The sequence below is a fragment of the Cyprinus carpio genome, chromosome B17, assembly GCF_018340385.1.
Source record: "Cyprinus carpio isolate SPL01 chromosome B17, ASM1834038v1, whole genome shotgun sequence".
Taxonomy (NCBI): domain Eukaryota; kingdom Metazoa; phylum Chordata; class Actinopteri; order Cypriniformes; family Cyprinidae; genus Cyprinus; species Cyprinus carpio.
Window position 1 is genome coordinate 19,456,112 of NC_056613.1, and position 109,050 is coordinate 19,565,161.

The 109,050-nt window shown below is 37.0% G+C and overlaps 3 protein-coding genes and 1 long non-coding RNA gene across 5 annotated transcripts; 3 read left to right on the forward strand and 1 right to left on the reverse strand.

Moving 5' to 3' along the window:
- Nucleotides 1-691: 691 nt before the first annotated feature.
- rps6ka5 (ribosomal protein S6 kinase, polypeptide 5) lies at nucleotides 692-35,518 on the reverse strand. The gene is made up of 17 exons (XM_042742682.1): nucleotides 35,243-35,518; nucleotides 31,371-31,442; nucleotides 31,063-31,281; nucleotides 29,758-29,873; nucleotides 29,054-29,155; nucleotides 26,147-26,230; nucleotides 25,863-25,966; nucleotides 24,925-25,075; nucleotides 24,583-24,744; nucleotides 22,319-22,444; nucleotides 20,439-20,572; nucleotides 20,234-20,327; nucleotides 10,443-10,613; nucleotides 9,928-10,119; nucleotides 6,496-6,655; nucleotides 6,233-6,396; nucleotides 692-6,142 (listed from the first exon to the last, which is right to left on the reverse strand). Exons 1-17 carry the CDS (start codon nucleotides 35,298-35,300, stop codon nucleotides 5,858-5,860), a joined length of 2,394 nt encoding a protein of 797 aa, XP_042598616.1. The 5' UTR covers nucleotides 35,301-35,518; the 3' UTR covers nucleotides 692-5,857.
- A 2,256-nt stretch (nucleotides 35,519-37,774) lies between these two features.
- cdan1 (codanin 1) lies at nucleotides 37,775-52,107 on the forward strand. The gene is made up of 28 exons (XM_042742683.1): nucleotides 37,775-37,940; nucleotides 39,089-39,756; nucleotides 42,161-42,361; nucleotides 42,441-42,631; nucleotides 43,096-43,215; nucleotides 44,211-44,289; nucleotides 44,370-44,490; nucleotides 44,568-44,677; nucleotides 44,765-44,854; nucleotides 44,979-45,054; nucleotides 45,137-45,342; nucleotides 45,977-46,109; nucleotides 46,199-46,342; nucleotides 46,421-46,587; nucleotides 46,666-46,747; nucleotides 48,671-48,760; nucleotides 48,892-48,946; nucleotides 49,066-49,199; nucleotides 49,295-49,398; nucleotides 49,515-49,664; nucleotides 49,754-49,817; nucleotides 50,020-50,098; nucleotides 50,199-50,407; nucleotides 50,762-50,869; nucleotides 50,999-51,062; nucleotides 51,148-51,308; nucleotides 51,435-51,542; nucleotides 51,662-52,107. The coding sequence occupies exons 1-28, from the start codon at nucleotides 37,863-37,865 to the stop codon at nucleotides 51,755-51,757; spliced, it is 3,888 nt and encodes a 1,295-aa protein (XP_042598617.1). The 5' UTR covers nucleotides 37,775-37,862; the 3' UTR covers nucleotides 51,758-52,107.
- A 983-nt stretch (nucleotides 52,108-53,090) lies between these two features.
- On the forward strand, nucleotides 53,091-104,666 carry stard9 (StAR-related lipid transfer (START) domain containing 9). Of its 2 annotated transcripts, XM_042742684.1 has the most exons (32): nucleotides 53,091-53,387; nucleotides 56,800-56,869; nucleotides 63,262-63,390; nucleotides 77,790-77,906; nucleotides 77,990-78,022; nucleotides 79,041-79,099; nucleotides 79,227-79,339; nucleotides 80,704-80,846; nucleotides 81,780-81,847; nucleotides 82,023-82,120; nucleotides 82,196-82,396; nucleotides 82,475-82,572; nucleotides 82,662-82,739; nucleotides 83,836-83,913; nucleotides 86,935-87,114; nucleotides 87,747-87,801; nucleotides 88,293-88,418; nucleotides 88,565-88,647; nucleotides 89,063-89,124; nucleotides 89,440-89,612; nucleotides 89,905-90,376; nucleotides 90,777-97,811; nucleotides 99,101-99,298; nucleotides 99,376-99,559; nucleotides 99,672-99,812; nucleotides 99,901-99,994; nucleotides 100,079-100,239; nucleotides 100,318-100,382; nucleotides 100,457-100,659; nucleotides 102,916-102,995; nucleotides 103,093-103,251; nucleotides 103,351-104,666. In XM_042742684.1, exons 1-32 carry the CDS (start codon nucleotides 53,341-53,343, stop codon nucleotides 103,450-103,452), a joined length of 10,905 nt encoding a protein of 3,634 aa, XP_042598618.1. In that variant the 5' UTR covers nucleotides 53,091-53,340; the 3' UTR covers nucleotides 103,453-104,666. The 2 variants fall into 2 exon arrangements, with proteins under 2 accessions (XP_042598618.1, XP_042598619.1); XM_042742685.1 differs by lacking the exons at nucleotides 53,091-53,387; nucleotides 56,800-56,869; nucleotides 63,262-63,390; ... (10 more) ...; nucleotides 83,836-83,913; nucleotides 86,935-87,114 and adding an exon at nucleotides 87,376-87,591.
- A 2,823-nt stretch (nucleotides 104,667-107,489) lies between these two features.
- LOC122140235 lies at nucleotides 107,490-108,603 on the forward strand. Its single transcript, XR_006156924.1, has 3 exons — nucleotides 107,490-107,516; nucleotides 107,645-107,743; nucleotides 107,829-108,603. It is a non-coding gene; the product is annotated as an uncharacterized LOC122140235 (long non-coding RNA).
- The last annotated feature ends 447 nt before the right edge of the window (nucleotides 108,604-109,050 follow it).

Sequence of the window (109,050 nt, forward strand, 5' to 3'; positions counted from 1 at the left end):
ACAGGGGAAAAAAATAAATGAAAACAGGATTGTGCTAGTAATCCATGCTGCTTAATATGACTCTTAAAACAAACAGAAGTGCATTTATAAATGCGTTTCACAGCAGGAAATGCTGGAAGATGGAAGCACATGGACAAGAACCTAACCAAATCAACAGATTTTTAAAGAATTTACTATTAAAAAAAATTAAAGCTTGGTGTATGTTGAAAAGGCTGTGATTTTGCATTAAGTTTCACTGCTACAAATGATGACTTTGGTAAAATAAAAAAGATATGTCATTTATTCAATTATAAAAAAAACCTTTCTATAGATTCAGACTGAGCGGAGACTCAAACATCCCAGGCATCGCATGCATGGATACTCTCAGAAATGAAACAGGACAGTGTTCGGCAGAGGAGACACTTATCCTGCATCAAAACAATGTATAGAGTCTGTTTTTGTTTGCCGTAATCCATTCAAAATGTTAAATAATCCGTTTAAAACTGTCGAAAGCTATTTTCCAAAACTGTATAAATATTTAATGCAACTTAAAGGCTTTTGAATAAAAGCTTTGTGCCAGGGACAACAAACTTCAAAAAATTATTGTTTGTCCAGTCACATTAACCAAAAATTTAATTACAAGCACACAGCCAGTAAGGCTCTACAAATAAAAAACCATTCAAAAGTAAGATTTTAAAAAAAAACATATGCAAAATATGTTAGATATTCTTAACTTTTAAAGCAAGATTTCTATTTGAATATATTAGAAAATGTGATTAATTTCTGTGATGGCAAAGCTGAGTTTTCAGAATCCATTACTCCAGCTTTCAGTGTCACATGATCCTTCAGAAATCATTCTAATATGCTGATTTGCTGCTTAATAAACATTTCTTATTAGGGCTGGGTATTGACATTTCATGATTCGATTTGCTTTCTATTCACAAGCTTGCAATTCGGATCGATTCTGATTGGATTCAATTCAATATTGATTATTTTGGATATCTATCAGGTACAATATTTGCCAAATTTTCTAAAGAAAAAATAAATCAACCAATCTAGTACATAAGAGTCAGCTGGTGGTATATTATAATATTGGGGGTTAAAATTAACGTATTTGTATACAAACACTTAAATTTAAGTTTTTATAATAATCAATTTATACCACTAACTTTACAATTACGTAACTATATCTCCACTCCAATTCCTTTTTTCTGAAATATAAACATTTAAATGGTGGCTGTCATAACTTTTATGGATTTAGCTATTCAAACAGATTAAATATTAAATCATAATAATAAAAATGATAATGAATATGTTATATGGTGCATATATTTAGCGAAATGCTCCTCTATAGAGATTTGTATCATTTATAGAGATCATTTTTTTCCAGATGACTAACGAGTTTGTGGTCACCGAATGTTTTTCTGCGGTAAATTAGACGTCACGTGACATATTGTTTACAAGCCGTACACTGCGGTCTTTTCACAGTTGAGTGATAACATGAAACAGGATACAGATTTCGGTAAGTTGTACTGTTTCTTTTAACATACCTTCAGATGTTCATTCATGTTTATTTCATGCTGTAACTGGTTAAAGCGGATGAGATGATCACTTCACATTAAACCGCGGCAAAACTGTATTTATTGTTTGAATATTGTAATAAAATGGACAGAATTTAAAATCTGAGACTTTGTTTCATATCAAAAGTATCAAAGCACAAAGCTTATTGTGTTTTTTTTTAATGGAAGGTGCACTACAACGTTCCATTTATTAAATGAAAACAGGACAGACTAATCGATTCTTGGGATTTAAGAATCTATACTGTTTTGTAAAATGAGAATTGATTGAAATCAATATTTTTTACCCAGCCCTATTTCTTATTATTATCAGTGTTGAAATAGGTTGTGCTGCTTAATAATTTTGTGAAAACAGTCATATATATACATCTTACTGACCCTGAATGGTAGTGTATGTTGACAAGTACAAAGTTGTATCTGGGTAGCTGAAATATTTCAAGCACTGACATCAGTGCTCTGCAGTGTGTGCTACACATAATCTAAAACTATTTTAAACAACATTGTTTCTTTGAAAAATCTCAATTACATGCTCTTTTAAACTCTTACTAATTGAGAGAACTTCATGTAATTTTTGAACTTTTAACAAATGAATTTACTACTGAAGTGAACAGGGAAAAATAAACTATATTTTTATATAATTAATATATAATATAATACAGTGAATGTTATTCTCAAGATTCTTGACTCCAAGACCCCCAAATGTCCACAACAATTTAAGGCCACATGACCTTTCCAGCAGTTCATGCTTGATCAAGGAAAAGGATTTTTAAAAATATTCATACTATATTATTAGCTGATAAAATATTTTGAATTTTATTATTAAAATGCCCATGGAGTTATAAAATGTTCCTAAATGTTTTATTTTAACCTAAAATTTTGATTCTGAAATAACAAGTTCTTGATCATGTTATTTGTCATCTACCCCTAGCCACTTTTTTTAATACCAGAATGGGATTATAGCCTTGGCTAGTCAATGGCTACCATCAAATGTTTGGTAAAGAGCCTTCTTCAAAATATCTTCTTTTATGCTAAAAAGAATAAAGACACTTATACAGGTTTAGAACAACTTTGGATGGTGAGTAAACGACAGAATTTTCATTTTGGGTGAACTCAACTCTCCAACTTCAAATCCACAGCCCCTTTAAAAACAAGGTAGATCTTAAAAAGTCTAATCAGCCCATCTCCACGAGCTGATGAGCCGCCCACACCCGCCGCTATCACAGATACAAGCACACGGGGCCTCTAGGTTACATTTCACAAGCAGACAACACAATTTACAAGCACCCAAGAGCACTAAAACAGGGCAACAAAAATGGAGTGCACAGATCAAAGGAGTACGTTCAGTTTAAGGGCCAATGCTCACTACACTTCTATAAATGCTAAACGAAAACCCACGTCTGGCCTTTAATCTCATAACAGCTAAAACAAGAGGAAAACCCCCTAAAAACTGATCAAACCTTAAAACAAGCTCCATGTTTGTGCGATTGGATGCAGGGAGCCAGTGGGACAAAGAGCAGCACGGCAAACCATCCAATAATGCCTCTGTCCCCAAGGAGAGTTCAAATGTAGGACTCGCTCTGCCTCCCCTCATTCCTGTTCTATTAATACACCCAAACAAAAGGAGGAGGCAGTAATGAGGGAGCTTCAGGGAGAACAGTGATGGGGAAGAGGCCAAACGCAGCGGCTTTCAGCCACATGAAAGTGAGCTGAGCTCCTGCTGTTCTTATTGCTCTTGTCCTTTGCCCGGGTTCGAGTGGGCAGGAGCACCAGTTTATGTGCGTTTGTGCGTTCGTGCATGCGTACGTGCGGCTGGGTCCCAATCCAGCCCTCGCTATTTAAAAGCTCAATGACAGGATGTCTCATCTCGGTTGGTGCACAGGAAGTGGAATGCATGATTAACTTAAGAGACCAGAGTCTTGCGTCTGTCCCTAAAAATGGCAGTTATGTTTGCACTGATGAGGCACTGTTTAGATTCAGTATTTTCTAATGCATAAAAGTCTTTCAGGATATGAACAGAAACATAAGAGCAAAGGAAGAAAATAACTTTTGCATAGCAATGTAGTGTTCAAGTGCCTTTCAAATAGTTTTGTTTTGTAGTGCTTGAAAGATATGGATACCACCATGTCAGCCATCACAGCATAATGCTCTGAATAATACAGATGGTCGTTCAGGCCAAAGATTAAACCATTCCTTTCAACTGTAAAAATGCCACCACTAGCTAGAAAACACAAACACTGAGAATCACATAATCAGCTCTGCAGTGTTGTACACTCTTCAAATTAAAGGTTCTGTATTGGTATCAACAGTTCATCGATGAACCTTTAACAACCATGGAACCAAGAGGAAAAAGGTTTTTCAGATTATTAAACGTTCTTCACACTTAGAAAAAAATGTGTTACATTAGGAACTCTTCACTGAAAGGTTCTTTGGAGAATCCAAAATGGTTCCTCTATGGCATTGCTACCATAGAACAGAGGAAAAAAACACTTGAGTGTAGTACTCAAGTCCAGACAAGAATGCATTTGGACTCAAGAGTCCAGGCCAAGTCCAAACACTCCTGAAAATATGAACTTGAGTCCTGCAACATTACACCTCATTGTCACAAAAACCCCAAGGCTTGTGAAACAGATGACACCAAGAAGAAAAAATGCAAGCGCAACGTTTTAAACACCACAGACTCTGCCGCAGCACATCTTAAAGTATCTTTTATCTAACACAACATGCCACCATCAAACAGGAAACCACAGATGTCTTTTAGCTGGCGTATAACTTCATTTCAGGCTAAAATGTGGCCCTGCAGTCATGGTTATTTTCTGTAAGATAAGTGTGTCATTAGGCTTTGCAGACGCTTAAAGTCAGCATGAATCAAAACCCATTTTCTTTCTCTCATGTGATGCATTCTCTAGTGAAACAGTATAACAAGACAAAAATGTCTATCCATCAGAAACTGATTGGATCATGAAAAGTGGCTGCATTACAGAACAGAATGCAGTCAGATTAAATCCAAGTTTGCTAAAACTGTGGCAAAAGATCCATTTAGCTACTGGTTAGCATTATCCAATAGCCTGAGAGGCCTAAGTGATCACTGCATTTTGGTTTGTCACTGTTTACTATAGAATCTGGTGCATTAAAAATTTAAAATGAGTCAATTTTGATTTCACGTTGACTTTAAGCAGATTCATTCTCAGCTTGAACGTACAATCAGGCATAAAACCTCGAGTAAAACAACACCCAAAGCAATACCTCTAGAGTTCATCCATTTAAGACGCAGTCACATTAGCAAAATTCCAGTGATAAACCAAAAAAACGTCACTGTCAAACTGTCGATATTAGCAATGCACGAAGCAATGCTCAAACAGAAGTCACTTTCAAACCAAACAGCTTCTTCTTCTGGTCAACACATCAAATTTGTGTGAAAAAAAACTGAACCTGATGCAAAATCTGCATTGAGAAATGTTTCACACCTTTGAAAAATTTCTAAATGCACAGATACCTATTGATATAACTGGATTTCACCCACAAAAATTCTTAGAGCAAGAGTAAATGTGACTTCACCTTCAGTTTCTTAAAAAATGAATTCAAGTTTAAAAAACAAATAAATAACCTGAGAAAAGGATCTCAACAGAAATTTCAAATAACATGTAAATAAGAAACAAACTATCTTTTTTACCTTGCAATGGTTACCTAATAAGAGTTTTACAATGAAACTATTAACACCTAATTGTTGCTACTTCAGTAAAATCTTTTGGAAGAAGTCAAAGATCAAAGTTAGATATGTGAATCAATACCACGAAGCTCCCAGCACAAATGGAACCCTCATATTTGACAAATTGATATATACCAAATATGTAATATATACCAATTTTGACAGAAGTCTGTATAAATAATAAATCTCCTCTTTTATAAATTCTATTTATATTCTTTTAAAATACATATCCCTTTCTTTTTTTTGCCCAAAGCGAAGTGCCTGGTCCTTCAGGATACTGCAGAAGCAGACTTTCCTTTTTTCACCATCAGTTGAAGGTTTGATGCTCCTAAAAGTGAAGTTCTCCCTTCTGTTTGAGACACTGGACTGGATGCAGTGAGGTTTCGCCATGCAGGACTTGAGCCAGAAGTTCACTCAAGCTCAGTGTTCAGCACTCATGGTATGCATCTATTGCTAGTGATGGATTTGAGTTGGTCCCCGCATGCAAATTCTGGAGTTGTACAGCCTTGCCAGAGCGTGAGGAGAAAGAACGGTGGGATAATTATGTATCCTAATTACGTAAACTATCCTGTTGTCCGACTCTCAGATGGGTTCACTATGAAAATGTGAAGGCAGGCTGGGGCTCGCCCTGAGAGGGCTCATCGTCAGGGCCAAGAGTGAGAGGTGTGCTCACGGAGGCCTGGGGAATAATGGCTGTCTCTCCACCTGGTGGCGTCTTATCCTGAGACTGGGAGGAAGAGGATGATGAGTGTGTGCTCTCACTGGAGCTGCTGCGGGTCTCTGTACTGGTGCTGGTCTTCTTCATCTTTCTGCGTTTGGCCAAAGGAGCCTTGTCAACTGTCTGGAGTCGGAAGCCCTCCCGCTTACACTTATTAAAGGCCTGGGGAAGACAATAACAGTATTATGTTATGTTGTAATCTTTATTTTATAGCATCCTTCTGTTTTTTTTTCTCTTTCACATTTCTCTTACATTGAAGGTGGCTTTGACACAGGTGTGCACTGATATGGTAGAAGATCCCAGGATGTCAGGGGTCATAAGAGGGTTGGAAGAGAGCTGACTGTCATCCTGCAGCCAGGCATTATAGCGTAGGCCACACATTTTTATCCGCTTGTCAGGGTCCACCGTCAGCAGCTCTGAACCATGAGTAAGTCAGGTACATTTTAGTTTTAACAAATGCATTCCAATTTAAATCACTGCAAAAGGGTCTCTAAACATCTTCAGCTGGGTCTTACCTTGTATCAGATCTTTGGCCTGATTGGACACATTCCTCCAGGCTTCACCTTCGAAAGAGAAGTCTCCTTGTTTGATCTTCCTCATAATCTCTTCTGCACTGGTGTGCATTAGACTTTTCCCATGGCACTGAAATGGGACCTGGCCAGATAGCATGGTGTACTGCAACAAAATAAAAAACACAAGTGCACCTTAATGCGGGGTACCTCAAGGTTCTATCTCACAACCAATTTATTTTCTTCACATGCGATTCATTAAGAAAAAAAGACATGAAATTTACCTTCACTGTTATGCAAATGATACAGAGCTGTACCTTCCTTTTAAAGTCAAATTTATTTTCCAAATACATGTTCTTGGTTTTATTGTGCACAAACCATACGTTTGCATTATTCCAAAGGAAAAAAAAGATCACATTTTATTAAGTTTATTTTAGTAATCTTTCATGAAAAAGTTATCATTTGATCCACCTCTGCGACATTAATAAACATTACTATAAATATGCAAAAATTAGCCAAAGGACATTTTTCATCTGTATGCCTGATATTACTTCTATGGACACAATATACAGTTTTGTTTTTTGGTTTTAAAGCTGTAAGTGAAATGGAACCTTGTTACACTGATCTCTGCAGTTTACATCACACCTACAGATCTCTTAAATGTGCCAACCAGCTGCCCCTTACTCCGTCTTGGTGTTTAACATTTAAAGATAACTGTGCCTTCTCTGTTGGTACCGAGGTCAGAAAATAGCCGCACTCCATTGTGACCTCATCAATACATTCAAATTGTGCTTTAAGACTTATTTGTTCTAGCTGGACATTGTCACAATGTAACAGTCATTGGGCCCTATTTTAACGATCTAAGTGCATGGTCTAAAGTGCATGGCGCAGGAGCACTCAGGGCGTGTCCGAATCCACTTTTGGCGCACCCGGGTGCATGGTCTAAATGGGTTGTCCCTATTATCTTAATGAGTAATGGGTGTTTTTTGGATGTAACAATCTCCCATTCCCTTTAAGAGGCATCTGCGCTCATGCCATGGCGGATTCGCTATTTACACGGCTGAATTGGCAAGCGCAAAGACAGAATGCGTCTCCAGAGATGAAACGGAGATGCTCGTGTGCGAGCAAATAGGAAGCCTAATTCTGATACATGCAATGACTATCCATTATGACATGTAGGTATTTTTATATTCATGTAACCTACACAATAATAATATTTTATATTTGACATATTTTAAATATTTAAAAATGTTTGTGTGCTGCTGCATGTCCATCTGTGTAATAAGCAAAGTGAACGCGGCATTGTAGACCCGCCCAGAGGCGCATTTTCTACTAACGCGCTCTTAAAATAACAAAAAAAGAAATATTATGCCATTGACTTTAGACTAGGTTTGAGTTGGTCTATGGTGCAGTCTATTTTCAGTTCCTCAAAATAGCAACGCGCCAACAATGCGCCTGAACACACCTCTTTTTTAGACCAGCACGCCCATGAGACAACAAATGAGTGCAAATGCATTTGCTATTTAAACAACGTGGCACAGGATGGGAAGCTGCGTCGGGCTGAAACTAGCAAAAACACTTGCGCTGCGCCTTGCACCACATTGCGCCGGGTGTTTGATATGGCCCATTGTGTGCTTGACAGATGTAATGTGTATTTTCCATTTGTCTTTGTTTGAGCACAACACACACAGATCAACTTTTGTTGTTTTTAAATGTGCTATATAAATAAATTAGAGATAAGAACACATAACTGTAAGTAAATGGAAAAAAAGTGCACAGCTAAATAAGCTACAAAGCTCTTGTCTTTCTCAGCACTGTGGTCTCTCTCCATGATGTGCAGAGCTCCAGGGTCTCTCAGCTCACAGCCTGTCAGAGATCATCACGTCAAACTCTGCTGCACTACTCTATTCTCCCCCCAGCCAGGTCCTGCTCCCCAGTACAGAGTGCCTCAAAAATAACTCGGCTATGGACATCTCCCCCAGGCTCCATCTCGCCATCTCCTCTCATCTTTCTCTCAATGAAGTCCTGGCTGGAAAAATTTCTGCTTAAGGGTAGTCGCGAGGACTCTGATCAGCAATGCTAAGCTGTTTTGGAAAGGCTTGATCGTTGGTTTATTTTGGTTGGTGTTCAAGTGAATAAGTGTCAGAAACAGCAAGACACGGATTCATGTTCAAAAGGAGTAAATAATCTACATGAAGGAGGATAAAAGCTTGTGTGGATACAGAATTTCATATTTACAGAAATGAGAGAAAGCGCTCATATATTCATACAAAATGCACCATTCAGTGTTTCATTTCCTTTAAAAAAGGCTGAAATAGAGATAATTTCATGTGACAAAGGTTCATTTAGCACTTGTACCTTTCTCTTCTCCATAAAATTAGTTTCTAAGTGAGCTTCCCTGCAGATTAGTGGTCAACCGATATTTTTTTTTTTGACGGCTGATGCTGTTATCTGGATGGGTGGCCAATGGCCGATATGAAACCAATATAAATTATATGATATCACTAGGGCTGTCAGTTGATTAAAATTTTTAATCTAATTAATTACATGATGTATCGATTAATTAATTGAATTAAATCGCAAATTACATGTGGCTGTTAAAATACCCCCAAAAGATTATTTAAAGCTATTTTTTGTTAAATGAGAAAGTATTAAATAGACATTACAAATAGTAGCTTAAAACATAAAATGTATTACACATAAACATTTAGGCCACAACGGCCTGATAATAACTATGGAACATAAAAGAAGATAATTTGATAAACATCTCAGATTTTTTTGTTCATGCAATGGAAATCATTGGTAACTAAAACAGATTTGTTACCAACAGTCTTCAAAATACCTTCTTTTACATTCCACAATAGACAGCAAGTCATTCAGGTTTGAGTAAATGATGACATTATTATTATTATTTTTTTTTTTTGAGTGAACTATCCCTTTAAAGTTTTCCCCCCCCATTTTTTTTATTAAATAATACTCTAAATAAGAAAATGTCTTTAAGAATGTCTTTAAGAGTTAGACATTCATTCGATTCGGTCAAATGGCATAGTATTTACTAAAATAGAAATAATTTGAAAATGAATCAAATGAATCTGAACTTGATAAAAACTTTTAAAAACATAAAACATTTTTAAAATTAGATTTAGATTTTAGATAGCAATTTTCAAAAACGTATCATCCAATGCTGATAATTAAAAATGGCAAACATACAGTAAATCAGTCACTACTATTGCAGAGAACTAACTGAAATAGGACCTCAAAAACAATACTTTGTAAAGTTCTTCATAGGGAGCAACTTTAAGTCACTCTCACTCATTTAGCACTCTGAATAAATGAGTAATCTTGAAAAAAAATGTAAATAAATAAAAAAATTATCCTTCCTAGTACCCATACCTTACATACTGTAGGCATTACATGTAGTATGAATATTGGCCTTACCAAAATAACTCCTAAACTCCAGAGGTCACAGGACTCATCGTAACCGTCGTATTTGAGGATTTCCGGTGCAGCGTACTGAAGAGTGAAGCAGGGGGTCTTCAGGAGCTGATTGTCGGGGGGTTTGAGCCGTGCAAAGCCAAAGTCAATAACTTTGATCTCTGAATTCTCAGTGTCATCAGTGAAGAGCAAATTCTACAAAGAGAAAACTCCATTATACAGTCAGAAAAATAAAGCAAAAAAAAAAAAAACCCTTATTAGGTTAACCAACACATATGTTTACTAATTCACTGTCACCATACTGAAAAACAAGCAAAATTGAGGAGCATAAACTTAACAAGGCAGATGTTTCTTGAACAAGTTTCCTTTTAATTAAGTGAGACTTGTCAATCCTGAGGCATAACTACTATGTAAAGTTCTGCCCAACCTGTACTTTGGGAACCATCGGCCTGGAGTGCTGTGACATGTGGGTTGTACATTTGAGATAATGACAGTGGACGTGTTGTGGCGTGCTGTACCTCAGGTTTAAGGTCCCTGTGCACCACACCAACATCATGCATGTGGCTGACTGCAGACACCAGTCTGCGCATGATGCAGCTGGCCTCCGTCTCGCTGAAGTGCTGCTTCCTTCTGATCCTCTCCAGCAGTTCTCCACCTTGCAGGAGCTCCAGAACAAGATATGTGTGTAGCTACACAAATATAAAGTAGTGTTATTTTAAATATCATTTATACACCAATATGTTTGTTAATATTTTGAACTAGATTTTACTTTTATATTTTCTCTTTTTACGTTTTTATTTTAGCTACTCTATATAGTTTGTATTAATTTTATTTTTATATTAACATTATATTTTTTTTTATAGTTTTCTTATGTCTTTTTTTCAGATAAATTAAATGAAAATGAGAAATGCTTGCCTTGCATCTAGCTGAAATAAGTCAGTAAATGTTCATTTTACTTTATTTATTAAAATGTCTTTTTATGTTTATAGTTTTAGTTTAAGTTAAGTAGTGTTAGAGAGCTCAAGTCATTCAGTGTCACGACGCAGCGGTTATCGCATGTGCTCTGGAAATTTTGAGCCTTAGTGTTTATATGAGCAATAGGGTTCGAGTCTTGCCTCAAACACATCCAGATAATAATAGAGGCAAAGGCAGTGCCAATCTTCGCAATGCACAAAGTACACACTCTTGCTCTCAAGGATGATTTAAAGGGTCATGAAACCCTAAAACATTTTTTGAGATGTTAAAATATATGAACAGGTTGCACATCAGTGAAAACAAATATAGCACTCATTATGTCTATTATTAAGTGAAAAGTGGATTTTTTTTTTTCATTTTTGAAGCAAATTCATTCTTCAGGTTCAAAAAGCAAAGTTGAACCAACATCAAAAGTGACGTATATGTGTTAATTTGCAGTGGTGATTGGCTGTCGTGGCTGGAGAGTACATGTCTACATCATCAGTTTGCTAAGCTCTTCTCAGTATTATTCATGAGAATTAAGTCTTATGATTCAATCACTGCGCTGTATTATGCATGATGTCGTCTTATAGCATAGAATTCAAATCTCATGAATGAGCTTCCGTGCTGTCAGTTCACCTCTGTAAACATGACGTAACAATATTAAACAACACGTGGAGCACACATGAGAGAGCCGTTTCTGCGCTAACCCCGTGATGAGTTTAACAACACTCTCTGCACCGATCATAGTTCATATCCGGACCAGAGTTTGTGTGAACATATTTCATATTCTCTTGTGCTCCGAACTCTAATCAGCACCGTGTATGCGCACACATCATGTCTTCGTCAAATAAAAGATGCGCAAATAAAGGCACTGATAGAGCGGTACGTCGATCATGAACACGATGACATGATGGATTATTGTGATACACAGTAAACAAAGATACAGAGTGAAAATTAAAAGAAGAGTAAACAAAAAGTATGCCTTTATTCTTTCTGTTTTAAACTGATGTGTCATTTGTTATGAGACTCTAGTGCTGGTAAACATGGAAATATTATTTGAACTTTTAAATGTTCTTCTTAATTTTTCATAAATTCCATTTCAAATAATAATTTATCAAAACATATTGGATTTGTTCATGATAGTCGTTAGTCTCTAATGATACGATTCCTTGAGAGTTCATTATCCTTATTTTTATATTTTTAAAATGTATCAAGGTTGCCCCTATCTCCGTTGTTGATGGGTTTTTCTTTCTTTTTCTGCTCATATTTTAATATTAATTCGTCTGTATAATGAGTGTTTTGTAAGTTGTTGTTTTCTCCCCTCTTCCCACCCTCTACACTCACACTTTTCCACCTTTCTCGAGTCTTTTTCAAATCTGAGGTGTGAACGACCAGTGCTAAAACAGGGGAGTTTCACGATACTTTAATGATTAGTACTACTATGTGATTAACAGAATTTTTGGCTGGAGAGTACATGTCTACATCATCAGTTTGCTAAGCTCTTCTCAGTATTATTCATGAGAATTAAGTCTTATGATTCAATCACTGCGCTGTATTATGCATGATGTCGTCTTATAGCATAGAATTCAAATCTCATGAATGCGCTTCCGTGCTGTCAGTTCACCTCTGTAAACATGACGTAACAATATTAAACAACACGTGGAGCACACATGAGAGAGCCGTTTCTGCGCTAACCCCGTGATGAGTTTAACAACACTCTCTGCACCGATCATAGTTCATATCCGGACCAGAGTTTGTGTGAACATATTTCATATTCTCTTGTGCTCCGAACTCTAATCAGCACCGTGTATGCGCACACATCATGTCTTCTTCAAATAAAAGATGCGCAAATAAAGGCACTGATAGAGCGGTACGTCGATCATGAACACGATGACATGATGGATTATTGTGATACACAGTAAACAAAGATACAGAGTGAAAATTAAAAGAAGAGTAAACAAAAAGTATGCCTTTATTCTTTCTGTTTTAAACTGATGTGTCATTTGTTCTGAGACTGTAGTGCTGGTAAACATGGAAATATTATTTGAACTTTTAAATGTTCTTCTTAATTTTTCATAAATTCCATTTCAAATAATAATAAATAAAATCATACTGGATTTGTTCATGAAATCCCTAATTATACAATTACACGATTCCTTGAGAGTTCATTATCCTTATTTTTATATTTTTAAAATGTATCAAGGTAGCCCCTATCTCCGTTGTTGTTGGGTTTTTTCTTTCTTTTTCTGCTCATATTTTTAATATTAATTCGTCTGTATAATGAGTGTTTTGTAAGTTGTTGTTTTCTCCCCTCTTCCCACCCTCTACACTCACACTTTTCCACCTTTCTCGAGTCTTTTTCAAATCTTAGGTGTGAACGACCAGTGCTAAAACAGGGGAGTTTCACAATACTTTAATGACTAGTACTACTATGTGATTAACAGAATTTTAGTTTTAATTTTGATTTTGGTTTCACACAATTATGACACAATGCCACGTAACATCCAAACCATTTAAATAATGTAATAGGACTGTTGTAATATACAGTCTCCTGCTGGATGTGTTCAATACTACACAATTATTAAATGAATATTGAGCTGCGAAAGAGCAAAAGGGAAACAGGGAAACACAGACAAGTATAAGCTATTTAAGGCTTTAGGTGTGCGCTAAAAGTTGCAATAAGTAATTTCGCAGAAACACTTTTGATATTTGAACTCACCAAAACACTTGCCCCTACCCAAAAAGATCACACTCTTATCTTGACAGCCCCGCCACCAAATTCACAAACATGTTATGCACCACAGGCAACTCCCCCATCATGACTGGACACGCCCCTTACTGTTGATTGGCTACAAGTGTGTTTTGGTGCTCAGTCTGTTTCTCTGAAATCACTTACTGCACTTTCAAAAAGACAAATACAGACAAAAACATGTCAAAATGTTCATATTAGTGAGTTTTCACTTAAAGTTCGTGTAAAGTCAATTCTGACAATTGTTTCTAAACACATTAGAAATGTTAGAAATGCAATGCTGAAACATGTTACAAAGATTGTGAACTATGTAGGGCTGATCCGAATACCATTTTTTGAGCTTCGAAGCTTCGATAGTAATCAACACCGAATATTCGAAACTTCGGAGAGAGGGGCTGAACATATTCTTCTCTCTAATAAAGGCAGGAATCTCTGTGTGTCAGTCTGTTTTTTATTAATTTTTATTACGTCGAGAACCATTCATCCAATCGATTTCACGCATGGTGGGTGTGTTGCTACGGACCCAAGGGAGTGCAGTGTGCATTTTGGTGCAATATGGACACGTGACACGTTCAGAATGAATAAACTTTTAATAACTACAGAACAGCACGAGCCGGAAGCGGCGTGCTTCACGTGGGCAGGGCTTATATGCTCCGAGAACAGACACTGCACTAATGATAGAAAACACACAGGTCTGTTAAGAGCAATACTTTTAATATAGACAAATTATTATTAGGCTGGGCTACTGTACTTTATATATATATATTTTTTTTTTATGACTGCCATATTGGCAAGCATTTACCAAGCAAATTAAGTGCACGTTTTTATACACCAACAATATACCATTGATTTTTCAAACCTGACGTGCTGTTGTGGTAGGCCAGTTTCTGGCACACTGCCTTTGTCTTGTCCTCACTCAATTTAAAGTGCTCCCACACAGCTGAGGTCCTCTACATTTTTGTCTTCTCTTCCAGATGAACTGAATCATGATGTTCACTCATGGGCAATTCATAAGCAGCTTTTCTACTATCGGGCCGAACGGTACTCTTTGCTTAACGGTTTGTAATCGTGCCGCGTCATACCAGGCTCACGTGGAAATACAACTGTAAACGTACCTGACAGTCCTTAGAACCGTTCGGCGCAGTGCGCAGACCGATAGCCGTGTGTTTGACATTAAAGTACAGTGAGAGCTATAGAGAGCAGACGGTTCCTTATGTTTTTAAATCCCTCTTGCGGTACTTTGATGTCATTCACCGATCGGTCTGCTCAGCGTTGCATTAAGTTGAACACACCTAATAACTACAGTGGCCTGCTCAGTTGTGAGTTACTTAAATTACAAAACAGTTCGGTCTTCTAGTCTTCACCACACAAATTCACAATAACTTACAAAAAAAATCTACAAAACTGTTTAAATAGTTCGGTCTTATTTGTATATTACAAAAACCTAAATAAAACTGCTAATGGAAGACAGTTGAGAGACTAGTTCCCACTAGTGGGCATAGTTCAGTGGTCTCAAACTCAATTCCTGGAGGGCCACAGCTCTGCACAGTTTAGCTCCAACCCTAATCATACACACCTGATCCAGCTAATCAAGGTCTTTAGGATTACTAGAAACTTCCAAGCAGGTATGAGCTGGAGCTGGTTGGAGCTAAACTCTGCAGAGCTGTGGCCCTCCAGGAATTGAGTTTGAGACCTCTGGCATAGTTTCAGCGCTGCCAGCAAACACACCCCCAGCATATGAGAGCAAAGAAAAATGCTTATTTTTTCAAGATTTTGACACCTTATTTTATTGACTTTTTTTAATTCAAATCTGGCTGGGTGGTTGATAACGCATTTTTCTGTGGTGTGACAAACTCACATATTTAATATTTCTTTATTAAATATATATATTAAATCTCAGTATATTAAATCTCAGTCTTCATTCAGTCTTAAAGTGACAGCAGCCTCATAATCCTGCTGTTGTAGGCTATTAATTTTAGTAGGCTAAATTGTTTATTTTGTATCTTGTTTATAATTCTGTTTTTTTATTGTACTACTGACTGTTTTAACTCACTGTTGTTTGTTGGCAGTGAAACTGTTCTGAAAGTACAGATTAAAGTGTTGAAGGACATTTTGGATGCACTGACAGGGAATCCCTGACAAAGCTTTGCTTTGGGCCCCCAGAACTCTTGGACCACCACTGGGCATAAGACAAAATATAAAATTAGGGACCACAAAGAAATACATTTCTTGCAAGAATAACCACATGGAACAGTATATGATCGTAATTACACAGATAGATAATCCATCATGAAGTGCAAAGCCTTCTATCCTGGTGGAGATGTACATTTAATGACAAGTCAGAGGTAATGCTGCCTTTGAACTCAGAAGGAGCTGAAAAAATCACTTGGCAAAGGTTCACATTCAAAATGATTTAATAAATTGGCTTCAGTCTCATTATATACGCTGAATAAGTGTGAATAAGTGAAAGGCAGAATAAGTGTTTGCATGCTGTACGTGGGTGGGATGAGATAGAAAAGAGTGTATGAGTGTGCAAGTGTGTGTGTGTGTGTGTGTGTGTGCACAAAAGAAGAAAGAGAGGCAAATGAAAAAGAGCAAGCTAATATCTCTCATTATCTCTGGTATAGAGGAACAAAGACCCTGACCGGGCAGGGCGGCTTTGCTTTTCATCTGGGGCATGGCACTGTGTACAGAGGGTGGGGGTTGATAACCTCCAATTGACAAGTGGGCATGCACACACATACACATTTTACAGATCTGAGGAGATGCCCAACTGACTCAAGCTTATCATACTAATGAATAATAGGACAATGGATCAGGATGTTTGGCACACACACATAAGATAAAAATAATACAAATAATAACATACAACATACATACATATAACGCCATTTAAAAAAAAAATATATATATATAGTTTCCGCCGAAATCAGTATTGTTTCTGGTCAGTTTTGAAAAGTAAATTTCTAATTTTACGCAAAATGTGATATTCGCAGAGTCATTAGGTCCTGTTTTCTCCCATTTTTTCCAAACCACAATAAGCACCAGTCTCCCTTTTTTGCAGAATGCGATATATCCGCTCAACCAATCACAGCACACCATTCCACGCACTGTAAACCATAACAACCAATCACAGCGCACCATTCCACACACTTTAGACATTAATGGTGGCGCTTTGAATACACTCCACATCTTAGTTTTACTTCTCTACTTTGTATTTTGTGTCAGTAAAGCTGTTCTGTGATTAATAGTACCGGTAAATCTCCATCACGTGCTTTTAGATGGAGTAGTACTGTATTAGAAAACTGTTTTACGATAGAAATGTTCAGCGACTGACAGTAATAGACTATCTAGTGGTGCAAACTACTCAACTTCTTATGAAATTTCACCTGTTTTGAATTGAAAATATGCAATAATGAATCATGTAAATCATAAATGAACGTGACAAGAGATGTTTGCGTTTTCGACTATTAGACATACGAATAATAGTGAAAACACACGTTTTAAAATAAAATTATTTTCAAAAGTGTAAACTGATTACTACTTCATATGAAGAGTTCAGATGCAAAAGCCTCTAAATGCTGTTTGAAATTTTCTTCTAAAATGAGCATTTTTGTCAGGCTCCTATGTGTAGGTTCAGTATTTTCACTTTTAATGGCAATGAATAGTTTCTTTTCTTTCCCATTAAAGTAAAATAACTGAACATAAACATAGAAGCCTGAGAAAATAACAAAATTTTAGATGGCACTTAGAGGCTTTTGCATCTGAACTCTTCATAAATAACTACAAACCAAGAACTTATTTTAGCAATCTTATTTACTTATTTGATTGCTTTATTATTATTATTATTATGCACAAGAGATCGGCATATTTAGAAAGCCATGTACAATTAATGTAAGTTTAACTTTTAAAAAACATGTCTCAAGACTTTAAGGCAGTTTTTCCCCATCCCACTGTATCTCATGTTTTTAAATGAAGTAGCCTACTCTTTGTGTTTGGTTTTCGGTCCTTTGTATTAAACTATACATACATGCATGGGGCTGTTTTTTTCTAATCGTTTAAGCAACTTTATTAATTATATATGGTTCATAAACATTATTTTGAACATTATGCACTTTTTTTTTCCAAAGATGGTCGTGTTATTTTATTACGCTTTGAAGAAACGTGTAAAATATTTTGCTTGATGCGCCCTCTTGTGGCCTCAGGAGAGAAGCCTAAAGCTTTTCCCCCAACTGAAATCATGCCTTTTAAATTCGAATAATTCAAATTTTGATAATATTTAATAATATTTAATTTAGTTTTTCAGTCATTTTGACAGCCCTAGTGACCATCAGCTTCTTGGTCACCACTCGAACCAAAGCCCTTCTCCATCAATTGCTCAGTCTGGCCAGGAGGCCAGCTCTAGGAAGAGTCCAGGCTGTTTCAAACTTTTTCCATTAAGGGTAACAGAAACTACATGCTTCTGTGACCCTTCAATGAAGCAGATTTTTTTTTCTGAACTCTTCCCCAAATGTGTGGCTTGAGGCAAACTTGTTTCTGAGCTCTACAGGCAGTCGGGACATAATTACTGATTATAATGACTTATATTTTCTTTTTATGTGTAGCGTATCGCGCTGCGTAAACATAAAACCATGTCTGCATTTGTGATCAGAGAAACAACAAACAACAAGTGCTACTCCACACTGCTCAAAACTCATGTTTGAATCGTCAGTGGCAAATTCTTTAAATATGTAAATGTACTTACAGGCCTGGTTTCACAGACGGGACTTAGACTAAGCCAGGATTAGGCCATAGTTCAATTAGGACTTTTAAGTAATTGTTATTAACATGCCTTAGAAAAAACATTACTGACGTGCATCTTGAGACAAAACAAAGACACTGATATATTTTAAGATCAGCCAGTGCAAGTTTTTTTCAGTTGAAACAGCTCAGACTTACATTTTACGTGTTAGAATGAGCCGTTTTAGGAGGCATAGTTGACTCTTAACTTTTATAAAGAATATCTCTTTGGATTTGAGACTTTAGTCTTTACAACTTTACAGATTTTCTTTATGCACCAAGAGCTTATAACACTCCAAAGAGAAAGGAAAAATTTAAATTGCATCATATGCCCCTTTTAGACGTGTGCCTTTCCAAATTATACCCATTCAATTGAATTTGCCACAGGTTAACTTCACTCGAAGTGTAGTAACATCTACAAGCAATACGAATGCTCATGAGCTAAATTTCAACTGTCCCAGATAAGGGTATGAATACTTATGCAATGGAATCATTTAAGTTTTTTAAGTTTTAACAAAATTTGCAAAGATGTTAAAAACCTGTTTTTTGCTTTACCATTATGGTATTTGGAGTGTAAATTGATTTGGGAAAAAGTAATTTAAAGCAGTTTAGCATAAGGCAGCAACATATCAAAACGTGAACAAAAAATTAACGAGTATGAATACTTTCGCAAGGCACGGTATATATGTTCAACAATTTGGGTTCAGTAAGTTTATTTTTAAGAAATTAACACTTTTATTAAGCAAGGGTGCACCAGAATGAAAATTTAAATGCACCAAAATATTTCCATTTTAAATAAATGCTGTTCTTTTGAAACTTCTATTCACCAATGAAGCTTGAAAAACGTGTATCATGGTTTCCAGAAAAATATAAAGCTGCACAACTGTTTTTAACATTAATAACAAATGTTTCTTGAACAGCATATTAAGAAATAATTAGAAATATTTCTGAAGGATCATGTGACACTGAAAACTGGAGTAATTACTGCTGAATTCATTACATTTTAAAATATTAAAACAGAAAACATTGTACATAATGATATTTCACAATATTACACTTTCATTGCATTTTTGATCACATAAATGCAGCTATGTTGAAAATGGTGTTCTTTTTTTCAAGAACATTAAAAAAAATCTTAGAGGTGGAACATTTTTTTTTATTTTGATGAAATATAATTTTTGGGTTAATTCTAAAACAAACTTTATTACAGTGCTTACTGTACAAGCTGTCTTAGGTTTGTAATCTAGGTTTTTTAGTCTGTTTTTAGTCTCCCATTGACTTTCTTTGGCAAAGCAGATCTGATGCACTTCTATTTTTTTTACCGCCCTGCAGGAAATGTAAATCTGTGTTTTTCTCTAGGATTTATTAAATGAGTAAAAAGGACCAATTTGATGATGTTATAATGAAAACCAACCATGGTGTTATTTCTCCAGTTAGTTTTAACCTTTCTTTGGCAAAGCAGATCCTGATGCCCTTCTATTTTTTTACTGCTCTGCAGGAAATCTAAATCTATGTTTTTCTCTAGGATTTATTAAATAAGTAAAAAGGACCAATTTGATGTTGTTTTAATGAAAGCAACCCCGGTGTTATTTCTCCATCTAGTTTTGACCTTCTTTGGTGCTGCATCTGATAAAGACTGGACTGTAATTGAGAAGAAGTACCATGAAAAGGAAGGGGACAGTTTATGAACAGGAGGGAATTAAATCTGGGGCAGGTGCAAAGACAAAGAGAGTTCAAACTTATTCAGGCTAGCCGAGTTCATTGAGAGAATGAGGCTTTGATGTGCACATGAGCTCTAGGTTGCAGTCTCAAACACTGTCTTACCTGGTCGTGGTAGATCTCATGCAGCTTGACTATGTTGGGGTGTCCATCACACAGTTTGAGAGCAGCGATCTCTTTCTGAGTCTGTGCCTCCATTCTGCAGAACAGTAAACTACAAATTACTTCCACAAATATTAGCCTATATAATTTAACTGAACTTTAAATACATCAAAAAGACTCTGTTAGTAGCAGGCTGCATAGCTGGTACCTTTTACTGACGATCTTTACGGCATATTTCTGTCCAGTCTTTTTGTGAGTGCACTGTCTGCAGATGGAGAAGCTTCCCTCTCCCAGAGCGTTCTCCCTCAGGTCCATCTCATAGTTTATGTAGAATGGAGAGTCCTACAGTCAGTTCGTCATAAGTTTAGAGGTCAGGTAAAATCCACTTACAATGTTAATCAAGATTTTTGGCACCAAAACAACTGTAATATACTTTCACATGAAGTTAATTTGTTACCATACCTTTAACATTTTTATATGTAAATGAGCCCTGCTATCCTCTATATTTTGAATTTCAAACTGACATTTATCATAATCAAGTTCATAATTAATGTGAAACTGCTGCAAAGGTCATATGTTATTGTGCTTATGGTTTGATGATTTCTGAATGATCCATTTTTGCTGATTTATTTTGATAAATGTTCTGGATGGACTGTGAAGGAAGCTTTGGTTGTAAATGTTGCAGTATGTCTACAGAGTACATAAAAAATCTTTCATTTTAAAAAAGCAAAGAAAATCCAGCTGCTCTTGATCACTTCTGACAGTTCTGCAGAAGAGTATAAAATAGGGCATAAAATGTCTGGTTTTTATATTTTGGGCTACTTACTATTTTTAATGGCTGGTCTATGTACACACAGGAGATGGATGTTGTTGGCTTTTTTTAGTGTATCACACCCATGAATACAATACATTTTTAAATTAAAGATAGTCCAACTTTGACAAGCAGTGCAGATGTTCAATTTTAAAACAACAGACCAATCAGATGGATCTGGAGGCAGAATAGACATCTTCAGTGTATTGAGAGTGTACATCAGCAAAATTTTAAGAGAGTTAATGTGCATTTATGCGCCACTTCTTCTAAATACCACTGCACTCCATCTAGCTGTTTTTAAACAAGAAATGTGTGAAAGCCCCTCGAAATGTTTGCCACTCAACAGTGAAGCTGTCATTGTAATATTTTCATAGTGAATTGTAGTAGGACTTTTGTTCTCATGTCAATTTATTCTTCTCTACTGCACATTACTATCTATTTCCCTATCCCACCCTCTATTTAACTTCTGTTACATCATTTAATTTAACAAAAACTAAAAATCAACCAAAGTACTGATATTATGGTATAACTGTGTGATAATCAATATGCACAATATACATTCAATATACATTCTTGTAGCTCAACCAGTAGAGCATGGCACCAGCTTTGGAAAAAAGCGTCTGTTACTGTACCTGTGAACTATGTTGTACAGTTTTTTTTTTTTTTTTTAAGACTTCAGGTCCTTGCACACTGAGTCCGAAATGTTTGGATGCCTTTTCTTCGTTCTTTCGTATTTGTCATTCTTTCCTACCAAAAGGCTTGCTACGGATGTGAAAACGCAGAAAATCAAACCTGGTCCGAATTTTTTTTATTACGGACCAATGTTTCAACAATGTATTTATTTTTTTAACATGCAAAAATTAAGGACTCAATGTCCAAAGACCTTTAAACTTAAGATAGTGTAAAACCGATATTCAAGAACTGATAACCCCTTTAGTAAAAAAGTGAAAATATTGTTTCAAAATATTAATAGTAGTTTAATGGTCTATCACTGTCGGAAACTAATTTGCTGCTGAATAAGCACTGGCATTTCTTTCAATGTTTTTGCAAAAATAATGACTGTTTTCAAACAGGTTTCCTGAAGATTTCACCCTTTTTCCATTGATCACGATGGAGAAATGTTTACACTTTTAGGTCAAATCAACAAATGAATGGCTTGCTTACATTTGTACCTCACATTAAACTGGGATGGGAGACAGTATTTTAACACTGAAAAATGACATACTTCAGCTTTAAATATTGTAATGTTTTTACAAAGCAGCAATATGCAGACTGACCTTCATCATAGCGCTACGGGCAACAGCGGCGGAGCCCGGCCTCTCTGACCTGCCGCACAGCTGACCCGGGTCGTCCATCACCGCGTTCCTCTTAAAAAGGATGGAGGGAGCCATGAAGGAATAGCCCTGCAGATACAAACATCTATAAACACACAGACCAACAGAACAGAGAACTAATACAGAGGAAGTTTCAGGGTCACTGACAGAATTCAAACACCAAGGCCTTTTGCATTTCTGCAAATCCTTCATGCTGAGGGACTCCAGTCACATTGTTTGCGACAACTGTATCATGTGCATCCATCTAAATAAAGCCTCCAACAGCCCATGTCCCACTTACACGGCCAGACTGCAGCTGTGTGCTACATGGGTGGAGGAGTGGCTGGCTGGATGAGAGGATGGCTGGACGGAAGGATGAGGAGATGAATGCTTGAAAAATGCTTTTAATTGCTAAGCCAAGGTATTTGATTGCCCTGCTTTTCAAATGATCTCAGTCCTCTAATGCAGTTTAATTTCAGTTTGTGAGGAGTATGAGGGGGTGGCTGGGTTTATATGCAGCTACGCATGTGTGTGTGCGTGTGCGCTGTGGAGCACTTCGTAAGTCATCATTGCAGACGTCGCTGCAATTGTACCGCCCGAGAATTACGAAGGATCAAAATTCCAGCGCACATGAAAGGCGAACGCTTAGAAAAGCCATGATGAAGTTGGTAATCAAAGGTTGAAGGAGTAATTGAGCCAGACATGGTTGTTCTCGCAGACGCCGACCTTTTATTTCATGACAGAGCCGTTTAATGGCGGCATTGATCCGCCAGACTGAAGGATTCAGAAGGCAATCATAGACACCATCTCTTTCGCAGCCTCCCATTTCAGCTGGCATCATGCTATAGGCAACGTTATGGATCAAGCCGCATCAAAAATAGTCATTCACATCTGATGCTTGAATCCATCTCCATATCACCATAATTACATCTCCAAACAGCTCTCTAATTCATCTGAATATCAACATAGACAGCCGGGCTCATGTTGCGTAAGTGATCATTATAAAGGCTGACTTGCCAATATCCACTTCGGTACTTCCTTCTTACTAATAATGGAGGGTTAACTGAACGATTATATTCTAAAGCAACATCAAATGTCCACTCGTGTGCAGAAATTCATTAACAATGTCATAAATAAATGCTCAGTGTGAATCAATATTGTTTTAGGTACATCACACATGGATGACATTAGTGAAAAACTGATATATTGGCCTGGAAAAGAAATCAAACGATATTTTAGTAGTTTTGGGACAATTTGGCTTCAAAAGCTGAACTTTTTTTGAGTGAATTTTGAGTACATTTGCATAAAATATACTACCATTCAAAATCTGGGGTCAGTAAGATTTTTGTTGAAAGAAGCTAATAGTTGCATGCAGAAAGTATGCATTATTTTGATCAAAAATGGCAGTAAACACTTTAACATTAATTTACCTTTCAAATAATTCTATTCATCAAAGAATTCTGAAAAACAATGCATCAGTTTCCAGAAAAATATTAAGTAGCACAACTGTTTTCAACACTGAAAAAATAATGAGAAAAGTTTCTTGCAATCAGCACATGACAATGATTTCTGAAGGAAAAACTACTTTATGTAGTAAAAACTACTTATTTAAAAACAGAGTAATTGCTGCTGTAAAAATTCAGCTTTTCCATCATAATAATATAATTAATAATAATATAAAAATATAATAAAACGTAATAATATAATTACATATGAGTTACATCATTGCATGATTACTTAAACGAACTAGTGAATCGAACCAGTTAGCGGAAAAGAATATTACTTTCCCATTTGCCTGATGCTATAGATTAAAGGTAATAATGTTGTAAATAATGTTCAGTTTTCTTGCACAGACCACTAGTTTCACTCCATAAGATCTCAAGACATCGTCTGGAGCTATGGGCATTAATTTAGTGTTGCATGACATGCTTTTTTATTCTGCAAGACGGGCAGCCGCTGACATGCAATTTATTAATCACCAAGCACCATGGTTTAAGCTAAAAATCTTCTTAACTGTTCTACCCAAGAAAAAACTCACCTATATCTTGGATGACCAGAGAGTGAGTAAACTAATAGCAATTTTTTATTATTATTTTACTGGATGAACTATCAGTTTAAATTCCTTACTTTCACTCATCATGTTAGGCCGTCTGACTTGCAAATAACCAAAAACATCCGCCAATAAACAAATATTATAATACAGTAAAATTTGTTATTAATTCTACTACCTGAAAGATGCGGTCACAGTTGTTTGGAAGTGCCGCTGGGGAGTATGTTGGGTCCATCTCTGTAAACTCCTCAGCAAAGTTGCTTACATCCAGCTCATCACGAATTACAGGCTTAAACGGAGCCGGAACCTTCTTAGCAGCTAGATCCTCCCAGTTCATTTTCTGAATCAACCACAGTCAAACATTTTAGATGTTGGTCCTTGAGTGAATCTGAATCAACTTTAACAAGCCAATGAAATGACTAGGGAAATAGTTATTCTTCTCTACTAAATTTTTTTTTTTTTGTGGGGGGGTGGGGGGGGGGGGGGGTGGGGGGGAGTCAATTAGTCATTTTCGTCTTGCCTGGTAAAATGGATGGCTTTTCACATTCTGGGCCCCAGAGGGCCCGGAGCCCAGCCTCTTCTTTGGGTCTTTAATTAGCAGTTGCTGGATAATGTCTTTGGCCAGAGGCCCCATGTCTTTGGGGAATGGAGGAACTTTTTTCATAATTCTCCTATCGGGAAAAGAGAGAGAATTAATAAAAAAGAAAAAAACAACAACAACTGTACCCTTCCTTCAGATTTGTATTGGAATTATAACAAAACCAAAAAGGTAATTTAATGATATTGTCACTATCATTATCAACATGCTGATGCAATCAAACAGTCAACTTATGATTTCAAAGCAAGGCGGACTTTGAAATAATAAAAAGAGAACTGGTGTTTAACCACATAAAGGCATGCAGAGAATTAGGGTTGGAAACCGAGAACCAGTTATTATTCAAAACAAGAATTCAAGAATTCAAAACAAGAATAAAATTAATTTGAGTTTTCAGATCTGTTCCAATCTGATTCCTGAACAAATTACTCCAATGAGTCATCAAATTTCGTCATGTCAGATTCAAGATTAACCCCCAAAAAACCTATTCTTGTTATCTGTATGTAAGGTAGTCTAGTTGACTGATCATATCTGTTCATATGACAATGTGTGTTCATAACAAACAGATTTGGTACCCAATAACATCCTTTCCATACAAAGAAGGTCAATAGGAACTGAAACCATATACCAACCAACATTCTTCAAAAGTATCTTCTGTTGTCTTACACAGAAGAAAGTAAGTCATACGGGTTTGGAACCACATGAGGGCAAGTAAAGAATTTTCATTTTTGGGTGAACTATCCTTTTAAAGAATCATTAATGGAACCAGAGTCGTTAAGAGGAATCACAATCAGCATCATTAAATTTCTTTACTCCCATTCTTAGAGAGAAAACAGCTGAGTGTGTATATGTGCTGGTCTTACTCGGCAATGTCAGAATGAGAGTTCTCATCGCCGTCGACAGTGAAAGGAGAGCCTCCGGTCAACAGCTCATACATCAGAACTCCCATACTCCACCAGTCCACCGCCTGCAGGAGCACAACACAAGGGCTATATTCCCAAAAGCACATTCAAATTTATGCTGATTGGTGCAAAAATGAATGAATCACTTTTCAAAGTCGAACTTTAAGCTGCTGTATATAATTTAAGAAAATTACATGTTTAATTAAATAGCACTTAAAAATGGGCGGATGAGTGGTTCACTTTACCTTGTCATGTCCCGACTCTCCTCCTGCTACAATCTCAGGAGCCATGTACTCAATAGTGCCACAGATGGAATAAGCCCTCTCTACCTACAAGACCAAAAGGGTTTATTTTACTGTTTGCAAAAACCTGTATCTCCCTTGCTTCCAAATTTCCTAAAGTTTCTTCTACAATTTCAGTTTTCACAATTGTCTTTGTAGCATTCAGAATTTTTTTTCTTTCAGAAACATAGATATGTGAATGTTTGGTTTAGGGCTGGGTGTGTTTATACAGCCGAAAATTCTCATTAATCTACCATATGTCTTACACGACACAGAATGTTCACTAACAATGGACTAATTAGCTTTGAGCTCAGGGCAAAAAACACACACAAAAAAAAGTGAAAATCTCTTTTTACAACACTTTAATAAAAAAAAAAAACAACATTATTATAAAAAAAAAAAAATAAAAAACAAAAAAAAGATTACATTTGGTCAGAGAAAAAAAAACATGATTCATGAAACATAAAACATAATGAGCTGGTTTTGCAGTAATGGTCAAAAATATTTAAATATATACACTACTGTTCAAAGGTTCGGGGTTGGTAAGATTTTTATAATGCATGTTTTACACTCCCCAAAGCTGCATTTATTTGATCAACAATACAGTGAAAACAGCAATATTACGAGAAAGTATTACAATTTACAACTGTTTTCATATATTTTAAACAGTATTATAATATATTCCTGTGAAGGCAAAGCTAAATTTCCAGCAGCCATTACTACAGCCTTCAGTGTCACATGATCCTCCAGAAATCATTCTCATATGCTGATTTGCTGCTCAAGAATATTTTTTATTATGATCAGTGTTTCTCATTAGCAATGATTCTTTGATACACAGAAAGCTCAAAAGAACAGCATTTATTTGAAATAGAAATCTTCTGTAACATTATAATTGTCTTTACATTAAATATATAAAAAATAAAACTATTCATTCAAAATAAAATTATTAAAAACCCCTATACCTGAAATTACCCACAACCTGTATCAATTGTAACACATTGTTTTAAAAGTTAAAGATAAAATGAAATGTAAACCTATGCATCGAAACATGATTCTTTATTCTAGAATGATTAATTACTGCACTTAGATACTGTTGAGGCTAAGACTAAACGCCATCTGTGCTTTCTAAATTGGGCAAAGCTACTTTCTGAATTATGCGGCATATTTACAGAATGAAATACATGAGAACATCTTGAACAATCTTCTTTAATATCCTATGTGCATTTAACATTCTTGCCACATGTTTGAATCCCGTTGCAAGCACATGGCTTTTATAATTAAAGTTCCTGCATACATTTATTAATTGCTTTTATTTTTATGCATCTCATAATCAGCACATTTCTGTCGGATGAATATAATCGTTTTATGTGCGCTGGTTTATACGTTCGCTATAAAGTCTTAATAGTCACAGGCGTGTTTTCAAACCACACTTGTAAAAGAAATTCTGGCTGAAATGGGTTGTTAGCTAGTACAACAAAGGTCAAACTGAGAAGAACAAAAAGTTGATATAATCTTTTAGAACAAAGAATACCAAAACATGCATGATAAGCGATTACAGCATTGAGTAAACAGCCTTGCGCTGTTACTGCATTCATGGGACGGAGGGAGATTCAGTGTGAACTATTGAAACATCAAACAGATCATCACTGACAGGGCAGGACACGTGCAGTATTTTTGGTGGTCCCCAGGAATAAACAATCATTTGTTATAGATGCACTTCTCAAAGACCATACACAACAATGCAGCAAGAACTCTCTTAATACAGATCTTTCAACATTTGTCTCAAACACCCATAACAAAAATTTTGAAAAGTTCTGCTCGTTTTTAATAAGGAACACTTATCCTTGCTAAATAATTTCCTTGAATTGAATTTCCTTCAAAAATATCTTATTGACCCCTTTCACTCATAGTGCATCAATTGCAACAGTGTTTTTAAAGTTAAAGATAAAATGAAATGTAAACCTATGCATCGAAACATGATTCTTCATTCTAGAATGATTAATTACTGCACTTAGAGGCTGTTGAGGCTAAGACTAAACACGATCTGTGCTGTGTGTAAATCATATGTATGTAATCTACTGCAATATTCACTTTAAATGTAGCATTTATGATGCAGGACAATGGTTGGTAATTTTCTTTAAGTGGTTGTAAAGCTTATTCAGCCTTTTTGTCCTTGGCTGGACAACAGCTTATCTGATGGCTCCCACATATGTTTGTTTGCACAGGTTAAGCGGATGGTTTTGTGGTGTATATGCTGCTGCAGATGCGACCAACAAGCTCTTTTTGCAAACCGCATGGTACTCATTTGTATGTGTTATGTTTTGCTCTTAGCATGCTTTTCAATAACCAGAATTATAAATAATTTGATCCAGAATTATATGAAAAAGAATCGTTATGCAGTTAATATGACCTGCTATGAACTGTGCCAGGATGCAGCCTTATCTCATGAATTAATCTGCATTGTTTATGTCTGCACATTATTTCTCCCATTTTCACTTCCACACTGAAACTCTGTGGATATGTGGACAGAATCCAGCTGAAACACTGAAAACTAGACATTTTGTTCCACACACATTTTTGAACCTGCATTCTGTGCAATAACAACATCAAAAGTGAAGCCTAGTGGGAACAATGGGAATAACACTTTAGGGCTCTACAATACATTGGTACCATAGGTTACTGGCTTTTATATATATATATATATATATATATATATACACACACATATATACATATGTATATATACATACATATATACACATATATACACACACACATACATATATATATATATATTCATTAATCACACATTAGATTTGGCCCAAAAGACAATTTAAATAAAAAAAAATATGTCGAGTAACACAAACTCACCTCATGGAACTCCTTACTAAGGCCAAAGTCCGTCAACACGATGTGACCGTTTGAATCAAGAAGTATATTCTCAAGTTTTAGGTCTCTGTAGACAATTCCCAGCTGAAAAACAAAAAGGAACGAATAAGCTTTTATGCTTAGATGCGTGACCAAATACTTCAATTTTCATGTCATAATTCACCACATTTTTTAGTCATCCTTGCCAAAAGTATTTGCTCAAATGTTGTGTTTACAACCTTAACTTGTCTGGGGTCATAAAATGCAGCCATTCACCTGGAAAATGCACCAATAATTTAATAAATAATAAATGGCAACATAATAGGCAATGACAAAAAAATGAGACTGAACCAAAACAATGTTAATCTGACTGTCAAGGTCCTTCCTACAAATGCTGCAATGCCTCCAGGGCAACTCTCTTCTCTCTGAATAATGGCTGCTATGAACAGAACAAGCATGCATTAAAAACAGTTTTCTTCCTCTTTTTGTAAACACAGCCTTCGAGAAACTGAGCGCTGCAGATACATTTGCCCTGGCCTGGTTAACTAAGTGAGGAATTGATCTGAGTAGGCAGGAGAGAGGAGAAGTACCTTCTGAGTAAAGGAAGGAATTACTTTCTCTATTCTCTCGAAATGAGGCGCCATTCAGTCAGATTGCAAAGGAAATGAAAAGTGAAAATAAGTGTGCAATTTTTTCAGCAATTTTACCTTATGCAAGTGCTCCAGTGCTAGTACAATCTCCCCACTGTACAAGGTAACCTCTTGCTCTTTAAAGCGAACTCTTTGGACCAAGTGTGTGAAGAGCTCACCTCCGTTCACATAGTCTGCAATTGAAGGTACATAAAACAAAATTGCAACTGGTCAAAGACACTTTTATATTTCTTATGTAGCAGGTATTGTGCAAAATCCTGCTTTAATGCTGACACTGACACAATCGGTTCCAAGCATTACCACAAAACCAAGAGTTCCTGTAGTGGCATACAGGCTTCCGCTTTTCATTATTAAAGCACATTAACTGTGTTGAAATTCACAGGGTCCCTAAACAGAGTTCACGGGTCTCTACACACTCGAGAGGGGATGTGGAAAAGTTCACTTTTTTTTAAATGTCCTACAGCTTCATCAAACAACACCTGAGTCACAAAAAGAAAGGGTTTCGAGCGTGATAATATAAAAGCAATAAACATAAATTACTTATATATTCAGCCATATTATTTCATTTAATGTAATAAATTATACACTGCAGTTTGGGATCAGTAAAATGAAAGAAAAAAATCAGCATATAAAAATGATTTCTGAAGGATCATATGACACTAAAGACTGGAGTAATGCTGCTGAAAATTCAGCTTTGTTATCACGGGAATACACAACATTTTTAAATATATTAAAATTAAAAATATATATATATTTCACAATATTACTGTTTTTAATTTTATTTTTATTTAAATAAATGCAGCCCTGGTGAACATATGACCCTTCTTTCAAAAACATTACAAAAATCCCCAAACTTTTCAACAGTAGTGTATAGTATGTGTATTTTCTATAAAAATAAAAAATAAATTATGCATGTACCCGTTATGTAACATAATAATAATGGTATTCTAACAGTCACATCTGCTGCACTTTATACTCTCGTACTGCCCAGCAACCACTTCTGAGGTTAATCAAGCTGAATAAAAATGCCGGAGATTGTGCACAATGACTGATGGGTAAATTCCCTGCCCACTTCCTGTGAACTGAGATATCAATGTATACTTGCTCACTAAGCTATCTGCAGTCAGACTGACTAAACGCTCCCTATGACTGAATCACACCTGATGGCTAAGACCTTATAAAGTTTACTTGCTAGAGCAATAGTAGACAACAGGAATAGTTTACTATAACACTACTGGTGAGCAAGAATGCAGGGGAATTATTGGGTCTGCACAAGTCACACTCTTTAAATGCAGAAGTAAAATTGGAGCATAAAGAACAGTTTGCATTTTTGCAATGTACGAGAGAGAGGAGAGAGCATACCTAGAATGAGATGCAGCTTGGTGTCTGTCTGGAAGGCATAATGGAGTGTAACCAGGAAAGGAGACTGTCTGATGTGCTCGAGGACCTGTCTCTCTGTGCGTGTGTGCTCTGCCGTCTTCGCCTTCTGCACAATAGTGGCCTTTTTCAGCACCTTCATGGCATAGAGTTTACCCGAATCATGGCCGCTCACCTTGCGAACCAAGAACACCTTGCCGTAGGCTGCCCAGAGGAGAAGAACAATTTGTTAGTGGAGTAGGAACAAAGATAAGCAGAGAACACAGAGTACACATACTTGAACTAACACTGACCTCCTGTTCCCAGCACTTTCAGCAGCTCAAAGTTCTCAATGCCCACTCGCTCCACATGACCCGTCAGATTGGCTGGGGAAAGATTTAAACACATCCATCTGGTCACACAGCCAAGAAATCATGTTCTTCACTTGGATTACATACAAGAAAACCTCCCGTAAACCTTCTCAACTTTGGTTGCTTGAACCTTTGCCACTTTCCACAACAGTGAGAACAGAAACTGTGTTCAAAATGGTGAACCCTTGGAGATGAGCCTCCAGCTGTTTGTATACAGTATGCAGCTTATAAACAGGTCCAGGTGGAACCTTTTTTATGCATTTTCTGCACTGACTTTAAATATTTAAACACGCTAAAACAAAAGTGGCAGCCGAAAGCATTATGAAATGAGGCAAAATAAATAAACACACTACCATTTTTGGCATATTTGGGGTCAGTCATTTTTATTTTTATTTAAAGCAATTAATATCTTTATTTACCAAGGATCCATTAAATTGCTCAAAAGTGGCAGTAAAGACTTTTTCCATGTTACAAAAGACTTCTTTTTCAAATGTGATGTTCTTTTGAAATTTCTAATCTTTAAAGAATCTGAAAAGAACTAGGGCTGCAAAACAATTAATCGCATTCAAACTAAAAGTTTATGTTATATACCATATGTGTGTGTACTGGGTATATGTATTATGTATATATAAATACACACACATTTATGTATTAATTTAAAAAATATTTGTATGTATATATATTTATCCTTGTATATAATTTATATAAATATAAATATTTTATATATAAATCTAACATATTTGTCCTTAATATATACACATGTATCGTGTGTATTTATAATTACATAATAAATGTACACAGGACACACACATATAGTATGTAAACGTCAACTTTTATTTTGAATGCAATTAATTGCGATTAATCGTTTTTTCAGCCATATAAAAAACTGTTTTCAACATTCATAATAATAAGATAAATCAGAATATTAAAATAATTTCTAAATTATCATGTAACACTGTAGTCTGGAGTAATAGCTGCTGAAAATTCAGCTTTGCTATCACAGAAATAAATTATATTTTACATTTTCAAATAAAAAAATGCTATTTTAAATTGCAATAATATTTCAGAATATTGAAATATTATAATATTTTCAGAAGCCTTGGTGACCATAGGAGACTTCTTCTGTATTTTTGATTAAATAAATGTAGCCTTGGTGATCATAGGAGACTTCTTTTAAAAAAAATAAAACGACCCCAAACTTTTGAAGAGTAAATAAACAAGAGGCAGAACTATGATTTAAATGCATTTAAATTCTGCAGAAATCTGAGTTCTGCAGGTGCAGATTCTGTGTGGGCCTGCTCATAAATAACGAAGAGCCTGATGATTCAGAGGAAACAAAACGGCATTCATGAATGAGACATGGAAGAACGCAAGCATGTGTGTGGTGTATGTTTACACAGTAGCGTGCAGCCTGAACTAAGGTCTCTTGTTTTATTCAGTAGATACCAATGAGCGTGACCAGTGAAGTGAACACATTCCTGCTGTTACCCTGCATCTCACACAAAATCATGATCTTTCTCCGTCTTTGCAAATTATCTGATTTTAGAAGAAAAAAAAAAACATATTCTGTTACCACATCCTCTGACTGGATATCAAGCAGCATATTTAAGGTGCGTGCAAGCACTCTAGAGAGGCCCATGGGAACTACCATGTTTATTAATACACTTCCAAACCCTGACTTTCTCCGCTCGAGATCCAAAAGCATTGATGAAAAGAATCTGGTCCTTATTGGGCTTTCTTAGGTGAGCCTTATCAGGTGACCGCCTTCTAGTCTTTAGTTCTTCATTCTTAGGTTACACACTTTGTTAATCATAACTAGCCAGAAACAATTACGTGCCCGTAATCTGATCACCCGCATTGACCTGCATTCGTGATACAGTAATGCTCAGAGTCAAATTTTTGGATCTGGATTAGCATCTTAAATATTTGAGACTTGTGGTCGACTGATATGGGTTTCTAATGGCTGAAACCAATATCTAGAGAACAAAGTTTTCAATCGCAAAATACAATTTAACGACTGCAGAACAATTTACAATATTTCCTGAAAACAGAAAATGTGATCTATTCATAAATCTCTCTTTTGGAAATGCTATTAATAACCACATGGAATAACCATTACTGTTAATTTGGCCTGGCCGATACTTCAGTGATTGGAACTGATTTTTATGATATGATGCACAAGTCAAAACAGACCTTTAGACATGAGATCTTCTGTGTCAAGATGGCAAAATAAATATTGTTGTTTTTCATTGATAGAGCAAAAAATAGGGCCTGAAACGCAAAACAGAAAGGTCAGAGAAAGAAAGTTCTTAACCTTCAGAAAGTGGCTGATCATCAACTTCAGGTTAAACTAAATTTTTATGAGCTGTTTTACTCACTATGCTTTTTTGAGGTTTTTCTTCAAATTTTTTGTTATGTTTGGCTATGTTTGGTTGATAATTTCTTTCTTACAAAAACTTGAGTAACAGTTTAGCTAATTGTTTAGTTAACGGATGCAGTCGTACTAAACTTTTGGTAAAATTTGTGAAAATGGAATGAAATTACATCCCATCATGTTGTAGCAAATTTATGATTTTTTTACATTACAATTTTTAGAATTTATACATTATCTGTAATATTGCAGTAACAGGGTTGTGCTAAGAATGTGGAACAAAGATAAAAATTCATTTTCTGTCATTAAAATTAGTTTACCTTTGTGTTTTAGCCTTTATTTGGACAGGAACAGTTACTTGTCAAGAAGTGAAGTGTGGGGTGGGGGTGATCGGGAAAGGTCAGCGAATTGGGAATCGAACTCAGGACGACCGAAGCGAAATGGCATTACATGTCTGTGCACTGCCACGAGGCTATCGCCACCGATTAGTTTGAATAATTGAATATGAATTTAATAATTTATAAAACAAATTATTACATAGAATTATATACAGTACAATTATTATTTTTTTAATTTTTTTTTGTTATGAAAATTTAGAATGTTGTGTGAGCCTCACAACTGAGACATGTGACATTTTCTTTAATGTTACAGTAACATTTTCTGATAGATTGTCAAAAATTAGGCCTACTACATTGAATTGTATTGTCTGACTCTGACACACCCTGAAAATGACGAGGCAAGCCAAAATCTCTGTTTTATAGTAAGCATACAGACATTTGAAAGTAGTATGTCGCATTATATTTCATCAAACATATCTAATAGGTCTTACAACAAAAATGTGGCATTGGTGCATCTAAAAAAGTCATAAGACAACAAAGTACTGTACTATACTGATGGAATGTGCCTACTAAGCATTTACTAAGACAAACTGCAAGTGAGGACAAACCTGGTAACTTCATTTACTATACAAACACAACATCAGGGCCCTAGAGATTAAATGAGCTCCAGTAATTGGGTTTCGTTGGACTCGAGGCCATGTCATGACTGAGCAACTACTTAAACCACTGACACATAATAAATGCAATTAATTCCATACAGTGCAATCATTTTCTTCAATGTCAATCTGATTTCTTTCAAATGTTTCACACACAACATGCACTGAAATGCAAGTGCACTTAAGCGCAACTGCGGTTATGAATGTGAATTATGCAATTGCACATGCAGAACATCCTCTAACCTCAAAGTACCCCAGGCTGGAGGATCATTTGTGATACAGATATCAATATATTGATATAGGTTACTTATAGCCTTCACTCATGCTTTTACACTAGCCGACCAGCTAACATTAAAGCTGTCTCTTCCACTATATCACGAAAACATTATTTATAAATAAGCGTTGTTTCTTAAACATAAGCGCAGGACAGGCTGCCCGGCGTTTATTTACCGTTTCTGAGCTCGTGCTTGACGGTAAACAGGTCACCTTCCCCCGACGAGCCCTCCATCGTAGACGGAGCGCGCTCTCCTTCCTCTACTCGCTGCACGACACTAATGCACACAGAGACCGTCACAGCAGGATTACATAAACGGAGTTGTTGTTATAAAGCAACCTTTTGGAAAATAATGTAAATGACAATAACGGCATCCTCGTGGGAAGGGCGGCGGGGCTGTAAATACTACAGCGGTACTAACAGAGATACACACGCCGAGTCTCATTAGACACGCCCACTGAAAAATACTCCTGCCCTATTGGACCCCCCGACTGTCACTCAACGCCCATCGAACAACGTAACCATAACGATACGTTTAACTATTTACTGTAAAAATGTTAGCGATAAAATAAATATTAGTATTGTTAAACAATGAATATTACTAAAATATATTAGAATATATTAATAAATATATAAAAATGTTGTTAAATAATAAATAAATATGGGCAGCACGATTAATCGTATTTTAATATATCTTAATATATAAATGCTATATATATATATATATATATATATATATATATATATATATATATAATATATATATATATATATATATATATATATATTATATAATATATTTAATATATAAATCGTATTTTAATATTGTATATTTGATATATATATATATATATATATATATATATATATATATATATCTATATATATACGATATATATATATATATATATATATATATATATATATATATATATATATATATATAAAAATACGATATATATATATATATATATATATATATATATATATATATATATATATATATATATATATTAAAATACGATTAATCGTGCTGCCCATATTTATTTATTATTTAACATATATAATATATATATATATATATATATATTAGGGCTGCACGATTAATCGTATATATATATATATATATATATATATATATATATATATATATATATATATATAGCCATCAATATGACAATAGCCATCGACATCCTTAGCACTTTTTTCATAATATGCGAAATTCAGTGGCTACTGTCAACTGTTTGGTTAACACATTCTTCAAAATATCTTCTTCTGTGTTCAACTGAAGAAAGAAACTCATATAAGTTTGGAAAAAGTGTTTATATTTGGGTGAATTGGACAGATTAGCAGTGTATTAGCTAGTTGTCTACAGTAGAAATATGCAGTAATGTAATGAGTGGACTTTAATTACCCTTCAATCACTGTTTCCATTCTATTGTATATTTGATAAGTGAGCTGACAGTGTGCATTATATGCATACACTCCAATGGTACACTTCCAAATGCCTGAGGCTGAGATCTGTATTTTCTCAAGGGGGAAGGGAAGCCTGTGTCCTCATTTGGACAAGCAAAGGCCTGTAAACTCCACTTCTATTATGTTCTATTATAATAACTTTACTTCTTTTTAGTGCAGTCACAGGAAACACCCAGTATACTCCCAGTATTTATTGTAAACTGCCTACACAGTTATAGTTTAGCATGTAAATATTCCCTAAACAAATTGATGTAGACGTTTACACAATGTACAGACAAGAAGTTGTAGCCAAACAGACACACAAATACAGGTAGGGAAGACACACCTGTGCCTGCAGTGCAAACAAGCAGAGCTTATTAAGATTATTCTTAATGTTTGTCGATGGTCTGCATGGTTCTGTCTGTAAAGAATAACAGGTTTCCAGTTTTCCATAGAGAGAATATGGCAGTAATTGTCTCATTCTGTTTTGTTTACTACACAAGTTGTTCCTTTTGTAGGTACTGTGTTCATAATATAGTGTCTAAATAACATTCTAGACAAATAAGTAGGGACCAACATAGATAACAGCATTGTTCTGTTATATTTATTGCAGCACATAAAACTGTTCAGTTCACAGTGTAGGTGGCTAACAACTTGCTGAATACAGTTTGCTATAGATATTTTAAAACAAAACATGAAAATCTCTTAACTTAATGTCAGCCTCAAAGCTAATTCTACTCATAAACTAAATCTAATTTCCCAGAGGAACCCATGACAAATTAGTATTTGGGACTGAGGTTAATTGAAATCATTACTGAACAGCTCTTAATACAGTGATGATTTTAGTAAAAAACACATAATTATTATTATTATAATTTTTTTTTTTTTTGCAAATGAAAATTAGGCTAGGTGAGGATAGATGTATAGGTTGCTCCATAACACATTTATTTAAATAAAATTATGAAATTACAATCTGAGAATTAAATATGACAATGTGTGTTTGTTCTGTACTCTTAAAAATCTTAAAAACACAAAACCCTTTAAAAGAATTACAGAACGTATTTTTAGCACAAATTAAAAGGTTAAGTCTGTATCTGTATATGTCTGAATATAAACATATTTTTTTTGTATCACAAAACTAAATTCAAATAAATTAAACGCCCTCTTTTTAACAGTTTTATTCAATAATCAAATGGAAGGTACAGCCACAAGTGTCTTGTGAGCTTTTATTTTGAAGGTCTGTCCATGTCGGCGGTGTTGTTGATGTTTGCGCGCGCTGCAGCGCTCAGCCAATCCCGCCCCTGACACGAAGCGCGTCACTCTCCTGATACTCGGAGCAGAATGGCGGCTCTTTTGGAATCGTTGCTGCTCAGTAAAGTGGAGTTAAGCGAGGCTGTGCTCTGGCTCAGAGGACAACACGTAAGAATTTACACCGCGCTGTGTTTTCTCTCCAGTGGTGTTGTGTCTTACTGTCACTGCGTGGCGGAGTGAAAGAGTGATTGTTTTCCTGAAATACAATCAGCTAATCTATAGCTACGTTAGCAAACAAACATTAAGGAGTCGCTTTATTTTAGAGGTGGATATTTACAGTCTTGTTTTTTATTTTACGGTAACATAACGCCACAGAACCTCTCCGAGGAATAAGCAGGAATACCGTCATCAACAACTTTCTTTTTGGTGAAAAATTAAAAACAGGTTTTGAGTAATGTAAATATTTTCATACACAATACCTTCCAAGTTTGTATATTTGTTGTGATTGAGAGCAGTACAATATTACATTTACTTAAGATAACTTGAACTAATTTGTGTCAGAATAAAAACTAAGTTTTTTTACGCGGTATATAACGTTGCAGTGATGTTTTAGTAGCATTTAAAGTGATTTAATATTTATTAATACTGTATTTTGAATGAGTTTTTTTTGTATTTCCTAATTTTATTTTAGTTTTAGTAAGTTTATGAACTTTTCTATTAATCTCTATTTAATTTGATCACGTTTTTAACTTTATTTCAGTTTTAGTTGTTTTATTTTATTTAACTTATTTTAGTTAGTTGCCAAGGCATTTCTAATTTTTCTTTAGTTTAGGTATTTATTTGTTTATTTACTTAACATTGTTTTTTCTAAATTAAAGTTAATGAAAAAGTTTTAGTTTCAGTTAACGATAACAATGCTGATATTATAATATGAAGTGGAGAAATTTTGTACGCATAAAAAATCCAAATAAAAAGAATATTTTTAATTTTGCTGTAAACACACAAGTAACTTGTTTGAGGTTTATTGTTTCATAAAGTGTCATACAACTTGCATGAGGTTTTATTTATTGTGATTACATTAACATATAATTTGATTTAGTTAAGAAATTAATATGGATACTTATAATTATATATTTCTATTGCTGAGAATTTACTTGTTTTGCCAGATAATTTAATATAAGTTTTTTCATAACTAAAATTTTGTCTGTGCATTATTTATTGGAAGCTTTTTTTTGGCTCAATTTGTAGTGTATTCAATTCAAATATAGCTAGTGTCTTGGATCATGACTAAAATTTGATTCTTTTTGTCTTGCCAGGTTTGTGAATCCCAAAACTTTCCATTCAAGTTCAGCAAAGAGGAGTTTGTGCCTTTCCTATTGAATTTTTTGCGTGATCAGAGCAGTCAGACTTTGACCCATGGCCCCACCACACCTGCCAAGACCCCCAGCACCTCCAGATCTGTCAGGACTCAGGACTTTTCTGATCGGAGGGGCAACAAATCCACACCAATTCAGACTTCACGCAGCGCCAGTCGAGTCCAGCTCTTCTCTCCTGCCCCGTCTGTGTCCCCGGTGAGCGGGAGGGGTGAGCAGGAGACCCCATTTACCGGCTCTCATTGTTTGAGTGGTGTCAGTGCCCTCAGTAGCCCTTCCTTCAGCTCTGCCTGGAGCCCTGCTCCCCGCAACACACCCTCTGAGCGCCGCTCCGCCCAGCGTCCCAGTCTTGGCGACTTCATGACATCACCCCCAGAGGCACAGCAGCACAGAGGCCGCAGGAGGAGTGGGGGGTTTGGGGGGTGTGCGTCTGGCCGTCAGACGGGACCTCGCGGTGCTGTGTCGGAGGAAGGAGTTCGCTGGGATGGAGGAGGCAGGAGGAGCAGAGGTGTGGGGAGGATTGAACCAGTGTCACCTCCAACACAGGTGCAGCTCAACTTCAATAATTTGGAAGACTTTCCTCCAGTGGGTGCCGCCCAGTCTCCACCAGTGTAAGTGAGGAGTCAGTGACTAATATTAGTATTAGTAATGTATTAATGTTGGTTTCAATGGTTTAAAATATAAAAAAAAACCTATATACAGGGCTTAAAGTTCTCCGGCACTGGATCGGAAGTTTTTGCTCTTATAAACATGAGACGCGCATTAGCTGATGAAAGGAAAAGAAGCCTGGGTCTCGAGCGCGATGCATTGAAAAAGCTGTGAGGCGAAATGGTCAAAGATTTCCATCTAGCGTCATATTTACATAGAAAAGCTATTAAAAAAGCAGCGGAGCTTTGTAAACAGCTCAGAGTAATCACGTCATCTTCAGTGCCAGAACAAATTTACCGGGATTTTTGAAAAGGTCATGTTCACACATGATCTCTTACCGGTAATTTACCAGTAAAGACTGTATGTGTGTAAGGGGCTAAACTCTTCCTCTGCATATGCCGTGAGTTTGGGTTGCTTAACGTTCATCTGGGAAAACTCACTTGATTTGTAACGTAAATCATTTAAACCTATGCCAACACAGGAGAACGTTTTTCTGAATATTTGATTTATTGTACATCGCGATTTCAAAATAAAAGTCTCTGACTTTGCATGTGGGCAAACATTAAAATTAAAAGGATTTAAACTTCATTGAATCACATGAAACATCACCAGGCCGTTGGTGCCCTCTGCAGGTATTTGTTATAATATAGGCATATTATATTGTGTATTTAAGTGTTGTTCAGTAAAACCATGTACTTGGTTTTAAAACTTTAATTGAGGCCAATTATTATTGCCACATCTTTACCTTTATATATATATATAGTCATATTAAAGCCTTTTTTCCCCTTAGTTCTATTTGTATTACTAAAAAATATCAGATTACGCACTTGTCAAAATAATCAGATTACTTGATTAGCAAAATAATCATTAGTTAAGCACTAGATTAGTTACAACTTTTAAAAATACAACTGCATTGTTTTACTTTTTGTGATTAAAAGACAAATCTTTTGTCATTTGAAAATTCTTAAAGTATTAAAACATTGTCTCAAGTGAACCAAGTATCTGCATTTTGTCTCCCCTTGTACACTAAAGCCATGTCTACACATACACGGTTATTTTTATAAACAGTTTTCCTTGTTCCGTTTTTAAAAAAATCTCTGTCCACATGAAAACGCAAACGCATGCTATGATGCACTGTCAAGAGCATGCCAAACCAACAGGTGGCGATATAATCTCAACCGTAAAGCCATATTGGCCAATCAGAAGCCTGAAAAAGTTTCAGTTAGGGGAGATAACAGCACAGGCTCTGGTGTCACAAGCCAAAAACTCCGGTTTCGCTGTCTATGCGATAACACTGCAACCGGAGTTTTTGAAAATCCTCACCATGGCAGGCATTTTCAGAAATGTTTGGTTTCAGTGACCTGGAAACGCGTTTGCGTGTGGACGAACGGCCAAACGGCATAGAAAAAGCTGCAGTTTTAAAAATAACGGCGTTCGTGTGGACAGGGCCTAAGTGTATATTGTCACACCCCTAGTGTCTATGAGCGTGATAAAGCTCATAATTTTCCAAGTATATGACATAGCTGTCATTCTTCAGGTCAATCATATATTCATGAGAAAAAAAATCAGTTTGAATAAGGAAAGAGATAACTTTGCCGTAGTATCCTTTCAAATGTTAAAGTTGCCACAGTCGTTGCATTCTTTGCATGTGCTACACTTTATTTGTACCATTTGATATTTATTTATTAGAATTTGAAATATCATAACAATATTGATTAATAAGCGAGATCTGATTTTAGTCCTTGAAAACCTAAAAAGTAGTGCAAGTCCTTTAAAGTCCTGGAATTTTATTTTGCAGTATCTGTACAAACCCTGTTTAAGTTACCAGTTCTTGGACCATTTTAGACGTGCACTAGAGGCGGTTTAGCCAATCACAACACACTGGACCAGCTAACCAATCAGAGCCCATCAACCTATTTCTGAGGGAGGGGCTTCATTAAAGCAGGAAATGATCAGTGTGTTTCTCAGAGAAGGGACAGAGCAGTGTGGAATAAAGGTGAATTATGTGAAAGATAATGTGTTTTTTTTTAAACGAAGCATTAACACATGTTAGACTGCACCCCATAAACACAATCAAGCCTAAAAAAAAAGAAACAGTGAACCACCCCTTTAACTCAGATATACAAAAGAAGAATGCTATTTCTGGTTCATTCTCATTTTAAAATATTTTAAAACATTAGTTAGAAAAATTACCTCACGGCATTGACCTTGACAAGAAAATGGTTAGATTTTCGTTTTTTTATTTTTTATTTTTTATTTTGCACATCCTTTGAATGTTCTAGAAACTCTTCCTCATCATAATCCATTACAATTTCATGATAAACGTAAAACTAAAAAAAATCAAAAACTTTTCTCCTGCTTTTCCAGAGCAACCAAACCTTCACGGAGAATCAACCCAACTCCCGTAAGTGCAGAGCGGCCTAACTCCAAACCTAAGAGCTGCTTCACATCCACCCCGCTCAGCCTGCCTTCCAGTCCCCCTACCATACCAGAGAGCGCTGGGGCCAAACTGACCGCTGGCAGTCCTCACAGTCTGCAGGAAGAGAGAGAGTTGCTTAGGAAAGAAAGGTATGTTTGGGCTGTAATATTTAGTTTGAATAATATCCCTGTGTTTATCTGTCACTAATTGTCCTCATGTCTTCTCTAGGTCTAAACTTGCCCAGCAGACCAGCTCCCCACTGAAAACCACCCCTGTCATCTGTACCCCAACCAAAACAGTGCACAGACAGGGGTCAAAGGTGACCCCTGACCCTCAGTCACCTTGCCCTGATCCTAACAAAGTCACACAGAAATCAGAGCTGGATCTATTAGCAGAGCTGTATTGTACCTGCATTTCAGGTGAATGGCCTCCAGAGGGTGCCGTATACAGCTGTAATCTTTTACAGTTGATCCGAGTTTGCTCCTTTTGTTTATTTATTTATCTTGCAAAATCAGTTATGACTGAAAGGAATATACATTTACCATTCAAAATATTGGGTTCAGTGATTTTTTTTAAATTAGTGATTTTATTCAGCAGGGATTTAAAAATCTTTAATATATAAAATGTTTTATATATATATATATATATATACACACACACACACACACACACACACACATATATATATATATATATATATATATATATATATATATATAAAATGAAGTTTTTAAGTTTTATTTTTCCTGTGTTTCTGATTAAATAATTGGTATGCTAAAGAGACTTTTTCAAAAAAAATTACCCTAAACTTTTGAACTGTAGTATATATTTTCATAAGAATAAGATGAAGTCTGTTTTAAAGTTGAATGTGTTTTGCTTCTAGAGAACCTGGTTCCTTGTGTCTTCCTGGAGCTGTTCTTCGTGCTGCAGCTCTTGACATCTCATGGTGTGTCTGTCTCTGAATCTGGGGAGGAAGCAATCAGTTTCTGTGAAGACAGCCCAGGTGAGTTAGATCACACACTGTCAGTAATTAAAAGTTTCATGTAAAATCATGCTGAAGAAATGTCATAAGGAAGAGTTTTTTCATAAGCTTTAAAAATGCATTACTCATACATTATTCTTTGCTGAAAGCTATTTAACATTTATGATCAGTGTTTGTCATGTTTTAAAGGGTTACTCCATCGCAAGATGAAAATTTTGTCATTAATCACTTTACCCCGATGTCGTTCCAAACCCATAAAAGCTTTGTTTGTCTTCGGAACACAATTTAAGATATTTTGGATAAAAACTGGTAGGCTTGTGACTGTCCCATAGACTGCCAAATAAATAACTGTCAAGGTCCAGGAAAGTATGAAAAGCATCGTCAGAATAGTCCATCTGCCATCAGTGATTCAACTGTAACGTTATGAAGTGACGGCAATACTTTTTGTACACGAAGAAAACAAAAATAATGACTTGATTCAACAATTCCTCTCCTCTGTGTCTCTCCAAATCAGCGTAGAGCCATTTGGGCAATTCTGTATCATAATATTGAATGGGTTCACTAGTGGAGTTTATGGATTTTAAAAAACAATATATGCTATCTAATTGCATCACTGTGATGTTAGATATTTATTCTAGGTTTGAGAATAAAAATCTCAAGATGAATAATAAAACTTATAGAGGTTAGATGCAATATTGAATTTTATACTGATGAAAACAAGGCTTTAAAGGATAGACTTACAGTCTTTAAAATGTGTTTTGCACTAAATAAATGTCCTAGAACCCATAATTTTCACAGCTTCCAAAACTGCTTTAAGGACTTTGTCAACTGAAATATTTTTACGAAAGACATTTCACCAGCTGAACAATTGGTATGTTGTTAAACAACAGTACTATCAATTCTTCTGTCCCTTACAGCCTTAGTTTAATTCCTGTCAAAAATCAATTTTGCGCTACACTGCTTAAGGTCTGTGATGATGAATTTCATCTGTTTGCTGTCCATTTATGTTCATGCAGATGTGTTGGAGAAAGCTTACCTGGGAAATGTCCACAACTGTGTGTATTTTTCTGTGAGGGTGTTGGAGAATCAGTTTGAGTAAGTCTGATTATTGTTTAATTACGGCTCTCTCAGATCGGTCTCAGAGTGTCTGACTGTCTGTCTCCTCTGTTTGTCAGGTTGGTGTCACACCTGGACAAATGCACGCTACGGCTTCTGTCTGAGAATGAGAGAGTCGGGACGTTCTCCTCATCGTTGAAAGATCATCTGGCGCAAGCTCAGGAAAACTGCACAGCTAAAGTAAGTATTAGTTTAAAAGCAACCAATACGTTATCCTTAAAAAAAACTCACACTGAATAATCCCCACACTTCCTCAGGTGCTGCCCAGTCCACCTATGTTTGTTCATTCAGTCCCATTCCAGCCCGCCACAGACAACCGCTCCAATTTTAGCAGTGATAGGGCCTTCCATACCTTTAAAAAGCAAAGGTACACTGCAAACCATAAATCTTTTTTTCTTGTTTCAGGCTGTTTATCAGTTTGATATGTTTCATGTTATGCTTTCTGCTTTTGTAGGGATGTGTTTTACGGTTTTCTCAGAGAATGGGAGGACTCTCATAAAGAACCTGGCTGGGATTTTGAGGCTGCATTAGGCAGTAGAGTCAGGTGACTTTTTTTTTTTTTCATGGACATTTTATGCTCTTTTGGTATGATATACATATGATATGTGTATCCTCCCTAAATCATTTCGATTGTTATTCCTATTGTAATTTTTTTTTAATACCCACAGAATGATGGTCAGTCAGCTCACAGCAGCAGGAAGCCATTCTCACTTTGCTAGACTCTTCCAGAAGCAGCTGATCCAGGTGAGCCACAATGGCTGATTATTCTCCCATTTCTTCTTATCCTCTGTCTGGCTGTTTTATATTATTTCTGTTTCTTCTCTAGATGTGCAAAGGCCCTTGTGTGCTAGGCTCCTCCAGTGATGCCCCTGATGCTGATTTGCTCGGCATGCTGGGAGCAGACAGCCTGGGTCGTCTGAAGCGCCTGCAGCAGCGTCTGGTCCAGCCTCAAGGACTCATTGGTCCCTGCCCTCCACCATCCTTTCCTGGTCATCAGGAGTTCTTCAAGTGCTTCCTTCAAACAGCCAGCTGGTAAATGTTGTTGTCATAGGCCTTGAATTTTTCGAAGTTTGAGTGCTGTTTAATTTCCTGTTGACATTTTTTGTTGAAACGGAAGTGCGCAGGACTAATCAGAGTGCTTATCTCTTTGTTTAAACAGCGAATAGTTATTCATTTAACATCACAGCACCGAAAACTCATAGCTTGAATGTGAAATGCTGGATGAAAGTAATGGACATACTCACCAGAGCTACATTTAATGAAAATATAGTAACTGTAATATTGTGAGAAAATTGTCATTTATTCATGTGACATTAAGTCATTCTCTGGTCATCAGTGTCACATGATCTTTCAGGAATCATTCTAATATGCTGATTTGGTGCTCAAGAAACATTTCTTAGTTTTTTATCATTGTGGAAAACTGTTGTGTTGCTTAATATTTTTGTAGAAACTGATTTTTTTTTTGCTTATATAAGTATTAATTTATTTTAAAAAAAATTACTGACCCTATACCACTAGTTTATACCTGTTTAAAGTATATTATGTCAGCTTTTATGAGTACAGTGACATATGTCAAAGCTAATAATAGATTAAACACTTTCATTTTGAATTAATGGATTCTTTGTGTTTTGGTGCTTGGCTCTAATTCCTGTCATCTTTATACTAGCTGTCAGCTAAACCAGCATCTGAAAGATGGGCTGTGTCAGCAGCTGCTGAAGCTAGATGAGGTGTCCATCCTCGGTCCAGATGCCAGCCCTGCCCGGGGAGAGGAGACAGGTGATGGAGACATGGAGCAGCAGGTTAGAGCAGAAAGCAACATATTTGCATGCTCTACAGTAATCAGAGGCTTGAATGGATTTAAAAAACATATCTGTGGCCTTTGTTTTAGGATGAGAAGCAGCGTTTCTCCTCTGTGCTTCTCACGGCTCGACTTCTGGCCAAGTTTTTGGGCTTTATCTCTTTCCTGCCTTACCAGACCTCTGAGCTGCCGTCAAGAGACATACAGGATACTGCGATCACTCTGCGGAGCAAGGTAAGGATTGTATGAGGGCAAGATTTTATTTCGGCCTAGAAGCTAGTATGTTTCACAACCTAATATGTATATTGTCAGAGTTCTCCAGTGCTAGATGTGTGTGCGGTGTTGAGGAGTTCAGTGCATCGGAGACGCACCATTCTGACAGTGCCCTGGATAGTGGAGTTTCTGTCCATGCTGGATCACATTGGCCCACTTCTTCCTTTTTACAGGACTGCTTTGTGCCTTCTGCTCCAGATCTACAAGTGAGTTCATGACATATACGTCAAATATGATCTCTGCATGTGATTGTTTTGTTAATTATGGTTATGTGTGTATGTCAGGAGGATGTTATTGGGTCGAGGAGGGGAGCTGTGTTACATGAATCAGCTGCTCATGGTGGCAGTTTTGGGCTGGCTCTTCCAGGTGAGATATCTCAAGTGAGGCTCCAAAATTGATTGAAATTGTGTAAAAAATATTTAAATGTGCGAAGTTGCCAAACAGCAGAACACAGCTATGTAAGACATACAAGCTGAAATAAAAATGGGTGGTGTGACAGTTAAAGTTTCAATGAGTAGAGAGACTGCTGATTTTTGAAAATTTGATACGGGGGTGAAACTATTGCTACTCTGCAAATACTGTTGGAGTCAGAGACCTCTAATGTGTACAACTGTGTATACAGTTGGGCAAATTTACATATGACTAGGGGTCAACAGATATGTGTTTTTCAGGGCGGATGTCCATACCGATTATTACAGATCAAGTAGACCGATATTTTGAATTGACCTAAATGTCTGGTGAAAAAATGAAAATGAATGTCAAAATTAAGAATAACAAGGGCTCTGACAAAAACTTTCTTTAAATGCTTTTAAATTATTTTAATGGAGATCGCTTTTGAAAATGACCGGTACCGATAACCATAAAAATGCTTAATATCGGCTAGGGGTGGGAGAAAAAAATAGATTCTCCGATGCATCCTGATTCTCTCTTCAACGATTCTGAATCGATTCTGAACATTTCAGAATCGATTCTGAGCTTTTTTATTTTTTCCCGCATGTGCGTGCGCTAGAGACGCGGCAGGCTTCATTGCACAGAATTTGCACTTTCACGTGCGCTTTGTGTTGTTGTCCTGAAGCTCAGTTGCAGCTGCGGTTAAATGCACTTGCATTTTTGAATACTTTTATACGAAATTGATGTACACGCAGTCAGTTATGTTTTCAGAGCAGGACAAAACATCTGATATCAAAATAGATCTGTGCATTAGTGTGAATGCAGCCTGTTAAAGCTGCCACTGTCTATGATCTCATCAGTAATAATCAAACGGCAATAATACTGAGGAAAAAAATAAAAATCCTCAAATATTGTCTGTAAACTTTCGGACACTTAAAGAACAGTTATTTTAAATAAGTAATTGTTAAAAAAATAGCCTAGTGTGCTTATATAATAAAAAAAAAAAAGTTAATTTTGCACAAAATAAATTTAATATTATATTTATATGAAAATGTAGCCATGTGCAGTAATATGACGCATTGTGATATTGAGTTAATAATGATAATTGTAATTGAATTGAATTGTGAAACCAGTGAAGTTTCACACCTACAGATACATACAGAGATTCCAACTATAAACAAAAAGCATATAACTGCAATTTTGTTTAAGTTGTAAAGATGTATTTGCACAGCAGAAGAATTAATTGGGGAAAAAATGTAGCTCAAGAATCATTTTGGAATCGGATCGTGACTCCCAGGATCGAATCGTGAAGTGCCTGAAGATTCCCAACCCTATTGAGTTCTGTGGTTGTTTAAAAAGTAGTAGAATTTTACATAGATGTACAGGATGTATGACAACATTGTGATGCATTGTTAATCGTTATCGAATCGAATCGTGGGCCTCTGAATCGTAATCGAATTGAATCGTGAGATACCCATAGATTCCCACCCTTAATATCGGTGCAGAAAATAGGTCGACCCCTACTTATGATACATCACTCCATGCAATAATTTATTCTAAAGTCCAAAAATGTACTTTTTTTTTTTTTTTTTTTTTTTACCCAAAATGCACATAAATAGTGATTGGAATCTACTTTTAGAGTAAAAACAGGTGTAAATGGAGAGGTAACTGGGTTGTTTTTCACTTTTGCTAACTGAAAGAGGTATGTGTTTGGTAAAGAGCAGCTGGCTACAACATGGGCTAAAAATAACTTAATTATTTCATAATTAATTCAAGGCATCATGATAGTTTGTTTTTGCATACACTGTTTATCATATAACAATGGGCCAAATTGTGCAGCTTGGCCAAAGAGAGAGGTTATGAACCTGTCAAATCTTTCTGTAACTGTCTCTCTTTTAGATCCCTATCTTCCCTGAAGATCTCTTCTTTAGCACAGATCTAAAGGAAGAAGTTAAGGAACTGGAGAATATTACAAGCTCTCAGGGGCTGGTGAGTGGGTCACTGATTTTTTGCTCTGGACACATTTAACTTTTTCCTTTTAAGGAGGGAAAGAAGTGTTTATTTATCTTTCTTTTTTTCTGATTTGGTAATGTGTATAATACTGTATATTTACTTTTCAGGACACCCTCCCATTAGTGGACCAACAGCTTCTCTACACTTGCTGTCCATATTTAGGTGAGAGTGAACTGTTTGGGGAAAAAATGTGGCTTAAAATGATGTATTTTACCAAGCTTCGATTGGAATAGATTCCAGTTGAGGATGATGGATGTATCTTTATGTCATTCTTTTGGCAGGGGAGTTTCGTAAACTTCTTGCTGCTTTTGTGGCTGGCAGTACATCCAAGAGTGGAGGCTTAATTCGCAAGATCACCCCCACGTCTGCAGAACTGAGGGGACCTTCCACCAGCCGTTCACAGCAGAAACTTCAGGTACACTGCCAGCAAAATGCCTTCTATCTGTAAAAGAATTAAGGGCATGTCGTTGATGTGTGGCTGTTCATGGTTTTCCATGTGTTTTTCCATAGGTTGACCTGGAACAGGCCTTCTTTCACAACCAGCCCCCGTCTCTCAGACGTACTGTAGAATTTGTTGCTGAGAGAGTCGGATCCAACTGCGTCAAACACATCAAGTCAGTCTCTCACCATTTAGTCAGTTTTTTTTGTCTTTTTCTGTATGTAAGTCTGTGTAAATCAATTAAGATTTGCTTTTCATCATTTCATATTTTCCTAACTCTGCGTGTGGTAGGGCTACGCTTGTGTTGGAGCTCGTGAAGGGTGGAGAGAAAACTCTCAGAGATAGTTTGGGTTTGGAGGGTGTCAACACGGCCAAGTTAAACGATTCTATCTGTGCTCAGCTGTGTGACGCAGGCATGCAGGCTCTAGAGACAGCAACCAGGTCAGCAGCTCTCTTCTCTCATTACATATATATCATGTTGTTGGACATGTTTTGGACTAGTTTTCCTCGGTCACATCCTCTCATGATAGGTTCTGCAGTGAAAATGCCCCTGGAGCTGTCAGAGTACTTCTTCCTCTTGAGACCTCTCCTTCTGTGAGTAAAACAGTTACTATTCATCAATTCAATCCGTTTAAAATCCTGTTGCAATGCTCAAGCACAGTGTTTGTCTTGGGTGTACGGTGTTGTACAGAATTACTTTTTTTCGTCATCTCATTTCCTGATTAATTTTAGAAAAAAGCCTTCAAGTTCATTTAGTTACTTTGCTATATGATTAATATTTTGTGGTGTGGTTTAGGTCCTGACCACTGCTGAGAGCATCACCACCCGTTTGGCAACAGAAAAGGCTTGCAGCTGGCTCTCCGCCAACATCACAAGTAGTGGAGCCTAATTTTAGTGACATTTTAAAATGGCAAATGCTCCATTACTTATTTTGTAGCATGTTTTGAATTAACCCTGTTTGAATTTATCCCTCAGCACTGCTGAAGAGGGAGTGGAAGAGTGCTTTTGGGAGGGTGATGAAGAGTGTGCCCTCATCCGTCAGTTTGGATGCTGAAGAGGGCGAGGGATCGAGCAGGAGTCAGCAGGTCCAGAAGAGTACCTCAGGGCTTAGTGCTGGGTCCTCTTGTGTTTCAGACTGCACCCATAAAGTTCCACTGGGATCAGAAGTTATGATTGAAATAAAGGTGATTATTGCTAATTGGGTGTCAGAAAAGTTGTATAAACTAGTTAAAACAGATTCATTGAAGACTGGTGGATTGTTGGTGATTTATACAAAATATAATTTAATGTTGAGAAATGAGACATCAACAAAATTGCTGAAAGGAAACACGCAATTCACACAATTACTCAGCGAAACAATTTCTTATCAGAAGTGTTTTTATTGTAAATTAAACCTAAAGCTATTTAAAACGATTTTTCTAGTCTTACTACTAATAATACAACAGTTGTAACAAAGCGATGAGCAAACCTATGGTAATTTAGGGTCATTTTCAAATGTGGGTGAGTCAGATCACAAACCATGTTGTCTCATGTTTCAGGAGGTTTTAAGTGTTGCTGTAGGACCCAGATCTGAAGAGGAGGCTTACACTGTTCATCAGATTGAGTCTCTGCTGGACAGAGTGGGACAAACACTTGGATGCAGAAAAGTAATCGGAACCCCTTCAGCGTACTAGATGCAAAACTTTATAATCCACATCATTCAATGTTTTTAATACTTAATTTTGAACTGTTTACTTTACTTACACAATCTCTCCTTTATCCTGGTCTTTTTCTAGCTCCTCTCCCCGGTGGTTGAGCAGATGTTGTTGCGTTGTACTGTTCAGCTTGCCTGCAAACTTGGTGAGAGTGCAGTTAATGGAAAATTGAGAAGAGAACGAAGTCAGTGCTGAACATGATAAATATCCTACTGTGTCTGTTTGTGCAGTATCCGGGGAGCTGCCATTTGTCTCCTCAGCCGAGGGTAACAAGAGACCTGCTCTTCTGGAAAAGTTTCTAGTTCTGTGGTCTCGGACACCCTCTCCGCCTTTGCACCTTCTCCTCAGTGAACCCACTTTGACTGCCATTTTCAGTGCCACAGATAGTGAGGTAAAACCGCTGAGTTAATCTCGTAGTTGATGCAGTTTACTTGTGAATATAACCCTTATTCTGTGTGAACAGTAACAGCACTGGTGAATTGGTGATTAAATTGCGTTTTATCCTTTAATATCCCAGAAGACTGACTACCTGTTCCTGATAAGACAGCTAATAGAGAGGGGTCTTTTAGGAGAGGAGGAAGTGGGCACTAACTGGCCAAAGTTGTCAGCGTTATCTTGGCCAGAGGTAATTGCTTCTTACATATGATATGTGTTAACTTATTTTAGAGAGAGCAAAACATTACGTTTTGAGGCTGGAATTCTCACAAATCACTTTCTGATGGCTTTTCTCGTTTGCTCTTGTAGGAGTCTGTAGAGAAGTTTCAGCAGCTCTCTCTGGCCACCCAGTTCCCATTGCCTTCACTGCCAAACCACAGGGACATACTGCAGGTCTCTCAGTGACCACTAGGGGGACACATGAGTCTACATTACCAACTGTACACGTGAATCCCAGCCAAACACTATTGTATTAACAGACTATGAGTGATGCATATTGGAACAAAAGTGTTCGAACCTGCAATATATATGATTTTAAAAATATTTTAAAGTCTGATTTATTGTTAGTTGCAAGGAGAGTATTTGCTGCTTAAAAATGCTGAGTTGATAGACCAGTCATCGATAGATTATAAACCTTAAAACGTATTTTGTGGGGAAATTTTAGCAGGGCTTTGCCAGTTTTCACTCATGCTGCCTCACAGTAGAAAAAGATAAAGACCATTCACTGTGCTTTCTTGTCATTTATGAAATAATGAATATTTATTTGTTTTAAGTGCATGTAAATGTTTTTCTGCTTGTTGGTTGGTTGGTGAGTGTGTCTGTTTGTATGCATTTCTTAGTCTATATTTGCGGAAAATTTGCACTTTGTTAATGTTGGACAATGTTTTCATCTGTTTAATGCTAAACCTATCTTATGTAATAAAATGTAATTTTGTGAATGTGTAAGTGTCTTTCATGTGTTAGATTTATAGCTCAGCTGGACTCCATATGCAAGGCTGCACTTTTGGCAAATTTCATGGGAGTTGACCATTTTAAAATAGAAAAAAAAAAAAAACTTTTTTTTTTGGAGAAATCAGGGAAATTTCTCTAGATAATATAATTATTTCCCCCGTAGAAGTAATGCATGTGTTTAGCGGCCATTATTCCACTTTCCAGTGTCGCATAATCTTTCAGAAATCAATCTAATATGCTAATTTGATGCTCAAGAAACATTTATTCTTTCAACGTTGAAAACATTTGTGCTGCTAAATAATTTTGTAGAAACTGATGAACGGCATTCAACAAAGCATTTATTTGCCAGAGATAATGCCATAATGTCTGTAATTTTATGCAATTTAGCGCGTCCTTGCTGAATAAATGTATTAAATTATTTTAGAATTTTTTTTACAGAGCCCATAATTTTAAACATTCGTGTATATGCTTTTAAAAGTGGAAAAACAATTATCCTAATTAGCGTACACGAGATTATAATAATGCAGAGGCGTGTAGTTAATGCGTGCCTTCAGGCAAGCACTTCGCCTTTTGTTTCTTTTTCCAAAGTTTCATACTATGGCGATGGCTTGCCTCATGAATATTAAAGACGTACTGACGTTGCTTCCAGGATTGACCAGTAAAAAATCCTAAAGAATATTTGAGCCCCGCCTTATTCAAAATTTAAGGTTCGTTCAGCAAATCAGAAAGAACCGTTAGAACTAACGTCATCCTGCGTTCTTAATATTCATGAGCGAAGCCTTCGCCATAGTAGGATTCGTAAGCTCGCCTCCAGCAGAGACGGCAGGAAGTTTCAGCGCAGTTCAACTGCGGCCGCGGCTTCACTATGTGCTCTGTGATTGTCTAGACGATATCAATAACATGACCCGAGAAACTTGCTATCGGTTTCCTCGCTCTGCTCGGAATAATTCAGTGCTCTGGAGGGATTTAATAAATGGACTCTAACGGTCAGCTGAACTTGAATTCATAGTTTCCCTCCTCTGCTCGGTGTCAAACCAATGGCCAACGTGAAAGTCGCGATTCGAGTCCGTCCGCTGAACTCCAGGTACGATAAGCTTTCATGAATCTTACATTGCATTATTTATCTCTAAAAGCTCCTGATAAAACTGCCGAATACAATCATACGGAGTTGATAAACAGCATTGAGTTGTTGGTGCTGTTGCTATGTCTGGGAATAGACCCGCGCTGACTGAACGCCAACTGAAATAAACAAACTGCCATTCAATAAACTATTGCGTGTGCTCTGTATTTACACATCTCGTTATATTGCAAATCTACATGATGAACTATATATGTAAGTAATTGAAACTTTTAAAACGTCAATCTAGAGATAAAAAAAATAATTGATAGCATATTCAAAAACAGTTAATAAGCATGCATTAAATATGCATAAGCAGTGCATGTGAAGTTGTATTGAGCAACGCTGTTTTGGTGCACGATAAATGTACTATAATCTCCAAAAATCTCCATAAATCCCCTAAAACCCCTTCCCCCAAAGGAACTGACAGTACTGTATAATTGCAGTCTTGTTTATGTCAATTTTACAGAATGCATTACAAATGTGTTGCATCAGTAAACTCTAATGGATGTGTTTTCCTTTAACTTTTTAAAAAGGGGGGTATCCTGAACACAGAGTTTGCCCCATGAGAGTCCTCTGCCCCACCCTCCAGCATTAGCCAAATTACTACAGTATGTGAGTGCTGGACAGGGGAGTAAGAAACTCCTCCCAGATCTGTGTCTGGCCGGAGCTGCTAGCCTTGACATTTAAAGAGTCTCCCTGAAGTGTGCATCACAAAGGACGACTTCATGGCTGTCCGTCTCTATTGTGCAAATGAAGTTGGCTTTTTAAGAGGCAGCCGTTGGTTTTATGAGTATGTGCATAATAAATATGTGACTTTATGCTCTTTGTGCTTTTGTAAAAAAAAAGAAAAAGAAAAAAAGGCTTCTGTTTGAGTTCAGAGTTTAAGCTGGTGCATATGGCAGGAATTGTGTGGGAATGGCACAGAAATCCAAGTTTGTAAACATGTTCTCCTCATTACGAGAGTTATTTTTTCTTTCCACTGATTATGTTTTAAAATGCACCGTTTCTAGGCAGAAGTTTGTATACACACACATACACTGACAGGCGAAGCAGGCTGTTGTGGTTGTGGGTAGGGCCTCCATTCATCATTGGCAGAGTGAAACAGACCCACATGGTAAGAGCTTCATAACTCTGAGCATTCAGTGGGAGAGTCCATTGCTTAAAGGTGCGTAACATCTGCTGCGTTATCAGCAGCAAACAAAACTGGAAAATATGTTGATTTAGTACATTTTCAACTAAAACAATTGTGTAAAACTGTTCCAAATAGTTTTTAGTGCATTTCTCAGAGTGTTTTGAATGGTTCCTAGGGTCTTCTTGTTGGTTAAAAGTCAAACAGAGTCAAAAGAACCCATACTCAAAGTTGAAGTAAAGTAGTATTTTTTTTTTTTTTTACAATTTTTATTTGATACATATACACTACTGGTCAGTTTGGAGTAATAAATATTTTTGATATGAAAGATTTTGGCTGCATTTATTTGATTAAAATAATTTAGTGAATATTATTACTATTAATAATATTACAATTGGAAAAAATTGTAATCAAAAATTGTTTTCAATTTATGTTATCATTATGTAATATGTTTTAATTAGTAATTTATTCCTGGGATGGAAAAGCTGATTTTCAGAACCATTACTCCAGTCTTCAGTGTCACATGATCCCTCAGAAATCATTTTAATATGCTGTATTGGGGGCTTATTACTTGCCCGTTATTATTAGTACTAAATTATTAATAATTGTTCTAATTATTAGAAATGTTGGAAAAATGTTTTTTTTTGTGGAAATCATGATACATATTTTCCAGGATTCTTTGATGAATAAAAAATTCAAACGAACAACACTTGTTTGAAATATAAATCTTTTTACAAAATTGTAAATGTCTTTACCGTCGCTTCTGATCAATTTACTGATCAATTACATTTTTTTTAAATTAATTAATTAATTAATATTTATTTTCATACCCCAAACTTTTGAATTGTAGTGTATCACAGTTTCCAAAAAATATTAAGTAGCAAAAACAATAAATAAATAAATGAATAAATAACAATAATAGTTATTATTATTATAATTTATTTTAAATACTGTTATTATTATTTTAATAATAATTTAAAGTGTTAATTATTAATAATATTTAAGTTTAACACATCCCGTGGTAGACCTAAACATCTTGATTCTCATCAATTTATGCTTTTTCGCATCATTTTTAGTCCCATAAAAACTGACATCAACAACAAAAAGCTAGTCCCGTCCCACACTCACACCAATGGTTGAACCAGAAGTTGACGTTGACTGTTTTGAAAACACCTCAGAGCCACAGTGTTGAAAGTCCACATACTGTATATATTGAATGGCTTACTTATAGTTGTGTGTGCGCATTAAACCAAATAGGAAAAACATATTTTAACACTGTAAGATGAAGTTTAGACAAACACGTTGTCAGAGTTTAGATTTGTACACAGCCGTGCTCCTACACTGGATTTCATTCTCTTGCATCAGTTTTATCTGGAACCCGATACTGTAGAGATTGCACAGCTGTCCTCACTGCTCTCACATACTGACACACACACACACACACACACACACACACACACACACACACACCTGATTCAGCTCAGCTGTGCAGCTCATGGAGGAGTTTTCAGCTGTCTGTTTTCATTCTCATGCGGCGCAGCAGAGCTGTGCAGACGAATCCTCCAGACCCCCGGCCTCTCACTCCACTGCCCTGTCTGAATATGGGCCTGGATATGATCACAGCCAAATAAACATGCCTCTGAGGATTTAAGAAGGTTTATGGTTAACCTGGAGTGAATCAAACCATGCAATATAAAAACAAAAATGTAAAATATCCATCAAGAACTAAGTTATCTTAGGGGAAAAAATTACTTTTATTTGCACTTACATTTTATTTTCAGAATTCTTTGATGAATAGAATGTTTAAAAGAGCAGCATTTATTTGAAATAGAAATCATTTTTAACGTTGTAAATGTCTATGTTGTCACTTTTGATCAGTTTAATCCATCCTTGCTGAATCTTTCAAAAAAAAAAAAAAAATCATACATTCTTCCAACTTTTGAACGCTAGTGTAAAAACAAAGGCCTGCATATTTCAAATAACTAGGTCATATTTGACACTTTAAATGGCATTTTCCCCTCAAGTCTTGGTTATTTTCTGACCCTGGAAACTTGTTATTCTGCACTCTCACATGTTCAGTAATGAATGAGCGTTAAGCCTGTTTTGAGTCACAAACTTTTAATAAGACACTAGAGTTTGTCAAAAAAAAAAAATATATATATATATACATGGCTGTTCTATAAATGTTTACTAAGCAGTTCTCTGAGCAGTGTCTTGAATATCAGACTGTTTGTTTTTGTTCTGCAGGGAGAGTCTGGACGGAGGACGATTAGCTGTACAAGTGGAAGACAAAGTGGTGAGGGTCCGAAATGTGAAGGTAGGTCCATTTTTGTTTAAATATTAGTTCATATGTAATATTTATGATTATTTATGAACTATTATGGTGCCAGAAAGTACCTTTTTTTTTTTTTTTTTTTTTTTTTTTTTTAAATTGCACCAGAAATTTGCAGTTGTTGACATTGCTGTAAGAGTTCAAAGAGGAGGCGGTGTCAGGGTTAGATGGCTGCTTGCAGTATCTCAGCAACAGGAAGTTTATAGTGAAAATGATTCTCTTCCTGCTGGATTACTCACTTGTTTATTTATTCCATGTATGAAAAGCATAAACATATTTGATTGTAGAAGCAATGTGCTATTATCGCTTTCCTCTTTACGCATGAAAACCCTAAACACCTTAACAAGTAGCACACTTACCTTACACTTTCTAAAATCATTCCACACCTAATTCTTGACTGAGAGCTTCAAAACTTGATTGGTGGGATGTCCTCTGCTTCTGGACCAAATAGTGTGGTGATGACTACAGGCACTTCAGGCCAAAAATATATATAAAAAAATATATTAGTGCTATCAATTGATAATTATTATTTTACTAATTAATCGCACATTTCTTATGAAATTCCACCTAACATTAAAGTTTTTAAATATATATTAGTATTGCAATAATTTCACATTCAATCTTCAAAATAATGTAGAAACAACATAAAGGCAGTATATTTTTAATGTTTGTTTAATGGCATCTTTTTTATGACTGAAGGCATGTATCACTGATACCAATATTACTAATGTTTTTTCTTCCTAATATTTAACCATTGACTATAGCCATGCAAGGCTGCTATTACTTTAAGAGCTGCCGCTGCTGAACATGATGCGGATCTGACATGCACGCTCGTAGTTTCATTTGTGCTTTTAATATGAAATGATACAGGCTACAGCGTGACACTGTTTTGTGTGTGCAATTGAAGAGCATGCACTATGAGCACATTATAACAGCTGACAGGACAGCAAGATTCGTTTTTACTGACATATGGCCTGACAACATCTCATCTGACCACAGTTCACTGTTGTTCTACTGAAGCTCCTCATCACCTGTAACATTTCTGCACTCGTTTGACTTGCACCTGTCGCTGAGGAGAAGTGGAGTGCACGTCTGAAAAGTCTCCTTTTTGATGTTGTCGTAAAGATGTTCTGCATTTAAATAAATGCAATTGTTGTCAAGAAAAAAGAGACTGAAGCAGCAGTTGTGAGTGACAGTAAAGACTTTTACATTGTTACAAATGAAAATCTATATCATATGAATATATCTGAAATTGCTTTTAATGTAACTGTGTGTCTCAAATGTATAGACACATTCTTACTTCTGAAGCAAGAAATACTCCCGTGCATACAGCACTTGATTAATGGATTAATGAAATGGGAGAAGCCACAACCTGCCACCAGCACCAAACAAAACAAAAACCTAAATCCCCACCATCCACCAAAATAAAAAAAAATTATTACAATTTTCCAGGGAAAAGATGGGCTGACATAAAGTCAAGCGTGAAAGTCAGACAATAAAAACAGCAAGAAACACATTTTCACATTGTATTAATTGTTCATGCTGCACACATTAGAGGATAAGTGGTCTATGATCAGATTATTGTTCTTTTTGATACTAGTGTCCCGGGGCAGAGAGCAGTCACATTAACTGAGTGATGAATGTCATGAGCCCCATGTGTCAGTCGACGGAATCTCATTTAGAGTGAAATGAGAATCCAGAGGTCCAAGGAAGTCTGAAAGATGCATTATTATGTCTTTATCCTTTGTTCACCTAAATGTTAGGCTCTGGATTTATATCACCATCTTGAAATAATCATAATGTTATCAAAGCCATGGCCTAGCTGTTAACACAGGTGCTTTGACACATTGTCTATACTGCAGTTTCATGTACAATAGTATGAAAGTTGAGTACTAAAGTAGTGCATGTTTCCCAGATCAGACGGTCTGTTATAAAGTAAAATAGTTAAAATAGTTTAATAGTTCAACCAAAAATGAACGCTCTGTCAACATTTAGTCACCCTTATGTCATTCTAAACCTGTATAACTTTCTTTCTTCTGTGGAACAAAAAAGAAAGTATTTTAAACATTGTCATTAACCGGACAGTTTTAGTGATGATTGGCTTCCATTGTATGGACAAAAAATGCCAAAATATCTAGGGGTGTAAATCGGATGGTTCGTCACGATACGATTCGATATCGATTCTCATACCGAGCGATACGATATTTTCCGATACCTCCAAAAATTCTACGATACGATTACGATTCGATTCGAGACAGGAGTATATCGATCGATATTTTGATATTTTATATCTATTTTAAACAACCATCTACATTTTTATTAACTCACAAATGCAACCAAAATATATAACAAGAACATTTATCTGGAAATTTTACATTCTGTACCTCAGTTGGGACATTCACAACAAAAAAATAGGCCTACACATTTTTTAAAATATAAAGAAAATAAACAATTGGAAAAACAATTCTGGCTGCTACTATGGGCTCAGTGCTAAAAATCTTTTCTAAAGATAACCAAATTACAAGCAATAGCAGAAAATAACTACAATACAATAAAGACACAAGTTCAATAAACAGTGCTTTTCAGGTTTTTCAGCTCAGTCAAAAATAAATGTTCAGGTACGCTACAGAAATGTAATAGGCTAATCAAATGTAAAATAACTGCAATGTCTTCACTCTGTAAATTAAATATAGATTAATAATTTCTGATGTTATAACGGTTATTTAGTCAGGAGCAGTGAGCACTTGTATTTTTCTTTGACAGCATTAGGTTTATTATTAGTTTGCTTTCACTTTAAGAACGAAGTACGGATTTAATATACTCATACACACGCCTTTTCTTTATCAACTGTTTACGTTAAGATATATGCCTAACGACTGTGTTTACTAGGATATTCGTCAAAATGCGCATTTTGATTTAATTTTGTCTGTATTTATTCATCCATACACAAAAAAAGCGGAAGAGAGCTCGATTTAGTATTCACGCGGTCTAGACGCAGCTGTCTGTGTGCGTGCACGCGCTTCAGATGTGTGCACTGAAAACTTCTCACACACAGCGCTCGACTGTTCCACCAACAATCCCGAGCGTCTTTTATGCTTCACCTTGTGCCTTCGGGCAAGGGCAGTCCTTATATCGGGTCCTGATATGCGAGTTTGAGTGAGAATGCACGTGTTGGCGGTAATGCATAAACGGACATTATGTGAAAATCTGGAAAGTGCCAAATAAGGTGCCTATTTATATTACAGATATCGATATTTTACGTGTGGCATCGATGCATCATATCGTCAGACATCATATCGATGTATCGATCCATATCGATGAATCGTTACACCCCTAAAAATATCTGCGTACAGTACATGCAGTGTTATTTTAGTATTTTTATATATTATTTTTTATATACTATTACAGTTATTATTTCTATTTTGAATAAGCATTATTTTTATATTTTCAGTTTTTGTTTTATTTTAAGTTTTATTGAGTTTATGTGCTTTTGTCATTTTTATTATTTTTTTTAAATATTATTATAATTTTTTTTTTCTTTTGAAATATTTCTTCAATTTATTTAAGTTTTACTTGTAATAATTTTAGTATGTCAAATTCAGCTAATTTTAATTGTTGATCAGGCAATATTTATACTTTTCACTTAAGTTTAACTTAAGGTTTTTCATCTAATATTTATATTTTAATTTGTCTTAATGAAAATGATTTTTAATTGGAACAACATCAGAGCGAGTTAACAAAAAAGGGGCTAAGTTAGGCCTATCATTTAAGTGCAATTTTAGAGGTGAAGAGTGAATGAATGCTAAATCTTTTGCCATTACTTTGGATGTTTAAGCTACACTTAAAAATTCATGAATGCTATAGAAATATAATGTTTTTTAATGTAGGTAACAATGCTTTTGGGAAGGGTAGAGTTAAAATTGTAAAGTACTAATAAATATAGTACTTATAATAAAGTACTCCTGTTTCATAATGTTTCAGGAAACCAGGCCATTTGGAGCATGGCCATATTATCAGATCTGGTTTTGTGTATTACTATTGAGCCTAAATATAACGGTGCTGAGTGCAATGTTGGGGCTCATTAGTGAAGCTGTGGGCCATATTGTGAGGTCATTAAGTCAGCTGCAGGATTGTAATTGTGTGAATAATTACACACCAGAGCTGCAAATGTAAGGTTGTCTGGGTGACAGGTTGGCAATGCCCGGGCATGTTTCTGCACACTCCTCCAAATGCACATGCTGTGAAGATCTGTTTGACTGGGCGAATAATGAGCTGAGATATACATGATCTCTGTTTGCTGAGATCTTGGAAATAACCTGATGCTGACGGGTCGGTTCACCTCGGGTCATGCTCGGATGCTTAAGTCATTTGTCTCCCAGCCTAACTACTTCCTATTAATGTTGCTTTTGAGTCCACTAAAGAGTATCCCAGGCATAAGCTACAGGCACCCAGCCTTGCTTCTTGGCATCAGTGTGTTGTAACATTATTAGTGGAAAAATTGAGCACATAAAGGGCTGGTCTCCCAGTACCTGATTAAATGAGCTAAATAGATTTTCATTGGAAAATCACTTTTCTCAATAAAGTCTAATGTAGTTTGTGAAAGCATGAGAAAGTATCATAATGAAGGGTTATCAGCTGCTACGAGTGTTGTATAAGAAAATCTGTATAATATAATATTTGGCTGGGCGGGTAACTATAACTATAAAGTATGTAAAATGTTTTCAATCATTTCAACAGAGAACATGATATCACTGGCACCAGTTGTGTGATGTAATATGATTTATGTTTGAGTGATGTTGTTAAATAATACTACTGCTCATATTTGTGGATTTCAACCAACCACTAGCCCTGAACATTAAACTTCAGAATGTAACTTAAGTGTGAGACCTTAAATTGTGTGTTGAGAAGAGCTGCACTATTGCTATTTAGCATCCACCTAGCAGCAAGCAACCTCATAGAATTGCACTAAAAACAGGGGTGCGAATACCAGAGACATTGTTAATCACATAGTTGTTCATGTATATATATTTGTGTAAATATATTTGTGTGTGTGTATATATATATATATATATATATATATATATATATATATATATATATATATAAAACCTGGGGGTAGGGGTATGATTATGAGTAATTTTAATTCATGTTAATGATATAGATCTCGATAGTTATTTTTGCTTTAGATCAGTGTCAATATCACAGAAAACTAATACTAGCATAAATTTAAAAGATTTTTTTTTTTAGCTCATTATAGACAAGTAAACAGTCAACGATTAAATAAAAATAAGAAACTAATTACCAGCAATTGGACAAAAAAACTACAGTAGAACTGATAAATAAGAAATGCTACATACATTGTATAAAGTAATCAAATGTACAGTATATAAAAACACTGCACATTCTTCACTGTGTAAGTTAAGTATATATTTCTTCTTATTAAAGTTACAAAAGCAATTTAGTCAAGAGCAGTGAGATATTTTTTTTTTCTCTTTTGATGGATTATCATGAATGACAGACAGAAGGAATTTTAGACTGCTGTCACATTAAGAGCTGCCCGCATCCAATACTGTTACACGTTTTCTTCCTCAGCTGTTTGTGTTCACTTAAGACCTACTGTGTTTATGAGGATACTTGCAAAGTTGGGCATTTTGACACATACAAGAGTGTGTGTGTGTGTGTGTGTGTTTAACCATTCAAGGCCTAAAAAGTGGCATATATAACTCTGTTCAATACTCCCGAGCTCTATGAGGACCGTTTTCACATGTGCGCGTCTCTCAGATAGCACACAGATGTAGCGAAATGAGTTCTTTTTTGCTGCTGATTGTGTTTCAACAACATACAATCACTTGATATAAAACCACAATTCTTATAAACCCATACAAATGATAAGATTTCATGACCATGTAACAGCACAGCAATGTCATGTGAGCATGTAACCGCGATAGAAACAACAGTCCAAAATCTCTACCGGTTAACCTTGTCTACTGGTATATCGCCCACCCCTACCTGGGGGAACCCATGATTGAACAAAACATCTGGAAATAAAACAAAACAACAGAGTACCAAAATAGTGTAGTAGTCTTCTGTTGCCATGTTTATTATTTACATCAATAATCTGACATTAATTTGATCTCAAATCGATTAATTAGCAGAAGTTATTACACCACAACCTGTGTGATGCTGGTTGTGACACATGGTTAGTTAATTATATAGTTAATTAAGATGCATTATACTAGTTGAGCAAACCACAGAATGGCATAGTGGCAGGGAAGAACCGCACCGATCTTATTAAATGTAAAAAAAAAAAAAAAAAAAAAAAAGTTTATTTTGAAAACTGTCTTCCATTTATCTCCATTTTGTTTTTCTCGATGTAGTTGGAGGGGCGTTTGGACGGGCGATCAGAAGGTTTGCCTGACTCCAGGGAGAAGTTTATGGAGTTTGGGTTTGATTTCTGCTACTGGTCTGTGGATCCAGCGGCTCCCAACTATGCGTCACAAGAGGAGGTGAGCTTCCACTCTCATGCATGTTTAGTGTATCTGCACTGATGTTGATGTCACTGATGAGCTTGTGTATCTCCTGAGTCCTGGGTGGAGGCTGTTGCGTGATAATCGGAGCACTGCAGGATGATAGCGTAATCAAAACCTTTGACTCACCAGGAAAAGGTCTAAGGAAATATTATCCCTCAGCAGAATCAAAACAATGCTCAGAGTAGAAGATATTACATCATCTCTGTGAAGGGAGTCTTGCCTCCCTACATAGTCTGAGATTTCGTTTATTTTAACCTATATGTGGGTGCCCAAAGTTGGCTGGACGATTAAGGTCAGAAACATACTCTATACAAGTGTGCACATGTAGTTGTTAAGAGCTCATCCCATGGTTTTGAATCTTACAATTTGAAACATTCAAGTGCTCAATTCAGTACTTGCGCGCTCTGTGACTGTGAGACCCTTCTGTGAGATGCCTCACACCCAAAGCATGCACACATAGAGACACATAGAGACATTATAACTTGTAAAACAAATACACTGGGTGACGAAACATTTAGTTTGGATGAGTGTAGTTTAAAAATATGTCTAAAAAAATACCCTAACTCCCCCCTCAGATTAACCCCCCCTCCCATAAGAGCTACCTAAAGGGGGAATCCCCCCCCATTTCCAAAACAAAATTCAGGCCCTGAGTTGTGTAGTTGTGGTGTGGATGCTATTCTTATAGAATTAGATTGACTATTAAAAATGAATAGTTAAAGTAACTTTCATAGTTTTCATGCTTGGTGTGTAAATGGGCCTTAACTCAAACTTTCACAACTTCTCTGTCTTTTGTGACGTAGAATTGATAGATTTACAACCAATCATAAGATATTTTGTAGAGAGGGATATTGAAACAATGAGATTTCATTGATTCAACTATAATTGAAATTAACTGAATACTGTTGGACTGCTGCAAAAACCACAAGTTCTCTCAAACTTCAGACCAACAAGCTCTGATCTCATACACATAAACATAGTACTCACAGTTAACCAAGTTAAGTTAAACAAGGGAACTATATCTTTCCTTTGTCAGTGAATCTTCTCCTCAGTCACGCCCTGGTGTTCCCTTCAGAGTGTCTTTGTCCACATTGTATGAAAGACTGAGCTGTGATGACCCACGCACAGAGGATGACCTTGTCTGCACAGCGCTTTTCTTTCTCTTCTCTCACTTCCTCTCTTTCAATTTTGCCCAGTCAGAGCTTTACGGCAGAAGCCTTGAGCTTGCATTCCTTGGGCGGCCTGTAGTCTGGTCAGAGAGAAAGAAACTGACCTCTTTTTGGAGTTATGTGGGAGGGAGTCCCATCTGAAGCAAAAAAAAATAAAAGGTCCAGACAGTCTCATCATCTTGGGTGCACTGTGATCAACCATGTGTCAAAAAAAAAAACCTTCAGTAAGATCCATCTTCTGCTTTGTGATTTGATATCCCTAAAAGCACCTTGTGAGCATGATTCTTAAGACAAAGACTGTACTAGCTTGCAGAATTGTCCCATCATTTAGTTTGAAGTCCACATGAAATAAAAATTGACTGCTGGTGTTTGTGCATGCTATCAAATCAAGTACGGCATACTTCAAAAGGTGTGTAGCTGGCTGCATAGGCTAAGTGTTCATGTCAAAACTGAAGTATACTTTAAGCTTTGGTGTGCATTACTAGTCTTGTGGTGATCAATTCATCCATGAAATTTAATTCACAGGACAAAATATGTTTGTCTTTATAAACTTTAATCAAAATCTAAAAATTTGCTTCCCCTCTGGATTGATGTTTCTTCTCTGGTGACATCAGTTTGACACTGTAGACAAACAAAAATGGCAGTCATTTTCCCATTTCCCTCAAAAAAAAATTTTTTAAACCAAGTTTAATAATGGTTTTTTAGTGAAAAGTCTTGTGAAGTCTCACATGTTGTTCCTTAATTGGATCTTCCTGTGAACTGCTGTTCTCTGTGGCTGTAAGCAACAGAATGAGACTGGAGCCTCTCCTTCCTGTGGGGTCTCCAGAGACGCCTCAGTGGAGGGGAAACCAGCCGTGCTCCTTCTCTCCAACTTCTCCCTCACTATTTCCCTTTAGAAGCCAGCTGCCCCTCCCTGTGCTTCTCTCTGTGCATGTGGGAATATACTTTGTTTTTTAGTGGCTAAAAGACTGGTGGTTGTCTTTGGAGGAACATGTCTATCTATATATGTCCATGTGTGAAGAGAAAGCAGAGGGCTGAGAGCAGGATGGAGAGGTGGAGCAAGCCTCGGAGCAGAATAGATAAAGATGGGTAATGGAAGCCAGCTGTTGTGCAGGCAAGGTTGGATCACATCCTGAATGCATTACTGGGTATTGGATTAAACAGCATCTAAACCATTGGTAATACTTTAAGTGCTCATTTTTGTAAGAAAATAACCATTTTTTAATTATTCTTTTGAGTTAGTTCTTTTTAAGGAACTAGTTGAACCAAAGCACCAAATTGGTTGTTGACTGAATGAATGCATATATTAATATGAGCTTGCAGTTGATTAGAGGAAAGGGGCAGGGTTTATGCAGAATATATGATCGGAAGGTCCAGCTAAAAAAAATAAAATAAAATAAAAACACAGAGTGTCTTTGTCCACACTGTATGAAAGACTGAGCTGTGATGGCCCACGCACAGAGGATGACCTTGTCTGCACAACACTTTTCTTTCTCTTCTCTTGCTTCCACTCATTCAGTTTTGCCCAGTCAGAGCTTTACGGCAGAAGCCTGGAGCTTGCATTCCTTGGGCGGCCTGTAGTCTGGTCAGAGAGAAAGAAACTGACCTCTTTTTGGAGTTATGTGGGAGGGAGTCCCATCTGAAGCAAAAAAAAATAAAAGGTCCAGACAGTCTCATCATCATGGGTGCACTGTGATCAAGCATGTAAAACAAAAAAAAAAACCTTCAGTAAGATCCATCTTCTGCTTTGTGATTTGATATCCCTAAAAGCACCTTGTGAGCATGATTCTTAAGACAAAGACTGTACTAGCTTGCAGAATTGTCCCATCATTTAGTTTGAAGTCCACATGAAATAAAAATTGACTGCTGGTGTTTGTGCATGCTATCAAATCAAGTACGGCATACTTCAAAAGGTGTGTAGCTGGCTGCATAGGCTAAAGTGTTCATGTCAAAACTGAAGTATACTTTAAGCTTTGGTGTGCATTACTAGTCTTGTGGTGATCAATTCATCCATGAAATTTAATTCACAGGACAAAATATGTTTGTCTTTACAAACTTTAATCAAAATCTGAAAATTTGCTTCCCCTCTGGATTGATGTTTCTTCTCTGGTGACATCAGTTTGACACTGTAGACAAACATCATTTTCCCATTTCCCTCAAAAAAAAATTTTTTAAACCAAGTTTAATTGGTTTTTAGTGAAAAGTCTTGTGAAGTCTCACATGTTGTTCCTTAATTGGATCTTCCTGTGAACTGCTGTTCTCTGTGGCTGTAAGCAACAGAATGAGACTGGAGCCTCTCCTTCCTGTGGGGTCTCCAGAGACGCCTCAGTGGAGGGGAAACCAGCCGTGCTCCTTCTCTCCAACTTCTCCCTCACTATTTCCCTTTAGAAGCCAGCTGCCCCTCCCTGTGCTTCTCTCTGTGCATGTGGGAATATACTTTGTTTTTTTTTAGTGGCTAAAAGACTGGTGGTTGTCTTTGGAGGAACATGTCTATCTATATATGTCCATGTGTGAAGAGAAAGCAGAGGGCTGAGAGCAGGATGGAGAGGTGGAGCAAGCCTCGGAGCAGAATAGATAAAGATGGGTAATGGAAGCCAGCTGTTGTGCAGGCAAGGTTGGATCACATCCTGAATGCATTACTGGGTATTGGATTAAAACAGCATCTAAACCATTGGTAATACTTTAAGTGCTCATTTTTGTAAGAAAATAACCATTTTTTAATTATTCTTTTGAGTTAGTTCTTTTTAAGGAACTAGTTGAACCCAAGCACCAAATTGGTTGTTGACTGAATGAATGCATATATTAATATGAGCTTGCAGTTGATTAGAGGAAAGGGGCAGGGTTTATGCAGAATATATGATCGGAAGGTCCAGCTAAAAAAAATAAAATAAAATAAAAACATAATTTCTCACAATGAGATCAATAACATGCATTTAGAAAATATGTGAAGTGAATTTCTTTTTCATGCTGACTTTTAAGCAAAATGTATGTTCACTCTGGTGATAAAAATAAATAGTTTCAAAGGGATAGTTCACCCAAAAATGAAAATTCTGTCATTAATTACTCACCCTCATTCCAAACCCGTGAGACCATCTTTCATCTTTGGAACAAAAATGAATATTAGTGCTGTAAAAATTAGCGCGTTAACGCAGGCAATTAATTTAATGCGTCTGCAAGGGCAGAGCTATAGGGTTGGCCACCCCACTCACAACTGCTGGTTCTGTCTCTTTTTCTCTTGACAAGAAGTGCATTTATGTAGTCACAGAATGTCCTTACGACCACATCAAGTGGGAGAAGTTTCAGACACGTGCTCCAAATTCACTTCAGCATCAGGTGCGAGTCAAATGAGTGCAAAAACGGTACTGTGCTTGGAGCATGTGCCGCTGCATTCTGTAGCCTGCATCATTTCATATCAAAGTGTGAAATAAACTACAAACCCGATTCCAAAAAAGTTGGGACACTGTACAAATTGTGAGTAAAAAAGGAATGGAATAATTTACAAATCTCATAAACTTATATTTTATTCACAATAGAATATAGATAACATATCAAATGTTGAAAGTGAGACATTTTGAAATGTCATGCCTAATATTGGCTCATTTTGGACTTCATGAGAGCTACACATTCCAAAAAAGTTGTGACGGGTAGCAATAAGAGGCCGGAAAAGTTAAATGTACATATAAGGAACAGCTGGAGGACCAATTTGCAACTTATTAGGTCAACTGGCAACATGATTGGGTATAAAAAGAGCCATCTCAGAGTGGCAGTGTCTCTCAGAAGTCAAGATGGGCAGAGGATCACCAATTTCCCCAGTGCTGCGGGGAAAAATAGTGGAGCAATATCAGAAAGGAGTTTTTCAGAGAAAAAATTGCAAAGAGTTTGAAGTTATCATCATCTACAGTGCATAATATCATCCAAAGATTCAGAGAATCTGGAACAATCTCTGTGCGTAAGGGTCAAGGACGGAAAACCATACTGGATGCCCGTGATCTTCGGGCCCTTAGACGGCACTGCATCACACACAGGAATGCTACTGTAATGGAAATCACAACATGGGCTAAGGAATACTTCCAGAAAACATTGTCGGTGAACACAATCCACCGTGCCATTCGCCGTTGCCGGCTAAAACTCTATAGGTCAAAAAAGAAGCCATATCTAAACATGATCCAGAAGCGCAGGTGTTTTCTCTGGGCCAAGGCTCATTTAATATGGACTGTGGCAAAGTGGAAAACTGTTCTGTGGTCAGACGAATCAAAATTTGAAGTTCTTTTTGGAAAACTGGGATGCCATGTCATCCGGACTAAAGAGGACAAGGACAACCCAAGTTGTTATCAGCGCTCAGTTCAGAAGCCTGCATCTCTGATGGTATGGGTCTGCATGAGTGCGTGTGGCATGGGCAGCTTACACATCTGGAAAGGCACCATCAATGCTGAAAGGTATATCCAAGTTCTAGAACAACATATGCTCCCATCCAGACGTCGTCTCTTTCAGGGAAGACCTTGCATTTTCCAACATGACAATGCCAGACCACATACTGCATCAATTACAATCATGGCTGCGTAGAAGAAGGATCCGGGTACTGAAATGGCCAGCCTGCAGTCCAGATCTTTCACCCATAGAAAACATTTGGCGCATCATAAAGAGGAAGATGCGACAAAGAAGAACGTTGAGCAACTAGAAGCTTGTATTAGACCAGAATGGGACAACATTCCTATTCCTAAACTTGAGCAACTTGTCTCCTCAGTCCCCAGATGTTTGCAGACTGTTATAAAAAGAAGAGGGGATGCCACACAGTGGTAAACATGGCCTTGTCCCAACCTTTTTGAGATGTGTTGATGCCATGAAATTTAAAATAGACTTATTTTTTCCTTTAAAATGATACATTTTCTCAGTTTAAACATTTGATATGTCATCTGTGTTGTATTCTGAATAAAATATTGATATTTGAAACTTCCACATCATTGCATTTCTGTTTTTATTCACAATTTGTACAGTGTCCCAACTTTTTTGGAATTGGGTTTGTACGTGCATGCAATGCCGTGGTCAGGTAAGTCATGAAAATACCAAAAAGGGAATTAAAGCTTCTTTCAAACTGTGCATGCATGTAATATCTTTTATATGAGTCACATTTAAGAACTGAAATGGTTTTCAAAACTGTCATGGAGCAGCCCAGCACTCTCTCCCTCATCTAACACACCCGATTCAACTCGTCAGCTCATTAATAGAGACTTTAAGACCTGAAGTGGATCAGAAAAGGTAAAGATAGTTGAGAGAAAATACGATGCGTGTCAGATCCACATCATGTTCAGCAGCAGTAGCAGCTCTTAAAGAAATGGCAGCCATAAATCCTAATAACCAGCTGCTGTGATATCTGTTTCAAGAAAAAATAGGAAATCAATAACTTTTATAGCTTTAAGGATTCATCTATATTTTTTAATCTATTTGTGAAATTTACCAACATTTTTCTGATTAAAAACGTTTCAGAGTCATTTTTTTTAAAACAATTATAAGTGAATCCTTCCTTATGAGAGAAAAAAATCCATGTCTAGGCATTCACGTAGATTTTACCATTTAAAAAGTTATTATTAGCAGAGCTTCATATTAAAAGCACCCGCTAGTATAGTGAAAATTGTTTTCCATGATATGTGCCCTTTAAATCGCTTCTATTTCTGTTTTAACTGATTTGATTTTCTCAGGTTTTCACAGCTTGAAGTAATGACATTTTTTGAGAGAGTTAAGATGACATTAAACAAAAGGTGAGTGTAAAGTAGAGTAATGTGAAGGGCACTGGAGTCTCTTTTAGCTGCAGCCCTCTCTTGCCAGCAGCACAGCTGCTTTAGTAAATAATTTTTCACAGACAGATTGTGCTGAGAGGACGTCATTGGTCCAGAGCTGGAGCACAATGCTGGTTTTCTTTTCCAAATGAAGTCAGCTTTGTGTTTTTACCCTCCCTCTTTCTCTTTTTCACTCTCTCTCTCCCCTCCCTCTTTTTCTTTTGGATACAGTGCATGACTTCATTATGCTCTTGGTATTTCTGGGTTTCTGTGTCAGTGGCGTGAAGAAAATCAGCACACACATCTTTACACACAGACTGACCATGTAAAATCTATTTTTCAATGACGCAGAAATGAACACGTGTCTTTTGAATTTTATATTCATCAAAGATTCCTGAAAGGAAGTCATGATTTATTATTGAACAACATAAATGTTAATAAGAAATGTTTCTTAAGCACCAAATCAGCATATTAGAATGATTTCTGAAGGATCATGTGACACTGAGCTTTGCCATCACAGAAGTAAATACATTTTAAAATATATTAAAATAGAAAACAGTTATTCCAAACTTTTTAGTATATGTACCTCTTCATTACTATAGTGTGGACTTTAAATTGTGCTGCAGGCTAAGTCATTTACCCTAAAAAGACCAGCTGAGATACGGGCAGCTTTTATTAGAGTGAGAGGAGGAGATTGGGGGGAAAACTCCACTGGTTTTGTGTCCTTTTTTATCCTGTAGTTTAGCCTCTTGTTGGCTCATTGGCTAATTGCAGCAACAGTTGGTGTCTTGGAATTCCTGCTGAAACTCCCGTCCAGTCTCTCACTCACTCTTATTCTTTAGCTCATTCGTTTTCTGTAGGCCGTTTCTGTGTAGCCCTCAGAATCCCCTGACCTCTTTCCCTCCCCTTGCAAATTTGACCCAAATAATGTCTGTGAAAGTATGACAAATGAGAAGAGAGTTGAACCCCTGCCAATCAGCTCTGTGTCATTCTCTCTCTCCCACAGTCCACCCTACCAAACCTTTAACCCAGCTTTCCCTACAGTCGCATACAGCTATAAACAGGATCTCAGAGTCATAACATGAAACTATCACCAAGTCTAGTTGTATTTATTAGCAGGTTTGAGGGTTACATACATTATTTGGATCTTCTACTATATGTTAGCAACAATAACACGGATTCAGTGAGATCGTTTACTCATAAATGAACATTCTGGCATCATTTACTCATTATTTAGCCTTATGTTGTTCAAAACCTGAATTATTATTATTATTTTTTTTTTGTTGCATGGATAAAAAGGAGGTGGTAAGCACAATGTCCAAGCTGCTCTTTTACCATAAAATTATATCATTTGTAGTTGTCGTCACCATCCACTTTCATGGTGTACATTTTGCATCCAGGTTTTTTGTTTTGCATTGTTGATCTAGATTTTCTATGTGAAAATTTTAATATTTATAACTTGTATCATGTACATAAAAATTGGCAATGGTCTTTTTTAAAAATTGTTTTCAAAATGTCTCTTATGTTTACCAAGACTGCATTTATTTGATCAAAAATACAGTAAAAAGAGTAATATAGCTACTGTTATAAAGTTATAAAAGTGACATTACATTTGAAAGTAACCTTTTTGTATTTCGATACATTTTAAAGTATAATTAATAATGCGATGCAAAGCTGTAATTTCTTTTAAACAGTATGGCATAATTGGTACCGTCACATTTTGTAGAAAGTTTTTTAATATTGACTTTTTGATTTTATGTTTTGTTGATATTTGTGTGATTCCTCGAGTTCCTGCAATGTAAACCATGTGTTTCTTTATTTTTGTCCCTGTACTGTATATGCAAGAGGAACTGACATATTGGTCTTTGGTCTGGGACGGCCTTTGCCTTGGATGGGGTTCAGTTGGCACTCCCCATGAGATCTAACAAGAAACAAGGAGTTTTTCAGAGGTGGCTATTAAGAAAGCCACATTAAAGAGCCTCTCCCCACTGTAGCGCTCCACACACTGATTACAGGACTTAAGATTTCAAAGTGGGTGTATTACGCACTAACAGTTTATTAATGGAGTTTCTCTCCTCCTTTCGTATCCATCCCTCTTTTCTGCTTGAATAATTCATCTTGAAGCATCCTCACTTTTACTACGTCTTTGACTACAGCATTTAAACCCTTTAACCAAGAAGCCAAGACCATACCCACGATAGTGTTGTTTGTTATTGAAAGACGTCATCTCCCTTAATTTAGACTGCCTGACTCTTCCTTTCCACTGCCCCACTTTTGGGTTTGCCCCTCCCTGATCGAGCGTCTCCTCATAGGGATCTTTGGGATCACGTTGCCCGAAGCACTAACCTTCTGGACAACTTCCTGTCCAGAATCAACTCTATATTCAGCTTTCCTCATGCATTGTGACCAAAAGTCCAGTTGTTTTTGTTTGTGGTATAAGGAGGGAAAAGGAGGAAAGCAACATCAGATGCTTTTGTCCAAGGTTTCCTATGGCTGTAAACATGCACACATTCATAACTGCAGGCACAAACATAATAATAATCATAGAGGGGATTTAATTCAATTAATATTGTGTGGTCATATTGAATGGTTTCTGTAAAAACAACAGTGTGAATGTGGCGTGAGGCAACAAAGTGGAAAGAGATTTTTTTTTTTTATAGGTGACATTATGAAAATCTGACTTTTTCTCCATTTAAGTGCTATAATCAGTTCCCAGTGCATCTACCAACCCAGGCAACGTGAAAAATAACAACCCAGTAGTTTTTTTTGGCAAGCCTTTCTCTGAAAACTTGTGAATGAAAGTGTCAGATTTGGCTCTCCCCGTGACTTAGAAAGCAAATCTTATTATAATATTACCGCCCATTAATCTACACATTTCCACCCACGTCACCACCATTGTGATTTCGCAAGGGACAACAGTGTACCAATTCTAACGTCATGGTGAAAGTTCAAGCAAGGAATGCTAGCTGTTCTGTCTTTGGCTGCACAGGTGAGCACAGAACACTATTCAGAGTCCCAGCCTCAGAGGAGTAAAGAGAGCAGTGGATTAGGGCTGGGTATTGTTCAAAATCTTTCGATCCGGTGCCAATTTCGATACCTCAGTTTCGATACCGGTTCCTAACGATACTTTTTCCGATACCAATTTTATGAAATCCATTTGAACAAGATTACAGAACACATTACCTCAGAAAAACTTTGGTTTTATTTTTTCAGTTTGACTCATGCTCCTTAGCCAGTGCACAAACGAACAAAAAATGTTTTATAAAGAGCTCATGCTCACCAAAGCTAAATTTATTTTAATAAAAAATACAGTAAAACTTGTAATATTGTGAAATAGTATTACAATTTAAAATCGTATTTGAATATATTTCAAAATGTAATTTATTCCTGTGATGTCAAAGCTGAATTTTCTAAATCATTACTTCAGTGTCACATGAGCCTTCAGAAATATGAACAGTTTGCTGCTTAATATTTTGGAAACTATGATACATTTTTTTTCATGATTCTTTGATGAATAAAAAATTCTAAAGAACAGCATTTATTTAAAAACGAAATATTTTGTAACATTACACGTTTTAATGTATCTTTGATAACTTTAATTCAACCTTACTTAAAAAAAAATTCTGACTAACCAACACATTTTTGAACGGCAGTGTACATTCAGTAGTTATTATTTATTGCAATATAAACACTGTCAGAGTGATCAACAAGGTATCTCTTCATTTACCAGTCGAAGACGGAGCAACTTTCTGCTCTTATGTTTACTCCATGCATTGCCAAGGTCTTCATCATATTTGTCGTGGTACCGGTCTTTGCAGCAATTATTTTACCTTAAATACTGCATCGCGCGCTGTTGGCATCGAGCCTGGAGAAATGTACCCACACTTTTGATCGACTTTTCCACATCTTTAAGGTATTATGCGTGTGTGCTCGCGTCTTATATAAGTATGCGCGTGGAGAGTTTGTGCGTGCACGTGCCTCATATGAGTATGTGCCTGTTTTTATACGGTCTATGGTATGTGCGCGGAGAGTTCCAGGCGTCTCGTGTGTGTAGAGTTTGTGTGTGTGTGAGTGACTTTATGTGTGTTGTTGTGCATTTCATATGTACTTGTTCGAGCACTGACGTTGACGAGTTAACTCCCTAGGTATCGAAATCTGGAACCGAACAACCTGTCATTTTTCGATACTCGATAGTATCGAGCCAATTCGGTCGGTACCTAAAAAGTATCGAACTCGGTAACCAGCCCTACAGTGAATTTATTGATTTATTTACTATTTATTACACTGCTGCCACACAGATCTAATATAAACATGAAATTTCTTTCCCAGCTGTATACTTTCACAGACATAACTATGGAAGCCTGTTTTTCCGCCACTGAATAAAAAATAAAACAAGGTAATTGCGACTTATTATCTCACAATTCTGTCTTTTTTTTCCTCAGAATTTGCGAGTTCATATCTTGCAATTCTGACTTTATAACATGCAATTGCGAGTTATAAAGTCAAAATTGCAAGTTATAAAGTCAGAATTGCAAGTTATAGAGTTGCGAGATATAAACTCAATTTATATGCAATTCTGACAAAAAAAGTCAGAATTGTGAGTTTATATCTTGCAATTCTGACTTTTTTTTTTCTCGGAATTTGCGAGAACATGCAATTGCAAATTATAAAGTCAAAATTGGGAGTTATAAAGTCAGAATTGCGAGTTATGAAGTCAGAGTTGTGAGATATAAACTCAATTTATACGCAATTCTGACAAAAAATGTCAGTATTTCTATTTTTATCTCGCAATTCTGACTTTTTTTGGTTCATATTTTGCAAATCTGACTTTATAACTAACAATTCTGACTTTATAACTATCAAATTTGACTTTATAACTCACAATTCTGACTTTATAACTCACAATTCTTACCTTTTAACTTGCAATTCTGACTTTATAACTCGCAGTTGCGAGTTTATATCACGCAATTCTGACTTTATAACTCACAATTTCTCAGTTCTGAGAAAAAAGTCAGAATTGTGAGATAATTACATATTTTATTTTTTATTTAGTGGCGGAAACAGGCTTCCATACATAACCGACTGTTTTTGTGTGTAACTTTAAGCGCAATAAGACATGAAAGAGTTTAGTATTCACAGCTGATTTCTGTGCATGTGCTTCAGATGTTTGCGCTCAGAAAACCGTATATCAGAAGTCAGCATACAGTATATCATTACCTTCTATGAAAACTCCTACTTTTTGGGTGGTGCTTCTAATTATGTTAAAATTGTTAGCAAAAGTGAACAAATTTTGCTTTTAGTGAAGTTAGACAAATTGTGTGCCAGTTCACTACTACCCACCCTAAGCACATTGCTGTTTAAGAAGTTGTTAGAGAGTGCTCAGGCAAAAGTCCAGTGGTGACAAGGAGAGCAAATTAAAAGAACGTGCTGTGACAGTGGAAAAAAAGAATCTTTCATGAGCAGAGTTCAGTGGAGAGTGAGTTAAGATTGGACTCCTCTAACAAGCTTCCTCACTGATTCTTTCAAGCTGAAGAAGCTCAGAGCTCAGGCTAATTAGAGTGAGACAGACAGAAGTGGCTGCTAGATGCTGATCCGCTCTCCCTGCAGACAGCATCCCAATTAGCCTCTATTCACACCCTACACAGAGACAGCAACAGCCCCAGGACTCTTCTCATCTCAGCCAAATACATACCTGGGTTACAGTACCCTGAGAGAGTCTCTTGTTTTGCTGACTCACTGGGTTTTCAATGGACGTGAAGGTCAAATTACTTTCTCTCTCCCACACCTGTAGTACACAATAAGAAGGACGTTTAGTTTTTGTAATGCTTTTGAAAGTTCATGAGGATAGACAAAGGTGTGTAAAAAACAATCGTTTGGCAGTTGAGCATTAACCAGTTTTTCCTTTAAGAGTTGGCATGAGGGCAAGGCTGTTTGAAGAATACATTACAGTGCCCTTTACTGGCCAATCTTATAGATTTTGCTTTGTTTCTCATGTGGTAGCTGTTAAACATTATGATAATGTGTACATCTCTGAGATCTACAATGGCTCTTTTATTACCCATCTACACAGTTACTCTACTATAATAGGGGTTGTTTTCTTACTGTACATGTCCAGAGTGTCAGACAGTCTTACAGGCACATAGTTCACCCCAAAACCCTCATGTTGCTCCAAACTTGTATGATTTTCTGTGGAAGGTAAATGGAGGAATCTGAATAATGTGAAGTTACAATGAATGGGAAATGGAGCTTTTAAGCTTTAAATAAAATTACCATAAAAGTGTCCACATGTGTTCCATGTGCAATTCATACTAATCCTCCCTTCCAGTGGTCTGTTAACTGTACCAAAACAGCCGTCAGATTTGTGAATTAATCATTCAGACCAGTTTTGAGAAATTAATAAACCAATTTCAATTTAATTTTAAACTGTTTCCCAACCCTACTATGAGCAGTGGTTATACTGGAGCTTGCCTCTGTAAAATAGTGATGCACCAACATTTTTTACTGAAACTCAAATTAAAGTTTTCATTTAACCAAAAAAGGAAACCGAAAATAAAGCTTCTGCTTGCTTTTCAGTGTGTTGTGTTCTCAAGTGATAAATTAAACCAGTCTTAATCATGTTATTTGGCAATGAACCGCATGTCGATATTTCAGCCGAACAAATTTTACATATTGCTACTCTAGCGTCATTTTTGGTCACAATGAAGTGTGTCCATACTATGTGCATGAAAGAGACGCTGACATAGTCAAAATGCAATATTGGAAAAGCTAATTAAACGTTACTGTTTCGGTCAGTGGTTTCGGCCCTCCAAAACTATTTTGGCTAAAACCAAAAGTTTGTTTATTTTTTTATTTGCTGTTTTAGCCGAATATTTTTGGTTGCTGCAATTTTGATGCATCACTACTCTTTAGAAACAGCAAAGTTGATTGAGAACTTTGCCCTCACCAGACATTTTCAAGCCAGTGTCATAGCCAAGATGAAGCATAAAACAAGCAAATGCCAGTGTAGTGGAACATTCCTTCAAAGCGATTTCGTTAAGACACAGGGGTTCAATAATTCTGATGAAAAATAGACTGAAGGAAGAGAAAGAGGAAAATAAAGCAGTCCAAGTGGGGCTGGTGAGAGAGCAGTAGGTCTCTGTGTTTTCATTACTCCTCTCCTTACAGTGAGAACGGCAGAAGTTTGATCTCCACACACTCTGAGAATCTCAGGCGAACACAGACGCAGCACATTCTCTTTGGTCGAAACCTGCGCAAACATAACCTTCAGAGAACAGGCTCGCTGTCTTTCTCTCAAATAAACACGGATCAACAATCACATTCTGTCAACAAACCCATGGAACAAGAATGTCACCTGTGTGTCAGAACATTAGACTTATTAATAGAGATTACAATAAAAAATGCTTTTTTGTAAAAAGTATGCTTTCTCCTCCTGTAGGTGTTTCAAGACCTGGGTGTGTGTGTCCTGTCTGGAGCTTCAGAGGGGTATAATGTGTGTCTGTTTGCGTATGGACAGACGGGCTCAGGGAAAACTTACACCATGATGGGCACTCCAGTGAGTAACTACTTTTATGAGATAAAGACATTGGTGAAGCACTATTTCAACCTAAATATTGTGTGTCCTCTTTATCTGTGCAGGACTCCATTGGACTGACACCAAGGATCTGTCAAGTAAGTTACTGGCATTTAAGGGATAGTTCACCCAAAAATTAAAATTCTGTCATCAGTTACTCACCCTCATGGCATTCCAAAGCCATAAGACTTTCATGATTGTTGTCCCTGCACAACCACATTTCGATGTTTCAAAAAGTTCATAAAGTTGTTGTAACCATAAACGGAAAACATGGTCGGAATCACGGAATCCCATCATAAAAATAGAATTTACTGTATAATGCAGAATGTCAAGGAATTTGTCAAACTGTGGATGAATAAATCAAAAAGAGGTCAGTACACTTAAATCAAAACACGATATGATCTAGTGTTTGTGAATATTAAGCCACAAAATACTATTTAATTATGGATCCTGTTCTACATGTCTCTTTATGAGAAAACAGCACAGGTTTCGTTTACTACACACATACTAAAGAAAAATGTAAATACATATTTCTGAAAAAAAAAGAAAGTTTTTTTTTTTTTTTTTTTAAATAAAGTCAATTATTTAGAGATGCTTTTGCTTTTTGATTAAAATGTAATGAAACCTTTAAAATGGAATTCAGAAAATTAATGGTAAACAGAATTTGGTAAAAAAAAAAAAAAACATTTCATAGGGCCTTAAAAAATTATTTTTGTTAAACTTTTAATAAATTGCTGTTAAATTGTGTAAGTTTCATTATTTTAATTAATTAGAAATTGTTTTTGATTAATACAATTTAATTGAACCATTAAAACAGAAAAAAGGGAATCCAGAAAAGTTAAAATGGAAAAATGGAATTTGGGGAAAAAGATTAAGCTGCTTGAATCATATGGTTTACTTTTATGATGTCTTTTGAGCTTTTAAAAGCATCAAATTCTGGGTTGCGTCTCTCAGGTTTAATCAAATATGACTTCATTTGTGCTTTGAAGTTGAATGAAAATTGTATGGTTTTGGAATGACATGAGGGTGAGTAAATGATTTGAGTGCATGATAATGGGGTTACCTCCTATGAATATTTTCTTACTAAATAAGCCTATATTTTACCCTTTGTTAAAGGGTCTTTTTAGGTCTGGAGTTGAGTCTGCAGAAGGACAGAGCTGTAGAGTTGAAATAAGGTGAGAAGGAAACCCTCTGTTTATTTTTCTTTGACTCTTTCACAACAGTATCAGCAAGCCAATCCTGAGAATGAAGCAAGAAGCATGCCTGTAAGCAAAAGCAAATCACAACCTCATTTTCCCTCAGTTTTTTAGAGATCTATAATGAGCGTGTGCGTGACCTGCTGAGAGGGGCGGAGCAGAAGAAGCCAGCACCCCTGCGGGTTCGAGAACACCCAGAGAAGGGGCCCTATGTGCAGGGTGAGTGTTCACAAAAGCAAACGTACTGTAAAACGCCCTTCATGCTGATTTGTTGTAGAAAGAAGCCTGGTGAAGCCCTTCAAACAAAGTCAAATTACCTTGTGTAACCAGTACTAATGAAAACATGAGGAAAGCGCTCACTGTGTTAAAACGTTTGATGAATGGTTGTCTATTTTGATTAAAGAGGTAATTGTGTACATAAGTTACTGGTTCCTGAGTGTTTGCATTTGTTACTCAATTCCCACCGCAGCTTGTACTGAGAGTAGCCAGCATGTATGACTGTATGCTCCGCCTCTTTCTTGTCCTTTCTCTCCATAGACTGTATAAAAACATGGACGTAGTGTCCGTGACGTCACCTGTAGTTTTCTGAAGAGCGTTTTTGAAGCTCAAAGTGGGTGGAGCGGTCCATTGCCGTCTTGCCAGCACGTCACCGCGTGTCACTCCTGGTTCACACAAAATTAAAAAAAAAGAAGGAGCTGGTTGCTGAAACCACACCCACCTATTTTGACGGTGGTGAGAGCAGCGGCAATCCACCTGTCACTCAAGTGGCCACGCCCTTAATTATGCAGAACTTTAAGGCTTAATATAATTTAAACGGAAGAGTTATTAAAAAATTCACCCCCCTCACAGTTGTCAAAATTAGCTGTATAGATCAAAATAATGTTTTGTACCAGGCTGTAAACATGTTTGTTTCTGCTGTAAAGTTGGGCATTTTTACATGGGGAGTCTATGGGATTGACTCCCTTTTGGAGCCAGCCTCTAGTGGCCAGTCGATGAATTGCAGTTTTAGTCACTTCCTTGTTGGCTTCATGAGAGAGAGCAGGAGGTTGCCACTTGTCTCTCTCTTTCTCTTCTTTCTTGTCCAACATCCAGTCATTGTGTGTATTAGGAGAAAGCCCAGTGCAGCAAAGGAAGTGACCTCACTTCCATGTGGCTGCTAGAAGCTCAGTACAGAGGCATTGTGTATTGACCAAGATGTGTTTCTCAGACATTTAAACAGAGACCTCAAAAAGTATTTGGACACTTGGGACACTTAAAATATGTGAATTTTCTTACCATTGAATACCAAAATCTATACATTTTTGAATTTGTAACAATTCTGTTAATTCCTGACAGATTAATATATTGTATTTTAAAACCTAACAACTAAATGTACAGAAATATGCACACAGCAACTGTGACTAAACTCAGGCCCAATTACATTCTAAAAGTTCAGTTAATAAATGTTTTAGCACCCCTGGCCACCTTACATACAGAAAGATGATCTTCCTCATTTTGTTCCATTTCTATTCTCTAACAGGAAGAGATTGTCTGTGACTCAAATCATGGAACGGATGATGATGCTATTATGCTGTTTATCTTAGGTCTCTCTCAGCATGTAGTGAATGACTACAAACAAGCAGTGGATCTGCTTGAGGAGGGCATCGCTAACCGCATCACAGCCGCTACACATGTCCATGATGCTAGCAGTCGATCTCATGCCATCTTTACCATTCAATACACACAGGTTTGAATCTCATTAAGTTCATTACCTTTACATTTATGCATTTAGCAGACTGCAACTAAAGATCTCTCATCAGTCTTTTTTAAATCCCAAACTGCATTAGACTACTTTAGTTGTGTAACTAAATGGCCTCTAGTCACATTTCACTAAATATTTTGCTTTATTATCCATGTGCCAAAAATGTAATGAAATCACCTTTACAATACTGTTTTGTACAGTTTAGGGTCAGTATTTTTTTTTCCCTAAAGAAATTAGTACTTTTATTTAACAAAGATGGATTAAATTGATCAACAGTAACATTGAACACTTTTATAATGTTACAAAAGATTTCTATTTCTGATAAATGCTGTTCTTTTTAACCTATTATTCATGCAAAAAAAAAGAAACACTGTTTTCAACATATATAATAATAATAAGAAATGTTTTTTTGGGGGTACTAAATCAGCATATCCATCACAGGAATAAATGGCATTTTAAAATGTATTAAAATGGAAACCAGTTATCTAAAATTTTATTAATATTACACAATATTACTGTTGGTCACACTTTATTTTAAAGTCCAATTCTTGCAATTAACAAACCATTAACTACGACTTTTTTCCTCAGTAAACTCCTAATTTGCTGCTTATTAATAGTTAGTAAGGTAGTTATTAATTTGGGTATTGTGCAGAATTAGGGATGTAGAATATGGTCATGCAGAATATGTGCTTTACAAGTACTAATAAACAGCTAATATGTTAATAATAGGCATGCTAATAAGCAACTAGTTAATAGTGAGAATTGGTCCCTATACTAAAGTGTTACCTCACTGTTTTTACTGTATTTTTGATCAAATAAATGCAGTCTTGATAAGCATAAGAGGCTTCTTTCCAAAACATTAAAAATAATCTTACTGGTCCCAAACTTTTGAATGCTAATAGTGTTTTCTTTTTATAGGCTATTCTAGAAAATAACCTTCCCTCGGAAATAGTGAGCAAGATCAACTTGGTGGACCTTGCTGGCAGGTTAGTCTGTTAGTTTAAACTTAAACCAAAGTCTTCTAGTTTAAAATCCAGAAAGCTGCATTTACTGACATGAAAAAATTATATGTGGCCAAGTTGCCCTCTAGTGGTTGATCACATAATGGTGAACAGTAAAGTGCTAACTTGTCTTGAAATATCATTCTTTGTGCTGTGTCAGTGAACGAGCCGACCCTCAATACTGCAGAGACAGAATAACAGAAGGTGCCAACATCAACAAATCTCTTGTCACCCTTGGCATCGTCATCTCCGCTCTTGGTAGGCACTGGCCTTCTCTATTCTTACTATCCCCTCTTATCTTCCTTGTCATGACATTGCACTTTGTTTATCTAGCCCAGAACTCTCAGATGTTCAGCAGCAGTCAGAGCATTAACAGTGTGCTCAGTGAGGGTGAAGGGAGCACTGTGGGTAGTCAGTCCAGCTCTCTGTCAGGCAGCGGGCGCAGACAATGCTTCATTCCCTACAGGGACTCTGTCCTCACCTGGCTTCTTAAAGACAGTCTGGGTGGCAACTCCAAAACCATCATGATTGCAAGTAAGCCAGTCAGAGTCAAGATTTGCTGCATCGGTTTCAGTGCTAGTGGAACTGATTCTGAGATTAATTTTCCTCCAGCTGTCTCTCCGTCCAGCAGCAGCTACAATGAGACTCTGAGCACCCTCCGCTATGCAGCTCACGCAAGGAACATCGTCAACAAGCCAAGAGTCAATGAGGTGTGTTCAGATGTGTCCAAATGTCTTTACCACCATCAACAGAAAATGATGTTAATGAAACTAAAATAAAACATTTTGTTTTATCTCAGGATGCCAATGTGAGGTTGATCAGAGAACTGCGAGAGGAAATTGATCGTCTGAAGAACATGCTGCTCAGCTTTGAAATGGTACCAAACTTTAAAGGGATAGTTCACCCATAAAAATTAAAATTATGACATTAATTACTCACCCTCATGTCGTTCCAAACCCGTAAGACCTTCGTTCATCTTCGGAACACAAATTAAGATATTTTTGATGCATTCTGAGAGCTCTCTGACCCTTCCATAGACAACAATGACACAAAAAAAATCACTGTGTAGAAACGTAGCAAGGAGATCGTAAAAATAATCCATGTGGCATTAGTGGTTCAACCGTAATTTAACGAATCTATGAGAATACTTATGGAACATTGGAACGCGAGTGAAGTAGGCTACATAATAAATAATAATTTGGCATTCAAATACATCGCGAATACAGAAACATTTGATTTTGTGTTGAATGAGAGACCCAATGTTGGTTTCAGTTTTGTGTAAGACTAAATGAATTTGTTTTGGCTTGTCATTTATATTGCTATAACTTCTGAAAGGCATATAACCATAAAGCAAAGCTTTTTAAATATTTTGATAAATTACTGAAAGTAAATAAATAAATAAATAAATGACTTTTTAAACCGTTTAACTGATTGTATTAATCAGTGAAAATTCTTAATGGTCTGTTAACGGTTAACTGGTTAAAATGAACATCCCTAATATCTATAGTGAAATATCTACTTTTAAATTAACCTGATTATGAAACATGCATGTCAACTGTGGAGTCGGTGTCTTTGGCTTCGTCACTGCAGCCGAAAATACAGATAACGCTAGTTTGTTTATGACTTATTATGATGTTAAGGCAGTCTTCTTGCTGTTTCTATTCACTGAAGCATTCATAATCATTTCTTCTGTGGCGCACTGTTGCAAGCTGACTGTAGGCAATTAAAGGCTCATTATAATGATTGCATGGTTTATTAATATAAGCATTAGTCGACTAATCGCTTAAAATGAATGGCTATTAGTCGATCAGAAAAATCTTTAGTCAAGGATTAAACTTTAGTTAGGATTAAAATGGAATGGACACTTGTCAGGTGCCTGGTTAGGACATGGTGTTACAAATCCAATGATTTTCATATTCATATAAAACAAAAGTTGTGCAAAAGTGACTGATAATTGTCTTTTCCATCCACAGCAAAGGAATCCCAGTCCATCTCTCAGTGATGAGAGAGAAGGTAGCTTGTCTGATATAGTCCTACAGAATGAACTAAAGGTTAGTCCACCTATATGAAATACTGGAGTCTGATATTAATTCTGTGCTAGTTCTGTAGGAGCTCTTATGTATGTACAATGCTTGTTAAAAGGTCTGGGCCAGTAAGAAGTCTCTTACACTCACCAAGGGTGCATTTTATATCTTGCAGTGAGACTTTATATATCACGATCATAGCTTGGTTTCTTGTAATTACTCACAATTTTAATTTAAATCAAGTCAAGTCAAATCAAGTTGAACTTTATTGTCATTCCGCTACATGTGGGGGCATACAGTGGAATGAAATGTCGTGCCTCACAGGACCACGGTGCTACATAAATACAGACATACAACAATGAAGTAAAACCGTATAAACCTATACACCACTAACCTACTGGCAGATTTTGACTATAAATATACTATATATAAATGGTTACCTATACATAAAAGATACAAACTATACAAATGCTTCACATAAATTAAGCGTTAGCATTAGTTCTGTCAGGTCACGTGAGTCAAGCTTGCATCAGCTGATTTTTAGCTGATCACATCTACCTATAGGAATACGACACCTATCGTGGCATTCCTATATAAGCTCTATTCATTATTATTCAGCAGCTTTTTCGCTTGCTCAGGAGCAAATTACCCTCCTCCATCCCCAACTCCTCTTTTTGCCACAGTCAGGACTTGGCTTTCTGATATTCCTTGCTGAATCAGAATCCATTAACTTGAATAATGTGTTACACTTAAATATCATTAAGTATATTATTGATGTCTGCCTTGTTCTGTTCTGTTTACCCTGGGGGGCGGGGGGTATTATTGCTGCTCTCCCTGCTCATTCATGACAGGCTGCATGGATGGGCATGGAGTTTTTGCCCAGAACAGAACCATACCACCAAACCAAACTTTGTGCTAAGTATCTATCATTTTTAAGATAGTGGTCCTAACAGAAATACTGTACATGTGCAAAGAGAAACATCGTAAGTCAAGCAGCTGGCCGGGGAACAGTGCAGGATAAATTGCAGTGCATGAGCATGTAAACATACATATATTACTGAGTCTTGTGTGTGATTATATACTCACAGCAGTGTGTGCAAGACGTGTCTAGTGCGCATAGAGGAGAGTGTGTTACTACAGGTGGTTTGTACAGGCCCACTCACCTGTGTGAAGCACACTTCGAATGGCACAAAAAAAAGAAAAGAATAAGGTTGGGGGGTGTTTGGGGGAGGGTGAAGGTGAGATGTTCCATGTTTCAGGAGGTAGGAGTTTGTATCGGGTTTGTATTTGTATCGCACAGGCTGGGGGAAAAAGCTGTTGAGCAGTCTGCTGGAGTGGGTTCTGATGCTCTGGTACCGTCTTCCTGATGGTAGGACCTGGAAGAGACTGTGGGAGGGATGGGTGGATTCCTTCATGATACTGTTGGCTTTGCTGGAGCATCGTGTAAGGAAAATGTCCAGGATGGAGGGGAGAGGGGCACCGATGATCTTTGCAGCTGTGTTCACTGTCGGCTGGAGAGAGGATGAGTGGAGGGAGACTTGTTCTTTTCAGCCGGCAGAGAAAGTGTAGGTGCTGTTGTGCCTTCTTGGAGAGTGACATGGGGTTGTTAGTCCAGGTGCGATCCTCTGTGATGTGCAACCCCTAGGAATTTAGTGCTGCTGACTCGCTCCACAGTCGAGCTGTCGATGGTCAGTGGGGGGTGGTCAACGGAGTTTCTCCTGAAGTCCATCACAACCTCCTTTATCTTCCCCACATTGAGGGACAGGTTGTTAGTGCCACACCATTCAGCCAGTTGTGCCACTTCCTCTCTGTAGTGCGTTTCATCATTGTTGCTGATGAGACCTAACACCGTTGTGTCGTCAGCGAACTTGATGATGTGGTTGGAGCTGAACTTGGCAGTGCAGTCATGGGTCAGCAACGTGAAGAACAGTGGGCTAAGCACACAGCCTTGTGGGGCACCTGTGCTCAGTGTGGTAGTGCTCAAGGTGTTGCGACCGACACGGACTGATTGAGGTCTTCCAGTTAGAAAGTCCAGGATCCAGCTACAGAGGGAATTGTTAAGGCCCAGCAGGTTTAGTTTATTTACGAGCTGTTGTGGGATTATTGTGTTGAATGCTTAGCTGAAGTCGGAAGGTGGAAGGTGGAGGAAATTGCATCGTCCGTAGAGCGGTTTGGACGGTAGACAAACTGGAGCGGATCAAGTATGTTGGGAAGGCTGGTTTTGATGTTGTGCATGACTAACCTCTCAAAGCACTTCTTCATGATTGGAATCAGTGCTATGGGATGGAGTCATTTAGACAGGACACGTATGGGTGATTTCTTTGGTACTGCTATGATTGTTTTGGATTTGAGACATATGGGGACGACTACCTGGCTCAGCGAGATGTTGAAGATATCTGTTAGGACATCTGTCAGCTGTGCAGCACAGTCTCTCAGTACACTGCCAGGTATGTTGTCAGGACTCGCAGCCTTGCATGGGTTAGTCCTAGATAGGGTCTTCCTTAGTTGGCTGGAGACAGACAGAGCACCTGGTCGTTGGGAGGTGTGGGCAGTTTTTGTGCAGGTGTGTCTTTCTGCATTTTAAACCATGAATAAAAGTGGTTGAGTGCATCTGCGAGGGATGTGTCATCATCACAGGCCTGTGGCAGGGGCTTGTAGTCAGTGATGGTCTGAATGGCTTGCCACAGGTTCCGTATTGAATTTTTGAGTATATGACCGTTTCGCATTCTTGATTCCACAGGACAAATTGGCTCTGTGTATTGTATGTATGTATGTATCTCACATATTCTTTTTTTTTTTAAATACATTTTAAAATGTACAGTCATGCATTCCTTTGGCAAAGCTGAATTTTCAGCAGCCATTACTTGTCTTCATTGTCACATGATCCTTCAGAAATCATTCTAATAAGCTGCTTGATATTTCTGTGGAAACAGGACTTTTTTTCAGGATTTTTACAAATTTCTTTATCATTATCACTCTTCTGTTTTTTTTTTATTCATAGTTAACTTTTCACCTGGTAATTTTCAGTCACTCATGTTTCCTCTGCAGGTGGAGCAGCTGACTAAGGACTGGTCTGACAGTTGGTGTGATAAGCAAGCCCTGTTGGAGCGCTACAGTGTGGACATTAACCAGGACAGAACAGGAGTTCTCATTCACTCGCTCTTGCCCCACCTCATCGCTCTAGAGCCAGACGTCCTCAGCACAGGCGTCACCATCTACCACCTTCAGGTAGAGTTATTCAGCTAGTTATACACAATACGTTGCTTTTTCATGTCACATCCTTGTAACCTTTAGCTAGCCTTCTCTCTACAAAATCCTTTGTCCTTTCGGGTCATTTAACCTATGATTCTTTCTCTTTTCCCTCCAATAGAGTCTCCCTTCACTTCTCTTCTATCTTTTCTACTCTTGTTCTGTGTGCAAAACTCTTGAGATACCTCTCACAGGAAGGTAAAACAGCCCAGAGCTTTGGTCATGTGGTCCAGACATTCCCTCCTCTTCTTTTCACTTTCCTCTTTTGTATTTTTGTGTGATTGTGCAGGAACATTTTAGTGACAGTTACTCAGTGGTGTTTACGTAAATCTGTGCTAAGAGGTTAGTCCTGATAGCCCATAAAAGGCTTACGGCTGTGCAATTTCAGCAGTTTCCTTGCTTTAAAACCCACCTGGGAATGATTGTGCGCCCATGTGTCCGGGCTTATATAAGCAGGTATTTTATCCTTCATAAACAGTAGACAAATCCTTTGCTTGGCTTTGATGTGTATAAGGAACAAAAAAATAAGACATGGAAGAAGAAAATGTTTTATTTTGGACTAAATCCTCTTAATGACTTCTGTTAATGTTTGTTTTATTTTGGTGCTACAGGAAGGGGTGACAAGAATCGGGCCTCAGGATGACAATCTGGAAGAGCCTCACATAGGTATCTCATATTCATCTCAGCATCTTTAAGTACTGTGGTCTATTTACATCTGGTAATAACAGCATTAAATAGTGCTGCAGGGATGATGCATTTTTGTAGGCCAAAAACCAGAAACAAATGAGCAATTTTAGAACTCCCACTCATCTACTTAGTTCACTTTCACAGCCTGGTTTTGTTTATGAGCATTCTCTTGCATGTAAGTAAGTATAATGTAAGTATAATAAACATTTGTTTGCCTCAGAGCTTATTTCCTGCAATAATCAGAAAGCCAATGAAAATATCTTGTTGAGTTGGCCTACAAAAATATGTCATCATTGCAGCACTCTGTACTAGTATAAATAGAAACTAAAGCATCTTGAGATCCAATCACTCAAACCACTTTCGGAGGTGGTCAGGGACGCATATATACAAAAATAGTCTGTTAAAGTTCTGTTTAGCAATATATTTCTTTAAGTTGACAGCAGTGATTGATTTGCACCTCAACCCCTCAGTCTTGCCAGAAGGTTCCTCCTGCGAGATTGAGAATAAGAGTGGGGTGGTGACTCTAAAGCCGGTCTCAGGGAACATCTGCATAGTCAATGAAAGAGAGATCAAGGAGCCCTGCAGACTTGCACAAGGTAAATCAAACATTCAAAATACAACAGTTATACCCAATTCATGTAAAGCAAAATCAAAATTAAAAAAAAAATAATAGTAATAAATTTACATTAGTATATACTGGGAGTATCCTGATGTAACATTGTGCATCTCTGTTTCCCCTTAGGTGCAGTGATTACCTTAGGAGGACTCCATAAGTTCAGGTTCAACCACCCTGCAGAGGCGGCTATTCTGAGGGAGAGAAGACGGGTACAGTCCATTCTTTGTAATGCATATATCCACTAAAATGACCTTGAGATTAGATGGCTAAAAGTATTCGCAAAAATGGCTCAGAAAATTCAAGTTAGTTCAGGAAAATGGAATAACATCGCTTGTTTGTGAATGCAACTTGTTTTGATATTTTGCATCTAGTACTATGGCATTCAGACATTTTTAAGTATGACTTATGTTTTAGACATTTTAAGTTGTCAAAATAGACTTTTTAAAGGGTTAATTCACCCAAAAATAACAAATGTTATAATTTACTCATTAAACATGATGATTAGACATCAGTTACATACCAGAATTTTAAAATTGAGTACTTAGAATTTCTTGAATTACTGATATAATATAATATATATGTATCTATTTATTTATTTATTTATTTATTTATTTATCTATGCAGACCAGTGATGGAGGTCTGGTCTACAACTCTACAGAGCTCAACTCATCCAGTTCTGACATAAGGTAATTGTTTTGTTCATTCAAGAGCAGTACATTTTTAAACCATAGATATATTGTATAGGTTTCTAAATGTTGAACTGGTAATGAGCCCTCTGGAGAAACTGTTGTTTATAGCGTTTACATGGTATTGCTTGGTTACTATAGTGAGAATGCAGACAACAAAAGAAAGGAGGGATGGAAGCAAACTAGTTTGTTTGCTGTGTTATTGTAACTTTCTTTAGATCTTTTGTTTCAGTTTTTTCAGAAGTAGTGGTCATATATCTGGTTGGCGGGTCTGTCAATCTCCAGCGTATGAGTTTGTGTCTGTGGTGTGCTCAGGGTTGCAGGAGCAGGTTGTCATGAGAACGGCAATGGGACGGCTCCCAGACAGCGACTAGAGGAGCAGCAGTGGTACATAGAGTGTCTACGAGAGGAGATTCAGATGGAGCAGAAAAGAGCAGAGAGAGATCTGGAAAGAGAGCAGGCACGTCTCCGACAGCAGCACACTGAGAGTGAGTTGTATTCCAATGCACGTTTAGCATTCAAAAAGGTTTAAAATATCTAAAATGCTCTTTAGTAAGTAACTTTATTTCTCCTGAAATGTAGGCTTTTAAGAAATGGATTAAGACATTGTTTATATTTTACACACTTTGTGCTGAGATATTTTTATTTTGGCAGCACATACACAGTCTTAAACAAAGCTTAAAACAAATGTATATTGAATACCTGACAATAAGAAATCATCCAAATTTCAAATATAAAGCCTTACCTTACTCTAAACTCTGGTTTCTTTTGCATTTAAAGTCAAACAGTGGATCTTGCAGGAAAAGCAACGGCTTGAAGCCCACAGGGAAAAGGGAACATTGGAGTCAGGGGTTCAGACAGATCTAATACTTCATAGTGGATTATCAAGTCAGACGACTGAGGAGCAAGGCAGTGCTGAAAGAGTCCCACCATCACCTTTAATGGGTGACAGGAAAAGAGTGGTGCAGGAGGAACTGCTGAAGCACCATGCATTGCGCAGAGCTGAGAACCGTGTGCGCCGCAAAAGGTTTCATTACCAACTGGAGAAGATTGCACGAAAGCGCCATCTGTTGGAGGCGAAGCGAGAGCTCCAGAGGCTAGAAAATGAGCTTCTACAAGGGGGCGATGAAGCCTCATCTCCAGACCTGGGCTACCCCTCAAAGTCCAGGGGACGTCCAATGACTTTACGAAGACATTCATTTTCTGCTGATCTGCTGTCCCGACTGTACCCCCAGCACACTCCTATTTTCAGGTGGGTGTAATCATTTGCTGAGAGTGACGAAAGGCTCTAAAGAAAGGGTTGTGTTGAAAGCCCTTATATAGAGGTGATGTATGCGTGCTAACCTTTTGCATGTGATCGCTAATTTATAATCATTTAGATTAATTAGTATTAGAGCAATGTTAGGCAGATTTTTTTTGTGAGAGGTTCTCATTTTCATGCAAAAATAAATAGAACAATGCAATTGTAAGTGAATGAGACCCACTGTGCATATTTTGGAGTTTACCTGGTTTAAAGAATAAAGTAGTAAATCTTACCGAACAAGGTGTTATTCATGTTTAGATTACATTATTATTTACAATGATTATTTCAATAAAACCAAGAACAGTGGATTGTTTTTACTTCAATTTTTTTTTTCTTTTTCTCCAAACAGCCAGTTCCTCAAAAGGAATCGATCTTTTGAGTTTACAGCATCTCTATCTGGGTTTGCTTGTGCCACTAAATGGGAATCTGATGAATGTCTCCGAGATCAAAAGATTAGAAGACGTTCAAATACAATGCCCTCAAGATATGACCAAGGATCCTCAGGTTTGGCCAGTTTTTCTGACAGCATCAGAAGTCCCATAAAAGATGCAAGTTCAACTGATGCTACAAGATTAGAAACTGCCTCCTCGAGGTTGATAGGCAAGAAGAGCACAAGTGTCCAAGACAAGAATTGTCTGGATTCAAACACCAAAGCCACTAGAAAAGTATTACCAATAATAAAACAGAAAAGTTCTGTGAAGGGAACAAAGACTCTGTCTCAAGGTGGAAATAAAGGTTTGGAGACCATCCGCAAGGTTTTTTCCCACTCCGTTGGCTTTGGGATCAGAAGTGCTTTGACAAAAGTTTTCCGCAAGCCACCATCAGGCTCATGGGGACATAGAAATGTAAAATCTGTGAATAAAACGATAAGTCAGCTTAATGAAAAATCAAACAAAAACAAGACTGTGAAATACTTTGAGCAAAAACAGGAAAAATGCCCTATCAAGCCAACTATGTCTTGTGAAGGTTTGGAGCAGCTAAACTCACTAAAACATAAGCAACAGAGACAATGGCATAGTGCAGAAGTTCTAACGAGTACCAAGCAATGGGTTGCAGTGCAAAAAGAAACGGCTGGATGGGTGGAACATGGTGGTTGGGAGGATCCAAACGGATCTTCAGATTGTGATAGTATCTTCTCATTGGATTCACTGTCATCAGCTTATGCTACAGCTCTAGCTGAACAACTTCAGCAGGAGGAATATGATTCCAGTGACGCTGAGAGTAAAGACAGTCAGATGTCTCAAGATTCTCTTGTTATGGAGAGCAGTGGGAAGCATGTGACTGCCAGACCAATGCTGAGGTTTAAAAAATATCCAAGCCACTTAACCACCCCTACAATACCGGCTTCATGCAGCTCTCAGGCAATTATCAATAAAGAGCAGGTTAGAATATCCAAAGATGTACCTGCAGAGGTTTTCTGGAGCCTTAATGGTAGTCAGAAAATGGAGAATGGCCAAGGCATGTCTAGAGAGCCTTCACACATCTCTTGTCTAGCATCTGAATCAAGACCTTGTAGTGGTGCAAGTATGAGAGAGACAGAGAATCCACTTTCTCTTACTGATGCTTGGTCATCTACTGATGCAGCAGACAGTCCCAGAATCATCAGGGCTCCAGGACACTTGATTAAACAGGATCCACACACACTAATAGAGAGCAGTATATGCCAAAGCTCTACAAGCCTGGATCTATCAGACAACATGAATGCCTCAGAAAGCCAGAGCTCACCTCGTTCTGACTCCACTCAGGACGGAAATACAACACTTGAAGAACAAAACGACACATCCTTTGAAAATACCCTGTTGTTAGAGAATGATCTCAGTTTAATCCCAGGGCAGGATATCTATTTTAATGAACTGACTACCAATGCAGGACCATGTACAACTCACACAGTCTTTGACTCTACAGACTCTTCAAATGGGGAAGCAGACCCAAATACCCTAACCACTGAATATGAGCCATTGAATCCCACTGTGATTGAAGCATTGCTGATCAACTCTTGTTCCAAAGATGGTGAGATCTCAATAAATACCACTTGCTTCCCAGTTAACTCTAGTAGGGAAGATTTACATGTTAGAGAGGAGCCATTATCATCCCCAGTGTACCCTGACGATTGTTCTCTGAAGTCACACTTAAACCTGACAGCAGGTTATCAGGTTTCAACATGTGACAAAGCAGGAGATCCAGAAGTTAAAAACTCTAAAGCAGCACAGATTCTAAATGAATCGCACAACAATGCAAGCACTGCCAATGGCAAAACCATTGAACACTGTGATGAAGAAAAGAAGTACTTCTATACAAAACAGTGCACAGAAATGGCTTGCACAACAGATACCACAGATTATGCACTGACAATCGAACAATCAGACAAGCATGGTGGAGAAGTTAATAGATTTGGCAGAAATGGTGAACACTTTGGTGTACAGTTGGAGAATGACCCAGTCAATGGAGCATGCAAAATGAAAGACCCTCATGCAGGCTTTGTGGGAAATATGAAACTTCCAAAGAAAAGTTATGAATATGTTTTCGACACTGAGACAGCACTTTTAAATATAGATCAGGAACTGTCATCTACTTGTTCAACAACCAATGCAGAATCTGTAAAAAATCTATCACTTTTGAAAAACTGGCTAACATCTGATATGATGGAAAACACTGATCAAGAGATAGAAGACAAAAAAATAAAAAATGCACAATTAGCCAGTGATGATTGCAAGACTTTAATCAGCAAAGATCCCGTTAATACTTTTAGAAATGACAGTAGTGTATGCAATAGTGGGCTGACACAAACAAGTTGCACTTGCCTGAAATCCTCTAGGAGTCCAGAAATTAAAAACACTATTGACAACAAAGAGGATAGAAAATATACAGGCCAGATTGTGGAAAGAAAGGCCAATAACCGATATTTTCAGATGAGCGACTCTGCAATTAATGATAAAATATCAGAGGTGGTGAAAGAACATTTTATGACGTCTCTAAGAGAAGACTACAGTGAAGATCAAGAGCCAAACACAAAGAAAGAAAATACTTCTTCAGCTAAGCTGGATAATTCGAAGTCCAAAACCAACAAACATGAATTTAATTACAAAAGTACTCAGGCTGGACATGGTGAGAGTAATAGTTCCCAGACTTCATCATGTATGTCAAAATCAGAGATTCATACAGACAACTCTACTGTGCACTTGGATAATGGCAATGCACAAGCAGAATCAAGACATTCTTTGACTTTGAAGGATCACACAGTCTTTAACTCCAGTGGCACAGAAGAGCAAATTGTAAGGAAGAAAGAGAAGAAAGTTGAACAAGAAAGTCCAAAATGTGAATATGTCAGAGATAACATGGAATCAGTACTATACTGCACTATACAGGAACAGAGCACAGATAAACTAAAAACAAGTGAATCAGTGTTGTCGTGTGTCAAAGAAACTATTATTGATGTGAATACATCAAAAGAGAACATTATTGTCTGCACCCAACTGAGAAAGGATTATGTTGATGCTTTAAACCCTGTTCAAAGGAAAGATTGCATCAGTGAAGGGGATTTAGAGGGGGGTAGAGTCACAGTATTAAAACCACTGCTTCCCTGCATGTTTGCACAAGATACTTTATCTCTTAGGCTGACAAATGGGTTGGAGAAAGTTCAGAAAGTAAATCAGTGCTTGCACCAGAATGCACAGGTAGTTGACATCAAAACAAAACTAAATGAAAGTGCACTGATCTCGAAGGAAATGCACAATTGTGATGATAAACCACTAACCCATGGACATTCAAGACTTTTGAATGAAACTTTGTGCTCACCAAGTGAAAACTGTCTTATGAAGGTCTCAACTCCAGTAAAGTCCAGTAAATGCAGCATTCCTCAGGTGTCATTGTCCTCTGACGCAGCAGTGAAACATACTGCCTCAGGTATACACTCCGAATATGTAGCTGATACATTTCAGCAAACCATGGAGGCACAAAATAAAAAGACATGTTCATATAACTCTTCAGTATCAAGTATGGAAAATTACCACTCAATAGTGGATGGCAATTACCCAACTCCTGAAGCCCGGCCTTTAAGCAAACTTGCATTTTATGAATTTGCTCCAGGAAATTTTGGAAAATATAATGGTTGTGTCAGCCAAGATAAAACTTGTACTAAACATTCCTTGGAAACTGCCACTATCAGTAGTAATTGTGATAAAGACAAAGAAAGACCTGTGGAGCACATACTCAACGAGTACTCTGAAGATTTAAGAAAAGACGCCACCATTTCAGATTTAGGCCAGGCACCACAAAGAACACAAGTGCACAATTTGCTTAAAACCTGTGATACTGGAAAAACCAACAAGGATCAGTCAATCTACACAAGTAATCAAATGGAAATGGTGGTTACATCTCAGTGTAATGATGACAGCATCAAAGGAATGCAAAGTTGTGATAACCAACAACCGAAAAATCAAGAGCCAAATATGCCTAAAAATCACCAGTCAACTCAAAAAATAGAGCCTGGTAAATCTGTTGAGGTATATCACAATGCAAAACAAAATCATTGCAGTCAAAATACAAAGGAATATTATAATAACACATGTAAATCTACAGACAGAGCAGAACATGTCACAGCAGCGAATGCTACAAAACATTTAGTTGGCAATGGTAATGATGACAGACGGAAAGGGAAACAAAAGCGATACAGAAAGGCCCACTTTATAGCACCTCCAAGTTCATCCACTGATTCTGCACACGATTTATCTTTGGATGAAGGTACCACATCTAAAAGTCATGTGTCTCGTACCAACCTGCTTCCTACCAGTCAAAATGCTCTTGGCAAATACAAAAGTTCTCCACTTGATGAAGAAAGCATTCCTTTACCTTCAGCAATTGGTCCAAGATCATTAGAAGCACAATCAGGACAGAGATATACCCAGCAGCTTAGAGAGATACTTACCATACACAGTGAAGCTGGGATTGAGACAGTTGCATGTCAACAAGATCATGGTTCTACTGAAGAAATGCCAAAGATAGAGATGACGGAATCAAAGGGTGATAAAGATATTACTTTAAGGAAGAATGCTTCTTCCAATGATATTTCAGTTTGTGTAGAAGACCATGCTCAGCCATTTGAGGAGACTGTCCCACAGACAAGAGATTCTGCAATGCATTTTGCTTCAAGTGATATTAACCCATTTATTCATTCAAGAGCTACTGTGGTGGTTAACACAGCAGTCCACAAAAAGCAGGTCTTTGGAAGTGCAGCCAACTTATCCTGCAAACACTCTCCACTCAGTAGTTCCAACAAGAATATGACAAGGTGCTGTAGTGTAGACAATGGCCTAAATATTCAGGACTCCCCTTTCAGTTCCCATTTGAGCGCTTATGTAAATCATAAAGGCCTCTCTAGCACACTGAGTAGTAATGAATATTCTAGAGATCAAATTTCTTCTGAACCTCTGCTGAAGCCAGCTTCTTATTCCCTTAGCAGTTCAAAGAAATGTGACTCTTACAATGGTGCCTCAGAAGAGTTACGCCACAGTTCAGGTCAAGTTGACGAAATAGTGCTGGTCTACTCCTCTGAGTATGAATCTCAGGAACATCCAAGCAGGTGTAATCAAGGCACACAAACCATTGAGGTTAATAAGGACCTTAAAAGGAAGAGCCATCACAGAAGAAGCAGCACCCAGACACCAGTGTCCAAACCAGGGAATGGTGCCCCAACCACGTGGACAAGTCTGCAGAACATGTCTGAACATCTCTCTGACCTGATACACAACACCTCTGATCTTCTGGGGAACATACAGTGTATGCGAACGGGGGAAAAGTCACCAAAATATGACCAGCCTAAACACTGTTTGCAGGTTTCATCTGGCAGTAACTACAAGAGGGACTGTTGTACACAAACTTCACTGGACATTGGGGTCCAGACAGAGAACGCTCCAAGGTCAACAAATGCTACAACCCATGAAGTAAATGTTATTGTTAAAGTCATTGGCTCAGATATTTGTAATGTGTCCCAGCTTGATGGTGATGCAAAGATTTTGAAGAAGAATTGTGAAAGTGAACAGTCCTATGAAAGGATTAAAAGCCTGCCTGATTTACGTCCTAAAAGTTCAAAGGCGACTGAGACTCAAACTTTTCTGATTCCTGCCCAAAAGGTTCTTTCATTAGAGACTCTTGTGCAAAATCAGGATGCTCCCACTGAAGGAAATACAGTAGATAATTCCTGTAAGATGTCTTTATCCAGCTGCCCTGAAGCAAAACGCTCACATGTGAAGGAAGAGGAGAAGCAGACTTGTCACAGAAATGCAGACCTAAGATATTGCTTTAATAAACAAATTATGCTTATGGATCGTGCATGCTCCCCTATTCTTACAGTGAAGGCTGCAAGATACACCCAGCAAAGACAAGTAAAAACAACCCATGCTTCAACAAACCTTAAAACCAAGGGACAAGAGAATCAGTACTCAAATGTATACAATGTCCCATTGAAAGGTCATAGAATGTCCAACCATGAGAATAAGGTACTAGATCAGCAGAACCTTTGTATCCTTCACAGTAAAAATGCAAGAACAGCATCTACATCGGTGTCATCTGTGACCTATGAAAACCTGAGAGACCTTAGTTGTCTAAAACTAGGTGGATCTGATGACTTCTCAAATAGCATCTGTCCCCATGGCAAATGCATGAAAAATGAAAGGAATGAATTTTCTCATGAAGTTGAAGACAGGGTAATAAGTAAACCCAACGGTTCCCCATCTCAGCCACAAAGAATGTCCCTTTCCCCTCCAAGCAGTACCACTGGTGTCCAACTTGCATCCTCCTCAGATAATGTCAGACAATCTAAAATGGAAAACCTAGAAAGACCTCATTTGAGTCACAGATCTTCTGAATATATAATAAAGAGTTGGGATCATTCAAAACAAAGTACTGTGCAACAGCAGGAAGATGACGTGATGTCTCTGGTGCCAAGCGAGTGCAACACAGATGTTCTGGTCAGCATCAATCCTCTGGCAGAATCCAGCACACTCAAAGAACATCAGTGGATCCCTGATGATCTGCCCATGCACAACAAATTTACTAACTGGTCTGGCATTAATCAGCAGCCAACAACAACACTTAGTAAAATTCAAAGACCCACTGGACAGCGCTTCACAAAGCTCAGCCCCAGTTACTGGCAAGAGCCATCAGAGAAAACAGACAGGAGAGCACAAGAAATTGAGATGCTGAGGAAAGAACGTGAGCAGGTTTTAGCCTCTGTACATATGGATCTGAGCCCTCATCAACTGACTGTTGAACTCACGGAGGCCAAGCTGCATTATGGCCAAGGGGAAACAGACACTCTGCTTAAAATTCTCAAGTCTGGTTCTAAAAAGGCGTCTTTAGCCTGTAACAAACAAGAGCTCCTTAACAGGTCTGTATAACCTGTGTTTACATATTATTTGAAGTATTACAAAGTTTGTACAATATTTAAAGCCGTCATGAACTGCTTTTGTTTTTTTTATTTTGTACTATTCTCTGAGGTCCACTTATAATCTTATCAAGATTTTTACATCAAAAAACAATTTAGAAGTAATAGGTTATTTTCTGTCCTGCTTTGAATGCCCCTCATCAGAATGTTCTGTTTGAAGTATAAGGCCCACTGCTATAATCGGCTAACAGTTGTGTATGTTTGACAGCCTACATCCTTCATACTGTAGATGGATGCTGCTGTGATTAAGGTTTAAAACGCATAAATACTCAGTATATATCAAACAATCTGTAACATAGACAAAGCAATAATGACCACATAATAAAAACGGTTACTCACACTTGGTGTGGTGCGACATGACTGTCAGATCCAAAATAGTCAGCACAGCATTGTCTTTTATTTTCAATCTGTGTCAAATTGTGCCTTGTTGCATCATAAAGTGTACATTCCACAACCTGTCATTTTGACAGATTGGCTTCAATATAAGCTTTTTTTAGACTAATGAGAAAGTTTTGGGTTCTGAAACTTACAGAATGTTTTACATTTATGCACTTAGCAGACACTTTTATCCAAAGCGACATACAGTGCATTCAGGCTATACAATTTTTTTTTTTTTTTTTACCAGTATGTATGTGTGTTCCCTGGGAATTAAACCCATGACCTTTTGCGCTGCTAACGCAATGCTCTACCACTGAGCCACAGGAACACTGTTTTCATAACACAATGACTTCTTACAGGTCAAAAGATCAAGGGAATTTGGATTTCTCAGTTCATGACCCCTTTAAAGTTTTTTTTCTTTGAAAATACATTTAGGGTGCTTTCACACTAGCACTTTGATGTGTACCCAGGTTTGTTTGTCATTAGAATTCGGTGCGTTTGGATGATGTGAATGCCTCCAGCAGAAATTGATGTTCTTTACAAACATTTGCAATAAATCTGACCATATTGACACATGCACATTTCTGTGTTGACACATGGGAAACCAAACCAAATGTTCAAAAGCCGTGGCACAAAACTGAGATGAGCAACACTATGTATTTTGCTGCCGTCTCCTACATGGTTATTAATAAGCAATAAAACCTGTGGTTTAAACCCCAAAAAATATAGTGTACACACAATGCACTCAAACTGAGACCAGGGTAGGGAAGAATTCCAAGCAAGCAATTGGACCAAGTGTGAAAGCACCCTTAGTTTTCAAACTTGTTATAAATCGAATTCTATTCTGTCATCAGACACAGGAAGAGCATTGAAAGTTTGAGAAAAGACAGAGAAGCCCGTCTCCAGATGTGCCGTCGGGCTCGGAGCCTCAGTCCCAGTAAACATCGGGTCCCTATAAATGATGAGGAGCAATCTCAAAGAGTTTCAGACCTGCCAAGCAGACACAGGGAATATCTGCAGCAGATCAGACAAGAGATTGTTGAAACCAGCAGGTGATTTAGAAGTTGAATTTCAAAAGTTAAATTTTGATGTAATATTCTAGAATACTGAACCAGATGCTCTTCCACAGAATTCCTGATTCACCAAGAAGGGAGGGTCAGTGTCCATCTGACATTGAGCTTCTATTGCGTGACTACAGTCGAGCCCGTGAGGAGGCAAGAGCAGAGATTGCACGTGCACGAGACCGACTCCGTGAGAGGACCGAACAGGAGAAGAGACGACTACAGCAGCAAGCTCTCTCACAGGCAGTGAAGGTCAGTGACACTTGATTATTTTAAAACTTCAAAGAATCAAGAATGATCAACCTTTGCTGTTTTGAAATTGTTTTGCATAATTTCTTTCCCTGTTTCCCTGTTGCTTATATAGGATGACCTGCGGTTTCGCACACGCATTAGTAACAGTACTTTATGTAGTGGTTCGAACCAGAGTCTTTCCTCAGGGCCCACTTCAGGGTACAACAGCAGCAATGCTGCCTTACTTAAAGATATTACCTCACCATTAATACAGGTTAGGAACCACACTAAAAAGTTGAACGTGCTTCCATAATATTTTAATTTAAAATGCTATTTTTCAAGCTCTTCACCTCATTCCTCAGGTAAACGGAGTCTCAGAATACAAAGTAAGGACTCGACCTCCAGTGATCCCGTTGCAGACTTCAAAAGCTCAGCGTAGATGGCTGTCAGTCCAGGGTGAGCGATAACCCATTAACAATTGAAAACCCAACGGCTATGCTTCGAATTCACTTAAATGATCAGATCTCCTATTCTCTCTAGATGTCAGCCTGGAGACATCTGTAACTGGATATGAGTCCTCCTCCACTCCATCATCTCCTCCATGTGCTCGACAGCGCACTCTCTCCTTTGGCTCTCCTTCATCTATATCAACTTCATATCAGGATATCGCAGACTGTACTCTTGCCAGTGCTATTTCCGAAGTATGTTACTTTCACGTTTCAAAATAGTCAAGAGCATGTCTATATCAAATGCTTCATGGACTTGCTTGTCTGTTTTAGGTATATTTGGCCTCTGGCGGTGATGCAAGGAATCTGCTGGCTGGGAAGGCAGCTGCTGGTTGGAGGTACACTAATTTGCATATTTTTCATGTATAAACCTCTTAGATGTATTCTGTCCTCATGTTTCATTTCCCACCAGACAACAAGGTGTGGAGAGAGGCGTTCAAGTCTTTCACAAGGCTACTTCCAGACCCTCAGCTCATGGGTTTCTTGGAGCAGTTGAGCTGGAGAGACCTTTGGCCAGTCTGTGGTCTATAGTTCGAGATCACTCAAAGACTCACCTGTACCACGAGTCTATTAAATCTGCATGGACACGACCACTGGATAAAAGCACACAACTAGGTAAAGCTCAGTGCACAATATAAGATTTTGACAAATTGTAAGGATTTATTTTGTCAAATCGTGAGTCTTATGTCATCTAGTGTCACATGTTCACTGATGACCAATTAATGGTCTTTGCCATGTTAGAATGTGACCGCTCCTAAGGCTTGCATGCACTGAAAAATCAGTATGTGGTTTCTGCAAGTCTTAATTGGCCTTTCCATAAATGAAGACCTAAGAAGATCATAAATCAGAGCAGAAAGTCTTAAAGGGATAGTTCACCCAATAATGAAAATTGTAATTAATTACTCACCCTCATCTCGTTACAATCTAGGGCTGTCAAAATTAGAATTTTGAATAGTTGTTGAATTTAAAATAAAAATCCACGCAAAAATGTTGCATTCGAATTTTAGGTGTGCGTTAAGGAGGCTGCCTTATCAGTGGCGCACAAGATGCGATGACGATGTGTCATTGCATTTTAATGCTTTTGTTAGCCTATCCAGTTGAAGCCACTTAATGTGCCGCTGCTGCGTTGTTGATTACAAAAATTGCGGGAAAAGAGAACATCAGTGCGGAGAAGATCTTGTTTACGTCAAAACTGAAACCAAACCGTACACACAGAACGCATATTTCATGCATTTTCTAGAAGGGCATCTATCACCGTTGCACTTGCGTCTTGCACAAGAGAACCAAATGTTTAGAAAGCCATGTAAAATTAATGCAAGTTCAACTTAAAAAAAAAAACATATCTTGAGACTTAATAGCGGGGTTTTTTCCCCATCCCACCGCAACCTGTGTTTTTAAATGAAAAAATGTACTCTGTGTCATTGGCTTTCGGCCTTTTGTATTAAACTGAATGCATACATGATGCTGTTTTGTTTATAGTTGTTTAAGCAACTTAATTTATTATAATTGGTTTATAAACATTATTTTAAACATCATGCGCTTTTTTTATGTTATCTTATGCTCAGTGCGCCCTCTTGTGGCCTCAGGAGAAAAGCAAAAAGCTTTTCTTTACCCTAACTGAAATTATGCATTTTAAAATCAAATATAATTAGAATTTTGATCATATTTAAGCACAAAATTCGAATTTAGTTTTTCAGCCATTTTGACAGCCCTATAAACCTTTGTTTATCTTCGGAACACAAATTAAGATATTTTTGATGAAATCCAAGAGCTTTCTGACCCTGACAGCAGTGCAACTACCACATTCAAGTCCCAGAAAGGTAGTAAGTATATCTTTAACATAGTTCATGTTACATCAGTGGTTCAACCTTAATTTTACAAAGCTATGAGGATACTTTTTGTGTGCAAAGAAAACAAAAATAACAACTTTATTCAACAATTCTACCATGACAGATGCGAGTAGAGAAGAGCTGTTGAACACTTTACATGTCGCACAATCTGCCTTGTCTCTCTTTGTGAGATTAATGTTATCTTAAAGGATTCAAAAACTTGAGTAAATAGCAGGCTTAATAGGTAAGATATAATGATTATAACCAAAGCCTATAGAATACCCAAGACCTGTCACTCGTATAGTTTTGAATGGGGAAAACTGCAACGCTCAATATGGCCGTGCAATCGCAGGAAGCCCCGCCTTCTGAATGAAGGAGCCAATCGCAGCGTGTCACTGCAGCTGCTGTTAGAAGCGTCCGGTTGCTATAGAAACAGTCAGCGTTCTGAGACGTGCGCTCAGGACTGCGTATGCGCACTGGCCGATCTAGCCTGAAAAATAAGCTTTTTATAACGTTATTTGAGCAAAATAAACAACATTTATGACACAGTTGTTATCAGATTTCTTTGGTGATTTCAAATATGAAATTTAATCGCAAGCCTAGAGTTTTGTAGAATTTGTTGTTTCCAAATTCAAAGAGATAGGAGTTGCACTCGGATGCATGAGAGGCGTTTCAAAGATGGCCGCTGAGTGACATGACTTTTGTTTTCTTCGCTTACAAAAAGTGTTCCCGTCGCTTCATATAACCCAGATTGCACGTCTGATGGCAGATGGATTATTCTGAGATGACTATAATACCTTTTATGGACCTTGACACTGTTATTTACTTGGCAGTCTATGGGACAGTCACAGGCCTCCCGGTTTTCATCCAAAATATCTTAAATTGTGTTCCGAAGATGAACAAAGCTTTTACGAGAAGCGTTTCAAAGATGGCTGCCGAGTGACATGACTTGTCTTAAAAGGACTTTACCTTCAAATGCAGGCAAAAGCAAAATGTACCTTCACTGATTGTATTGCTGAGTCTTGTCTTTTTCTTCAATCAGTCTATCTTTTGACGGATGTATCCAACTGCCAGCTTAAACAGCCGCGGGACTTCTGCTGCCTCAGTACAGAATCCAAACAGGTGTTCTTTACAGTCTATTCTGTGATTAGCTTATTCCAAATGTACCTTCATTCATTATGATCTGACCTCTTTTCTTATGACCTCTGACCTCTTTTAGGATGATATGTGGGTGCTGGCCATGCAGTCTGTATTTGAGGAGACACTGCCACGTCCCAGTGTGGATACTATTCGTGGTGAGATTCTACCCAGCGCTTGGATACTTCAACCCAGCCAGCGTAACGGTCGAGAGGTTGTCACTGTCATCTACTTGTTACAAGTAAGATAGCTTGCACTTGTATTCTTTCCTTCACCGTGTATCAGTTTACTAAATTAGCATCTACTAATTCCTCATTGTTTCCTGTGTGTCCCTCTATAGGTAGATTTGGGAAGCCCATCCTTGGCTCCTAGACTGCTGAATACAGTGTCTAGGAAGCAAGCAGCTGTCATAGCAGACCTCGATTCTTTCTTCTCTTTATGACCAATCAGGTTACACATGTAGCAACAAGCACTTACACTAAACCCCTGAAGGTTTTTGCTAAGATTTGCACCTCATGTTCTTGTTCTTTACTTGATTCTTTTTTTACATAGCACTGATGGTATGATTATATTGTGTGACACATTATCTTGCCTTATTTTATTTTGCTTTATTGTTGTTATTAGGTAACTTTGCCCCCATGTGCCAAAGTATTAATTATTGTAAAAAGATCATAATACTTTGATTTGATCAAAGTAAAATCCCAAAGCTATTTTTTCATGTATGTATATAGTTACCAGTTGATTATCATTTGATATAGACTAAACTGTGCATGGCTCTGTTGTTTGTAAGGAAGGATATTCATGTAAAAACAATCAACTGCATTACAGTATTCTTTTGATGCATAGCATTGTCTTAAGCTACTATCAGAAATAACTAGTATGTAAAACTTGAACTTGACATCAGCTGTAGAGACTTTTTAAACTTTACTCTGTAAAATGCAGTACAGTGCCTTTCATAAATATATGCAGTTCCTTTCTTTTTTAATGGGTATATATATATTTTTTTTAGCCATTTTCATTTTTGTTTGTGCAAATTTTTGTGCAATTTCTGTGTAACTGCTTACACAATTTATAACAAGTTCTATATTGGCTGAAATGGGATAGATTGTCATAAAACTGTTATTGATTGCAGTGCTATTGTTGATATTGATACATTCAGTATCAATATTTTAAATGTTCTTCTAAATTTCTGTGTAATGAAATGCAAACAGAAGTTTTTCATTTTTAACATGAACTGTTACACTTTCAATGGTGTATACTGTAGATAATACACATATTTGGATTTGCATTACAGCGCCATTACATTTTAACATGGTGATCAAGAGGGCCTTTACTCAAGCACTGTAGAATGATACAAGACCAGTGGGTTTATGTGTAAAACCTTGTTCCCCCGAAACAAAAAAATATACTGTATAAATGAAGGATATTTCTTTTTTTTTTATTATTATATCACATTGTTTTAATATACTGTAAATGTCTTCTATAATATGTAATCTATTATCTAAATGTAAAATAATTCATCATTTATGTTTTAAAATGTTCTCTTCATTTTTGCTGTTTTTTTATGTTTCTGTGGAAGAGCTTCCAAAATCTTAATGACGTTTAATTTACAGTATGAACCAGAACATATTTTTATTAAATAGATTTGGCATTTTTCATGTTTCTTGTTTTCAGTCTTTATTTTAGTACTTAAAAGTATCTCACTTGGTTTTTAAGTGCAAGGCCATGACCACGTGGGGGACCAAATGAATTTGTAAGGGAAAGTGTCTAGCATACATGTTTAAATGACTTTATGTAAATAACATATGAACTGTAATATAATATGTTTTGTATATAAAATATTAAGCAAACACACAAACACACATATGCGATGCAAAAATGTGAGATAAGAAAACAAAGATGAAGTATATAATCAAAATTGGAATTATATTTGTTCTATAAAACATTTAATACACTTTACTCGGTGTGATTCTAAACTGCATTATTATGTGCCGCCGTTACCATGACGATCATCATTATCTCAGCTCCGAGGTGAGTGACAGTAATTCTCCTTTACGTACATTTATACTTTATTTTTGCATTAGTTTATAGTTTGTTTATCTGTTATTATATATATTCAGTATTTTTAATTTGGGAATCCCATTAACACGTGGATTTGAAGACTGGCCTCAACAGGATATTTGCTGGTATGAAATCACTAAACTACATTTATAATTGTAAGTAGTTAAGTTGTTCAGATCTGTCTGGATTTTTAATCTTAAAGGGATACTCCACCCCAAAATGAAAATTTTGTTATTAATCACTTACCCCCATGTCGTTCCAAACCCGTAAAAGCTTTGTTCGTCTTCGTAACACAATTTAAGATATTTTGGATGAAAACCTGGAGGCCTGTGACTGTCCCATAGACTGCCAAATAAATAACAGTGTCAAGGTCCATAAAAGGTATGAAAGTCATCTCAGAATACTCCATCTGCCATCAGACGTGCAATCTGGGTTATATGAAGCGACGGGATCACTTTTTGTAAGCGAAGAAAACCAGAGGTGGAAAGAGTACAAAAATATTGTACTCAAGTAAAAGTACCATTACATTAATGAAATTTTACTTAAGTACAAGTAAAAGTACCAGTCTAAAAATCTACTCAAGTAAAAGTAAAAAGTAGCTCATTAAAAATTTACTCAGAGTAAAAATTACTTAGTTACATTTTAACAGTGGGAGGGAGGCAAAAATGGGACATGCCTAGGGTGTCAAACTCAGTTCCTGGAGGGCCACAGTCCTGCACAGTTTAGATATAACCCTAATTAAACACACCTGATCCAGCTAATCTAATCATTTAGGCTTATTTGAAAACTACATGAAATGTGTGCTGGAGCAGGGTTAGAACTAAACTCTGCAGGGCTACGGACCTCCAGGAACTGAGTTTGACACACCTGGGATAGGCCTATTAATCTCAAACTAGTTGTTTTTAATTAAAGGAATCAGTTATTTAGAACAATAAGACATTTGGGCTGTTACCAGGCAAATCAGTATCAACAAACTCATATTTTCAATGCAGAGGAAATGCAGAAGCTTCATTTGAAGTGGCATTTAGATGTATTTACACACTGTTTAATGCAGGACAAGAATGCATTTAACCTGCAGTTACAAATGCATGAATAATGTTTTGATATACAAGACATAAAATGTTGAATACTCATTTGAAATGATAAGAAATTAATTATTAAAAAAAAAAAATCAAAAGATACTTTAAATGTGAAATTAAAATGGCCAGTATGTGTCAGCAAGTCACTGTTAATAAGTGAATCATTGCGATTGAACCGAATCATTTAAACAGTTGATTCATTCAGGAACGAAACACTGTCATGTTGCTCAGAGACAAAACTGTGCTTTTAGAAATAGAGCAAAAACAGGAAATATGGTGTCTAAAACGCAAGTTTCTTAATTAACTTGTTTATTGACCTGTTGTAATATATATATATATATATATATATATATATATATATATATATATATATATATATATATAATCATGATGATTTTTGGAGGAAAAGACGGCATTCTTTGTGTGATTTTGATTTACTATATTAAATTATATAAATATATAAATTTTCTGCCCCTATATCTTCAATTTTGTGATCATTCTAAATGCATTTCAACAGACTGAATCACACAGTGAAAGAACGCACTATGTGCGCGCACACACAACAAAAAAAAAAAAAATAATATAATATCACACAATATATAACCGCACACTCCGCACCAGTCTTTTTGGCTAATTTGTGCAAAACCTCTTGCTAAAATGTCAAAGCTTCATTTTAACCACCAATGCAACGATGCAATTATTTAGCTTACCTCTACATGCTTGCGAAGGGTTGATGTCTCGTTGAGATTTTATAAGCTGCTAGTTTGGTCTCCCTAGGCAAGCACAGCTTACACTGCATAATAAAGCATAAATATGGCCAGGGGTTCACTTCATTTCCTTCGAGTTCAACTTCAGAATATGACGGGGTTTCGTTTTCAGCGGTGTCTGCACCACTAACGCCTGTTTTGTCCGTCTGCATCTTTCTTGTGATTTTAGCGCCAGTTTGCCCCCTGCCAATTATTTACTGACGTAGCTTCCAAGGAGCGATTTTTTTTTTTTTTTACTCAGTAATTAATGTCTTTTAAAATGTAGCGAAGTACAATACTTTAAACAAAATATACTTAAGTAAAAGTAAAATTACAGATTTTAAAAATTACTTTAAAAAGTAGACGTACACAAAAAAGCTACTCAATTACAGTAACGCGAGTAAATGTAATTCGTTACTTTCCACCTCTGAAGAAAACAAAAATGACTTTGTTCAACAATTCCTTTGTCAACAGTCTCCTCTGTGTCTCTCCATATCACCGTATGCTCTTTTGTATCATCCGCGCCACAAGGATGCGCTCTTTTCTTTTAAATCAAAGCTAAATACACGTAGAAACAGCGCATCAATGTGTTCCGAAGACGGGTTTGGAACGACATGGGGGTAAGTGATTAATGACAAAATTTTCATTTTGGGGCGGAGTAAACCTTTAAGTACTTGACCGTGAGCAGTAGCATGAATAAAGTGGTTACTTGAAGAAGCAATAAACCCAAAAGATGATGATTTCTCAGTCCATTAGTGGTGCGATGATGAACTCTGGTGGTGATCTGATGTAATTTAAAACATAAATCCTATCCAAACAACAAGCCCAAAAATGATAATCAGGTGAGGTGAGTAATCAGGTAAGTATAGTTTTAGCATTCCAGTAAACTGAAATATGTATTAATTGTGGTGTCTGTTTGATTTTTACTACAGGACTGAAGGCCTAATTGTGAGAGCTGTTGGCTGTTGGGGACTCAGGTTTGATTCTGGCCTGAGTCTTTTCCCAAACACAGTCCCCCTTTTTCCCCCATTTACCTGTTTTTCTCTACTGTCCTATCCAAAAGAATAAGGCCAAAAAACAAGGCCACTAAAAAAAAAAAAAAAAAAAAAGGTAAACAGGTGAGGTGCTGAAGGGACTGAAGGCCTAATCATATCAGAGCTGTTGGCTGTTGGGGCTCCAAGTTCAAATCCAGCCGGAGTCATTTCCTGATCCCATTCCCCCTCTTTCCCCCACTGTCCTGTCTGTCTCTACTGTCCTATTCTAAATAAGACCAATAATGCTGAATAAGGCCAAAAAAAAAAAAAGTAAACAGGTGATATAAGTAATTGAAGGCAAAGTGAGTAATTTAAGGATTAATCAAATATTTCTAAAAACAGAAAAAGCAGAAAGGCTTGTAATGAATTTGAATCTATGAATCTATCAAAACGTATTTATTCATCAATGTAATTTGTATAGTAGCCTCTGGTATATTTGTAGTCATTACGTAATGTGTTAATACTGTAAGAGAATACAGTTGTTTGCAGTATTGTTAATTCCAAAGTAGATGAAGTATGATGACAAACTTTGATGCTGGCTTTTACAAAGCTAGAGGTTTAAATGTTTTATCATCAGAAAACAAATGAAATTTCAACCAGGCCATATTAGATCGCTTCAGACCCCATGTGACCTCATTACACTTAAAAGGAAGCATCAGTTTAGTAAATTATATTTCTGACGTAATAATTTAGCTTATGTTCTAACACATTTTAGCACATTGCTAGTATGTCCTAAGCAAGGCTTTACATGGCTTCCTGAAAGCCTTTTAAGTGAATTCAAGAAAAAGATTCTTAAAACTTGAACAAGGTAAAATGTGGCTGTAATATAAAATATTATTTGCAAATATATATTTTTTTCAATCTTTTTCTTTTTCTTTACTCATTTAAATCCCTTTAAACTCTTTATTACCTTGATTCCTTACTTGAAATAAATAAAAAGGATCATCTGTGACAACATCACCAACCCAGGGTTATTTTGCATTGGAAAGTGTACATATATAGATTATTCTATATATGTACTAAATATTCTATATATAGGCTACACCTAGGCAAACAACAACAACAAAAAACGGTATAGTACGGTAAACAAAATGTATAGTGGAAAATAATTTATTTTTCA

Bases quoted from the DNA above. Each gene is read 5' to 3' on its own strand.
- rps6ka5 (XM_042742682.1), bottom strand. From the start codon at position 35,300: ATGGAGGGCTCGTCGGGGGAAGGTGACCTGTTTACCGTCAAGCACGAG. The intron at 25,076-25,862 runs GTAAGACCAGCA...TTTTCCCGATAG, and splicing joins TCTCATTCTGACATTGCCGA to GAGAATTATGAAAAAAGTTC. The intron at 20,328-20,438 runs GTACCAGCTATG...ACTGTTCTGCAG, and splicing joins GTAAAGATCGTCAGTAAAAG to AATGGAGGCACAGACTCAGA.
- cdan1 (XM_042742683.1), top strand. From the start codon at position 37,863: ATGGCGGCTCTTTTGGAATCGTTGCTGCTCAGTAAAGTGGAGTTAAGC. The intron at 37,941-39,088 runs GTAAGAATTTAC...TTGTCTTGCCAG, and splicing joins TCTGGCTCAGAGGACAACAC to GTTTGTGAATCCCAAAACTT. The intron at 44,678-44,764 runs GTACACTGCAAA...CTGCTTTTGTAG, and splicing joins CATACCTTTAAAAAGCAAAG to GGATGTGTTTTACGGTTTTC.
- stard9 (XM_042742684.1), top strand. From the start codon at position 53,341: ATGGCCAACGTGAAAGTCGCGATTCGAGTCCGTCCGCTGAACTCCAG. The intron at 56,870-63,261 runs GTAGGTCCATTT...TTCTCGATGTAG, and splicing joins TGAGGGTCCGAAATGTGAAG to TTGGAGGGGCGTTTGGACGG. The intron at 82,397-82,474 runs GTAAGCCAGTCA...ATTTTCCTCCAG, and splicing joins CAAAACCATCATGATTGCAA to CTGTCTCTCCGTCCAGCAGC.